The sequence below is a fragment of the Salvia miltiorrhiza genome, chromosome 3, assembly GCF_028751815.1.
Source record: "Salvia miltiorrhiza cultivar Shanhuang (shh) chromosome 3, IMPLAD_Smil_shh, whole genome shotgun sequence".
In the NCBI taxonomy this organism is placed as follows: Eukaryota; Viridiplantae; Streptophyta; class Magnoliopsida; order Lamiales; family Lamiaceae; genus Salvia; species Salvia miltiorrhiza.
In genome coordinates this window covers 1,218,050-1,361,696 of record NC_080389.1, presented here as the reverse complement: position 1 = coordinate 1,361,696, position 143,647 = coordinate 1,218,050, and the positions used below count along the sequence as shown (strand labels likewise).

General features: G+C 38.3%; 13 protein-coding genes and 2 long non-coding RNA genes across 25 annotated transcripts in view; 8 read left to right on the top strand and 7 right to left on the bottom strand.

The window, feature by feature from the left end:
* The window catches only part of LOC131015751 (uncharacterized), a 1,773-nt gene extending 514 nt beyond the window's left edge, over positions 1-1,259 (top strand). Inside the window, exon 1 of the mRNA XM_057944174.1 lies at positions 1-1,259. This exon is cut by the window's left edge and continues 514 nt beyond it. Within this exon, the coding sequence (XP_057800157.1) occupies positions 1-1,259 (1,259 nt within the window).
* Positions 1,260-32,039: 30,780 nt separating this feature from the next.
* LOC131016816 (putative late blight resistance protein homolog R1C-3) lies at positions 32,040-35,086 on the top strand. The gene is made up of 2 exons (XM_057945565.1): positions 32,040-32,551; positions 32,635-35,086. Exons 1-2 carry the CDS (start codon positions 32,270-32,272, stop codon positions 35,023-35,025), a joined length of 2,673 nt encoding a protein of 890 aa, XP_057801548.1. The 5' UTR covers positions 32,040-32,269; the 3' UTR covers positions 35,026-35,086.
* A 1,903-nt stretch (positions 35,087-36,989) lies between these two features.
* On the bottom strand, positions 36,990-38,007 carry LOC131017099 (uncharacterized). The gene is made up of 2 exons (XR_009099417.1): positions 37,933-38,007; positions 36,990-37,223 (listed from the first exon to the last, which is right to left on the bottom strand). It is a non-coding gene; the product is annotated as an uncharacterized LOC131017099 (long non-coding RNA).
* Positions 38,008-39,195: 1,188 nt separating this feature from the next.
* On the top strand, positions 39,196-59,518 carry LOC131016795 (putative late blight resistance protein homolog R1C-3). 3 transcript variants are annotated; one of them, XM_057945531.1, is made up of 3 exons: positions 55,770-56,373; positions 56,425-56,473; positions 56,561-59,516. In XM_057945531.1, exons 1-3 carry the CDS (start codon positions 55,979-55,981, stop codon positions 58,994-58,996), a joined length of 2,880 nt encoding a protein of 959 aa, XP_057801514.1. In that variant the 5' UTR covers positions 55,770-55,978; the 3' UTR covers positions 58,997-59,516. The 3 variants fall into 3 exon arrangements, with proteins under 3 accessions (XP_057801515.1, XP_057801514.1, XP_057801513.1); XM_057945532.1 differs by lacking the exons at positions 55,770-56,373; positions 56,425-56,473 and adding an exon at positions 39,196-39,635 and having other exon boundaries at positions 56,561-59,518; XM_057945530.1 differs by having other exon boundaries at positions 55,776-56,473; positions 56,561-59,499.
* On the bottom strand, positions 48,228-53,051 carry LOC131016793 (putative late blight resistance protein homolog R1A-3). Of its 2 annotated transcripts, none has more exons than XM_057945527.1 (2): positions 48,812-53,051; positions 48,228-48,554 (listed from the first exon to the last, which is right to left on the bottom strand). In XM_057945527.1, the coding sequence occupies exon 1, from the start codon at positions 51,840-51,842 to the stop codon at positions 48,831-48,833; it is 3,012 nt and encodes a 1,003-aa protein (XP_057801510.1). In that variant the 5' UTR covers positions 51,843-53,051; the 3' UTR covers positions 48,228-48,554; positions 48,812-48,830. The 2 variants fall into 2 exon arrangements, with proteins under 2 accessions (XP_057801510.1, XP_057801509.1); XM_057945526.1 differs by having other exon boundaries at positions 48,228-48,664; positions 48,812-53,050.
* Positions 59,519-61,189: 1,671 nt separating the features above from the next.
* Positions 61,190-62,812, bottom strand: LOC131015750 (uncharacterized). The gene is made up of 5 exons (XM_057944173.1): positions 62,786-62,812; positions 61,683-61,778; positions 61,479-61,577; positions 61,351-61,410; positions 61,190-61,255 (listed from the first exon to the last, which is right to left on the bottom strand). Exons 1-5 carry the CDS (start codon positions 62,810-62,812, stop codon positions 61,190-61,192), a joined length of 348 nt encoding a protein of 115 aa, XP_057800156.1.
* A 575-nt stretch (positions 62,813-63,387) lies between these two features.
* LOC131016786 (putative late blight resistance protein homolog R1A-3) lies at positions 63,388-67,397 on the bottom strand. Its single transcript, XM_057945514.1, has 2 exons — positions 63,976-67,397; positions 63,388-63,718 (listed from the first exon to the last, which is right to left on the bottom strand). Exon 1 carries the CDS (start codon positions 67,379-67,381, stop codon positions 63,995-63,997), a length of 3,387 nt encoding a protein of 1,128 aa, XP_057801497.1. The 5' UTR covers positions 67,382-67,397; the 3' UTR covers positions 63,388-63,718; positions 63,976-63,994.
* A 4,592-nt stretch (positions 67,398-71,989) lies between these two features.
* On the top strand, positions 71,990-73,226 carry LOC131017061 (uncharacterized). The gene is made up of 2 exons (XR_009099378.1): positions 71,990-72,777; positions 72,918-73,226. It is a non-coding gene; the product is annotated as an uncharacterized LOC131017061 (long non-coding RNA).
* A 7,450-nt stretch (positions 73,227-80,676) lies between these two features.
* Positions 80,677-81,303, top strand: LOC131015749 (uncharacterized). Its single transcript, XM_057944171.1, has one exon. The coding sequence runs from the start codon at positions 80,677-80,679 to the stop codon at positions 81,301-81,303; it is 627 nt and encodes a 208-aa protein (XP_057800154.1).
* A 1,147-nt stretch (positions 81,304-82,450) lies between these two features.
* On the top strand, positions 82,451-85,291 carry LOC131015748 (late blight resistance protein R1-A-like). Its single transcript, XM_057944170.1, has one exon. The coding sequence runs from the start codon at positions 82,451-82,453 to the stop codon at positions 85,289-85,291; it is 2,841 nt and encodes a 946-aa protein (XP_057800153.1).
* An 11,201-nt stretch (positions 85,292-96,492) lies between these two features.
* On the top strand, positions 96,493-98,493 carry LOC131015747 (putative late blight resistance protein homolog R1B-17). The gene has a single exon (XM_057944169.1). The coding sequence runs from the start codon at positions 96,493-96,495 to the stop codon at positions 98,491-98,493; it is 2,001 nt and encodes a 666-aa protein (XP_057800152.1).
* Positions 98,494-99,912: 1,419 nt separating this feature from the next.
* On the bottom strand, positions 99,913-132,677 carry LOC131016784 (putative late blight resistance protein homolog R1A-3). 2 transcript variants are annotated; one of them, XM_057945509.1, is made up of 3 exons: positions 132,381-132,677; positions 100,468-103,663; positions 99,913-100,320 (listed from the first exon to the last, which is right to left on the bottom strand). In XM_057945509.1, exons 1-2 carry the CDS (start codon positions 132,612-132,614, stop codon positions 100,487-100,489), a joined length of 3,411 nt encoding a protein of 1,136 aa, XP_057801492.1. In that variant the 5' UTR covers positions 132,615-132,677; the 3' UTR covers positions 99,913-100,320; positions 100,468-100,486. The 2 variants fall into 2 exon arrangements, with proteins under 2 accessions (XP_057801492.1, XP_057801493.1); XM_057945510.1 differs by lacking the exon at positions 132,381-132,677 and having other exon boundaries at positions 99,913-100,211; positions 100,468-104,599.
* LOC131016798 (putative late blight resistance protein homolog R1C-3) lies at positions 107,057-120,051 on the top strand. 5 transcript variants are annotated; one of them, XM_057945536.1, is made up of 3 exons: positions 116,820-117,416; positions 117,468-117,516; positions 117,604-120,051. In XM_057945536.1, exons 1-3 carry the CDS (start codon positions 117,022-117,024, stop codon positions 119,998-120,000), a joined length of 2,841 nt encoding a protein of 946 aa, XP_057801519.1. In that variant the 5' UTR covers positions 116,820-117,021; the 3' UTR covers positions 120,001-120,051. The 5 variants fall into 5 exon arrangements, with proteins under 5 accessions (XP_057801520.1, XP_057801521.1, XP_057801519.1 ...); XM_057945539.1 differs by having other exon boundaries at positions 117,290-117,428; positions 117,470-117,516; XM_057945537.1 differs by lacking the exons at positions 116,820-117,416; positions 117,468-117,516 and adding an exon at positions 107,057-107,492.
* LOC131016940 (uncharacterized) lies at positions 112,847-116,345 on the bottom strand. Its single transcript, XM_057945751.1, has 8 exons — positions 115,428-116,345; positions 114,803-114,853; positions 114,624-114,731; positions 114,283-114,378; positions 114,080-114,178; positions 113,952-114,011; positions 113,788-113,856; positions 112,847-113,080 (listed from the first exon to the last, which is right to left on the bottom strand). Exons 1-5 carry the CDS (start codon positions 115,896-115,898, stop codon positions 114,080-114,082), a joined length of 825 nt encoding a protein of 274 aa, XP_057801734.1. The 5' UTR covers positions 115,899-116,345; the 3' UTR covers positions 112,847-113,080; positions 113,788-113,856; positions 113,952-114,011.
* Positions 132,678-135,603: 2,926 nt separating the features above from the next.
* LOC131016908 (uncharacterized) overlaps positions 135,604-143,647 on the bottom strand; it is a 1,184,262-nt gene continuing 1,176,218 nt past the window's right edge. The window contains exons 1-2 of one of the 3 annotated variants that reach the window (XR_009099253.1): positions 136,202-137,414; positions 135,604-135,994 (exon numbers count right to left, since the gene is read on the bottom strand). Coding sequence is in view for 2 of the 3 variants with exons in the window: in XM_057945709.1 (XP_057801692.1) it covers positions 136,252-137,349 (1,098 nt within the window). In the remaining variant the exon portion in view is untranslated. Of the gene's footprint in view, positions 137,415-141,702; positions 141,938-143,647 lie in introns of those variants that run through there. The other 2 variants (XM_057945709.1, XM_057945710.1) reach the window with 2 other exon arrangements.

Genomic DNA, 143,647 nt, shown 5'->3' with positions numbered 1-143,647 from the left:
CAGAGGAGACCACAGAACCCACAGCCCCTTCTCCGGTGCAATCTCTTGATACTCTGCTCAACGAGGCTGAAGCAGAGGTAGCAGCAGAAAATACTTCTGACGACGACACACTCCTCACTGAGGTGTTAACAAAGCTCAAGCGAAAAGCCATTCGTGAGGGAAAAAGGAAGGCTACCACCTCGACTGTGCCCCCAACACCAGAGGCCACAGAGTCGGAAGAAGAAGACATGGATGTCGAAGACGAGGAGCCCGAAGGCTCAGACATGGAGGCCAACAAAGCTTACCAGCCGTTCTTCTACACTGCTGATGCGGCAAAGTCGTGGCAAAATGTCAAGAAGATGGAGTGTTACAGTGAGCGGAACATCGAGCAAGACTCATTTAAAGTGCTCAATCTGGTGGAATTCTTCAAATCTCGCCATCTGTTCAAGTCCGTGACGGAGGTAGAGCCGTTTGTTAAAGCAGTGGTGCAGCTGGTTTATAGCAACTTGACAGCCGATTTCGGAAACCCAAAGTCCAGGAAGTACGGGAAAGCTTTTTACAGGAACACGGTCTTTAATTTGACGCCTTCGGTCATCAATGGAATTCTTGGCACGCCTGATGTGAAGCCCACAGCAGTAAAGAACATGGACAAAGTGGCCTCAGTCATCACTGGTGGGAAAGTGCGGAAATGGTTAAAGCCGATGAAATCATCCACCTTGTCCTATCTGTATTCTGCCTTGTTCAAGATCATGACCATGAACTGGATCGTGTCAACCAACTCCACGGTGGTTACACAACAGCATGGCATACTTCTCTATTGCATTGGAGAAGGATTGCCATTTAATCTAGGTCAGATTATCTTTGATCAGATTGCCGCTTCTTCTCAATTGTCGGGGTTGTCGTTCCCTTCGTTGATTTTTAGGGCACTTCGGAGTCAAGGTGTACAGGTGAAAGCATCTGCCAAGAGGGAGGTCATTCATGAGTATGCTCTTACGAGCATGCTCTTTAGCGAGGGCAAAGTTGCTGATCTGCCTTGGGTGAATCCAGTTGCTGCTCCCTCTGTTGAGGACACTACCATGATCACAATCCCGAAGGCAACATTGCAGGCCCTGTTGCAGCATATCGACGAATTGGAGAACAGCCTTCTGCAAGCCCGAAGAATTCAGGGGGAGTCATCGTCAATCCTGAATCAAGCCAAAGGACAGTTAACTGCCCTCCTTTCTTCCCAAAAAGGGGGAGAAGATGCTGCTGCTGATGCTGCTGAGGGAACAGGAGAGTAAAGTCAGGGGGAGTGGTGTTGCTTGATGAATGTGTTTGAGCAGGCAGAACATTTGATGAACTTTCACTAGAACTTTTACTAGCTTTTTTTGTTTGTTTGTTGGATGCTTAAGTTGTTTCTTTTGTTGTGTTTGATTGTTGGGTCTTTGACTTGCTTGTGCATTCTTGCTAGTTGACGGTTTTACCCTGTTTCTTGAAAGTTTAGTATGTTTGCTGCTGTTCTTGTTGGTGTGTTTTGAACTGTTATCTTTGCAGGGGGAGATCACATCAAGGGGGAGAAGTATGTGTGTTGGTTTTGTGAAGAAAGGCAAAAAGGGGGAGTTTGTTAGTCTTGAATAAGTGTGTTTTGCTCTTTCTTCATTGTGTGTTTTTAGGTGTTTTGACCGAGTCAAGAAATGATGGAAGACGTGTAGGATGAAGGAGGAAAAGAAGGAACAAATTCTGTTGAGAAAAGGAAGGAACAAGTGGAGATAAAGAGAGAGAGAAAGGAGCGTGTGGCAGCTCCTAAAATCAAGGAAGAAGTGGACTAAATCCAACAACTATCAAACGGCCACTTCATCCATGATCCAAGCCACGACTTCAAGCCTTGGGAAGCAAGATTGAGATGCCTATATATACCAAGGAGAAGTCCCAGTTCAGATCACGAACTTTGAGAGAAGATATCTAGCTTTTGAGTGATCTGTTTAGGAGTGCTGTTTCTCGTGTTGGGATAACATTAGTTATAGCATTCTGTGTTTTGTTGGATTTCGGAGTATAGCTCTTGAATCCAGTTTAGTTTGTTTGTGAGAGTGTATGGTGTTCAATACCTAGTCCTTTGTAAAGGTATTGAACGTGAGTGTCATTCTCCGTTTAGTAATTTCGCCATAAGGCATTCTTCAAGTTATTTATAACTTGAAGAAATTTTTCCAAAGTTTGGTGTTCGTCTATTTCCGCTGCATTATTTACTCTGTGCTGTGTGGTGTGTTACTTTAACACAAGGTTTGCAGTTAGTTCGTGTGGAGCAACACTTTCATAGCATATTTTGGGTTGTGTCAAATATTTGGACTAGAATACTATCAGGTGGCAAAGCTAAGACGTGGTGCAATGGGTGTGCATATGTCTTGAAGAGCATTGCATATTGCTGCAGCAATAGAGATAAAAATCTCAGCTTTGGACATTCCGGGAAGTAAACTTGGGGCGATACACTTTGCTTATATTGTATTTATGCAGATGATGAAGTCACCATATTTGACATTTGTACATACAATTGATGATCAATTGTGTATATAATCAATTAATCTGTAAATTAAACGCCCACGTACATATTATAATTTTTCTAAATCACATGGTCTTTTATTCCAAAGAATATTTAATTATTTTTTGTTAATTATCAGAACCGCTCATCAATCAAATTGTGGAGGCCGACACAGAAAAGACAACAAGAAAATATAAGATCCGGATATATTAGTCTATTTGTTTACCACATTTGCATAAGAATTGTGAATTTGTAAAAGAATTAATAAAAAATTCTCTTCATATTGTTATTGAGTTTATCTACATAAGAGTTTTAAGATCAATATAAAGTATTTGTGCTGTGAATTGGTAGGAGTTTGAGTTTGGAATGGTTGTCTATTTTTCATTTGGATAATTGCACTTTCCATATTTGGTTGCCTTTAGTGATTTAATGTGAATCATATTTGTTGTTGTAACTCCCTCCATCCACGAAATGAGTACCCATTTGGGAGTGGCACGAGTTTTAAGAAATTGATTAGGTGTGTGTGGGTGGAATAAGGGGCCCACTTTTATTGTGAGTGAGATGTGTGAGGTACATTTACCAAAAAAGGAAATAGGTACTCATTTGATGGACGGACCAAAAAGGAAATATGGGTACTCATTTCCTGGACGGAGGGAGTACTAATTATGAGCATGGATGTTACATTGCGCAAAACAAGCTCATCTCCAGGTATTTTTTGTAGCATAAGCGCATAAGCTTCTAAGTATTTATATTAAGATTAAAAAAAAACATATATAAATTATCTATGTTATAATCACCACATATCACACAACATGAATACAAATCAAAATATTTTTTTAATTAATATATTTCTATTCATATATTGCAGCTAATGAGGTATATAGACAAATAAGAAATCTACAAAAGCAAAAGAAACATAAACGAAATTAAAGTGATTTGAATTGTAAGTATTATATTCTTTTAAGATAAAAATATGTTTAATACATTATGATAAACGATCAATATTTTTTTTAATTATATTGTTTATCTATTCAGGTTTATTGCTACATGTATGCGTGTGTTTTCTACTTGTATAGATGACTATGGGGTCTTTATTTTTAGTTTTTTGATTTCTCTGGTTACTACCCTCTACTCAAATTCCATGCATGGAGACTTGAAAAGAGTTGGCTATAGAGAAGGTGGCTATAGAAAAGGTGGCTCGTGTATTGAGTTTGAGGTTTTGTTCTAAAAAAGAACTGTTGGAAAATCGCATCACTATAAGTCTATAACTATATAATTAATTCTTTCTAAGATTGAAATATTATCCTAAATAAACCTTTTTTTCCAGTTCATGCACCAATATCCTTTTCAGTTTAGGCGAAAGCAATTTCCTATCTGATTTTGTTTTTCCAGTTCATATTGTAGAAATTCTTGTAAAGATATTGCCTTGCCTTTTCACAATTAAAGTTTTCCTAGATTTTGGGATGCGTGATAGGATAATTCCATACGTAATACTCATGGAATTCCTCTTTCACACTAGCGGTTCCAGCATAGAACTTGGGGCTGCAGCTGCATCCCCCAATTTTTTTTAGTAGTATTAAGATTAATATGTAAATTATTTTAAATTTAGTTTTTGCACCCCTAATTAAAAATATAATCTTGAAGAAAAATATAAACCCAACCTAAAAACAAACCATAAACTTTAAAATTAGATAATATTTGGGTATGTTTATTTTTATCATTAAATATTTTTTATATTTATAATCATGTAATTATTCATCACATCCCCAATTTGAAAATCCTGGATCTGCCATTGCTCTTTAACTAGCTGAAAATGAAGCATATCCTTTTCAGTTTAGACGAAAGCAATTTCCTATCAGACTTCATTTTGCAATGACAATAAACAAAGCTCAAGGACAAACTATACCAAATATTGGTGCATATTTACCATCTCCAGTATTTTTTCCCATGGATAATTATATGTTGCTCTATTATGAGGAACTTCAATGTCTACTACTAAAGTGCTAATTAAGCCGAACACAACAGATACAAGACAAAAAATGTTGTCTACACTCAAGTTTTGATCGCAGGTAACTTTTTATTTGAAAAAATATTTTATATGCTGTTATTTATCATTGATAATAGTATATTTACATGTTTAATAGGACAACAAAATCATGAAGAATCAAAAGATGCAATTGATTCGCATTGTGTTGAAGACACTCGGCATGCAATTGGAATTTCATAATTTTAATTGTCTTTGTTGTTTTTTGAGATAGCAATATGATTTTAAAATTCATTTTTTTATTTTACAAATTCATAGATTTTAAAATTCACTTTTTAATATGATTGTTTTTAAAAATTTGTCTATTTTAATATAAATTTGTTAATATGATTGTTGATTCGTTATTCCATATTTGACAAAAAGTATAAAATATTTCATTTACAAGTTATGTTTATATATCCTAATTAATTCGATCAACATGGAAATCTCAATATTGTAGCAAATGCAATCCAAAAGACACAACCAATGAAAAATTGAAGAAGAGCCAACTCAAGAGGAAGAACAGAAACATTCACCCAAAAAAAATAATAATAATAGCGTCTAGAAAGACAAAAATCTACGATGGAGTTGAAGTTTGATGAAAAAAGAATAGTAGCCAAGAAAAAGTTTGATGAATACATTGAAATTACAAGTGACGGTGATTTGCCACTGAACAACATTCAGAGATCCTTAATCGTCAAAATCAAACAAGAAAAGATTTAAAATTCGTATTGCTCCTTACTTAGATAATTTACGACATTTTTCATAGATCTGTTTGCATTTTTATTTAGATGTATATTATGAATATTACCTTTTTACATTTTGGTGAAGCACCGAATCACCAACACCTAAACTAGAAACTAGAAAGCAATAAATGACACACGGATTTACGTGGTTCGGCCATCAAGACCTACGTCCACGGGAGGTTCTTCGTTGGTTTCACTATACTTTGAGAGAGTTACATATTACAAGTGTTGCTTAGAAAATAAATCCTCCCTCTAATGCTAATGCTAACCTTCTATTTATAGATGTGAGAATGAGCCCTAAAAGGCCTTAGGCCCATGAACTCTAATTGTTGGACTCAGGCCCTTTCAGGCCTTAATACACTTTAGTCTTGATTTGACCCATCTGTGTTGTCCTTCGTTGCCCATGTTGAGTAGCTCCCTTGAGCTGCGCAGGCGAGTCTTTGCTGCCGAGTAACTAGGGTAGTCTGCGCCGTCAAGTCCCGTAGTCTGCGCTGCCGAGTCCCTTTGTCTGCACTGCCGAGTCCCTTTGTCTGCGCCGCCAAGTCCTTCGTTATCTTAGGTCTTCAATTAAACCTGCGCTGGTTGGCTTCGTTCGATAATAATAAAAATAACAATAATAGTAATCAAGTAAGATGTTCATGTATTGCTAAGCACAACGCTGATGAGTATTCTAGTCCTCATCAGCTACTCCCCCTAGTCTGGTTGAACTGTGTCTTTTTCGTGTTCAACCAGTGGTGTGTGATATAGAGTCAGCGTTGTGCTGCTCTCCCGATTCAATTAAGCATATATAATTCCCTGTAACTTATTAGATAAAAATTATCAATCTTTACAAAACAATGGTGACAAAGTATTTCAGCGCTGTAAATGAATTAAGATAAAAAAGATAGTAATTTTTCCTTTTGATTCGTAGACCATCATTAAAGATAATAAGGGCTTATATAACCTGTGCTGAGAAGTCTCGCTGAGAAGACCGTGCTGACTGCGCTGCACTGACTGCGCTGACAACCCCGCGCTGAATGCGCTGCACTGACTGTGCTGACAAGACTTTGCGAAACATTGGTGGTACTCCCCCGCAAAGCGGCCCTTAATGAAACAATGGTGGTACTCCCCCGCAGAGCGGCCCTCAAGATGGTACACCCCCGCAGAGCGGCTCTTAAGATGGAACAAAGATGGTACACCCCCGCAGAGCGGCCCTTAAGATGGAACAAAGATGATACACCCCCGCAGAGCGGCCCTTAAGATGGAACAAAGATGGTACACCCCCGCAGAGCGGCCCTTAAGATGGTACACCCCTGTCTAACTTTCGCGGCTTACGGTATTCCTGCGCGGAGCATAGACATTCTGAACTGACAACGGCTTAGACATTCTGCACTGAAAACTATTGAGATAGCTGAGATAGCTGCACTGAGATAGCTGCGATGAGGTAGCTGAGATAACTGAGATAGCTGCTCTGAAATAGCTGCGGTGAGGTAGCTGAGATAGCTGCTCTAAGATAGCTGCGATGAGGTAGCTGAGATAACTGAGATAGCTGCTCTGAGATAGCTGCGATGAGGTAGCTGAGATAGCTGAGATAGCTGCTCTGAGATAGCTACGATGAGGTAGCTGAGATAACTGAGATCTGCGCTGAGAAGACCCAGATTCCACTTAAGGCTTTCCCCTTCGCAGTGTGGCTGAATTGCCACTAAAGCTCATTTTCTGCCGAAGCAGGTTTTCCAGCGTTGTCAACCATTATTGCTGTGCTGTAAATTTTCAAGAAAAATACAGATGGCAACATATACCCTACTCACTCCCTCTTAGTAACATGTGCATGATTCAACAAAACATGCTATGTGTATGCTTGTGATTGGTGTTCCTACTTGTGATGCTAGTGACAGGGCTAGTATGACTCTATGGTCCCAAAGTATGTTATCTAAATTATGTTAGCTGCAGAAGGTGTGCAGCTTCGTATACTTAGTCAATTCATATTTCAGACTTAGGCACATATGCAGAAGGTGTGCAGCTTCCAAAACATAATATCAAATTCCCAAATCCCTTCAACAGATAATATAAATCATGATTTTTCTCAAGTGGTAAAGTATAACATTTCCCAAATCCTAATCATGCTTTCATGCTTCGATAAAATGATCTAAGATCATGTGGTGAGAAATTATAGTTCTGCGAAGTACCTGGATCACCACTAGTTAGTGGGTTACCTTCGTTACATTACGACTTAGACATTCTGTGTTGGACACGACAGCTATATTCTGCGCTGAGATAATTTAGAGTTTCTGTGTTGAAGACTAGCTTAGATATCCCGCAACGCAGCTTAGTGATTTTGCAACTCAGTTTGGTGATTCTGCAGCACAGCTTAGAAAATTATGCAGCGCAGCTTTAGTGATTCTTCTTGTTTTCATTCCTGCGCAGCTTAATAAATCTTCTTCATCTTGTTATTCCACTAATTCATCCTTTTCCTTTGCTATTTTATCTTTTCAGCGAGCTGATGAACTATCCTTCTCCCTCCCTGCGCTGCATCAGCGCACTGCATCAGTGCGGTCGATGAACTGCCCTTTCATTCCCTGCGCTGCTTTGGGGAGCTGATGAACTATCCTTCTCCCTCCCTGCGCTGATGCAGCGCAGCTAATGAGCTGCCCTTCTCCCTCCCTGCGCTGTATCAACGCAGCTAATGAGCTGCCCTTCTCCCTCCCTGCGCTGTATCAGCGTGCTACCACAGCGCAGTGGCGAAATGAAGTACCCTCTCCCTTGGAAAATTAATTGCTTCAAGGGACAAAGACTACCATCATATTTCTTCGTTTCGTTTAGAATTCCCAAGCAAAGCTGGAACCCGGCGACCTTTTACTGCGCTGAATAATGATGTTGAGTCAGCGTGGAAAACTGACAGCCTCTTCTTGCGCTGAATAACGGTGTTGGGTCAGGGTTGGAAACTAACAGCCTATTCCTGTGCAGCCTATTCATGTGCTTCTTGTAATACTGGAAAACCTCTTCGTATCAAGACTTTAATAAAACCAACAGGCCGGAGTGCCGTAACAGCCGAATTGAAGATTTGTCCAGTATGACACCTGGAAGTTCAACAAGCTCATAGCTCCAACACCAGCTCTGCTCTGAGATTATAGAAAAAACATAAAACAACGTTGCCACATCAATTTCCCATAATTTAGATAACATGAGTGTAAATTTTAGTTCAAAACTTTAAGTTTCACCCTCTAAAAAATATTCTCCCATGGAAAAGTCTCCACTCCTTGAATGAACCATATACGGATGTTAAATAACCATTAAATTTAGCTAAGTATAGAGTGCGAGCAAAGTATAGAACGAGAGCAGATAATGTGTTCCTCAACAAATCGATATCAGTAAGTGAATTAGTGAGGTCAGGGTAGTTCAATTTAATTCCAAGAAAACCACAAAGTACTTCCAAAATAATGCAAGTCACAATAAACAATTCACCATCCATGCAACATTGCTTCATCAGTTTAGAGCAGAATTACCACTGCTATATAAGCGAAATCCCATCTGACACCATGTTATGTCCCTATCCCGTCCAATTAAACCAATATTCAAGTGTTTAAACATGATTCATATTCAATGTATCTCATTGGTTTTAGAACCAAAGGCCATAAGAAATCCCATCATATAGCTTATAAAGCGAGTACATAGCAGTTTAGTAGTATCAACTAGTGTTTAGTATCATCGTTTCATTACACCATATCTATATCTTTAGCGCAAGTAGCAAACCCCATGTCTCATAAACAGTTAAGAGAATCACAACCCCACAAATGTAATCTAGTACGCAATCACCATTATATTTACGCAATAAAGTGAGAAGACGCGAGGACTTAGCTTAAGGCTTTATAAGAGCTAGACCAGCACCAGTGTTTCATAAAATAAAATTATAAGCATCATAATTTCTTTTCATATGCTGCCTTCTCACCGTGACAGTGCAAAATCTTAACAAAATAGCAACAATATCAATCCCAACATTAGTCCCAAAATCATAGCAGAATAGCAGCAAAATCTAGCAATATTGGTCCCAAAAATTCAATGACAATATTCATCGTGAGGATAGATTAATATGTCAAACTTAGACCGACAATCAAACTATCAATCATGCAAATGTTTTAAGAACAACATCTCCAGACGAGTAAGCCCTCTACTATTCGATTCTCCCACGAATATCATATCATACCCATATCTTGGTGAATTAACATTAGAATCGACACTTGAGTGCTTAAATCAACATCAACTACTAAAACTGCAGGAGAAATATGATTGATTCACAAAAATCAACAAAGCCAATTAAGATGAGAAACTTAGCTTAGTAGTGCTCGTCCCTGGCCCGATCTTTGCCAACTACGTTAGTGTGGGAATCCCCTGCTATGATCTCAATTTTCCTAATGCAGATGACCCTCCCATATAAACAATCTCAAATTTCAAACTTAATAATTTTCGATGCAATATATCTTAGAAAACATGACTTGAATTTACATGATCAGGCAATAGGTACTTGAATTCAGGATTAAAAAAGCAGATGGTGATAAGTATAGCATGAATTTGAAATCCTTGACACCAACAAAAACACTCACAACTAAGCGAAGAATCACTCAGCATGCAAAATATCACCAAACAAGCATCTACAAACGCAAACAATTCCATTTGGGGCTTGAGGGTTGAGCTGTTGGGCTTCTATTTGGGCCGTTTCCTTTTATTTTTATTTGATTGGGCTGGCGTACATACAGTATTTGGGCCGGTTTTTATTTTATTTGGCTGGGCCGGATTTTCTTTTCTATTTAATTCATTGGGCTGAGTGTATTGGGCTTGGGCTCCCTTATTTAATTAGTTCGCAGATTTACTTTTAAGAGAAAATGAGCTGTGATTTTAATTAAATTTGCCCTATTTATTCATTCAAGTTTTGGACTACTCATTGTATTAATTGAACTATCATTAGTTTAATTAATTATTCTAAATAATAATTTACATAATAATATTATATTAGTATTATGTGCATATTTTAAGCAATTAATTATTACTCTCTCCGTCCCACGACTCTTGACACGTTTAGTTTTGGCACGGGAATTAAGGAATTATAGATTAGTGTTTTAAGTGTGTAGGTAATAAGGAACTATTAAGGAATTATAGATTAGTATTTTTAAATCCATTTTAATTTGATTTGCCTATTTTGCCCTTAAAATGGATTTAAAAATATGGACAAAATAGGCAAATCAAATTTTGCAAAACATGACATTTTTATACTCCCTCCATCCACAAAGAGTGTGTGATGGAGTGGAGGGCACGAATTTTAATGAAAAAGTTGATAGATGTGATTTTAGTGTTAAAGTATAGTATTGGGCCCACATAATCGTAAAAGTAATGAGAGGGTATTTTGTAAATATTGATTATTGAGTGTGAATGGGGTTTAAAGTATAAAATAAATTTCTAAAAAAATGAAAACACACAATCTTTATGGACGGATGAAAATAGTAATAAACACACAATCTTTGTGGAATGAGGGAATAATAGGTATAGATTAGTGTAGTGGCCCAAACTGTAAATCAATGTTTGTGTAATGTATTTCCTGGTAATTGTGAACAAAAGATAGAACGAGAAGGGAGAAAGAGAGAAAAAGATGAAGAAGGGAGGAATTTGATAATTTTCTGCTTAATTCATTACTTGAGGAATACGAGACTATATATGGGATTGTGTGGTCCCAAGGTTACAACCCATTACTTAAAATAAGAATTGCTGAAACATAAAATAGTTGATAAAGCGTTTTAGAGAGAAACGCTACTCTATTCTTCCAAGCTCAACTTTCAGCCACTAAACCTTTTTGACTCAGTCAAAGTTGTCAAGCTCTTTCCTTCACCATCATCTCGATCGAGCCCCAATTCTCTCTTCAGCCCCTGCTCCACCCCTTCTTCTCCCAGAAACACCTTCGCCCCATACACGACTCCCACATCCGTGACAATACCCCCCGCCGACGAAGATCCTTGTCCGCAAGGATTGAAAGAAGGGAATTTCCGACGAAGGAAGGCGTCATCCTCCCAGGTTGCCAAGAGTGGGTCTTGATTTACCCACTGCACCAAGGTCTGAGGAACCGGCAAAGTATTCCGGATGATGGTGCGAGCACCCAATGATAACAAAGGCTCCACCTTGTAATCATCATCATCATCAAGGATGGGAAGATCTGGAACAGGCACTTGCTCCCGCCCAATACATTTTTTTAATAATGAAACATGGAAGACCGGATGAATCCGGGAAGAATCGGGTAAACCCAGGCGATAGGCCACTGGCCCCACCTTCTCTAATATCTGGTAAGGTCCATAGTAACGAGCGGACAACTTAAGATTCTTGCGGAGGCTCAGGGAGTTCTGTTTGTACGGTTGAAGTTTAAGATAAACCCTATCGCCGACTTGAAAAACCCGATCTTGCCTCTTCTTGTCCGCAAAGAACTTCATACGACCCTGAGCTTGTATTAAATTCTCCTTCAATAGCTGAATAAACTTTCGCCGCTCCTCCATTAACTCCTTAACCTCAACAGAATCAGTAGGTAGATACGGACCCAGTCCTAATTGATTTGGTGGAAACCCATACAAGGCTTGAAACGGGGTGCACTTCAAACTTGTATGAAAATTGGTATTGTACCAATATTCAGCGAGTGAGAGCCATTTAGACCACTGCTTAGGGTGAGAACTGACCATACAACGGAGATAATTCTCAAGACACTGATTGAGACGCTCAGTCTGACCATCTGATTGAGGATGGTAAGCAGTAGACTGGGCTAGTTTAGTACCCATGAGTTTGAAAAGCTCTCTCCAAAATACACTAGTAAAAACTCTGTCTCTATCCGAAATAATGACAGTAGGAGGCCCATGTAATTTATAAATGTGATCCAAGAAATATTTCGCCACAGATTGAGTTGTATAGGGGTGAGAAAGGGCGATAAAATGCCCATATTTAGTGAGTCGGTCGATGACTACCATAATGACATCTTTTCCCCCAGATTTAGGTAGACCCTCAATAAAATCCATAGAAATCTCAGCCCAAGCCTTATCAGGAATTGGCAAGGGTTGAAGAAGACCGCCGAGCAGAGCTGGACCTGGTGGAAGCACAGAGGGAGGAAGCCCGTATCAGAGCGGCCAAGTACAAAGGCATCATCAAAGCGGGATATGACAAACGGGTCAGAGTGAGGAAATTGTCGAAGGGAGATTTGGTTCTCAAGCGAGTTGATGCATTAAAGGCGGTGGGTAAGTTCGAAGCCAATTGGGAAGGGCCATACATCGTCACAGAGGTTTTGGGAGGCGGTGCGTACATATTGTCGGATTCAGACGGCAGAGCTCTACCCAGACCATGGAATATAAACACACTCAAAAAGTTCTATGTATAACTGCTTCTTAGCAGGAGTAATCACTTGTAGACCGGATACTCTTTTTCCCCACAGGGGTTTTAACGAGGTCCGGGGCCATAATATCAATAAAACAGATATGTGGTTCTAGGGAATTCCCTGGTGTTGTGTTTGTTTATTTCAATTCTTGTTTTCTTACACTACATATGCTACTTAACATGTTCGTGCAGAGCACTGCACATGTCACCAGAGGGGGGAGTAGGGTGTATACCCATAATCCTCAATTTTTAAATTCAAAATGCAAACTGCTTCTTAGCAGGACAAGGGAGAAACAAATACAAAAACTGCTTCTTAGCAGGTCAAAGGGAAAACAAGCATCAGGGATGGACGTCTCTTCTTCCATGATCCAACACTCCAAGTTCTTCTTCGTGGCTGGGTCACGCTCACCTCTCAGATCTACTTCAACTCCACTTTGTGTCTGCAGAATACCAAGAAAAACAACAAGTCAAAATGCCAAAAAGAAAGAATACAGAGGAGGAACAAACCAAAGGCCAGATCTGAGGAACCAATGCTCAGATCCGGAAACCCAACGCCCAGATCTGGGAAATCAACGTCTAGATCTGAGGAGCCTGGTTATAAAACACTCAAGCAAGGGAACTCCACTCGTTACAACCACAAAGTTAGAGATCTACACCAGAAGCACAGGGGAAAAGGCGGAGCCCTCACGGATGTGAGTGTTTAGAGGGGAAATTCCCTTACTTGAGTGCCTTACAACCGATCTAGGGAGGCAAAACATCAGTAGATCCAGGGTTTGAAGGATCGGAAGAGGATATATATAGAGGCGATACCGGGCTTAAGAAATGGGCTAAGGGGTAATGGGCCCGCATGAGCTTATGGGCCGGAGAAGGGAGTAAGAAATAATTGGGCCAACATGTTCATAACAGAGTATTGCACATGTCACCAGAGGGGGGAGTAGGGTGTATACCCGTAGGTCCCAATTTTTAAATTCAAAAATTGCTTCTCAGCAAGACTAGGGCAAATCAGAGGAATTACGCTCCACCAGAGCAGAGGGGTCATGCTCAACCAGAACAGAGGTTGCTGACAATCGTAAGCCGCGAAAGTTGGTTGTGCCACCCGGGCCCTCCATGCTCCGCGCAGAGGTTCCTGACAATCGTAAGCCGCGAAAGTTGGTCGTGCCATTCGGGCCTTCCATGCTCCGCGCAGAGATAGCACTTAATCATAAGCCGCGAAAGTTGGTTGCACCCCCCGGGTTTTCCATGCTCCGCGCAGAGGTTGCTTTAACCGTAAGCCACGAAAGTTGGTCACACCCCCCGGGTTTTCCATGCTCCGTGCAGGGTGTTCTTTCAATCGTAAGCCGCGAAAGTTGGTTGCGCCACCCGGGCCCTCCATGCTCCGCGCAGAGATCGCACTTAATCATAAGCCGCGAAAGTTGGTTACACCCCCCGGGTCCTCCATGCTCCGCGCAGAGGTTGCATTTAACCGTAAGCCATGGAAGGTGGTGTGCACCCCCCGGGTCTGCCAAGCTCCGTGCAGGGTGATCGCTTAACCATAAGCCACGGAAGGAGGCATGCACCCCCCGGGTCTGCCAAACTTCGTGCAGGGTGATCCTTTAACCGTAAGCCACGAAAGTTGGTCACACCCCCCGGGTTTTCCATGCTCCGTGCAGGGTGTTCCTTCAATCGTAAGCCGCGAAAGTTGGTTGCGCCACCCGGGCCCTCCATGCTCCGCGCAGAGATTGCACTTAATCATAAGCCGCGAAAGTTGGTTACACCCCCCGGGTCCTCCATGCTCCGCGCAGAGGTTGCATTTAACCGTAAGCCATGGAAGGTGGTGTGCACCCCCCGGGTCTGCCAAGCTCCGTGCAGGGTGATCGCTTAACCATAAGCCACGGAAGGAGGCGTGCACCCCCCGGGTCTGCCAAACTCCGTGCAGGGTGATCCTTTAACCATAAGCCACGAAAGTTGGTCGCACCCCCCGGGTCTTCCATGCTCCGTGCAGGGGGTTACTATTCAATCGTAAGCCGCGAAAGTTGGTTGCGCCATCCGGGCCCTCCATGCTCCGCGCAGAGATTGCACTTAATCATAAGCCGCGAAAGTTGGTTACACCCCCCGGGTTCTCCATGCTCCGCGCAGAGGTTGCATTTAACCATAAGCCATGGAAGGTGGTGTGCACCCCCCGGGTCTGCCAAGCTCCGTGCAGGGTGTCCCTGTCAATCGTAAGCCGCGAAAGTTGGTTGTGCCGCCCGGGCCCTCCATGCTCCGCGCAGAGATAGCATTTAATCGGAAGCCGTGAAAGTTGGTCGTGCCACCCGGGCCTTCCATGCTCCACGCAAAGGGTTACTATTTAATCGTAAGCCGTGAAAGTTGGTCGTGCCACCCGGGCCTTCCATGCTCCACGCAGAGGGTTACTATTTAATCGTAAGCCGTGAAAGTTGGTCGTGCCACCCGGGCCTTCCATGCTCCACGCAGAGGGTTACTATTTAATCGTAAGCCGCGAAAGTTGGCTGCACCCTCCGGGTCTTCCATGCTCCGCGCAAAGTGCTCAAGCCTGAATGGGAAGCAGCTCGGATGGGAAGCACGAAATCGCCAGCAAAGAAATCAACCAAATCCTCGTCAGAGGAGGCGGTGAAATCCTTTCCAGAGGAATCAACCAAATCCTCGTCAGAGGAGGCGGGGAAATCCTTTCCAGAGGAATCAACCAAATCCTCGTCAGAGGAGGCGGTAAAATCCTTTCCAGAGGAATCTATCAAATCCTCGTCAGAGGAAGCGGTGAAATCCTTCCCAGAAGAGTCAACCAAATCCTCGCCAGAGGAGTCATCACCATCCTCAACAGAGGAGTCATCACCATCCTCGACAGAGGAGTCATCACAATCCTCGCCTGAGGAGTCATCACCATCCTCGACAGAGGAGTCATCACTATCCTCGCCAGAGGAGTCATCACAATCCTCACCAGAGGGGTCATCAAAATTCTCGATAGAAGAGTCAATGGAATCCTCATAGCAGAAATTAAAGCAACTCCAAGGGAGGGGATCAGAGAAACATCAACAACAATCATAACAAGTCAATTCAAATCAACAGGGGAAAGACGGAAATATAAGTCCCACCTCAACAGGCAGCGAAAACAACACAAATAACAAAGATAAAAGAAGCGGACATGGGAATGAAATTTCATTAAAAGCATGCCCAGGAAGCAAAGATGTACATCAAAAACCGGCGGTAAGTGTTCAGTTGGTACAAATAAAAGAGTTACAAAATTTTCCTTTTGATAAAGTCAGGAGAAAAAGGGGGAACATCAAGAGGGAGGAACAGAAGCAGCTTGAGCAGCAGCAGAGGAGACAGGAGCAGAGACAGATGAAATTGGGGGAGGAACACCACTGGCAGAAGCATGGCCAGAAACGGCTTTCTCTGTGAACACGGGCAACAGGCCAGTTTCCTTCACTTGAGGAAGACGAACTCCCAAATCCAACAACTTTGCAGCCTCCTGCACATACAGATCCTCATTTTGGTATAGGCCGAACAGCTGTTCCACCGCAGCAGGGGAAGAGGCAGAGTCGGTGAAGACAGAAGCCGCTATGTCAGAGGGCAGGGGAGGCTCCAGGCCGAATTGGGAAAATGTTCGGGAGCTCTCGCCAGAAGGATCCCGCAGCCGGTTCACAAAGCGCGCCAGGGAAGCACAGAACACAGGAGCATACGCGGGAGTAGACGGCAGCGAGTCAGATCCAATCCCAAGAGAAAAATAGGGAATGGCTTTCTCTAGTACTGGGTACCACCACTCTGGCTTCGCTGGAGAATGCGCAGGGATCCCCATCCGTTTATTTATCTCCTCATCCTGGAGGTTATCCATCAGGGCTCTGAAATTCAAAGTGGCAAATTGCTCTGGGGTGGCCCCAGCCATCTCTAATGCTTTGGAAGCTGTTTGCTCTATCACATAAGCAAAGAGGGGTCCAAAATCCTCCAAGTATTCCGGAGTCTTTTTGAAAGCCTCCAGAGTGCCTTCCAGCATCAACCCCAGGAAATGTTGACCCCGCGGAGACAAGAAATACTCCAGGCGTTGATCTCGAGCCCCCAGGACGAACGCACGGTTCTGAGCTTCCACAAGTATCCTTTTCCAGCCCCGCCTGGCTTCCTCGTAGTCTCTTTCATAACCAGCTTTGAACCTGGCCAGGCATTCATGGCCCTCTTTCGTGGCCCTCGACAATTCGGAGGCCAAGGAAGCTCTCTCCACCTCCACCTGAGCTAATTTAGCTTTCAACTCAACAATCTCCGCTTCAGCCTTGCTCAAGCGCTCCACAACTCCAGCAACAGCATCATCGCGCTGGGCGACCTCTGCCTGCTCTTTTTCTCTTTCCTTCTCTGCCATATCATAGTCATGGATGCACTTAACAGCACCCCATAACCGTGATTCCGCCTGCAAGCAAACAGAAGGGGGCCCAACAGAACAATAGAGAGGTTAGTAACTCGAATTTTTTATGGCAAAGATATAATATGCAGGGTACCTGAAGAGCCAGTTGGCATAGCTGAGTAGCCAGAGACGCCCGAGACAAATTCTCCACTTTCTCCCGGTCCTCCGAGTGGACACGAGCTAGCAGCGCATTAATTAATGCCTTACCCGATAAACTCGAAATGGGCCCAGGAACAAGATCCTCTGACTCAGCAGCCGAGGGCACCACAGCTTTGCCCTTACCCTTTCCACCGGCAGAGGGGAGAACCTTGGAACCACCAGCTGACTTCTTCGCTGGCCCTTTGCCCTTGTCCCCAGCAGGAGTGAGAATCTTCACACCACCAGCAGACCTCCTCGCTGGCTCTGAGGACTTGCCAGCCTTTTTTAGGCCCTCCTGTCTCTCCTTCTCACCCACAGAGATCAGGGAACCTCTCTTCCTCTTCTTCGTAAGATCGGCAAGGGTGGCATCGGGAGCCGAATCAGGTGAAGGAACCTCATCGATAATATCCACGACTTGGATATCTTCTTCACGGGTGCCAGTGGCGTCACCAGCACTGGAGCGCCTACTTCTGTGAACAAGAGCCCCCACATCAACTTCCTCCGCATCAAAGGAGTGCGAGGCTTCCACATTCCCCTCTGGGATTTCAACTACAGGGGGAATAGGGATCAGTTCGGAACCAGCAGGCTGCTCCGAGGGACTTGTTCTGGAAGCAGAACCGCTTGGGCCATGTGCTCCGCTGCTAGCAAGAGAAGGGGTGTCAGGCAAATTGTCCCCACATTTCGATCTCCAAGACATATCTGCAAACCAAAAGTTCACATCATTAAAAGCAGGGTAACAAAAGCTAATGTGTTTTCTAATGTATATTTTTTACCTATTGATCTCGCTGGATACAGGGGAAACAGACCATTATATGCCAGAGAGGAATTGTTCTCGGCCAGGTACTTACAGTCTAGAGTCTGGGCCTTATTCATAGCATTAAGGTGAGTTATAATACTCTGGTCACGGGTAGAAGGGACTTCGGGAGAGGCTGGTTTATAAGTAGTGCGACTTGTATGCCATTCCAGCTCCGAAGCACCATAATCGCGCCAGTTGCCGAAAGGGGTGCGCACATAACAATAATATTCCAGGAAGCCCTTATCCAAGGAATTCAGGGAGGAAAGAAAAGTAGTAGGATATTTAGGGTGAGAGGCAAAACTGTACAAGGGATTGCCTTGCATGCGAAGGGTCTGGGTTTGACAAAATAGCTTGGCGGTGTCCCCAACACCGTTAGCCCGGCACAAGACATGGAAGGCATATAATCTTCGGATAGCAGAAGGAGCGACTTGAAAAAAGGGGATGTGAAAGTAATTACAAACGTCAACCAGCAAGGTAGGGGGAGGGAGCCTTAAACCAGCCTCTATCTGGGTTTTCCAAACAACTATTAACTTGTGGTGGTGAAGGCTCTCGGGAGGCGTTGAATCCTTAGAGAAGGCCTCGAACTGCAAACCTGCAGGACGCCTACATTTGCTTTTCAATTTTTCCACCTCCGCGACACTAAGGCGGGATGGAGGAATACGTTTGGGGGGTTGGCGGGGCTTTTTCCCTTTTTTCCTAGGTGGAGAAGGAGGGGGTGCAGTTTGAGATTCGTCAGAAATAGAGGGGGAAGGAAGATTTTCAGGATCTTGCCGTGATGGGGAGGAAGATGAAGGGTCTTGGGCAGAAGGAGAGGGCGAGCGAGAGGGTTGAGGGGCGGAGGTGCAGGCCATGATGGGAGATGCCAACCCTAGGGTTTCTAGCACGCTCAATCAGAGCACCAACAGTTATACCACTACGCTATGAATAAACACAAAATTGCAGGGAAGAGGATGCGCGAGTTACCTAGGCCAGAAAAAGATGGACGGTAAAACCTGGAGCGGGAGGGTCACGTGAGAACGCCGGAGCAGTGAGGAAATCGCCGGAAAATGCAGAAAATTCGCTCGGAAAACTTGGAGAAGAAGAATAGTGAAAAAAGGGGAGTTCGAATCGGCTAAGTAAGATTGTACGCGGGTAACCACCAGCACGCGGGATGAACGGCACGTGGCATACGAAAGAAATCAACGGATGGGAATTTCTACGGAAAGGCGAAAGGACGCAAAGGTTAAAAAGTAACCTCGGGGTACGGGGAAAATACTGTAGACTGGGCAGACATTTAATGCGGATGACGTCATCCACGCGGGCGAGTCCTCTGACTAGTTGCACCTCTCCAGAGTGAACTAGCCAGACCAGGGAGCGGGAGTAACAAAAATGCCAGAGAACAATTTACAGGGCCTCTTTTTACTCTCATAATGTCAAAATGTCAAAATGCTTATGTCTTTATGATTTACAGGGGCCAAGGAAAATAACAAAGCTTTGATGCTGATAACACACCACTGGTTGAACACGAAGAATACCCGGTTCAACCAGACTAGAGGGGGGAGTGGTTGGTGAGGAGCAATATATGCAGAGTAGGGAGAGAGTACAAATTAGAGGAACCACTCTCATCAGAGGAGCCGTATGGGTCAGAAGAACCATTTATACCAGAAGGATTTCATCCATCAGAGGAATGACTCTAGTCAGAGGAGTCATCCGCACCAAAGAAGTCATTCTTGACAGAGGAGCCCTCTTCTCCAGAGGAATCATCCGCGCCGGAAAAGTCATCATCGTCAGGGAAGTCATCGTCATCAGAAAAGTCAATTCCATCAGAGATGTCAAAATCATCAGAGAAGACGCCTTCGCCAGAGAAGACGTGTTTATCAGAGGAGTCCTTCACGCCAGAGATGTCAAAATCATCAGAGAAGACGCCTTCGCCAGAGAAGACGTGTTTATCAGAGGAGTCCTTCACGCCAGAGATGTCAAAATCATCAGAGAAGACGCCCTCGCCAGAGAAGACATTTCCATCAGAGGAGCCAATAAACGCGCGGGAAGGTCTCCCGCGTATTATCGAAATTACCAGCGTACCCTTCCACCACGCAGGACGCATGCACCGGAGATGTTTTTACTATTTTACCCCTCCGCTTGTAAATCTATAAATAGGGCCCGAGCTCGTGTATTATTTTTTACGTTCTCTCATTTTTTCGAATACAATAGCTGTTTTCTCTCTCGTGCAAGGTCTCCGATCAGCTACTTTTACTCTTTCTAGCCTTCTCGACTAGGTAGAATTTTATGTTTCCGTTTATAGATTTAGGTGTTGGTTCCGTAAACACCATATCACAACCTTGAACAAAAGTAGCTACATCAGATTTCATCTTTGGCCAGTAAAAATACCCCTTTAACCTCATATAGGTTGCATGAATTCCAGAGTGACCCCCATAGGGTGTACTGTGCATCTCCCCCACCAAGATAGACCTTAGGTTTGTGCTAGAACCCACCACAACCTTGCCTTTGTACCTAAGTAATTCAGCACTCAATTCAAATTCTGCATATGCATCCTTATTAACTGCCTTAGCAGTAATAACCTGGGATAGAGTTGGGTCATTGGTGGACGTCGTATACCACCAAATAATTCCTGCAGAATTATCAAAATATATTAGTATCGTGATAAGCAGGGTCGATCCCACAGAGAGCAGATAAAATCATTCAATTCCCTAAATCTATTAAATTTTGGTGATGCCACCACACCTTAACTTTGGAGAAAATATTAATTAAACTAAAAACGCAGAATTAAATCAAATAAAACACGCTTGAAGTAAATATATGAAAAGGGTAATTCGGCTCAAATAAATCCACTCTAATTCAACTCTGATCCTCGACGCAATAATTAATCAATCCCTATCAACCAACCAGTTATAGGATACCGTGAAACGCAACGGACGTACCCCAATTCCTACTTACTGTGTCGATAAACAGCTGGAGACGCCAGACCTGCTTATTTCCCTTATTAAAATATAACCTAGCTGGAGACGCCAGACCTAGATTTAATATTCTAATAGCATTAAGATAAAGGAACCCAATTTATATCAATTATCCTAGAGACGCTAGTGATAATTAATATACCAATTAATTCCCCCTACGAACATGGTAGTTGTATCACTAATTAGTCCAATTCCAACAATTACGGATTGGCAGGAACTAATTGACTGTAATCCAATTAAACTTAAGTTGATCAGGCTTAAATAAAATCAGAATTATCTTGGAACCTAGGAATTAATCGGAATCAATAGGAATCAATTTTAAACCAATTAGGTCTCACAGATCATTAAATTAGAGTTTCATTATTCTCGCCGAATTAAAAGAATTAGCTACTCATGCTTAAAATAAAAACAATCAAATAAATAAAAATAAACATAAATAAATAACGAACAATACTAAGAAAATAAATTGCACGAATTGAAATAACCCTTGAATCAAACCCAAAGAATTCGTTGCCTTCTTGATCCAATTCCAGCCGCTATTTGATGAGCCAATAAACAAGAACTAAACTAAATAAAGCTATGAAATCAAGAACTAGTACGTAAGAATCGAAAATTGCATGGAAATTAAAGAGTGCATGGAATAAAGAAAAAATCAACTATTCTATTAGATCAAATATTGCGGCTGAGTGTTTCAAAAGTGAATGTGTTTCAAACTAAAAATCAAAACCTAATGATCAAATCAAATATTGCGGTTGAGTTCTAAATTGTGTAGGAATCATGAAAAAACAAAACCTAAACTATCTATATTAAAACTAGCGGCTAGGTCTAATGTATGTAGCGAGAGAGAATAAAAAACCTAGCTAATAACTATATATATACGGCTCTTAACAAAATTAAGGAAATAAATTCCTTCTAAGACCGCATAAACCGAGACATGGGCTTCGGCCCTTTTTACCTAATTAATACTCAAAATAAAATAAAACTAAGAGTTTTGAGCTTATAAAAATATAACAATTAAATTAAAAGTCCAATCTCTACTTTCTTCCATCTTCACGTCAAATCCCATCGCAAATTCGTCTTTCTCCACTTTCTTCCAATTAGCAGCTCCATCTCTACTTCTTCAAATTCCTGCGCCAAAACATAGCAAAACATGTAATATCACATGAAACAACGGCAAAACGCACACTAAACTAGGTAGCTAAAATACACACATCAGTCATCCTGATAACTTAGAACCACCTGTTGTATCCAGTCTGGAGTGACAACAGTAATAGCTTCCAAATTTCCTATAGTAACCTGTCAAGCCCAAAAATCCTCTCAACTGCTTAACGGTTTTAGGAACTGGCCAATTTATCATGCTGGCCACCTTTTCGGGATCAGTAGACACCCCTTGAGGAGTTATAATATGCCCCAAGTACTCAATCCGCTGTTTACCAAAACTGCACTTACTCTTCTTAGCAAATAAGGTATTAGCCCTGAGGATTAACAACACTTCTTTGAGATGCAGAAGATGTTCATCCCATGTCTTACTGTAGACTAGAATATCATCAAAAAACACCAATACACTCTTTCTTAGGTGCTTTTGGAAAATAATATTCATTAATGACTGAAATGTGGCCGGCGCATTACAAAGCCCAAAAGGCATAACTAAGAACTCATAGTGTCCCTGATGTGTGGAGAAGGCAGTAAGGTACCTGTCCGAGGGATTAACCAAGATTTGAAAGTACCCTGATCTGAGGTCCAATTTAGAGAAATAGTGAGCCCCATATAGTTCATCCAGCAGCTCATCAATAATAGGAATGGGATAGTCATGCTTAACCGTGAGGGAATTTAAATATCTGTAATCAACACACATCCTCCATGTGTTGTCCTTCTTCTTGACTAATATGACTGGTGCAGCAAATGAACTCCGGCTGTGTTCAATAATTCCATCTTTCAACAGCTCCCCCACAATCCTCTCAATTTCATTTTTATGATTATGTGAAGTCCTGTAAGGATGTTGTTGTTTAGGGATGCTATTTGGTTTCAAAACTATCTGATGCTCTACCCCTCTCACAGGTGGCAGACCCTGGGGCTCAGCAAAAACATCCTCAAATTCATCTAATAAAGGCTGTAACTGTAGATTCAACTCAGATCCCACTGCAGGTGATGTAACCAAGTACAACTCCTCTATGTCCTCCAATTCCTGGTGTATCGTGGCATGTAGACTAGGCCCAGAAATAAGCTGACATTCATTAGTCTTAGTGACAGCATGCATCCTCACCTTTTTTCCTCTGTCATGCACAGTGCATGTCATGCCCTTGTAGTATAAGAATATAGGTGTGACATGCTCCAGCCAATCACTTCCCAATATAATATCATAACCTTCATGTTCCAATAATCTGAGGGAATAATTAAACTCATGCCCCTGCACTTTCCAGGAGAACTTTGTTGCCATTTCAGTACTAACCAATTGCTGCCCATTAGCAACCTTGACCAACATTGGAATGTCCTGGTCAATGTGGCAACCCAGTAGATTGGCTGTACTCTTCTTAATAAAGCTAAGAGTGCTTCCAGTGTCAACCAATATCTGCACCCTTTGACCACCAACCTCCCCAATTATCCTCATAGTTTTAGCACCCGTGGAACCAGTAATAGCATTCATTGAAATTTCTGATTCTGGCATTTGTTCACTGTCTGGTGCTAAGAGTTCCACATACTCTTCATCATGTTGCATTTGAGAGAGCTCTTGTTCGTCAGTCATAGCCAAGTAAAAAAACTTAGGCTTACACTTGTGACCAAAAACATAAGTTTCATCACAGTTGTAGCAAAGTCCATTTTCCCTCCTAGCAGCCATCTCTGCACTTGTCAATAGTTTAATAGGAACCTTGCTAACATTTGATGCATTAGGTTTCTGGTTAGTTACCACCTCAGTTTTCTTGTAATTCTGGTATTGACTATTATAAACCTTAGGAACTGGTTTCACCCTCTTGGCTAAGGCATCCAATGTAAGCATTTGTTTCTGCCCAATCTCAATGGCATCCTGCAGAGTTTGTGGTTTAAATAACAATAGAAAACCTTGCATTTCTTCAGCCAACCCACTAATAAAATTAGCCACAAAATACTCTTCAGAATATTTCATATGATTGCTTAACATCAGGCAGGACCTAAGCTCCTCAAATTTTTCCACATATTGAGAATAAGTACCTGTTTGCTTGAGGTTTTTAAACTCCATTAAAACCTTCCCCTCACTAATGTCATCAAACCTAGCAGCCACAACCTCCAAGAACTGTTCCCAGCTAATATCCAAAACACTCTCATACCCAGTGTTCTGAAACCATTGGAGTGCCTTCCCTTCAAAGTTATGAATAGCCATCTGCACCATGTTATCATCACTAATAGCAGGTGTAAGTTTGAAGTAAGTATTACATTTAATGATCCAAGATCTAGGATTAGATCCATCAACTTAGGGAAATCAACCCTATGAAATGAGTTTCCATTACTGCCCTGTGACCCCTCTGATCTGAATTTAGAGGTATAAGCTGACGAAGATCCCGAACCCTTAATAAAATTGAAACCATGAGGAGGCTTACCCAATATAGATCCAGCAGATTTAGGATCATCCTTGCCCAAATTCCTCAACTGTAACTGTATATCAGCCAATAGAGTTGTCAATTTATCACACTTTGCATCAATTCCAGTCATTCTCTCATTCATTTTTTGATCGACGGCATGGATCCTCTCTTGGATCTTCTCTTCTGCGGCTGTCCTCTTCATTGTTTCAGTTTGCAATATTTGATCTAATTTCCTCTGTGCTTCCTGCAGCTCCTTCATCCTGGTGTTATCAGCCATCAGTCGTGCCCAGAATTTTGCTAGAAGATCAGCAAAACCTTGGCTCTAGATACCAATTGTAGTGGCCCAAACTGTAAATCAATGTTTGTGTAATGTATTTCCTGGTAATTGTGAACAAAAGATAGAACGAGAAGGGAGAAAGAGAGAAAAAGATGAAGAAGGGAGGAATTTGATAATTTTCTGCTTAATTCATTACTTGAGGAATACGAGACTATATATGGGATTGTGTGGTCCCAAGGTTACAACCCATTACTTAAAATAAGAATTGCTGAAACATAAAATAGTTGATAAAGCGTTTTAGAGAGAAACGCTACTCTATTCTTCCAAGCTCAACTTTCAGCTAGAGATGGCAATGGATCCGGGACCCGGTCCAGATCCGCGGATCCAGACCCTTTTTTCCAGATTTGGACCTTGCAAAATTTGGACCCGACGGATCTGGACCGGATCTGGAGCACTCTCTAAAAAACCGGATCCGGATCTGGAGTAGAAGATGTAAAACCCAGATCCGGTCCAGATCCGGTCCAGATCCGGATCTGGACCCGGTAGTATTAAAGATATAATATTTTTATTTTTTTTTATTTTATCCAACCCTAGAAAGTAAAACTAGACTTCTAACTTTTACAATTCAATTTCAAAGCTGCGCCGCTCAACCTATCCTCAACCTCACCTGCGCCGCTCGCCTATCCTCCACCCGCGCCGCTCGCCTATCCTCCACCCGCGCCGCTCGCCTATCCTCCGGCCGGCGGCCGTCCTCCTCCGAATCAGCCCCTCCGGCCTTCCCCACCCGAGAGCAGCAGCGTGAGGCGACGCCAATCTATCTACGGCCGCTCCATCTCCGTCCACCTCCGGTCTAAGCCTTTCCCCCACCCGAAATCTGTGGTCTCGGACTCTCGGACTTGAGCGAAGGCTCTGCTGCAGAGCAGGTTCTCGGCGTGAGCAGAGCAGCGCAAGGCAACGCCAATCCATCTCCGGCCGCTGCTCGTCCTCTCCGACCGCTCCTCTCCGGCCGGCTCTCATCCTCTCATCAGTCATCAGGTAAACCTTCGTAATATAAATGTGGTTTATGCATTTTATTAGTTTTCTAGCAAGAATTTGTGATTTGTTAGTTTTCTAGCAAGAATTGGTTTATGCATTTTATTAGTTAAATGTGGCAGCCGCAGTGCAATGTATTAAATGTGTGATTTGTTAGTTAAATGTGATTTGTTAGTTAAATGTGATTTGTTAGTTTTCTAGCAAGAATTAGTTTATGATTTTGGTGTATTTTGTATTCTTGAATGATTGTTGAAACTTTAGACAATTGTTATGATTTTTATTTTAATGTTTAATTAGCTTAGAATTTATTTTTTAGAAAAATGATATGGATCTGGGTCTGGACCCGAGACCCTGTGGATCTTATGGATCTGGGTTTGGATCCCATTTTTTTGGATCCAATGGATCTGGACCGGATCTGGATCTAAGTAAAAAAACATGGATCTGGATCTGGACCAAGCAGGATCCGGTCCAGATCCGGCCCATTGCCATCCCTACTTTCAGCCACTAAACCTTTTTGACTCAGTCAAAGTTGTCAAGCTCTTTCCTTCACCATCATCTCGATCGAGCCCCAATTCTCTCTTCAGCCCCTGCTCCACCCCTTCTTCTCCCAGAAACACCTTCACCCCATACACGACTCCCACATCCGTGACAATTAGCATGTAAATACACAATTTTTTCTCATTTTCTGAAATTTAACATGACATTTTTATGACAGATATTAAACCATATTTTAATATTTCAGTTTGGATCGACTCAATTTCAGTTATTTTTCTGAAATCCTAATTTCACCTATAGTTTGGCCCATCAAATTCTATTTGGTGTGGGCTATCTAATATGACGGCTTATTCTCAAGCAATCTGATCCAACCCACTCCTTTTTCTGTTGGGTGGCTTTAGTCCCATTGGGCCTATTCAATGGGTCTAAGTGCTAACATTTCAAATGTATGTATATTAATATTTCCTCAATTTTCAGAATTTGAGTTTGTGTATTCTGAAATTGCGGAATTGAGAGAAGGAGCCGACCTCGTCGGACCTCAGAACGGCGACAGAAGCGACCCCGCTCGCCGGTTGCCCGGTGACGGCGGCGGAGGCGATTTCTGATTTGGAAATTAGGGCTCACCTCCCTTCTGCCTCGCATCTGTGAAGTGAGAGGAGGGACGCCGGTTTTCAGGAGACGGCAAAGCCGAAGAGTGGCATCGACTCCGCCGGAATTTCTGAAGCGTGATCGAGCCCAGGCAGTGGCGGCGATGTCGCCTGAGCCGAAGGAACCTAGGGCTCGATTGGGTTGCTTCGTCGAGACTGAGGAAGGTGAATCAGATGAGAGGGGCGGCGCCCTCAACCGGACATGATCTCGCCGGGGTCATTCGCGGCGGAGGCCGCAAGAAGATGATGGCTGCGCGGTCCTGTGTTAAGCGTGAGAGAGAGCAGCGTGAGAGTGTTTTGAGAGAAAGATAGGCTGATGTTCAGCCGTGTTGAGGAAAATAGGAATGGGAATTGGGCCATCCTTTTATTTTGGAATGGGCTAAGTGTTATGGGCCGACCTTGGGCTGATTGTTTTATTTAATAGTGGGCTAATTTATTTCCTCAATTGAGCCTAAGGGTATTATTTTGTAGATGGACTGCTATATTTATTTATTTTGGACTTTAGTGTGGGCCCATATTTTCTATTAAATTCTTAATGAGATTGCACTATGTTGGGCTCCTATTAGTAATTGGAGTGTTTTTATTATTTTATTTAGTCCGATTAAGATTATTATGAGATTAGTAAGCGGGTTAGCAAACCCTAAGATGAGTGGATTGATTTAGATTAATAATTTGATCTCATAAGACGAACTTTAATCGTATAGTTGGATTATTATTAACGGAATATGAGTCATGCATAGTTATTTTACGCATTCTCAATAATTGAGGATTTTTACTCGAGCTATATCTTATTTTATGTTCTCGCAATAAAGGTTAAGGCGAGAGTAAGAGTCAATCAAGAAGTCATTGAGGCTATAGCAAAGTTTGGTAATCAGGTGGGTTTACTTTCATATATATCAAATGAGTTTAATGTTGCATTTGAACACTTATTTCGTTACAAATCTTTGAACTGTAAATTATTTCAATTATTGTCTTGCTATAAATGTTTAAATTTTAGTATGATATCTATCTGCTTTGGCTTTGCCAATGATGCAATCGAATTCGGGTCCTGAGCAGTTGATAGCTATCCTGCCAGGACTAGTGTACACCAGTGACCGTGAGTCATCTAGCGGGTTGGCCGGTCAAGTGACCGTGAGAGGTGGCCACCTCTCCGGCACACAATTCCAGATATGATAGATTACAAGAGAACTTAGTCTGCAGATGAACTTTAAGAGTCACAAATGAATTTAGTAAGCTTGGGCCTTTTAGCTAAAACTCCCTTGCTGTTTTGTTAATGATGGCATGACAATTTATAGTTTTATGCAATCATGTGTATATTTAGGCATACGTGCCCACTGAGTACTCCCGTACTCAGCCCTGCATATATTTCTAAATGTGCAGGTTGAGCAGTGACTGATGAAGATGAAGTGAAGAGCGGAGCTTTTGTCATAAGTTAAATGAATGAACTCTTGGATACATGTCTTCATACATGTAATCAGATTATGTTATTCCGTTGCGTACTCTTAGGTATTATGTTCTTTTAGTTAAGTCGGATTCATCCTAACTTACAAGTTTGTTTGAGCCTTTGTGATTAAACATCAGTTATATGATGAATTCTCCCTTCTTTAACAATTATTTTAGTTCGATCCTCTATTATTTGTTCATTTCCTTTCTATCCCCTCTTCTATCCTCCTTCCCTTAGTCACGATTTCCCGGTTTGATTATCCTTAATTAAGTCCGGTCGTGACAAGATCGATGGAACGCTTCATATCATTAAAAATAACGAGAGAATTAGCAAAATTGAAGATTATTCTTCACTACTCGATGACGTTCACCATCAAGTACTCGATCGAGTAGTGAAGAACAATGATGATTTTTTAATCAGTTATTGTGATTTCAACCTACGTTTCTTGTTTGTAACGTCAACGAAAGTATATTTGACTGTTATATAACACGGGGTGTCATAATCATTGTCGAAAATCCATGTTTCAATTGAACATGTGACACATATTCTAAGTTTGAAAATAAAAGTCCACACTATGTCTTATGAAGTAGATATACTATACTTCAATCATTTACTCTAGTGCAATAGCTAAATATACTTACTATGTTTATTCTTCATTGAATTTAGCATAAGCACGTTACTTAAGATCGATGGAACGCTTCATATCATTAAAAATAACGAGAGAATTAGCAAAATTGAAGATTGTTCTTCACTACTCGATGGAGTACTCGATGACGTTCACCATCGAGTACTCGATCGAGTAGTGAAGAACAATGATGATTTTTTAATCAATTATTGTGATTTCAACCCACGTTTCTTGTTTGTAACGTCAACAAAAGTATATTTGACTGTTATATAACACAGGGTGTCATAATCATTGTCGAAAATCCATGTTTCAATTGAACATGTGACACATATTCTAAGTTTGAAAATAAAAATCCACACTATGTTTTATGAAGTAGATATACTATACTTCAATCATTTACTCGAGTGTAATAGCTAAATACACTTAATATATTTATTCTTTATTGAATTTAGCATAAACACGTTATTTAAGACCCGTGAAACGCTTCATATCATTACAAATATCGAGAAAATGAGCAAAATTGAAGATTATGTGATTTAAATCCATGTTTCTTGTTTGTAACATTAACGAGAGTGTATTTGGCTATTATAAAACACGATATATGATAATTATTGTCGGTATTACATGTTTCATTTGAACATTAGATATGTGTAGGTAAATTCGTTGAATATTCTTAAGTAGTTAGTGACATTTATTTATGTGTGGGTAAAAAGATTTAGTCATGTTTATTTTATATTTTTTATTTCTATTTAATATTTAATCTTTAATCTCTGATATGCTTATGTGGTAAACTAATAAAACTTATTTTTTATCAATAATTAATAATATAAAATTATTAGCTACACATAATTATTCATTATTTATATGTGGTTAATATATGAGGAAGCATGCAGCATTGTCGCTGCTGTTATTCTTCACGGCAGTTGCCTCCGCCATGATCGAATCCGTCGCCACCAAACCATGACAGCAACACAACAACAACGTAATAAAAGTATTATTATTTGAGGATCATAAGTATTATATATGGAGCCCTCGTTCATCAGGTTAGAGGCTTTAGATGTTGTTGCTTGATCTTGGCTTTCTAATTATTAATTTAAATAGGGGGCTATAAAGAGTAAAATTGGGACTATGAATAGAATCACCCTTACCCATATCAAAACTAAGGGGGGTGTATTAGTTCAAGACTTATGTAGATTTTAAAAGTTCGTGGATTTTAAAAGTCTATAGAATTCTCACGGATTCTTCATGATTTTGAATGAATTCTTGGTCGGATTTTTAATGAATTAGGAAGAATTTGTCCTGATTTTCTCGGAGTTGAAATCCACAAAGCCAGCGGACGTGGAGATCTCGCGAGCGCTGCAGGCCCCGCGAGCGCTGGGTTCACGCGAGCGTTTGAGACCCAACGCTCGCTGAAGACCAGCGACCGCTGGATACTTGAAGATTGAATCTATATGAGTGATGCATATATCTCTGTCCTATTTTTATTGATTTTGCATGTTCATAATTAGGTGAGATTGATTGAATTGATTTCCTTTTCTGCACTAGTGGTGGAGGGGCCCTCATTAAAAGTCGGCTCAATTCATTGGTGAGAATTTGATGGTTGTATTGAACTAAGAATGACATTGTGAAATTGCATTGGTCGCCCCAGCGAGCGCTGGGTCCAGCGGCCGCTGGATGCCAGCGCCCGCTGACTTCTTGGTCGCGGGCGCTGGCATCCAGCGAGCGCGGAGATTTTGCAAGATTTGTCAATTCTCGCGGTCTGTCTTCGGATTTGTTCATGCCTATTTTTTTAACGAAATCAAGGAAAGTCATTCCAACTTTAAAGTCCATAGATTAACGAATACACCCAGATTTTCATAGACTTTTAAAAGTCTTGAACGAATACACCCAGATTTTTATAGACTTTTAAAAGTCTTGAACGAATACACCCAAATTTTTATAGACTTTTAAAAGTCTTGAACTAATACACTCAGACTTTAAAAGTCTGCAGAAATCTATTAAAGTCTTCAACTAATACACCCCCCTAAGTCCCATTGGAGCAGAATTCCATTATTGTAATGATAGGCCCATTTCCAAAATAGACCCATTAAACTAGCTGGTTAATTATACTAGCAGTTGCACTCGTGAACACATGAAAAAATATTTTTATATTTTATTATATATATAATTGATATTATTATACAAAAAAGTATAAATATAATTCTCTTTCCGTCAACGAAAGAACTTCTTAAGAGGGAGTGGTACAAGTTTTAAGAAAAAGGTTGTTGAATGTATTAAGTGCTCGTTTGGTTCAAGTAGAGGAATGGAATAAAAAAAAGAGTGGAATGATAACAATAATCATTACTTTTATTGAGTGTTAGGATAGATATATATTTTTGTGGAACAGATACAATATTTTAATATTTTAAATACAATATTTACATAATATATATCAAATTAAAGCACTTGTCACGATCTTTAATTTGATATGCGTATCAAATATTTACAAATTATCAAATTTCACAATTTTAGAAAAAAAATAAAACAAAAAAACAAGAAATTAAAGAAAAAGAAAATAAATAAGATATAATTTATAAATAAATCTTCAATTTTATTATAATCACAAGTTTGCTATTCAAGTTTGAATTTGATTTTCAAATTTGATTTATAATATGTTGCATTTTTTGTAGTCATGCTTAAATAACTGCTCTCTTCCTGGTACAACATTGAGGAAAATAAGTTTTTTCGACATTTTTGTTGCTGAATTCCGTGTTTCAATATGTTTACGCGGATCCTGGCATATATTGTAGCAATTTAAAAAATATAAATAAAAATATCAATTAGATTCAAACAAAACAAATGGAACAAGACAACTTTCCCAACTTGCAATTTTTTTTTTTCTACAAAATTCAATATTTTATACAAATCTACCTATTCAGAAATTTCTAAGGTGAATACCAACCAACTTGAAAATCATTAATCATAGTTTATTCTTGGATGCATGAATTAGAACATGGAAATCCACATCGCTCACCTACTCTACTCATATATTCTTATTTAAACACTTGAATCAGCGCATACATAAATGACTTCAAGAAAAGCACATGGTTTCTTCAATTAATTAATTACACAGAATACCCTTTTGGAGAGGATCGATACATCCATTATCATGTGCATAGCCATTTTACATATTGTTTCTGATAATAATTGAGGAGAAGAGATATAACCATTTTACACATTGTTTTTGCTGAATCTAAACTAAAATTCCATCAAATTCTTTCTCAGAAAAATATACACTCTTTTTCCTTGGATCATGGCGGCATATGCAGCCATAGTTTCTGTTATACATATCATCGATACAATCGAGCATCACCATTCCCCTCCAATTTGTATCGACAAACAACAAGTTGAATCTCTCACTCAAATTCTTACCTTTTTGCAGGAATTTCTTGAAGGTTATAAGTCCCCTGTTGCTGACGGAGATGAAGCTGATCCGCTGGAGATGCGTATTGTAGATGCAGCTCATGCTGTTGAAGATGTTATCGAATCATATATTGTGAACGTGATTGAACTGGGTAGATCTAGTCCCAATGAAGTCAGTATCATCAACTTCTATCAAGATCTACAACAAGTGATAGAAGAAATGAATCTCTAACTCAAATTTTTACCTTCTTGCAGATATTTCTCCAAGGCTATGTTGTAGATGCAGCTCATGGGGCTGAAGAAGTGAATTCTAGAGAAGAAGTCAGTTGCATCGACTTCTATGAAGATCTACAGCAAGTGATTGAAGAAATGAATGTGATCAAGAAGGAAGCCATGGAATCTTCAGCTGAAGCTCATCTGCAGAGAAAGGGCTCCTCGACTCGAGCTGGCTCATTGACGTCTTCTTCTACAGTGAAGGAAAGCATGATGGTGGGCTTTGACGACGTGGTACTTCAACTCTTGGATAAGCTCACTGGAGGGAACCGTAACCGCCAAATCATCCCAATCACAGGGATGGGCGGGATTGGTAAGACCACTCTTGCCCGACATATATTTGAGCATGTCCTCATTAAGGAGCATTTTGATATTCGTGCATGGACTACAATTTCTCAAACTTATAATGTTAGAGAAACACTTAGTCAAGTTCTTCACCAAGTAACTGGAAATTTGGGTAGTGATCTGAGTGAGAACGAATTGGGAGAAAAATTGTACAAGTATTTATACGGTAGGAGGTATATTATAATATTGGATGATATGTGGAGTGTAGAGGTGTGGAACAAGATGAGGTTTTTCTTTCCCGATTACAATGATGGGAGTCGAGTAATTGTAACAACTAGGCTCTCAAACTTGGCTACTGAGTTGACAAACTCTAACAGCATTGGTATGAGATTTTTAGATGAAGTTTGTAGCTGGAGTTTGTTCTCCAAAACTGTATTTGGGGATGAGGTTTTTCCTTTTCAACTCGAGGAAATCGGAAAGAAGATCGTGGGGAAGTGTAAGGGACTTCCTTTGTCGATTGCTGTGATTGGGGGTCTTTTGGCAAAGTCTGAACTTACATTGGAGTATTGGGAGCACATAGAGAAAAACTTAAGCTCAATAGTGAATTCGGAAAATGATGAATATTGGTTGAGAGCATTGAAACTGAGCTATGACCATTTGCCTGCCTATCTGAAGCCTTGTTTTTTGTACACGGGAGTGTTTGAGGAAGATGAGGAAATTAGGGTTGCAGAACTCATGAGGCTATGGGTTTCTGAAGGCTTTCTTAAACCAATAATCAATAAGAGCTCGAAAACAATTGCCAATGAGTATCTGAAGGAGCTAGTCGATAGAAACCTCATTCTAGTTCATAAGTTGGGGGCAGTTGGGAATATAAAGTACTGCAAAATGCATGATTTAGTGAGAGATCTATCATTTCAAGAAGCTAAAAAGCAGAGGTTTTATTATGTCTTAAGGCAACATTGTCCTCGAGGGATAAATAGCCAACGCCGCATTGTTATTCCCAGAAGCACTTCAGCTATGACAGTCCGGGATGCCATGGAAACTATGTCGTCACATGCTCGTTCTTTCATATGCAGTGATACGGTTCCAGAATTGCTAGATTTCAGATTTTTGAGGACACTGAGTACATATATGTATTTCGGAGGGTATTTAGATGAAAATGTGTTTCAAATGGCGAACTTGAGGTACTTTTCGGCTAGATTTCGTGTGGGGTTCCAAATCCCTTCTTCAATTAGTCTGCTGTGGAATCTACACACACTAATTGTTTCTTGTTGGAGTAAACCTACTGTACCACTTGAAATTTGGAAAATGCATCAGCTTAAGCATGTCGATGTACGTGGAGGAATGTATCTCTCAGATCCTCGGAGAGGGCATAGTGATGTTATGATGGAGAATCTAGAGACGCTCAAAGGAGTGATTGATTTCAACTTGAATGAAGAAGTGGTTAGGAGAATTCCCAATATCAAGAAATTGGGTATAAGTTACAAGGATAAAGTAATGGAGAGAGTGAAGTGCCTCAGCTATCTTCAATGTCTGAGTAAGCTAGAAAGCTTGACGTGCTCTATTTACAATGGATGTGAAGAGTATCTGCAGAGTATTAGCTTCCCGCACTCACTCAAGAAGCTGTATCTTAATTGCGGAAACTTCCATTTGGAGGAAATTCTGGAAAAGATAGGTTCATTACCACTTCTTGAGAAGCTCGAATTGAGATATGGGCAGTTTGCAACACGCAGATGGGAAATAGTTGAAGGCCAATTCCCCAGCCTCAAATACTTGAGATTGTATGGGTGTGGGGATATGGAATGTTGGACGTTAGAGGGCTACTGCTTACCATGCCTTGAGCAACTTCATCTTAGGGACATGGAGTCGTTGGAGGAGTTCCCTTCAGAAATTGGAGAAATACCAACACTCAAATCAATTAGATTGTGGGATTGCAGTGAATCAATGGCTGTTTCTTTGAAAAAGATAGTAGAGGAACAAGAGGAATTTCAAGGGGACCCACCCTTTCATGTTATAGTTAAATCATACGACGCCAGCCAAGAACTGCAGAGCTTGGCAACTCCCAACTTTCGAGTAGTCAAATTGTAGTTTGATGTGATGAGGAATTCAATTGCACGTGGGAATATACTAATTTGAGTGATTAATTTTCCTTATAACTTTATATTTAGCTTGTTTTTAATTATTTTTAATTTTTAGCAACATAAAACATATGTTTAATTAGTATCTATAATCTATACCTACTATAAAAGTGTCTGGTTTTACCAAATTTAGTTTGCCTATTATGTCCTTATTTTTTAATCTATTTTAAGGCCAATAATGTAATAGTATCATATTATTAATATTATTTTTAATCACAAACATACAATAATCTCATTCCAATCACACTTTTAAATAAGTTTGAACTATTTAAAATTACTCAATGTATAAAAGTTGCACATCCCTCGAATTCAGCAATCACCTCTGTTTAGTGCTCGCTGACTTGCTCTTCATCCATAAGCTTTAGGGATATTTCTAACATTGTCTCATTTTAACACCCATTTTGTGATTTTTATGGACAACTTTTTTCTTGTATGAGTGACCTAGTTGATTGAATGACAACCAAGTATCTTGGGAAAAAGAAACTAACTATGAAATATCAACATTCTTCATAAAACAATAGACATATACACGTGATAAAGCACACAATGTTATCACTCTTCAAAACATATAAATTTTGGGAAATTTGAAAATTTTAAGTTGTTTGAATGAAATTTTAGAGATTGGCAGATTTCTTTTTGTTGGTTTTGAGGATGATGGCAGCCAAAAACTAGCGCCATAATGAAATGAAAATTTTCATTTTATTTTTTTTATTCCTTTAAATTTCAGTCTGTGCGGATTCCTTTAGATTTCATATAATTGCCATGTTGTATTTTCGAAAATACAATAATTAAATAATCTGAAAATATAAATAAGAAGTAAAGTGAAAGGGAAAAAAATTCATTTTCCTTGGTAAAATTAAGAACAATAAAAAATTCCTTAAACACAATACTAAACACGTGTGACACACACATCTTTATCTTAATTTTGTTCTCCTTAATCTCTGTGCCGAAAATGCATAGGCTATAAATAATGTGACGCATGAACTACAATATCTGATTATCATATTGTAACATCCAACTCACCTAAAGGCTAAAAACAAGAGCAAGCAAAGCAAAGCAAAGCAAAGCAGTGCAATCGATTATTTATCTTGTGCAAATGTAGTGTGTGTATAGTATTTTATTTGTTAAAATGGTATCCTTCTTATCAAAACCAATAAACCAGTAGTATTTTCAAGAACACGGCCGAAGAAAGTGAAGTTACCAACAGACAAAAGATTAGTGTGTTCTTTATTTAAATACATAACTAAATAGACAAGATTAATGTGTGGTTTTCATTGTTAATGCTTTTCACTATCTTATTTGTCACTTACAAATGCATTCGACATATGCATTGTCTTTTCACAAATACTTATGTACTACCGGTGGCACCGTGCCACCGGGTCATACCCACGCCAAATCATGATTTATTTAGCAAATTCGGATTTAAACCCAGACCCGTTTACATTATTTAAAAAAAAAAAAGGCTGTAGAAAACCCGGTGGTACACAAGACTGCCTCTTGTCTTTTTTCGCTAGAATCCAAATATGGCATCAAGTTTTTCATTTATCTAAGTTGAAATAATTATGTTGAAATGTTATTTATTTTTATTGACGCCGTTGTTCCTCTCTATAAAAGAGAAATGTCTATATATCATTCATACTCCAGTTTGAGTTATTTTCTGCACGCAATGAGTGGATAAGAAGACTCTAAAAGTTAATAATTTGAAGGAAAAATACATATTTAAAAGAGCTGGTACAAAACTACACCAAGTGAAGCTGTGGAATGGAATCTAAATCTTACAAATTAAGTGCCCATATCAACGTTATTTCCTATCCTCAACAGAATTCATGAGAGACAGAGAAAGAGCATAAGCCTAAAACCATAATCAACTAAAATATGCAACTGCATCAAGAAAAATAATTTTGGTATGAATAGTTCACTATGCAAAACTAAAAGCATTTTATTGATTATGCTCCTCAATTTCAGCAATTTTGATTCCACATTTCAAAAAGAAAAGCAAAGTGGTTCTCCTTTCAGCATCTTTTTGCCACCGGCACTGCGTCGTTTGTTTTCCCTATTATATAACCTCGATTCAGAAAATAACAGCTTGGTCATCCCAAATGCTCAAGAGATTAATCTATCCACAGATAATATTGTTTCTTTGTAAACCTGTGATTGAACAAGAGTAGTACTCATATGAGACAACAAAAATCTGCTAGACCTGTGTTATTCAATTATCTCAAAAAACTAGTCCATGTTATTCAATTCAAGAGGTAAATTTGATGAAAATTGTGCAATTAATTAAAATTTAAGCAACTGCAAAGTCCAATGGGTTAGTTGCGCCTAAATACACAAACTTTCAACCAATTATAGTTTTGCACATAAACTAAAAAATTTGCCTCCTAACACATGAACTTTCAATTGTTCTGATTTTTCACACGATTATCAATTGCACCCAAATTAATGTTGCGGTGGATGCCTTAAATGCCTACATGGTTTAAACAATTGATGTGCTAGACGAGGTACTTGGATTTCTACGCTACTTCATCTTGTCACGATGGTATTAATTTGTCACTTTAACTAGCCACGATAGCCGAAAATTGACAGTCGCTCAAAAAATTAGAACAATTAATTTAAAGGTCGTGTATTTGGAGGTGGATTTTTTAGTTCATGTGGAAAACCATAATTCACTAAATGTTCGTGTATATAGGCGCAATTACCCCAAGTCCAATGAAGTAGGACATGAAAGTTAACTTATCCTTCTTTCTTTGTGAATTCCCTTAGGCATCATATCTTAAATGCATTCAAATATCTTCACCACTCACATACCACCTCCCCACAAAAATAGAGAAACTCAAGGAAAAGATGAAGATCATACCTATGTAACCTATCACGGTAGATATGATTCAACCACAGTTCGGCCAAACTTTTCCTGAACATCTTTGGCAGTTTCAATCTGCGAGCAAAAGAAAGAGGAATAGAAAGAGGAACACTCACAACTACGCCAAGAATCACTCAGCATGCAAATTACCACAAAACAATCATACATCCAATTTCCATTTGGGGCTTGAGCGTTGGGCTTCTATTTGGGCCGTTTCCTTTTAAATTTAGCTTGCCCAATTTCCTTTTATTTTTATTTGATTGGGCTGACGAATATAATAGCATTTGGGCCGGTTTTTATTTTTATTCGGCTGGACCCGATTTTGTTTTCTATTTAATTCATTGGGCTGGGCGTGTTGGGATTGAGCTCCCTTATTTAATTAGTTGGCAGATTTACTTTTAAAAGAAAATGGGCTGCGATTTTAATTGAATTTGGCCCAATTTATTCATTCAAGTTTTGGACTATTGTTACCCCTTGCTAGTCCATATAAAAAATCTAAGCGTTTTTTGTGTAAATGAATTCTGTATGATCCATTTCATCACCTATAATTTTAGATTCCCATTTCTTTGAAAAGGAAACTTAAAAAGCAAAAATAACCTTTATTTCTCTATATATATTCATGGGATGGGCTTGGGCCTAGTCGAGAATAAGAAAACAAGCTGGATTTCATTGAAAAAAAAAGTTGAGAATGAAGCTTTATATCATAATTTTATACTAGTATATATTTCCCAAACTATATGAGATAATCAAATGAGATTGAGTGAGTGTTAGCTTCCTAAGTTTCATGCTATGAGTAAGCAGGACAACAAAAATGGTAATTTAGGTTAAGGTGGTGTAAAATTTCATATTAATAATTTTTATTGAACTTGATTCAGAATGGTTGGAATACTTTTACATCATAGTGTTCTTATTTAAATTTACATGTAATTTAATGTTTCTCAGCTGTATGAGGATTGGACATTGCCCGCCTTTTTTTTCTTTTTCTTTTTTTAAGTAGTGCACTGCGAGAAGACAAATCATATTCCAAAAGGTTTTATTTTGAATCTTATTATTAAGCATAGCATAATGCATGCTACACTAAATGATCACCTACCTAAAAAAAATTCAATTGTAGCTTGCTACTCTTTAGCTCCATTATTTCATAATTAGCATAGTCAATATTTCATAATTAGCATAATTAGCACAATGTGATAGGAGACTAGTAAACTGTAGGGTCAACCGACAAGTCTTCTCTTATCTTAGCTGTTTGGCATTAATGTGATTCTGAAAGGTGGATGAAAGCTGCACACATAATGTTTCTGATAATAATTGAGAAGAGGAGATATACCCATTTTACACATTGTTTTTGCTGAACCTAAACTCAGATTCTATCAAATTCTTTCTCAGAAAAATATACATACACTGTTTTTCCTTGGATCATGGCGGCATATGCAGCCTTGGTTTCTCTTATGCATATCATCGATACGATCGAACATCACCATTCCCCTCCAGTTTCTATCGACAAACAACAAGTTGAATCTCTCACTCAAATTGTTACCTTTTTGCAGGAATTTCTTGAAAGTTATAAGTCCCCTGTTTGCGATGGAGATGAAGCTGATCCGCTGGAGATGCGTATCGCAGATGCAGCTCATGCTGTTGAAGATGTTATCGAATCACATATTGTGAACGTGATTAAACTGGGTAGATCTAGTCCCAATGAAGTCAGTTTCATCAACTTCGAGATCTACGACAAGTGATTGAAGAAATGAATCTCTAACTCAAATTATTAATTACCTTCTTGCAGGAATTTCTCCAAGGCTATGTTGTATAGATGCAGCTCATGCGGCTGAAGAAGTGAATTCTAGAGAGGAAGTCAGTTGCATCGACTTCTATCAAGATCTACAGCAAGTGATAGAAGAAATGAATGTGATCAAGAAGGAAGCCATGGAGACTTCAGCTGAAGCTCAGCTGCAGAGAAAGGTCTCCTCGACTCATGCTGGCTCCTTGACGTCCTCTTCCACTGTGAAGGAAAGCATGATGGTGGGCTTTGATGACGTGTTACTTCAACTCTTGGATAAGCTCACTGGAGGGCACCGCAACCGCTAAATCATCCCTATTGTAGGGATGGGCGGGATTGGTAAGACCACTCTTGCCCGACATATATTTGAGCATGCCCTTGTTAAGGAGCATTTTGATATTCGTGCATGGACTACAATTTCTCAAACTTATAATGTTAGAGAAACACTTAGAGAAGTTCTTCACCAAGTAACTGGAAATTTGGGTAGTGATCTGTCTGAGGAAGATTTAGGAGAAAAATTGTACAAGTATTTATTGTGTAGGAGCAGGTATCTCATAATATTGGATGATATGTGGAGTGTAGAGGTGTGGGAAAAGATGATGGTTTTCTTTCCCGATAAGAATGATGGGAGTCGAATAGTCGTAACAACTAGGCTCTCAAACTTGGCTACTGAGTTGACAAACTCCAACAGCATTGATATGAGATTTTTAGATGATGTTTGTAGCTGGAGTTTGTTCTCCCAAACTGTATTTGGGGATGAGGTTTTTCCTCTTGAACTCGAGGAAATCGGAAAGAAAATCGTGGGGAAGTGTAAGGGACTTCCTTTGTCGATTGCTGTGATTGGGGGTCTTTTGGCAACGTCCGAACTTACACCGGAATATTGGAAGCACATAGAGGAAAACATAAGCTCAATAGTGAATTCTGAGAATGATAAATATTGCTTGAGAGTATTGAAACTGAGCTATGACCATTTGCCTGCGTATCTGAAGCCTTGTTTTTTGTACATGGGGATGTTTGGGGAAGATGAGGAAATTAGGGTCACAGAACTCATGAGGCTATGGGTTTCTGAAGGCTTTCTCAAACCAATAATCAATAAAAGCTCGAAAACAATTGCCAAGAAGTATTTGAAGGAGCTAGTCGATAGAAACCTCATTCTAGTTCATCAGTTGGGGGCAGTTGGGAATATAAAGTACTGCAAAATGCATGATTTAGTGAGAGATGTATCATTTCAAGAAGCTGAAAAGCAGAGGTTTTATTATGTGTTAGGGCAACATTGTCCTCGAGGGATAAATAGCCAACGCCGCATTGTTATTCCCAGAAGCACTTCAGCTATGACAGACTGGGATTCCTTGAAAACTATGTCACGTGCTCGTTCTTACATATGTCATGATTATAAAGTGCCAGAAAAATTGCTACATTTTAGATTTTTGAGTACATATAGGTATTTCGGACGATATTTAGAAGAAAATGTGTTTCAATTGGTGAACTTGAGGTACCTTTCGGGTGATCTTCGTAAGGGGTTCCAAATCCCTAATTCAATTAGTCTGCTCTGGAATCTACACACACTAATTGTTTCTTGTAGGGGTGAACCTACGACTGCACCAGTAGAAATTTGGAAAATGCATCAGCTTAAGCATGTCGAGTTCAAATATCTAATGTATCTCCCAGATCCTCGGAGCGGGCATAGTGATGTTATGATGGAGAATCTAGAGACACTCAAAGGAGTGATTGATTTCAACTTGAATGAAGAAGTGGTTAAGAGAATTCCCAATATCGAGAAACTGTATATAAGATACAATGAGAAATTAATGGACAGAGTGAAGTGCCTCAGCTATCTTCAATGTCTGAGTAAGCTGGAAAGCTTGACGTGCAGTATTGGACATGGATGTGATGAGTATCTGCAGAGTATTAGCTTCCCGCACTCACTCAAGAAGCTGTATCTTCGATGCGGAAAGTTCCATTGGGAGGAAATTCTGGAAAAGATAGCTTCATTACCACTTCTTGAGATGCTCCAACTGTTCTATGGGCGGTTTGGAAGATGCAGTTGGGAAATAGTTGAAGGCCAATTCCCTAGCCTCAAATACTTGGAATTGCAGGGGTGTGAGGATATGGAATGTTGGACGTTAGAGGGCTATTGCTTGCCATGCCTTGAGCAACTTTATCTCTCGTACATGGGGTCGTTGGAGGAGTTCCCTTCAGAAATTGGAGAAATACCAACACTCAAATCAATTAGATTGTTCAGTTGCAGTGAATCAATGGCTATGTCTTTGAAAACGATAGTAGACGAACAAGAGGAATTACAAGGGGACCCACCCTTTCATGTTCTAGTTAAGTCATTCAACGTCAGCCAAGAACTGCAGAGCTTGGCAACTCCCAACTTTCGTGTAGTCAAATTGTGATGAGGAATTCAATTGCACGTGGGAATATACTAATTTGAGTGATTAATTTTCCTTATAACTTTATATTTAGCTTGTTTTTAATTATTTTTAATTTTTAGCAACATAAATCATATATATGTTTAATTAGTATCTATAATCTATACCAACTATAAAAGTGTCTGGTTTTACCAAATTTAGTTTGCCTATTATGTCCTTATTTTTTAATCTATTTTAAGGCCAATAATGTAATAGTATCATATTATTAATATTATTCTAATCACAAACATACAATAATCTCATTCCAATCACACTTTTAAATAAGTTTAAACTATTTAAAATTACTCAATGTATAAAAGTTGCACGTCCCTCAATTTCAGCAATCACCTCTGTTTAGTGGTCGCTGACTTGATCTTCTTCCATAAGCTTTTGGGATATTTCTAACTTTGTCTCATTTTTAACACCCATTTTGTGATTTTTATGGACAACTTTTTTCTTGTATGAGTGACCTAGTTGATTGAATGACAACCAAGTATCTTGGGAAAAAGAAACTAACTATGAAATATCAACATTCTTCATAAAACAATAGACATATACACGTGATAAAGCACACAATGTTATCACTCTTCAAAACATATAAATTGTGGGAAATTTGAACATCCAACTCACCTAAAGGCTAAAAACAAGAGCAAGCAGAGCAAAGTAGTGCAATCGATTATTTATCTTGTGCAAATGTAGTTTGTGTATAGTATTTTATTTGTGAAAATGGTATCCTTCTTATCAAAAGCAATAAAGCAGTAGTATTTTCAAGAACACGACCGAAGAAAGTGAAGTTACCAACCGACAAAATATTAGTGTGTTCTTTATTTAAATACATAACTAAATAGACAAGATTAATGTGTGATTTTCATTGTTAATGCTTTTCACTATCTTATATGTCACTTACAAATGCATTCCACATATGCATTGTCTTTTCACAAATACTTATGTACCACCGGTGGCATGGTGCCACCGGGTCATACCCACGCCAAATCATGATTCATTTAGCAAATTCGGGTTTAAACCCGGACCCATTTACATTTAAAAAAAAAAAGTTGTAGAAAACCCGGTGGCACCGTGCCACCGATGGTACACAAGAGACAAGACTGCCTCTTGTCTTTTTTCGCTAGAATCCAAATATGGCATCAAGTTTTTCATTTATCTAAGTTGAAATAATTCAGTTGAAATGTTATTTATTGTTCCTCTCTATAAAAGAGAAATGTCTATATATCATTCATACTCCACTTTGATTTATTTTCTGCAGCAATGAATGTATAAGAAGACTCTAAAAGTTAATAATTTGAAGGAAAAATACATATTTAAAAGAGCTGGTACAAAACTACACCAAGTGAAGTTGTGGAATGGAATCTAAATCTTACAAATTAAGTGCCCATATCAACGTTATTTCCTATCCTCAACACAATTCATGAGAGACAGAGAAAGAGCATAAGCCTAAAACCATAATCAACTAAAATATGCAACTGCATCAAGAAAAATGATTTTGGTATGAATAGTTCACTATGCAAAACTAAAAGCATTTTATTGATTATGATGCTCAATTTCAGCAATTTTGATTCCACATTTCAAAAAGAAAAGCAAAGTGGTTCTCCTTTCAGCATCTTTTTGCCACCGGCACTGCGTCGTTTGTTTTCCCTATTATATAACCTCGATTCAGAAAATAACAACTTGGCCATCCCAAATGCTCAAGAGATTAATCTATCCACAGATTATATTATTTCTTTGTAAACCTGAGATTGAACAAGAGTAGTACTCATATGAGACAACAAAAATCTGCTAAACCTGTGTTATTCAATTATCTCAAAAAACTCCTCCATGTTATTCAAATCAAGAGGCAAATTTGATGAAAATTGTGCAATTAATTAAAATTTAAGCAACCGCAAAGTCCAATGGGTTAGTTGCGCCTAAATACACAAACTTTCAACCAATTCTAGTTTTGCACATAAACTTAAAAATCTGCCTCCAAACACATGAACTTTCAATTGTTCTGATTTTTCACACGATTATCAATTGCACCCAAATTAATGTTGAGGTGGATGCCTTAAATGCCTACATGGTTTAAACAATTGATGTGCTAGACGAGGTACTTGGATTTCTATACGCTACTTCAGCTTGTCACGATTATATTAATTTGTCACTTTAACTAGCCACGATCGCCGAAAATTGATAGTCGTGTGAAAAATCGGAACAATTAAAAGTTCGCAAAATGTTCATGTATATAGGCGCAATTACCCCAAGTCCAATGAAGTAGGACATGAAAGTTAACTTATCCTCACATCTTAAGTGCATTCAAATATGTTCACCACTCACATACCACCTCCCCACAAAATAGAGAAACTCAAGGAAAAGATCAAGACCATACCTATCACAGTAGATATGATTCAACCACAGTTCGGCCAAACTTTTCTTGAACATCTTTGGGAGTTTCAATCTGTGAGCAAAAGAAAGAGGAATAGAAAAGGATAAACAATGGTGAAATATAATACTCCCTCCGTCCCGGCCAAGACGCTACATTTGCATTTCGGCACGGGATTTAAGGAGTTGTAGATTAATGTTTTAAGTGTGTAATAATAAAGTGATAAAGTAGGAGAGAGAAAGTAATAAAGTGATAAAGTAAGAAAGAGAATGTAATAAAGTGATAAAGTAGGAGAGAGAAGGTAATAAAGAAATACTTAATTAGTGTTAATTAAGTGTTTAAAATTCCTTATTTTTGCCAAATATAGAAACGTAGCATCTTCGTTGGGACGGCCCAAAAAGGAATATGTAGCATCTTGGGCGGGACGGAGGGAGTATCAATGTAGATAATGTATATAATATAATTCCTCCCATTTACCGCATTTAATGCCTTGAAAAGAGCCTTCACAGTGTTGTGGGGATTCCTTGAACCAACAACCTACAAGAGTATTTCCATCAGGACAAAGTTGGAAACGAAAGAACATATTTCTCGAGCCAGTTTCATACCTTTGATTTCACATTCCTGTAACCAGCTAAGTTAAGAATCAACTCCACAGTTTTGCCTGCCTTCATCCCTGATTGTGTAGGAGCTGGCCAAAGATACACCTACAAGCACTTAAAAATTTCAGGCCAAAATCCCTAAAGAAGAAAAACAGATTTCTATCAATTTCAACCATCAACAAAGATATACAACTAGAAATTTGACGATACCTTAGTCTTTTTATACGATGTCTGAATTGCATGTGCAATTGTATGATCCTCATGCCGCTCTACATAGTGCAGATTCTGAAAGCACTTCTCATATGCCTGTGGGAACATGCCATTAACATATTAAATTATAAATAACAGATGCCGCAATGAGTTTCTATAAATATTGAAACGTTTTCTTATTTGAACAGACAATCCAGTGGCATAATACCTTTTAGAGTTGACTGCACATTCTCAGACAATAGTATATAAGCATGTCTAGTTTTCAAGCCAAATTTACACACGTGCAGCATAAAGAAGCATGACAGTATGAATTTGAATGCATGTATAGTTCTGATACCTTTTGAAGAGCAAGCGTAACTGCAGGAGCCTTTGCTTTAGCAAAACCAATAACACCATTGTAGTTCCCACAAGCTAACATTGCAGTGTATTTGATAACTTGTCCACCCTGTCTCGTTTATCAGTCATAATTGTTAAAAAAAATGGCTACTGAATCATAAATGAGGAGGCTATATTACCTTTGTAACTTTACACGTCCTATTCACATCGACCAGCCTAACATCAAAACCCTGCACACAATGGAGACACCCAATTTAACATATTGATCTGATGGTACATAAATGACTACCAGAAACAATAGTTCCCATGATTCATGAATAGAAAAGAAAAATGGTAAATATTAGATCAAATGTGAATAATATCATCATATGATTATGTGCAGGTCGTAAATAGCCAAGGCATTTATTTTCCTGCAGGCCTTTTTTTGTGGTTAAAGTAGAAAATAAATCTATCATGGCAATAAATTAACTACAGTAGCATAGTATAATAGTACTACTTGCTAGCTCAAATGCGAACTTACCATATAAACAATCTCAAATTTCAAACTTAATAATTTTCGATGCAATATATCTTAGAAAACATGACTTGAATTTACATGATCAGGCAATAGGTACTTGAATTCAGGATTAAAAAAGCAGATGGTGATAAGTATAGCATGAATTTGAAATCCTTGACACCAACAAAAACACTCACAACTAAGCGAAGAATCACTCAGCATGCAAAATACCACCAAACAAGCATCTACAAGCGAAGAATTCTATTTGGGCTGTTTCCTTTTATTTTTATTTGATTGGGCTGGCGTACATATAGTATTTGGGCCGGTTTTTATTTTATTTGGCTGGGCCCGATTTTCTTTTCTATTTAATTCATTGGGCTGAGTGTATTGGGCTTGGGCTCCCTTATTTAATTAGTTGGCAGATTTACTTTTAAGAGAAAATGAGCTGTGATTTTAATTGAATTTACCCTATTTATTCTTTCAAGTTTTGGACTACTCATTGTATTAATTGAACTATCATTAGTTTAATTAATTATTCTAAATAATAATTTACATAATAATATTATATTAGTATTATGTGCATATTTTAAGTAATTACTTATTATACTCTCTCCGTCCCACGACTCTTGACACGTTTAGTTTTGGCACGGGAATTAAGGAATTGTAGATTAGTGTTTTAAGTGTGTAGGTAATAAAGTATAAAAGTGATAAATTAGAAGAGAAAATGTGATAAAATAGGAGAGAAAATGTAATAAAGTGATAAAGTATGAGAGAGAATGTGATAAAATAGGAGAGAAAAGATAATAATTGTTACTATATTTAGAAACGTGTCAAGATTCGTGGGACGGCCCCAAAAGGAATACGTGTCAAGATTCGTGGGACGGAGGGAGTATATGCTAAGCATGACATGAAATTGCATGTACATCATGCAACAAAAAGTAATTATGATTTATTTGGTTTTATTTATAAATCCAATTATTAAAGAAAATCGAGTAAGAATATTATTGGTGTCCTTAACTCAAGAATTATAGTTTTGAATTATTCATTCATTAAATTTTAAAAACCTGGCTAAGTGAATCATAGAATGTTAAACACTTCACTATAACCTCATAATAGATTCAGGAAACCTATTATGATAATAGATTTCTTGTAGGCTTTGTGGATTGTGGAGACTTGCACTGTTATTCCGATTTAGAGTTAAGGTTAAACGACTGCCATTGTCTATACAGGTGGGCTTACTTTCCAAATGTATGATTGAGCTAATAAGCTTAAATGTTATATTGTTGCCCTTAAAATGGATTTAAAAATATGGACAAAATAGGCAAATCAAATTTTGTAAAACATGACATTTTTATACTCCCTATCCAACCACTCTTGATTAAATATGGACAAAATAGGCAATATCTATTTCGATAATAAACCAACCACTCTTGATTAAATAACCATCGAAAGAGTTTGTAAGTTTTCCAAAGGAAAAGCTACTCCTTCAGATCAAGATCGTTCCATGTAGCATTTACGTGCTTATGATTTTTCATCTATATAATTTGAAATATAATATCTTAGGTAACTAAGAATATTATGTTGCCCATCAAATAGCAAATACTCTTTATTTGACTGCATCCTAACATTCTTAGTTTTTTTTATTTTGATAAATAAAATATTTGAAGTCATTCAAATATCTAACATATACATTGCACGCAATTAATAACTTTTTTGTCTTCTGAAAAATAACTTGAGTTAATGTTGTTTGAGTATCATGAATTATAATTCTCCATGAGAAATCTAACAAAAAAAATTACATTATCAATTTAATGCTCAACTATATTTATGTTGACACCATCCAAAAATAAAATAAATAAATAAGAGTGCAAAAAATAATGATATTATAATTTATATTACTACAATTTTAGATGCATAAATATATATTTCATATCAAAATTCATGTTGCTAACTTGCTAGTCCAAATCCTCATATTTACACTAGTTATTTTAAATATTTAATTGTTTATATTAAATCAATTTGACGTGACTTTTGGGCTAAATTTTTAGAACATAATTATTTTCTTAGAGCATAGCAAACACGAAAATGGAAGCCTCAAGCAAAATCGAAGAAATATCCATGTCCATGGCCAGGTATCGAGACACCGGCTGCAAGTCCTCTAAGGAGGCACAAGCACCGGCGCGTATGTTGCTTTCGATAGCTTGACCGATCGGTTAAGCAAATCGAAACAACATATGCATAAGTGTTTTCACATGATACACATGATAAAGGACACAATGCTATCACTCTTCAAAACATTATCCACTCACATGCGAAAAAAACTTCTAACAAATCAAAACAAGTTCCAAACTCCATTGCTTAAGAGGACCTCTTCAATATGACAACACATTCCCATCCTCTTTTCTTCTTCAATCTGAATCATGAGAAAGATACATCATCATGTTTTTGTCATCGTCATCATCGACTCAAAACTCTGAAAGCTTGAAACCCGATGATCGGCCAACAAAACACACATAACACCGGCTGTGAAATAACCAAAAATGAATAAAAATCGAATAAGATGCATGTAGCAAAGAATAGTTAGTGTAATTACAAGTTGTATCTTATCATATAAAAGCTAAGTTTGGAAAGTTGTGACCAATAGCAAATTCAAGGGATGAAAGGCAGTACCTTATCCAAATCCACATCTTTAGGACTTAGCACTGCAGACAACTTGAATGTTGTTTCCATATTCTTCTTGCTCCTCTCGTATCAATTCAACCGACTCCATTAGAGACTCTTTCACTTTTCCAGTAACCTCAATGAGTTCAAGAGTTGAAATGTCTCCAATATCATTTGGAATCCCATTGAGATTCCAACAAGAACGAAGCAGTAGCCGTTTGAGTTTTGGGAAATGGCTACTTTCAGTTATCCAATTCTTAAACCCTGAATCTTCAATTAGAAGAACTTCCAACGCTGGGAATGCTTCTTCGATTGTTTCCCATGTGTCACCATCGACCCAACTACAATGCTTTAGTTTAAGAACTTGTAGATTTGGCAATGAACCAACAAGAATCATGTGGCTCCAAGGAAGTCTCAAATCAATCAAACTCAACTTTTTCAGCATGCTAGGATAAGTAATCTTGTAGTGCTTTGGCCGAGATCCAACCCAACGACCAGCATATAGTTTCAAATTCTCGAGCCGGTGCAGATGCACCAAATCATTCAAACAAGCTGCATCCTCAGAACAATAAATCTTCAACTTCTTAAGGTTTGGGATCTTTTTCAAGATCCTTTCTGTGCAACACAAATGTGACATATAGGAAAGTGTTTGTAGGCTTCCTAGAGAGATAGTTGTTTCACTTGGATCCTCAAAATAGATTGTGCCGTGAAAGTGAACATGTCTTAATTGCGGCATGTCCCAACTCAAAACAAGATTACAAACTACCAAAAAACGTAATGTATCTCGTATTCTACCAAGGATTAAGGTTTGCAGATTCTTAAGCATCGATAATCCCTTAGGAATAGATTGCATATAGTTAATAGCAAGGTATCTTAAATGAAATAACTCACATAGTTGATGCACTGATGGTGAGCTCTCCACGTCAGCAGGTACCGTATCCAACACCCTCAGCAACCTCACACCCTTGACAAAGTTCAGTTTCACTAAACGATATTTCGAGCATCTGATGGAATGGATGGTTGAATCATCATCGTCTGAAAGGTATCTTAGATGAGACGAATCAATGCTTACGCAGCGCTGATTCTCTATCCTTTCTGTAAAATGCTCCTTTTCAACATGCTTATCCATCAGATTCAAGAAAAACTGACTTTCATGCGCTTTTCTTATGCACAAGTCCCTCATCAGATCATGGAGGCTGCAGCTTTTGATTCTGCCATTAGATTTCCTCTTTCTGACCAAAACAAGATTTCTCTTGACGAGTTCATCTAAACACTCTTCCGCCACCTCTTCAAAGCTCTTGGAGTTGATTGAAAACTTCACAAAGCCCTCAGCTACCCACAACCTCATGAGTTTCACAACATGGATCTCATCATCTTCCGGGAAGGAACCCATGTACAAGAAACATGGCCTCAAATATTGAGGTAATTCGACGTAGCTCAAAGATAGTATCTCCTCGATTTGGTCATGCTCTGTAGTTTTTGCAGACTTCACCTTTTCTGCAATCTCCTGCCATGAAGATGGATTCTTACTAACTGTGGATAGAAGCCCCGCAATCACCACAATCGCGAGGGGCAATCCTTTGCAGCTTGTCGCAATCTCCTCCCCAATAGTTTCCAAATTGGAAGGACATTCTTCATCTGCAAACACCTTATGCTTCAACAAATTCCAGCTCTGATCTGCATTCAACAGGCTTATCTCATGAAGCCTGTTCGAAGGATCCGGATAAGAAGCCACCTCAAACAACCTCGTGGTTAGCACAACACGGCTTCCGTTGCCATCATCAGGAAATACCCTTCTGACGACATCCCATGCCTCACCACTCCACATATCATCCATCACAACTAAATATCTCCTGCCCATTAAAATTTTGTGCACTTTTTCATCATCACTTTGTCCCAATCCACCTGTGTTGTATTCCTTCAAGGACTCCAGAAGGCTAGAAAGAATTCTCTGTGCACTGTAATCTTGTGATATTGTGACCCAAACACGAATCACAAAATGGCCCACCGTTAATGGATCATCATAAACGTTCCTGGCAAGAGTAGTTTTGCCGATGCCACCCATACCACAGATTGGGATGACTTGGAGTCGGGATGGCTCTCCACAGAGGCGATCCTTCACGTCTAACACATAATCTTCAAAACCAACCATGGAATCTTTGTGGATGGATGGATCAGTTGATGATGAAGTAGGAGCAGCAGAAGTATCAGCACCACCACGTTCAACGTCTTTGCTGCTGGAGCTATCCTTGATTTCCTTCACTTGTGCAGCAATCAAAGCAATCTCCTCCATCACCCTTTCCATCTGGAGTTCGTATTTTGAACTACGATAGCATTCAGTCTCCTCTTCCGCCTCCTTCTCATCATCATCATCATGTAAAACAATCATATCACTAACATTGTCGGCCGGTGCAAGCCCAGATGAGGAGGCGGTGACCGCCTCACTGATATTCTTCACGGGGATCGCCTCCGCCATGATCGAATCAATTTCACTTTCCATCTTTTTCAAGTGGTTTATGAACTGTCGTTTGGACTTGAACATAGCAAACTCCGCTGGTAGAAATCTCCACTTGTCTCTGAAACGAATGTGATTTCTCTCCCACATTAGAAACCTGTCGAATTTTTTCGCTTTATTTGCTACTTCGCTAATTCGGCCGTCTAATAATCTGTTGACGTTAGCTTCATCTTGAAAATCTTGGCCGAATTCCTCGAACATTTTTTGCAGCTTCAAATTAATATCCTTAATCACAGTGCCTCGGTCGAGTTCATCGTGTAATTCAGACTCTTCATCAGAAGACAAGAAAACCTTTTCCAACACAAGATATTCTAAGATATCTTCTGCTTCGTTTGCCGCTTCCCTCATCCGCTCTTCCAAACTCTTGAACTTGTCTGGAAATTTATCGAGGAAGTCTTGGAAGGGGGTAACATACTCAAGGAGAGATCTAATTTGTTCTTCTTCTTCAACAGAGATGGAATATAGATTGCTATTAAGGAATCGGTCTATGGTGTTTGTGAGGGAGACAAGTGCAGCATAGGCCATCTCTCAGGAACAATTTTTGGTTTCTTTTGTTTTAGTTTTTGGGAAAGAAATGAAGGAAGACTAACAACAGCAGGATTGATGATGATCAGTATTCATCGAGTATTTTTTGTGAAAATGACAATACAGATCATTTTGAAAAGTTGTGGCATCCAAAAAAGTGGTTTTGCTTGATTGATTTTTCATTTTTCTAATGTGATCTAGAAGAAAAAAGGAAGAAAGTAGATTAGATTATAAAATTTCCAAGAACACCATCAATTATGAAAGCAGAAGACATACTGTAGTGCCGAATCCTAACAAATCCATTAAAGAAGTGAAATTGCTACCTTTATGTGAAGTAAAGTAAGATTATTGCTGTATAATTTTCCATTGTTATATTGCAAATGTAGTTTGTGTATAGTATTTTATTTGTGAAAATGATATCCTTCTTATCAAAAGCAATAAAGCAGTAATTTGTGTATAGTATTTTCAAGAACACGATCAACCAACAGACAAAAGATTAGTGTGTTCTTTATTTAAATAAATAACTAAATAAACAAGTTTAATGCGTAGTTTTCATTGTAAATACTTTTCATTATCATATTTGTCACTTACAAATGCATTCCAGATATGCATTGTCTTTTTTCGCTAGAATCCAATATGGCATCAACTTTTACATTTATTTTTTTTGAAAAGAACTTTTACATTTATTTAAGTTCAAATAATTCAGTCGAAATGTTACTATTTATTTTTATTGACGTCTCTCTATAATTATTGAAGTGTGATGCATTTATCTAGAATATTCTAAGAGAGAATAAGCTATGTATAATCTAGAGAATTCACCACTAACTAGATTACTCTAGAGTATTCTAAATAATACCTAGGAGAAGTATGAGTATTCTAGAAATTAGCTATTTAAAATAGAGTATCTAGAGAATTCCTTAAGTAGATACTAGTAGAGAATTCTAGATACAAACTAATGTAGTGGGATTTAGAGAGATCTTCCCACACCTATAAATAGAGCTCTTGTGAGCCATTTGTAACCAATCTCAACAATCTCAAAAACATCACTCTATCTAATATTATCTAAGTTCTTTGGAGACAAGAGCTCCATTCTAAAATCATTCTCTCTATCTTCTACACACACTACATTCACAATATTCTCTACACCACTTCACTACAATCACTCACCACACTCAAACCACTATATAATCACCTCCATTTTCTAACAATAATAGAGAAATGTCTATATATCATTCATACTCCACTTTGATTTATTTTATGCACCCAAGGAACATACCTATCACAGTAGATATGATTCAACCAGTTCGGCCAAACTTTTCTTGAACATCTTTGGGAGTTTCAATCTGCGAGCAAAAGAAAAAGGATTAGAAAAGGATAAACAATGGTGAAATATAATATCAATGTAGATAATGTATATAATATAATTCCTACAAGCACTTAAAAATTTCAGGCCAAAATCCCTAAAGAAGAAAAACAGCTTTCTATCAATTTCAACCATCAACAAAGATATACAACTAGAAATTTGACGATACCTTAGTCTTTTTATACGATGTCTGAACTGCTAGCTCAAATGTGAACTTACCATATATAAGTAGAGCATGAATTAGAAATCCTTGACACCAACAAAAACACTCACAACTAAGCGAAGAATCACTCAGCATGCAAAATACCACCATATATACAAGCATCTACAAACGCAAACAATTCCATTTGGGGCCTGAGGGTTGGGCTTCTATTTGGGCTGTTTCCTTTTAAATTTAGCTGGCCCAATTTCCTTTTATTTTTATTTGATTGGGCTGACGTATACAATAGCATTTGGGCCGGTTTTTATTTTTACTCGGCTGGACCCGATTTTGTTTTCTATTTAATTCATTGGGCTGGGTGTGTTGGGATTGATCTCCCTTATTTAATTAGTTGGCAGATTTACTTTTAAAAGAAAATGGGCTGCGATTTTAATTGAATTTGGCCCAATTTATTCATTTAAGTTTTGGACTGCTGTTACCCCTTGCTAGTCCATATAAAAAATCTAAGCGTTTTTTGTGTAAATGAATTCTGTAAGATCCATTTCATCACCTATAATTTTAAATTCCCATTTCTTTGAATAAATCAGAAATTGTGAGGTTGAGGAGATGAGTGTTGGGAGCAGCTTAGGAGGAGGCTTGAAGAAAGTGCTGGCTGAAGTGGCCACCAGAGGAGTCACTGAGGCTAGAGCTAAGAGTTTGAGATTTTTGAGCTCGAGCTCGACTCGATTGCATACTCGGTGAGCTCGAGCTCGACTCGGTTCGGCTTGATTATTGAATCTTAGTCGAGCTCGAGCTCGATTAAGCTCGGTGAGCTTGAGCTCGTTTAAGCTCCTCTCATACATGCTTCAACAAATTGTATATATTATGAGCTATATTAGTAATTATGCTATAGTGTAGGGATAAAATGGTAATTTTTTTGAAAGCTCGATTAGGCTCGCGAGCCTAACGAGTCGAGTATGATGAAACTCGAACTCGGGCTCGATACCTAGTCGAGTAGCTCAAGCTCGAGCTAGACTCGGCTTATACCGAGTTGATTTTGAGTAATTTTGAGTCGATCCCGAGTAGCTCGCTAGCTAGCTCGGCTCACTTACACCCCTAATCTAAGTTCAGTAAATGTACAAAGTGATAGGATTTTCACCATTCACACAGTTGTTAATTGTTTAATAAGTTCTCAACCACATATTCAAACTCTATGGGCCTGCTATCATTTAGCACCAGTGGCATGGCATGATATATGAGAAATACTATATGTTTACTATACCAAACATTAAAAAAGTTGCTATGATAGTGTTCATGTGGATAGATTACTTGGCAAATAGGAATAGTTGTCTTAAAATATGATAAGGAAACTTAAATAGTCCATCTTGTTTTTGTAGAATGCTCAATCAGTTTGTAGACTCCATCTAAAATAGAATAAGATCTTCATTTGTTTGGATCCAAAATACTGCAATTCTAACTTGGTTGATCGTGGCAGGCGACTGAATAGGCTTGAAATGTTGAAGCGTCGCCTAAAGGGGCCACCAAGAAAGGGCAAGAAAAGCGCGCTAAAAAGAGTGGCCGATGAGGATCATCTCCAAAAACCAATTTATATGAAACTAGTTTATACACCGTCGAAATTCGACTGGAAATCACTTTACATCATAATTATTATTTTTACATTATTTATAATCATAGTATATGAAATGTTATTTATATAAATTGTTCTTTAAATAATTTTGTTTGATCAAAATAAATTGGGGATACAGTTCCAACTATAATAATCTCAACAATTTTTGCCAGTTATATGTTAATTTTTTGTTGGGAGTTAAAATAGATTGTCTTTTTGTATAAGTTTTTATTTGATGAAATTTCATGAAAAGTTGATGTGAGGTTGGCGACCTATGCCTTTTTGGAGTGCATCATTTTATACTAGTATATATTTCTCAAATTATATGAGATAATCAAATGAGATTGAGTGAGTGTTAGCTTCCTAAGTTTCATGCTATGAGTAAGCAGGACAACAAAAATGGTAATTTAGGTTAAGGTGGTGTAAAATTTCATATTAATAATTTTTATTGAACTTGATTCAGAATGGTTGGAATACTTTTACACCTTAGTGTTCTTATTTAAATTTACATGTAATTTATTGTTTCTCAGCTGTATGAGGATTGGACATTGCCCGCCTTTTTTTTTTTTTTAAGTAGTGTACTGCGAGAAGACAAATCATATTCCAAAAAGGTTTTATTTTGAATCTTATTATTATGCACATTTAAGCATAGCATAATGCATGCTACACTAAATGATCACCCACCTAAAAAAAAATTCAATTGTAGCTTGCTACTCTTTAGTTCCATTATTTCATAATTAGCATAGTCATTATTTCATAATTAGCATAATTAGCACAATGTGATAGGAGACTAGTAAACTGTAGGGTCAACCGACAAGTCTTCTCTTATCTTAGCTGTTTGGCATTAATGTGATTCTGAAAGGTGGATGAAAAGCTGCACACATAATGTTTCTGATAATAATTGAGAAGAGGAGATATAGCCATTTTACACATTGTTTTTGCTCAACCTAAACTCAGATTCTATCAAATTCTTTCTCAGAAAAATATACACTGTTTTTCCTTGGATCATGGCAGCCTATGCAGCCATAGTTTCTCTTATGAATACCATCAATCAGATCGAGCACCACCCTTCCCCTCCAATTTCTATCCACAAACAACAACTTGAATCTCTCACTCAAATTGTTACCTTTTTGCAGGAATTTCTTGAAAGTTATAAGTCCCCTGTTGCCGATGGAGATGAAGCTGATCCGCTGGAGATGCGTATCGCAGATGCAGCTCATGCTGTTGAAGATGTTATCGAATCACATATTGTGGACAAGCTTCAGCCGAGGAGATCCAAACGTATCGCAGATGCAGCTAATGCGGCTGAAGATGCTATCGAATCTCATATTGTGGACAAGCTTCAGCTGAGAAGATCCAAAAAAGCCAAAATTGATACAGCTGAAGCTGATGAACAAATCAACTTCTATCAAGATCGTCTACAACAAGTGATAGAAGAAATGAATGTGATCAAGAAGGAAGCCATGGAAAATGAACTGGGTAGATCAATGAGTCCCAACGAAGTCAGTTTCATCAACTTCTATCAAGATCTACGACAAGTGATTGAAGAAATGAATCTCTAACTCAAATTATTAATTACCTTCTCGCAGGAATTTCTCCAAGGCTATGTTGTAGATGCAGCTCATGCGGCTGAAGAAGTGAATTCTAGAGAGGAAGTCAGTTGCATCAACTTCTATCAAGATCTACAGCAAGTGATAGAAGAAATGAATGTGATCAACAAGGAAGCCATGGAGACTTCAGCTGAAGCTCAGCTGCAGAGAAAGGTCTCCTCGACTCATGCTGGCTCCTTGACGTCCTCTTCCACTGTGAAGGAAAGCATGATGGTGGGCTTTGATGACGTGCAACTTCAACTCTTGGATTGGCTCACTGGAGGGAACCGTAACCGCCAAATCATCCCAATCACAGGGATGGGCGGGATTGGTAAAACCACTCTTGCCCGACATATATTTGAGCATGCCCTTGTTAAGCAACATTTTGATATTTGTGCGTGGACTACAATTTCTCAAACTTATAATGTTAGAGAAACACTTAGAGAAGTTCTTAAACAAGTGAGCGGAGATTCGAGGGATGACTTGAGTGACGAGAACGAATTGGGAGAAAAATTGCACAAGTATTTATGGGGTAGGAGGTATATTATAATACTGGATGATATGTGGAGTGTAGAGGTGTGGGACAAGATGAGGTTTTTCTTTCCCGATTACAATGATGGGAGTCGAGTAATTGTAACGACTAGGCTCGCAAACTTGGCTGCCAAGTTGACAGACTCTAACAGCATTGGTATGAGATTTTTAGATGATGTTTGTAGCTGGAGTTTGTTCTCCAAAACTGTATTTGGGGATGGGGGTTTTCCTCTTCATCTCGAGGAAATCGGAAAGAAAATTGTGGGGAAGTGTAAGGGACTTCCTTTGTCGATTGCTGTGATTGGCGGTCTTCTGGCAAAGTCCGAACTTACACTTGAATATTGGGAGCACATAGAGGAAAACTTAAGCTCAGTAGTGAATTCGGAAAATGATGAATATTGGTTGAGAGTATTGAAACTGAGCTATGACCATTTGCCTGCGTATCTAAAGCCTTGTTTTTTGTACATGGGGATGTTTGGGGAAGATAAGAGAATTGGAGTCTCAGAACTCATGAGGCTATGGGTTTCTGAAGGCTTTCTTAAACCAAATATCAATAAAAGCTCGAAAACAATTGCCAAAGAGTATCTGAAGGAGCTAGTCGATAGAAACCCCATTCTTGTTCATGAGTTAGGGAAACTTGGGAATATTAGGTGCTGCAAAATGCATGATTTAGTGAGAGATCTATGTTTGAAAGAAGCTGAAAAGCAGAGGTTTTATTATGTGTTAGGGCAAGATTGTCCTCGAGGGATAAATAGCCAACGCCGCATTGTTATTCCCAGAAGCACTTCAGCTATGACAGTCCAGGATGCCATGGAAACTATGTCGTCACGTGCTCGTTCTTTCATATGTCATGCTGATACGGTTCCAGAATTGCTAGATTTCAGATTTTTGAGGACACTGAGTACATATAATGGTTGGTATTCCAAAGGGTATTTAGATGAAAATGTGTTTCAAATGGTGAACTTGAGGTACCTTTCGGCTAGATTTCGTTCAGGGTTCCAAATCCCTTCTTCAATTAGTCTGCTCTGGAATCTACACACACTATTTGTTTCTTGTAAGGGTAAACCTACAACTGCACCAGTAGAAATTTGGAAAATGCATCAGCTTAAGCATGTCGAGTTCGAAGAGAGCATAATGTTCAAATATGCAGGATATGGAATGTATCTCCCAGATCCTCGGAGCGGGCATAGTGATGTTATGATGGAGAATCTAGAGACGCTCAAAGGAGTGCTTGATTTCAACTTGAATGAAGAAGTGGTTAAGAGAATTCCCAATATCAAGAAGTTGCGCATAAAATACACGAATAAAGTAATGGACAGAGTGAAGTGCCTCAGCTATCTTCATTGTCTGAGTAAGCTGGAAAGCTTGACTTGCATTATTGACAATGGATGTGAAGAGTGTCTGCAGAGTATTAGCTTCCCGCACTCACTCAAGAAGCTGCATCTTCAATGCGGAAAATTCGATTTGGAGGAAATTCTGGAAAAGATAGGTTCATTACCACTTCTTGAGAAGCTCTATTTGGAGTATGGGTTTTTTGCAACAGGCAGATGGGAAATAGTTGATGGCCAATTCCCCAGCCTCAAATACTTGAAAATGCATGGCTGTATGAATATGGAATGCTGGACGTTGGAGGGCTCCTGCTTGCCATGCCTTGAGCAACTTGAGCTCAGGTACATGAAGTCGTTGGAGGAGTTTCCTTCTGAAATTGGAGAAATACCAACACTCAAATCAATTGAATTGTGGGATTGCAGTGAATCAATGGTTGTGTCTTTGAAAAAGATAGTAAAGGAACAAGAGGAATTACAAGGGGACCCATCCTTTCATGTTCTAGTTCAGTCATTATTCGTCAGCCAAGAACTGCAGAGCTTGGCAACTCCCAACTTTCGTGTAGCAAGGAAATTTTGATGTGATGAGGAATTGAATTGTGGGAATACTAATTTTGTTCTTAATCTCTGTGCCAAAAATACATAGGCTATAAACAATGTGACGCAGGAACTACAATATCTGATTATCGTATTGTAACATCCAACTCACCTAAAGGCTAAAAACCAGAGCAAGCAAAGCAAAGCAGTGCAATCGATTATTTATCTTGTGCAAATGTAATTTGTGTATAGTATTTTATTTGTGAAAATGGTATCCTTCTTATCAAAGCAATAAAGCAGTAGTATTTTCAAGAACACGACCGAAGAAAGTGAAGTTACCAACAGACAAAAGATTAGTGTGTTCTTTATTTAAATACATAACTAAATAGACAAGATTAATGTGTGGTTTTCATTGTTAATGCTTTTCACTATCATATTTGTCACTTACAAATGCATTCCAAATATGCATTGTCTTTTCACAAATACTTGTGTACCACCGGTGGTACTGTGCCACCGGGTCATACCCACGCCAAACCATGATTCATTTAGCAAATTCGGGTATAAACCCGGACCCGTTTATATTATAAAAAAATAAGGCTATAGAAAACCCGGTGGCACCGTGCCACCGGTGGTACACAAGACTGCCTCTTGTCTTTTTTCGCTAGAATCCAAATATGGCATCAAGTTTTTCATTTATCTAAGTTGAAATAATTCAGTTGAAATGTTATTTATTTTTATTGACGTCGTTGTTCCTCTCTATAAAAGAGAAATGTCTATATATTATTCATACTCCACTTTGATTTATTTTCTGCACCCAATGGATGGCTTCTTTAATAGATAAGAGATCTATCATGCTTATTCGAAAACGTAAGGTTTAAGGATTTATCCTCCTTCTGCTCTTGGCTTCATCCTTTATTGATAAATATCGCTTTCGACTTGGAGCGGCTCACCCCCCTTGTCACTTAAGGGGAAAGCCCAACCTCTTTGTTTGAATCACGATCTATGGCAATTTGACATTGACTGAAACAGAAGTTCAAAGTCAGATAAAAAATCTTCATCCTGCTAATCCGGCCATGGATCAAGACGACTCTAAAAGTTTATAATTTGAAGGAAAAATACATATAAAAGAGCTGGTACAAAACTACACCAAGTAAAGCTGTGGAATGGAATCTAAATCTTACAAATTAAGTGCTCATATCAACGGTATTTCCTATCCTCAACACAATTCATGAGAGAGAGAAAGAGCATAAGCCTAAAACCATAATCAACTAAAATATGCAAGTGCATCAAGAAAAATAATTTTGGTATGAATAGTTCACTATGCAAAACTAAAAGCATTTTATTGATTATGCTCCTCAATTTCAGCAATTTTGATTCCACATTTCAAAAAGAAAAGCAAAGTGGTTCTCCTTTCAGCATCTTTTTGCCACCGGCACTGCGTCATTTGTTTTCCCTATTAAGTAACCTCGATTCAGAAAATATCAGCTTGGCCATCCCAAATGCTCAAGAGATTAATCTATCCACAGATAATATTGTTTCTTTGTAAACCTGAGATTGAACAAGAGTAGTACTCATATGAGACAACAAAAATCTGCTAGACCTGTGTTATTCAATTATCTCAAAAAACTACTCCATGTTATTCAATTCAAGAGGCAAATTTGATGAAAATTGTGCAATCAATTAAAATTTAAGCATATGCAAAGTCCAATGGGTTAGTTGCGCCTAAATACACAAACTTTCAACCAATTCTAGTTTTGCACATAAACTAAAAAATATGCCTCCAAACAGATGAACTTTCAATTGTTCAACTGCACCCAAATTAATGTTGAGGTGGATGCCTTAAATGCCTACATGGTTTAAACAATTGATGTGCTAGACGAGGTACTTGGATTTCTACGCTACTTCAGCTTGTCACGATGATATTAATTTGTCACTTTAACTAGCCACGATCGCCGAAAATTGATAGCCGTGTGAAAAATCGGAACAATTAAAAGTTCGTGTATTTGGAGGCGGAATATTTAGTTCATGTGGAAAACCAGAAATCACTAAAAGTACATGTATATAGGCACAATTACCCCAAGTCCAATAAAGTAGGACATGAAAGTTAACTTATCCTTCTTTCTTTGTGAACTCCATTAGGCATCACATCTTAAGTGCATTCAAATATGTTCACCACTCACATACCACCTCCCTACAAAAATAGAGAAACTCAAGGAAAAGATGAAGATCATACCTATCACAGTAGATATGATTCAACCACAGTTCGGCCAAACTTTTCCTGAACATCTTTGGGAGTTTCAATCTGCGAGCAAAAGAAAGAGGAATAGAAAAGGATAAACAATGGTGAAATATAATATCAATGTAGATAATGTATATAATATAATTATTCCCATTTACCGCATTTAATGCCTTGAAGAGAGCCTTCACAGTGTTGTGGGGATTCCTTGAACCAACAACCTACAAGAGTATTTCCATCAGGACAAAGTTGGAAACGAAAGAACATTTTTCTCGAGCCAGTTTCATACCTTTGATTTCACATTTCTGTAACCAGTTAAGTTAAGAATCAACTCCACAGTTTTGCCTGCCTTCATCCCTGATTGTGTAGGAGCTGGCCAAAGATACACCTACAAGCACTTAAAAATTTCAGGCCAAAATCCCTAAAGCAGAAAAACAGGTTTCTATCAATTTCAACCATCAACAAAGATATACAACTAGAAATTTGACGATACCTTAGTCTTTTTATACGATGTCTGAATTGCATGTGCAATTGTATGATCCTCATGCCGCTCTACATAATGCAGATTCTGAAAGCACTTCTCATATGCCTGTGGCAATAGGCCATTAACATATTAAACTATAAATAACAGATGCCGCGATGAGTTTCTATAAATATTGAAACGTTTTCTTATTTGAACAGACAATCCAGTGGCATAATACCTTTTAGAGTTGACTGCACATTCTCAGACAATAGTATATAAGCATGTCTAGTTTCAAGCCAAATTTACACACGTGCAGCATAAAGAAGCATGACAGTATGAATTTGAATGCATGTATAGTTCTGATACCTTTTGTGGTTAAAGTAGAAAATAAATCTGTCATGACAATAAACTACAATGGCATAGTATAATAGTACTACTTGCTAGCTCAAATGTGAACTTACCATATAAACAATCTCAAATTTCAAACTTAATAATTTTCGATGCAATATATCTTAGAAAACATGACTTATGATGAGAATAGGGACCCCATCTACATGATCACGCAATAGGTACTTGAATTCAGGATTAAAAAAGCAGATGGTGATAAGTATAGCATGAATTTGAAATCCTTGACACCAACAAAAACACTCACAACTGAGCGAAGAATCATTCAGCATGCAAAATACCACCAAACAAGCATCTACAAACACTCACAACTGAGCGAAGAATTATTCATTCATTAAATTTTAAAAACCTGGCTAAGTGAATCATAGAATGTTAAACACTTCACTATAACCTCATAATAGATTCAGGAAACCTATTAAGATAATAGATTTCTTGTAGGCTTTGTGGATTGTGGAGACTTGCACTGTTATTCCGATTTAGAGTTAAGGTTAAATGGCTGCCATTGTCTATACAGGTGGGCTTACTTTCCAAATGTATGATTGAGCTAATAAGCTTAAATGTTATATTGTTGCCCTTAAAATGGATTTAAAAATATGGACAAAATAGGCAAATCAAATTTTGTAAAACATGACATTTTTATACTCCCTATCCAACCACTCTTGATTAAATATGGACAAAATAGGCAATATCTATTTCGATAATAAACCAACCACTCTTGATTAAATAACCATCGAAAGAGTTTGCAATTTTTCCATGTAGCATTTACGTGCTTATGATTTTTCATCTATATAATTTGAAATATAATATCTTAGGTAACTAAGAATATTATGTTGCCCATCAAATAGCAAATACTCTTTATTTGACTGCATCCTAACATTCTTAGTTTTTTTATTTTGATAAATAAAATATTTGAAGTCATTCAAATATCTAACATATACATTGCACGCAATTAATAACTTTTTTGTCTTCTGAAAAATAACTTGAGTTAATGTTGTTTGAGTATCATGAATTATAATTCTCCATAAGAAATCTAACAAAAAAAATTACATTATCAATTTAACGCTCAACTATATTTATGTTGACACCATCCAAAAATAAAATAAATAAATAAGAGTGCAAAAAATAATGATATTATAATTTATATTACTACAATTTTAGATGCATAAATATATATTTCATATCAAAATTCATGTTGCTAACTTGCTAGTCCAAATCCTCATATTTACACTAGTTATTTTAAATATTTAATTGTTTATATTAAATCAATTTGACGTGACTTTTGGGGTAAATTTTTAGAACATAATTATTTTCTTAGAGCATAGCAAACACGAAAATGGAAGCCTCAAGCAAAATCGAAGAAATATCTATGTCCATGGCCAGGTATCGAGACACCGGCTGCAAGTCCTCTAAGGAGGCACAAGCACCGGCGCGTATGTTGCTTTCGATAGCTTGACCGATCGGTTAAGCAAATCGAAACAACATATGCATCAGTGTTTTCACATGATACACATGATAAAGGACACAATGTTATCACTCTTCAAAACATTATCCACTCACATGCGAAAAAAACTTCTAACAAATCAAAACAAGTTCCAAACTTCATTGCTTAAGAGGACCTCTTCAATATGAGAACACATTCCCATCCTCTTTTCCTCTTCAATCTGAATAATGAGAAAGATACATCAACATGTTTTTGTCATCTTCATCATCAACTCAAAACTCTGAAAGCTTGAAACCCGATGATCGGCCAACAAAACACACATAACACCGTCTATGAAATAACCAAAAATGAATAAAAATCGGATAAGATGCATGCAGCAAAGAATAGTTAGTGTAATTACAAGTTGTATCTTATCATATAAAAGCTAAGTTTGGAAAGTTGTGACCAATAACAAATTCAAGGGATGAAAGACAGTACCTTATCCAAATCCACATCTTTAGGACTTAGCACTGCAGACAACTTGAATGTTGTTTCCATATTCTTCTTGCTCCTCTCGTATCAATTCAACCGACTCAATTAGAGACTTTTTCACTCCACCTGTAACCTCAATGAGTTCAAGAGTTGGAATTTCTCCAATATCATTTGGTATCCCATTGAGATCCCAACAAGAATGAAGCAGTAGCCGTGTGAGTTTGGGGAAATGGCTACTTTCAGTTATCCAATTCTCGAACCCTGAACCTTCAATTAGAAGAACTTCCAACGCTGGGAATGCTTCTTCGCTTGTTTCCCATGTATCCCCATCGACCCAAGTACAACTTTTTAGTTTAAGTACTTGTAGATTTGGCAATGAACCAACAACAATCATGTGGCTCCAAGGAAGTCTCAAATCAATCAAACTCAACTTTTTCAGCATGCTAGGATAAGAAATCTTGTAGTGCCTTGGCCGAGATCGAACCCAACGACCAGCATATACTTTCAAATTCTCGAGCCGGTGCAGATGCACCAAATCATTCAAACAAGCTGCATCTTCATGATGGCCACCCCCAGAACAATCAATCTTCAACTTCTTAAGGTTTGGGATCTTTTTCAAGATCCTTTCTGTGCAACTCGAATGTGATATATAGGAAAGTGTTTGTAGGCTTCCTAGAGAGATAGTTGTTTCACTTGGATCCTCAAAATAGATTGTGCCGTGAAAGTGAACATGTCTTAATTGCGGCGTGTCCCAACTCAAAACAAGATAATCAACTACTCCAACACCGAGTATGCGTCGTCTTAAATTTCCGAGGATTAAGGTTTGCAGATTCTTAAGCATCGATAATCCCTTAGGAATAGATTGCATATAGTTAATAGCAAGGTATCTTAAATGAAATAACTCACATAGTTGATGCACTGATGGTGAGCTCTTCACGTCAGCAGGTACCGTATCCAACACCCTCAGCAACCTCACACCCTTGACAAAGTTCAGTTTCACTAAACGATATTTCGAGCATCTGATGGAATGGATGGTTGAATCATCATCGTCTGAAAGGTATCTGAGATGAGAAGAATCAAGGCTTACGCGGCGCTGATTCTTTATCCTTTCTCTAAAAGGCTTCTTTTTAACATGCTTATCCATCAGATTCAAGAAAAACTGACTTTCATGCGCTTTCCTTATGCACAAGTCCCTCATCAGATCATGGAGGCTGCAGCTTTTGATTCTGTTATCAGACTTCCTCTTTTTGACCAAAACAAGATTTCTCTTCATGAGTTCATCTAAACACTCTTCTGCCACCGCTTCACAGCTCTTGGAGTTGATTGAAAATTTCAGAAAGCCCTCAGCTACCCACAACCTCATGAGTTTCACAACCTTGATCTCATCATCTTCCGGAAAGGTAGCCATGTACAAGAAACATGGCCTCAAATATTGAGGTAATTCGACGTAGCTCAAAGATAGTATCTCCTCTATTTGGTCATGCTCTGTAGTTTTTGCAGACTTCACCTTTTCTGCAATCTCCTGCCATGAAGATGGATTCTTACTAACTGTGGATAGAAGCCCCGCAATCACCACAATCGCGAGGGGCAATCCTTTGCAGCTTGTCGCAATCTCCTCCCCAATAGTTTCTAAATTGGAAGGACATTCTTCATCTGCAAACACCTTATGCTTCAACAAATTCCAGCTCTGCTCTGCATTCAACAGGCTTATCTCATGAAGCCTGTTCGAAGGATCCGGATAAGAAGCCACCTCAAACAACCTCGTGGTTAGCACAACACGGCTTCCGTTGCCATCATCAGGAAATACCCTTCTGACGACATCCCATGCCTCACCACTCCACATATCATCCATCACAACTAAATATCTCCTCCCCATTAAAATTTTGTGCACTTTTTCATCATCACTTTTTCCCAATCTACCAGTGTAGTATTCTTTCAAGGACTCCAGAAGGCTAGAAAGAATTCTCTGTGCACTGTAATCTTGTGATATTGTGACCCAAACACGAATCACAAAATGGCCCACCGTTAATGGATCATCATAAACGTTCCTAGCAAGAGTAGTTTTGCCGATGCCACCCATACCACAGATTGGGATGACTTGGAGTCGGGATGGCTCTCCACAGAGGCGATCCTTCACGTCTAACACATAATCTTCAAAACCAACCATGGAATATTTGTGGATGGATGGATCAGTTGATGATGAAGTAGGAGCAGCAGAAGTATCAGCACCACCACGTTCAACGTCTTTGCTGCTGGAGCTATCCTTGATTTCCTTCACTTGTGCAGCAATCAATGCAATCTTCTGCATCACTCTTTGCATCTGCTGTTCTTGTTTTGCACTTCGATAGCATTCAGACTCCTCTTCCTCTTCCTCCTCCTTTTCATCATCGTCATCATCATGTAAACTAATCATATCACTAACCCTGTCGGCTGGTGCAAGTCCAGACGAGGAAGCAGCCATGTCGCTGCTGTTATTCTTCATGTCGATCAAATCAAATTCATTCCCCATCTTTGTCAATTGTTTTATGGACTGGAGTTTGGACTCCTCCTCGTCTTCCCCTTGCTTCTCATCATCATCATGTAAAGCAATCATTCCAGATGATGCAGAAGAATCACCTAGTTGCACTATGTCCTCTTCTATTGTGGAACTTTTATTCTTCTTCGAAAAAAGTTCCTTTCCTATTTTCTTCAAGTGGTGTTTAAACTTGAACTTGGTGAACTTTCCTGGCAAAAATTTCCACTTGTCAAACCTATGGTGTTCTGCACTTTCATCGCTAACCTGGTCGACCGGTGCAAGTTCGGATGAGGAGGCAGCAGCCGCGTCGCTGATATTCTTCATGGCGATCACCTCCGCCATGATCCAATCAATTTCACTTCCCATCTTTTTCAAGTGGTTTATGAAGTCGAGTCTGGACTCGGCTGGTAAAAATCTCCACTTGTCTCTGAAACGAATGTGATCTCTCTTCCACTTTAAGAAGCCTTCTTCGAACTTTTCCACTTCAATTACCACGTCGCGAATTCGGGCTTTCAAATTGTTGTCTTTAGCTTTCTGGCGAGGAATATCTTCGCCACACTCCTTCAACATCTTTTCCAGCTTCAAAATAGTATCCTCGATCATAGAGTCCCGGTCGAGTTGATCATCGTGGAGTTCAGACTCTTCATCTGAAGACAAGAAAAGCTTTTCCAACACAAGATATTCTAAGATATCTTCTGCTTCATTTGCCGCTTCCCTCATCCGCTCTTCCAAACTCTTGAATTTGTCTGGAAATTCATCGAGGAAGTCTTGAAAGGGAGTAACATAATCATGGAGAGATCTAATTTGTTGTTTTTCTTCAACAGAGATGGAATATAGATTGCTGTTAAGGAATCGGTCTATGGTGTTTGTGAGGGAGACAAGAGCAGCATAGGCCATCTCTGATGATGCAGGAAACTACGCCCTCCGTCCCTGAAATGGCTTCCTTTTTGGAGACGACACGGGTTTTAATGAAAAGTTGTAAAGTGTATAAAGTGGAGAAAAAATGATATAATAATTATTGGAAGTTTTGAAAAGTGTTATAATTAGTATTGGGAGTGGTGAAAAGTGAAAAGTAAGAATAAATAAAGTATTATTAGTGGTGGGGTAGGTGTTCAAAAATGGAAAGAAATAAAGAGGAAGTTATTTGGGGGACGTCCCAAAAGGGAAAAAGAGGAAGTTATTTTAGGGACGGAGGGAGTATTTGTTTTCTTTTTCTTTCTTTTCTTAGTAAGCAGATTGAAGGAAGAATAAACAACAGGATTATCTACATAGAGAAGAATAGAATGAAGAAGATAGTCAAAAAAAAAAAAATCAAGCAAAGTAGTGCAATCGATTACTTTTTCGTGAAATTGTTCTACTTTTCCCAAAAGCCAAAAAGTATGTGGAATACAGATCATTTTCGTGGGTCACATCCACATTCTTTTTACTAAAAGAATTTAGTAAAAAAAAAGGAGATAAAAGCATGTGGAATACAGATCATTTTCGTGGGTCACGAGCCACGACTCGAGTTCTTAGTCGTTCCAGATTATCCACTAAAATTAAATATGCATTTGAATCAAGAAAGATGATTATGGATCTCAAGCAACTTTATGGCCTATAACTATGCAAATAAAGACTATCTTGAAACATTTTATTAATCCAAACTCATTAAGATGATGTTCCTGCTTCCCTCAGTTTCAACAATTTAGATTCCAAAAGTAAAAAAGAATGCAAGTGGCTGTTCATGTTGAAACATGGTATCATCATAATGTAGAGAAAAATAAAGAGAAGCCAAAGATTGTTATTGTATTTCTTTGATATTGCTTGATATTTCCGTATTACAATGATACTCAATTTATAGGTTTAAGAATGATCAAAGTCATGCAAATCCCTATAATTAAGGTACTAAAGTCCTACAATATATTTCTTTTGACTTTACTTGTGGTTTTTCTTGACTTTGTTATTGAGTATTTTCAACACTCCCCCTCAAGTTGAGTAACGGGATTCCCGATATTCAACTTGCCAAGAACTTCTGAAAAATTCTTGGAGTTCACAGCTTTGGTTAGGATGTCTGCGAGTTGGTCTTCAGATCTTACGAATGGGAGCGTCACAATACCTCCTTCAATTTTTTCCTTGATAAAGTGCCTATCAACTTCTACATGCTTTGTTCTGTCGTGTTGAACAGGATTTTCTGATATGCTGATGGCTGCTTTATTGTCACAGAACATTTGACACGTCTTTGTCGGTTGAAGACCCAATTCAGTCAACAATCTTCTTAGCCATAGGACTTCGGTTAGTCCACTCTTGATTCCCCTGAACTCGGCTTCTGCACTAGAGAGTGCTACCACTTTCTGTTTCTTACTCCTCCATGAGACAAGGTTGCCTCCAATAAAGGTGAAGTATCCTGCTGTTGACTTTCGGTCGACGGGATTTCCAGCCCAGTCAGCATCAGTGTATGCCTGTATCTCGAGATGTCCAGTCTTCCTGAACAGTACTCCATAATCAAAGGTTCCTTTCAAGTATCTCACAATTCTGAGTGCTGCTTCCATATGGTCAGCTTGTGGTTGGTGCATAAACTGACTCACAACTCCAACAGCATATGCAATATCAGGCCGAGTATGGGAAAGATATATAAGTTTCCCTACCAAACGTTGATATTTTCCTCGATCTGCCAATTCAGCTCCCTTCACAATCTGTAGCCCATGGTTGACAGCCATAGGTGTCTCAGCTGGCTTGCAATTTAACATCCCTGTTTCTGCAAGAAGATCAAGAGTATACTTTTTCTGACTGATAAATATCCCTTTCTTTGATCTGAGTACTTCGATCCCGAGAAAGTACTTCAGTCTCCCAAGGTCCTTCATTTCGAACTCCTTGAAGAGATTTTCTTTCAACTTCTGAATTTCTTCTAAGTCATCTCCTGTTATGATCATGTCATCAACGTAAATGACTAAGCAAGAAATAAGATCACCTCGTTTCTTCAAGAATAAGGTGTGGTCTGAATTGCTTTGCTGGTACCCGAACTTCTTCATAGCTGTGGTGAATCTTCCAAACCAAGCTCTGGGAGATTGTTTGAGCCCATATAAAGTCTTTTTCAATTTGCATACCTTCCCTTCCTTGAACTCATCTGAAAAACCTTGGGGTGCATCCATGTATACCTCCCGTTCTTCTTCAAGCTCACCATGAAGGAAGGCATTTGTAACATCAAACTGATGAAGATCCCAATCCTTGTTTGCAGCAATGGAGAGGAGCACCCTGACAGTGTTCATCTTTGCCACAGGCGAGAAAGTTTCTGCATAGTCGATCCCATATGTTTGTGTGTAGCCTTTTGCAACCAGCCGAGCTTTGTATCGCTCAATAGATCCATCGGGTTTTCGTTTGATTGTGAAAACCCATCTGCATCCCACAGTTTTCTTCCCTTTCGGCAACCGACACTTTTCCCATGTATGATTCCGGTTTAGGGCCCCTATCTCTTTCTTCATAGCATTTCTCCAATGCTCGATCTTCAGTGCTTGCTCCGCTGTTTGTGGAATCTCCTCATCATATAAGGCTGCTTCATAGGCTGTTGCATTTTTGGACAAGTTTCCCTTGGCGATATTCCCAACAGAGTATCGGGAATTCCTCACAACTTTCTCTGGGGTATACCGTTTAGGAGGTACACCTCGATTACTCCTGGGTGGTAGCACATATCTCCCAGTATCTCCATCTACTGTATTATCCTCCTGTTCTTCTTCAATGACTTGAGAAATATTATCAGCAGAATCAGAAGCCACAATAGTAGGTTCAGAAGCTCTTACCTCAGATATCAGTGGCGGAGAAGATATAGGCTCATGCAGCGGACTAGATTGTTCTGGAGTGGATGAAACATGCTCGGTGGCAAGGCTAACTTTTTCTGTTGGGTCTGCTTCCGAGCCTGGCATTGGTAACCAACTTAACAGATCGGTCTCACTCTCTTTTTCACTCTCCCCCTGACTGTTAAGGTGGGTACTGTAAAAATATTCAGTTTCAAGAAAGTCGCAGTTCATGGTGGTTATGATTTGACGGGTTTTAGGATTGTAACATCTATACCCTTTTTGGTTAACACCATACCCGACAAACACACACTTAATGGCACAAGGAGAGAGTTTAGTCCGTTCATTCTTAGGGATATGAACGAAAACAGAACTACCAAAGACCCGGGGTTGAAGAGTGAGAGTGACAGGGACAGAGGCCAAAGTGGATAATTTTTGTAATGGGGTTTGAAGTTTGAGGGTTCTAGTGGGAAGGCGGTTTATAAGGTAAACTGAGGTTGCGACAGCTTCGGGCCAAAAATGGCTGGGTACCTTAGACTCAATCATCATAGCTCGGGTCATTTCAAGCAAGATTCTATTCTTTCGTTCAGCAACACCGTTTTGTTCAGGGGTATGGGAACAAGTGGTTTGATGAATTATCCCTTTTTGTTGACAAAAGTTCTGCATGTTATGATTGACAAATTCACCCCCGTTATCAGTTCTAAGGACTTGGATATTTTTCTGGAATTGATTTTGCACCATGACGAAAAAATGAGTAAATTTATCAAAAACTTGAGATTTATTTTTGAGAAAATATAACCATGTCATTCTAGTGCAATCATCAACAAAAAGCAGAAAATATTTAAACCCTTGACCCCCGGCAATAGGTGATGGACCCCAAACATCAGAGTGAACTAAAGAAAAAATAGAATCGACTTGAGTATCACTGGGTTTAAAAGGTTGTCGATGACTTTTAGCCAAAACACAAGTTTCACAAGATAAAGTATTATTTTGCATAATGTTAGGGAATAAAATCTTAAGGTAACCCGTGGATGGATGCCCTAACCTACGGTGCCAAAGCCAGGCTTCCCGGTCAGCAGTTCCGTGAGCCAGCATCACCTTGCCTTGTTGAGCTATCTCATCCACATAGTACAATCCATCCCGCTCAGTGCCACGCCCAATAATCTCCCCCGTCCTGATATCCTGAAGTAAACAGAAGTGAGGATGCATAAGCATGGTACAATTGAGCTCTTTAGTAACATGGCTAATAGATAAGAGTTTGTGTGAAAGAGACGGGACATAAAGACAATTTGAGAGACGTAAAGTAGGGGAAATTTCTATAGTTCCGGCTCCTTTAACACGAGTCAAATCACCATTTGCAATCTGAACATGCGTACGATGTGATGTTGATGACTTAATAATATCAGTTTTATCAAAAGTCATTGTATCAGTGGCTCCACAATCAAAAATCCACCCTTTATCCCTATCCCTATTATCATAAGAGGTTTGATATGCAGCGGAAGTATTTAGGGAAATTCTACATAATTGAGAGGTGTTTTTAGTTTTATGTAGAGGTTTGGGGTGGTTTTGTAATTTATGCAAATCCAGGGGGGTAGTTTGCATAAAGTGGGGCTCTTGCTGCAATTCAGGATAACCCAGGGGTGGTATTTGTAATACTCCAAAATTCGGGGACTTAGTGGGCAAAATATGGGGTCTTTTATAATAATTTGAAGAAGTTAGAGGGTTTGGTGTGAAAACACCAAACCCTATACCTGCGCCTCCTATACTTGCGCCTCCATCAAATAAATCTGCACCTCCTCCCTTCCTTGGTCCTGCAGCCGCTGCCGGACGATCCACAGCCACCGCCGCCACCGCCGGTCGGTTCATGGCCGGTGCCGCCGACTCCACGGTCAGCGGCGACTGATCTCCAGCCGCCGACATCTCCCTCGCGCCCCACGGTCCAGCCGCTGCCAATCGGTCGACAGCCATGGCCGCCGCTCTTGCGGCCCACGCCGGCCGGTTCTCGGCCACCGCCGATCCGGTCGTTGTTGCTCCGAACATCTCCGAATTTCCTCCACTTCCGTTCTGCCCAACCGGAGATGTCCGATTTGTGGCCGCCTCCGCTGCTCCCGTAGCCACCGCCGCTGCTCCGGTAGGCCTTTGATAGTTAGCCATGCCGTAGTAATGATTCGGCGGCGGCAGCGAAGATTGGGCGGCGGCGACGACCGAGACGTCTGGGTTCTTTCCTCCGTCTTCTTCGCTTTTATCGGCGGTGATTTGCTGCAACCGCGCTTCTGGCCGTGTTGCAGGGCGGAATGTGGTGGTAAGTTCGGTCCCGGTCTCTTCCGATGATGAAATGTTGGTGTCGAAGCGGTTGGTTGCCGACTGCAAGATCTGTAGTCGAGCGGCCTCCCTTCTCATTTTTGAGAACGCCGACTCGACTGAGGGAACGGGAACTTTCTTGAGAATGTCCCGACAAAGTTTATCATATCTGCCATCTAATCCAGGGAGGAACTGAAATAATCGGCAATTTCCGATTAATTTTCGGTGCTTATTAATCCCTTCTTCATTGCAGTTGATTGGATTTGGGTCTCTTCGACCCATTCTGTGGATTCTGTTTGGATTTGGGTTATTTGAATCTGTTTGGTTTATGGTTTCAATCTCTCCTGACATTCTTATTTTTTCAGGAAATGAAGAACAGGGGCTGCCTTGATTTGGTGAATTGGCTAGGAACGGTTTTGGTTTTGGACTATGAACGATGATGATTCGTTTCTGAGTTCCTAGGGTTGAACCTGCTCTGATACCATGTTGAAACATGGTATCATCATAATGTAGAGAAAAATAAAGAGAAGCCAAAGATTGTTATTGTATTTCTTTGATATTGCTTGATATTTCCGTATTACAATGATACTCAATTTATAGGTTTAAGAATGATCAAAGTCATGCAAATCCCTATAATTAAGGTACTAAAGTCCTACAATATATTTCTTTTGACTTTACTTGTGGTTTTTCTTGACTTTGTTATTGAGTATTTTCAACAGTTCACTTTTAGCTCGATCCATAAAAAAAATATCCTCCTTTAAGAGAAAAAAATAAAAAGCAAAAATGAAGAAGATGAGTGTGTGGTTTTTTTTTTTACTTGGATGAGTGTGTGTTTTCATTCTTAACGCTTTTCATTGTTCCAGATATGTATCTCCTTTTTGGCTAGGATCCAACAATCACATGGGTGGGGGGCCATCGGTAAGAATGTGCCAGAACTCCAATAATCAGCATAAGCCATCTCTTTGCAAAAACCAAGATGGAAAAATCTGATGAAGAAAGATTAACACATGTGATAGTGTTAGTGTTCAGCTATCAAGAAGATAAAGAAAAATTAAGAAAGAAAGAAAATCTTTGTGCAAAAATGGTCTAATTTTTATCAATCAAAAGCCCCAAAAAAAACTTGAAAAATGCGTATCATTGTAATTGTGGGTCACCTAGAAAAGAAAATAAAGAGAAAAAAGTTATTATGCCCAAAAAGAAGTTATTTGACTCTTCATTTTTCTAGTAGAATGCAAATTAAACAAAAAAAAAAGGTTGATTAGTCTAAAACATTTCAAAGAACACAATGAACTATGAACCAAACTAAAATAATCCAACATAGTGTGCGTGTGTTAGCCTAGGGGTAGGTGGTTAATGCACAAAGACTGATGTCATGGGTTCGAGTTCACTGTTATGTGTGGTGAGTAATCCACGTATGCATGGGGAGTTAATAGCAAAATATGTGAAGTTCAGGGAGCTGGTTGCAATATGGGAAGTTAGTTATAACTGATTTTCTGTAGCTAGCAAGGAGCTCACGTTTTCTTTGCTGTTTCTCTATATATGCTGTTTTCGATCCATTAGTTAGGATTGATGAGTTTTTCTAGATTGTGATACATTTGTATAGGAAGAGTGTAAACAAGAGTGGTAAGATCTGGAGAGGAAGATACTTTTGGGTTACTCATCTTCATAGTGTAATCGCTGAGAAATACTTGTTTGGATCTATCGAATACAGTGACTTCGCCGTGGATGTAGGCCTTTGATTTGCCGAACCACGTAAATCTGAGTTCATAGATTGTTAGGTTGTTGTTGTGTGTTCATCGCCGAGCTATATTTCGGCATCTGTTCTTAACAGATTGGCGCCGTCCGTCGGAATCGAATCCGCGACACAATGAGTTCTCTGAAGTTCGACGCCGAGAAGTTTAACGGCAAGAACGATTTTGCCCTTTGGAAAATCAAGATGAAGGCAATGCTTGTACAGCAAGGTCTTGTTGGGGCATTGAAGGGAGAGAAAGGATTTCCTGAAGACATCAAGAAGGCTGAAAGAGACGAGAAAATGCAGAAAGCTCACAGCGCCATTATTCTTTGCCTTGCGGATAAAGTTCTTCGAGAAGTAGCCAAAGAAGAAACGGCAGCAGAGGTATGGCAGAAGTTAGAATCCTTGTATATGGTTAAATCTTTAGCGAATCGCCTTTATATGAAACAGAGATTATACTCCTATAAGTTTTCTGAAGAAAAAAGAATGAAGGATCAATTGGATGAGTTTAACAAATCTATAGATGATTTGGAAAACATAGATGTTAAACTTGAAGATGAAGATAAGGCGATTTTACTTCTTAATGCTTTGCCCAAGAGTTTTGAGCATCTTAAAGATGCTATGCTGTTTGGGAGAGAAAATTCCATAACTCTTGAGGAAGTGCAAAATGCACTAAGAGCAAAGGAATTGCAAAAGGCAAATGAAGGGAAACAAGAAACCACGAATGAAGCTTTGAATGTGAAGAAATTCAAGAAAGCAAAAGGCAAGAAACCTGCTCAAGAATGGAAGAAATCTGGGCAAGGAAAAGAAAAGGATTCTGACACTAAAGAGACAAGGAAATGTCACTTTTGCAAGAAGCCTGGGCACCTGAAAAAGGACTGTTATTCTTGGAAAAAGAAACAACAGAATGAGAAGACTCCAGTCACAAATGCCACAAATGCAGCTGAAGAGTTTGATTCTGCAGAAGCTCTGAATATTGTTGATAAAATGGCTGATCAACATTGGATTTTGGATTCGGGCTGTAGTTTTCACATGTGTCCCAACAAAGAATGGTTCTCTGATTTGAAGATGCAACCTGCAGGATCAGTCATGTTAGGGAATAATGAAGTTTGCTCAGTACAAGGAATTGGTAATATCAAACTTAGATTGCATGATGGTAATGTCAAATGGCTATCTAATGTTAGATATATTCCAAAGTTAAAGAGGAACCTAATATCTCTGGGTACTCTGGAATCAAAAGGCTACAGCTGGAGATCAGATAATGGACTGTTGTTCATTCTGAAAGGTGATAAAGTCATCCTGAAAGGCATAAGGAAGTCAAGCCTTTATTATCTGGTAGCTGAGACTTTGGTTGGTGAATGTGAAGCAAATATAAAAGAAGATTGCATGATTTGGCACAGAAGGTTGGGGCATGCTGGTGAAAGGGCTCCGAATGAATTGGTGAAGCAGAATAAGATTGAATATTCTGGCAGGCTCAAGAAGAATGGATGTGAGCAGTGTATACTGGGCAAAAGTAAGAAGCAGCCTTTTGGTGTGGGCCAACATTTATCTCAAGCTCCACTTGACTATGCATATGCTGATCTTTGGGGTCCTGCTAGGACTGAAAGTCTAGGTGGAGGCAGATATTTTCTATCCATTATGGATGATTATTCTAGAAGGGTGTGGGTATACATACTCAATAATAAGAGTGATGCACTAGCTAAGTTCAAAGATTGGTGCAAAGCTGTTGAGGTGGAGAAAGGTACAACCCTAAAGTGTCTAAGAACTGACAATGGGCTTGAATTCCTCTCAAAGGAATTCAATGATTTCTGCAAAGAGAAGGGAATGCAGAGGCACAAAACTGTACCAGGAACACCTCAACAAAATGGTGTTATTGAACGCATGAATAGAACACTCTTGGAGAGAGTGAGATGCATGCTACTAAGCTCTGGTCTGTCCAAGAAATTTTGGGGTGAGGCTGTAACAACAGCTGCTAAACTGATAAATAAGTGCCCAAGCTCAGCAACTGGTTTTGGAATTCCTGAGCAAATGTGGAGCAATAGGATTCCAAATTATTCAAAGTTGAAGGTCTTTGGATGTCTGGCATATATGCATTTGAAACAAGATAAGCTTGAAGCTAGAGCATTGAAATGCATTATGCTAGGCTATGAGGAAGGCACCAAGGGTTATAGGTTGTGGTGTAATGAAGCTGGCATAAACAAGATTCTTGTCAGCAGGGATGTAATCTTCAAGGAAGAAATAATGCCACTTATTGCTAACAACGAAGTTGATCCAGCAGCCACAGTTGATGGGAGACAAGGCATTACACATGTTGAGGTGGAGCACATGAGGAAAGATCAGTCATCAAAAGAAAATGAAGATCAAGCTGTGGAGGTGGAGTCATCTGATGAAGAAGATCAAGAATCAGATGATACTCTGAGAAATTACTTGTTAGCAAGGGATAGAACAAGAAGAGAAATACACCCCCCCAGCTAGATATAGCCAAGCTGACCTCATTGCTTATGCTCTATCTGTTGCTGAGGACACTGAGTACCAAGATCCCATAAATTACACTGAAGCTATGAATAGTCCAGACAGAGAGCATTGGATGCTAGCTATGCAAGAAGAGCTAGAATCACTTGAGAGAAACAAGACATGGGTGCTTGTTGATAAGCCTAAGAAACAAAAGCTTATTAGTTGCAAATGGATTTTCAAGAGAAAAGTTGAAATGGATGGTGAGCAAGAAAAGATCAGATTCAAGGCTAGGTTGGTTGCTAGAGGTTTCACTCAAAAGGAGGGAGTGGATTTCAATGAGATATTCTCACCTGTGGTGAAGCACTGCTCTATCAGACTTTTGCTGTCATTGGTGGTGCAGAAAGACATGATATTGGAACAGCTCGATGTAAAAACTGCATTTTTACATGGGAATCTAGAGGAAACAATCTACATGAACCAGCCGGAAGGATTTACAAATCCAGAAAATCCAGAAAAAGTATGCCTACTGAAAAAGTCTTTATATGGTCTGAGACAGAGTTCAAGACAATGGTATAAAAGGTTTGATGAAGAGATATCTAAGATAGGTTACAGCAGATCTCTTCATGATAGTTGTGTCTATGTTAAGAGACACAAGAATAAAGCAATCTCATATCTTCTTTTATATGTGGATGACATGTTGATTGCTAGCAATTCTCAAAGAGAAATTGATTTGCTGAAGAAGGAGTTACAGTCTAGATTTGACATGAAAATGTTAGGAAATGCCAGAAGGATACTAGGCATGGATATAGTCAGAAACAAGGAAACAGGAGAATTATGGTTGATGCAGAGAGATTATATATCAAAGATCTTAAAGAGATTCAGAATGCATGAATCAAAGATTGTCTCTACTCATTTGGGTCAGCATATTAAGCTCAGTAAGAAGCAGGAACCACATGGTGAAAGAGAGATCAGAGAGATGTGTAAAATACCATATGCTAATGCAGTTGGTAGCATGATGTATACTATGGTATGTACAAGGCCGGACCTCTCTCATGGAATGAGTGTGATAAGTAGGTACATGGCCAAACCAGGGAAACATCATTGGGATGCTGTTAAATGGATGTTTAGATATTTAAAAGGAGCAGCTGATTATGGTATAGTGTTCAGAAAAGTAGAACAATTTGATGGAAAACCATTGAAGGGATATGTAGATTCTGATTATGCAGCAAATGAAGACACAAGAAAGTCTCAAACTGGCTACATTTTTACTCTATTTGGATCTGCTGTCAGCTGGAGATCTATGCTACAACCTGTGGTGGCTCTTTCTACAACAGAGGCAGAGTTCATGGCTCTCACAGAGGCAGTGAAAGAGGCTCTTTGGTTGAGAGGAATGTTGTCAGAATTGGGGATTGAACAAGAATTTGTGGAAGTGAACTATGATAATCAGAGTGCAATTCATCTTGTAAAGCATCATACCTTCCACGAAAGATCAAAACACATAGATGTAAAGTATCATTTCGCGAGAGACATTGTGAGTAAAGGGGAAGTTAAAGTGGTGAAAGTCTCTACAGATGAAAATGCAGCGGATATGTTAACTAAAGCATTGCCAAGCTCTAAATTCAACTATTGTTTAGAGTTGGTTAATGTGTTATCTTTTTCTTAAGTGCAAAGAGTTGGAAGCCCTGTGATGGGGCATTCTTGCGGAGGAACTGATATTTGTTAGATTCATGGAGTGGAGTTAGCTCACCAAGGTGGAGATTGTTATGTGTGGTGAGTAATCCACGTATGCATGGGGAGTTAATAGCAAAATATGTGAAGTTCAGGGAGCTGGTTGCAATATGGGAAGTTAGTTATAACTGATTTTCTGTAGCTAGCAAGGAGCTCATGTTTTCTTTGCTGTTTCTCTATATATGTTGTTTTCGATCCATTAGTTAGGATTGATGAGTTTTTCTAGATTGTGATACATTTGTATAGGAAGAGTGTAAACAAGAGTGGTAAGATCCGGAGAGGAAGATACTTTTGGGTTACTCATCTTCATAGTGTAATCGCTGAGAAATACTTGTTTGGATCTATCGAATACAATGACTTCGCCGTGGATGTAGGCCTTTGATTTGCCGAACCACGTAAATCTGAGTTCATAGATTGTTAGGTTGTTGTTGTGTGTTCATCGCCGAGCTATATTTCGGCATCTGTTCTTAACATTCACTGTGATGCAATCATTAAATTTCTTTATTTACTTGTGTAATTTATCAAAAATAAAAAAAAATCTAGCATAGTCACTGACCATTAAAGCAAGTGAACATTTGACGTGTGAGGCACAACATAAATAAGATGAAGAGCGTAATAGAACTTTCCAACAGAATATGATATCGTACCAACAAAATATGATATCGTGAAGAGCGTAATTGAACTTACGTACCAACAAAATATGATATCATGAAAAGCGTAATAGAACTTACCAATAGAATATGATATCATGAGACTTAGCTTATGGTAAAGTTGAGACACCAAAGTCTCTTCTTAGAAAAAGGTCTTTGGTTTATCATCATTAGGATATATATATCCAGTAACATTAGTCACGATGAATTTATAGATACATGCATCTATAGATACAAGAGTTCAAAAACTTTCATTCATTCACTCATTTCAACTCTTTACTTCAGTTTTACTTTCCATGACAACAATAATTACTTTTAATTATTTGTATTTTTCAACCGGCCTTAGACCCGCGACCCGCGCCCAACCCGTGCCCAGCTCACCCAAGTTTTTGCCTTTATATATTTTTCCAATAAAAAATTTTATGTAATTTAATTTTACTAATTTTATTTCCCTAGGAGGACAACAATACACTATTATTTGATATTACTTATCTTACTAACATATATTTCCTATGTATTTTTCGAATCTTTTTGTATACACAGATTTAGGTTTTAGTGGACTTAACAGCATACATATTTTGTTGAGTTTTTCTTTATATATATATTGAATTCATATAATAAATTTGTATTCAAAAGATTAATTAATGTCTTAGATTTAAATAATAGATTTACATGTTATAAATAGATAAATCGAACTTCTTTAGAATTGTGATTGGAGTTGAATTCTTTTATGTTCATGATTATGATACTAAATAAAATAGATTAGAATAATGATAATATGATATTACATTATTATCTTTAAAATATATTTAAAAATAGGGACATATTATGCAAATCAAATTAATTTGGATAAGGTAACGTCTAATAAATTATTATATTCTTCTAGATATATAATATCTAATTTATAGAATTATATTTAAAGTTAAATATATAATTTTTTTTTGCTGAAGATAAGTGTTGTTTGCATATCAAAGGAAGCGAATAAAGTGGTAAATATGTCCATAGAATCATTGTCTTGTGAAGATTCTTGACTTCAATTATTTGATCTAGTGGCCGACAAAACTAAAGCAAGGGCGATACTTTTGGAGCCATGCCTCGTTTTTTCTTCTGATTAAGCAAGGACCAAACTCGAGTCGTTTTTAGGACAGTAACTTAGATTGATTTGAAAATTAGGAAAATAACTTTCGAACTTGTAAAAATAGGACACTAATTTTTTTTAAAGTAAAATAGGACACTAATTAATAAGTATTGCATCCGCAGGACATTTTTTTAGCCAATTATTGGCTGAGAAATGTCCTATTTTTACGACGCTTATTAATTAGTGTCCTATTTTACTCTAAAAAAATAATTAGTGTCATATTTTTACAAATCCGAAAGTTATTGTCCTAATTTCCAAATCAATTTAAGTTACTGTCCTAAAAAATCCCCTAACTCCAGTTTGAACCAATCAGGTTGAATTTTTCTCATAGCTAGTAAATACTTCCGTGAAATTTCCATTATCATATTGCAACATATCCAACTCACCTAAAGGCTAAAAACATCAGACCGGAGGCAGGCAAAATGGATGGGTGGAGATGGAAATCCACCCCTTACGGATGTTTCACAGTAAATTCAGCCTATAAAGAACTGAGCTCACAGTCTGGCCCTCCGGCGGACCTCGACGACAAACTGATCTGGCAAATGATCTGGAAAGCTCCAACTCCTCCCAAAGTCATAACCACAGTTTGGAAAGCACTTCGAGGAAGATTGGCGACCTGCGAAAATCTGATGAAAAGACGTGTGATCGCGCAAAATTCTGAGGCTAAGTGTGCTTTCTGCAAGACGGAGATCGAAACTTCAGAGCACATCTTTTTCTCCTGCTCAAAAACCGAAGAAATCTGGAAGTTCTTACTGCTTTGGATTGGTAAACAGACAGCACTCAGTATCAAGATGAAAGACCATTTTCTTGCCTTCATCAACCTTGGAAGCAAAGAAGATTTGCGTTTTCTTCTTGGAAGCTGGATGTGCACGATCTGGTGCATTTGGAAAGGGCGGAATGAATGCAAATTCAACAACGGCATTTGGAATAAAGATAAAATGACGGGTGAGATCAAGACGAGAGTTTGGGGTTGGTTGCAGGTATTTGGCACGCCGACTGTCCTGCCTGATTTTAGAAGATGGCTCCATTCAGCCTTGCTTCACGGCTGATGGACGACCATGGTGTCTCCTTCTCCTCTTTCTTGTATCGGTTTGTACTTTTGTTTCATCTCGTTTTTGGGTACCTCTGGTACCTTGAGTAATAAAATTTCGCCTTTTTCCCGATCAAAAAAAAAACCTAAAGGCTAAAAACAAGAGCAAGCAAAGTGAAGCAGTGCAACCAATTATTTTTCTTGCAAATGTATAGTACTTTATTTGTGAAAATGATATCATTCTTATCAAAAGCAAAAAAGCAGTCATTTGTGTATAGTATTTTCAAGAACAAGATCAATTATGGGACCGAAAAAGGTAAAGTTACCAACAGACAAAAAATTAGTGTGTTCTATTAAATAAATAAATAAATGGTTTTTCTCATAGCTAGTAAATATTTACGTGAAATTTCCATTATCATATTGCAACATATCCAACTCACCTAAAGGCTAAAAAACAAGCAAAGTGAAGTAGTGCAACCAATTATTTTTCTTGCAAATGTACTTTGTGTATAGTATTTTATTTGTGAAAATGATATCATTCTTATCAAAAGCAAAAAAGCAGTCATTTGTATAGTATTTTCAAGAACAAGATCAATTATGGGACCGAAAAAGGTGAAGTTACCAACAGACAAAAGATTAGTGTGTTCTATTTAAATAAATAAATAAATAGTTTTCATTGTTAATTACTAATACTTTTCATTATCATATTAGTCACGCGCAAATGCATTATCTTTTTCGATTTTATAAATATGTTGATTTTATTTCATATTTATATTTATTTATTTAAATATATCTTTTAATTTTGATTTTTGTTGTGCATCTACTACTTAAGACTAGATGAATCCTTCTGTTTTTAAGGGAATAAGCCAATAAGGTGAAGGATATAATTCCAATCAAATAAAAATACTACGAAACAATTACCTAATAAACCAAGCAAAATAAAAATAAAATAAATAAAATATTAAAAAGAATAACTAGGCGACATCAACGACTAGTAAACTGTAGGCTCAACCCACATATTTTATCTTATCTTAGCTGTTTGGCAATAATGTGACTGATATAGCCATTTTACACATTGTTTTTGCTCAAGCTAAACTAAGATTCCATCAAATTATTGTCCGAAATTCTCTGAAAAATATACATACACTGTTTTTTTTCCTTGGATCATGGCAGCATATGCAGCCTTGGTTTCTGTTATGCATATCATCGATACAATCGAGCATCACCATTCCCCTCCAATTTCTATCCACAAACAACAAGTTGAATCTCTCACACAAATTCTTACCTTTTTGCAGGAATTTCTTGAAGGTTATAAGTCCCCTGTTGCTGACGGAGATGAATCTGATCCGCTGGAGATGCGTATCGCAGATTTAGCTTATGCGGCTGAAGATGTTATCGAATCACATATTGTGAACAAGCTTCAGCTGAGCAGATCCAAAGAAGCCAAAATTGATACAGCTTATATAGCTGAAGATGCTGTCGAATCTCATATTGTGGACAAGGTTCAGCTGAGAAGATCCAAAGAAGCCAAAATCAGCTGTTTTTTCAACTGTTTTGGAGGTTCGAAAAATGACTCATCAAACCACGATGATGAACACATCAACTTGTATCAAGATCATGGAAAGAAAGAAGCCATGGAGACTGCAGCTGCAGCGGATGAAGGAGATGCCGTTGGAGAGGATGTCAGTTGCATCGACTTCTATGAAGATCTACAACAAGTGATAGAAGAAATGAATGTGATTAAGAAGAAAGCCATGGAGACTGCAGCCGAAGCTCAGCTGCAGAGAAAGGTCTCCTCGACTCATGCTGGCTCCTTGACATCCTCTTCCAATGTGAAGGAAAGCATGATGGTGGGCTTTGATGACGTGCAACTTCAACTCTTGGATTGGCTCACTGGAGGCAACCGTAACCGCCAAATCATCCCAATCACAGGGATGAGCGGGATCGGTAAGACCACTCTTGCCCGACATATATTTGAGCATGCCCTTGTTAAGGAGCATTTTGATATTCGTGCATGGACTACAATTTCTCAAACTTATAATGTTAGAGAAACACTTAGACAAGTTCTTCACCAAGTGAGTGGAGATTTGAGGAGTGATCTGAGTGAGGAAGATTTAGGAGTGAAATTACGCAAGTATTTACTGTCTAGGAGCAAGTATCTCATAATATTGGATGATATGTGGAGTGTAGAGGTGTGGAAAAAGATGATGGTTTTCTTTCCTGATAAGAATGATGGGAGTCGAATAGTCGTAACAACTAGGCTCTCAAACTTGGCTACTGAGTTGACAAACTCCAACAGCATTGGTATGAGATTTTTAGATGATGTTTGTAGCTGGAGTTTGTTCTCCAAAACTGTATTTGGGGATGAGGGTTTTCCTCTTCAACTCGAGAAAATCGGAAAGAAAATCGTGGGGAAGTGTAAGGGACTTCCTTTGTCGATTGCTGTGATTGGGGGTCTTTTGGCAAAGTCTGAACTTACACCGGAATATTGGGAGCACATAGTGGAAAACATAAGCTCAATAGTAAATTCTGAGAATGATGAATATTGCTTGAGAGTATTGAAACTGAGCTATGACCATTTGCCTGCCTATCTGAAGCCTTGTTTTTTGTACATGGGGATGTTTGGGGAAGATGAGGAAATTAGGGTTGCAGAACTCATGAGGTTATGGGTTTCTGAAGGCTTTCTCAAACCAATAATCAATAAAAGCTCGAAAACAATTGCCAAGGAGTATTTGAAGGAGCTAGTCGATAGAAACCTCATTCTAGTTCATGAGTTGGGGGCAGTTGGGAATATAAAGTACTGCAAAATGCATGATTTAGTGAGAGATCTATCATTTCAAGAAGGTGAAAAGCAGAGGTTTTATTATGTGTTAGGGCAACATTGTCCTCGAGGGATAAATAGCCAACGCCGAATTGTTATTCCCAAAAGCACTTCAGATAAGACAGTCAGGGATGCCTTGGAAACTATGTCGTCACGTGCTCGTTCTTTCATATCTGGTGATACGGTTCCAGAATTGCTAGATTTTGGATTTTTGAGGACATATAAGCATTCCAGAGGGTATTCAAAAGAAAATGTGTTTCAATTGGTGAACTTGAGGTACATTACGGTTAAACTTGATGAGGGGTTCCAAATCCCTTCTTCAATTAGTCTGCTCTGGAATCTACACACACTAATTGTTTCTTCTTTGGGTAGAGTTAAGACTGCAGCAGTAGAAATTTGGAAAATGCATCAGCTTAAGCATGTCGAGTTCGGATATCGAGGAATGTATCTCCCAGATCCTGGGAGCGGGCATAGTGATGTTATGATGGAGAATCTAGAGACGCTCAAAGGAGTGCTTGATTTCAACTTGAATGAAGAAGTGGTTAAGAGAATTCTCAATATCAAGAAACTGTATATAAGATACCAGGATGAAATAATGGACAGAGTGAAGTGCCTCAGCTATCTTCAATGTCTGAGTAAGCTGGAAAGCTTGAGGTGCGATATTGGATATAGATGTGATGAGTATCTGCAGAGTATTAGCTTCCCGCGCTCACTCAAGAAGCTGTGTCTTCGATGCGGAAAGTTGTTCCATTTGGAGGAAATTCTGGAAAAGATAGGTTCATTACCACTTCTTGAGAAGCTCCGACTGTTCGGTGGGCAGTTTGCTACAGGCAGATGGGAAATAGTTGAAGGCCAATTCCCCAGCCTCAAATACTTGAGTTTGTTGGGGTGTGAGGATATGGAATGTTGGACGTTAGAGGGCTCCTGCTTGCCACGCCTTCAGCAACTTCATCTCGGGTACATGGAGTCGATGGAGGAGTTCCCTTCAGAAATTGGAGAAATACCAACACTCAAATCAATTCATTTGGAGTATTGCAGTGAATCAATGGTTGTGTCTTTGAAAAAGATTGTAGAGGAACAAGAGGAATTACAAGGGGACCCACCCTTTCATGTAGTCAATCAACGTCAGCCAAGAACTGCAGAGTTTGGCAACTCCCAACTTTCGTGTTGTCAAAGGGTAGTTTGATGTGATGAGGAATTCAATTGTGGGAATACTAATTTGAGTGATTAATTTTCAAGGGGACCCATCCTTTCATGTTATAGTTAATTGATCCCAACTTTCGTGTAGTTTGATGTGATGAGGAATTCAATTGCATGTGGGAATATACTAATTTGAGTGATTAATTTTCCTTATAACTTTATATTTAGCTTGTTTTTAATTATTTTTAATTTTTAGCAACATAAATCATACTCCCTCCGTCCACGAAATGAGTACCCATTTGTGGACGGCACGGGTTTTAAGAAATGTATGGAGTGTAGTGTGAATAGTTTATGGGTCCCACTTTTTGAGTGTATTAATTAAAGAGATGTGTGGGGTACACTTGCCAAAAAGGGAAATGAGTACTCATTTCGTGGACGGACGAAAAAGAAAATATGGGTACTCATTTCGTGGACGGAGGGAGTATTTTTTTTATTTTATTAATTCCATTAAATTTCAGTGTGTGCGGATTCCTTTAAATTTCATATAATTGCCATGTTGTATTTTCGAAAATAAAATAATCAAATAATCTGAAAATATAAATAAAAAGTAAAGTGAAAGGGAAAAAAATTCATTTTCCTTGGTAAAATTAAGAACAATAAAAAATTCCTTAAACACAATACTAAACACGTGTGACACACACATCTTTATCTTAATTTTGTTCTCCTTAATCTCTGTGCCGAAAATGCATAGGCTATAAATAATGTGACGCAGGAACTACAATATCTGATTATCATATTGTAACATCCAACTCACCTAAAGGCTAAAAACAAGAGCAAGCAAAGCAGTGCAATCGATTATTTATCTTGTGCAAATGTACTTTGTGTATAGTGTTTCATTTGTGAAAATGTTATCCTTCTTATCAAAAGCAATAAAGCAGCAGTATTTTCAAGAACACGACTGAAGAAAGTGAAGTTATCAACAGACAAAATATTAGTGTGTTCTTTATTTAAATACTGAAAGTGTTGCTCCACACGAAATCAATCGGAAACCTAGTGTTAAGGTAACACACCAAGCAGCACAGAGTAAAACTTGCAGCGGAAATAAATCAACATAGATTTTTGAAAAAATTTCTTCAAGTTATAAAATAACTTGAAGAATGCCTTATGGCGAAATGACTAAAGGGAGAATGACACTCACGTTCAATACCTTTACAACGGACTAGGTATTGAACTCTAGACACTCTCACTAACAAACACAAACAGGATTCAAGAGCTATACTCCGAAATCCAACAAAACAAAGAATGCTATAGCTAATGTTAAACTAACACGAGTAACAACACTCCTACACAGATCACTCAAAAAGCTTGATATCTTCTCTCAAAGTTCGTGATCTGAAGTGAACTCCTCCTTGGTATTTATAGATCTTCAAGACTTGATCTCCAAGTATGGAATTCGTGGGTTGGGAGGTGGATGAGTGGTCGTTGGGTTAGTTGGAAGAATCAGTCACCTCAAGCTACTCATCCCTTTGATTTAGGAGCTCCCAACAACTCCTCCACTCTCTCTCCTTATCTTCTCTTGCTCATTCCTTCTCTCAACAGAATCCGTTCCTTCTTTTCCTCCTTCACGCTTCAAGACTTCCAGCTCTTGACTTAGTCAAAACACCTACAAACACAATGTGAAGAAAGAGCAAAACACACAAGTAATCGATACTAACAAATACATAACTAAATAGACAAGATTAATGTGTGGTTTTAATTGTTAATGCTTTTCACTATCATATTTGTCACTTACAAATGCATTCCACATATGCATTGTCTTTTCACAAATACTTGTGTACCACCGGTGGCACGGTGGCACCAGTGGTGCCACCGGGTCATACCCACGCCAAATCATGATTCATATAGTAAATTCGGGTTTAAACCCGGACCCGTTTACAATAAATTCAAAAGAAAAAAATAAAAATAAATAAAGCTGTAGAAATCCCGGTGGCATCGGTGGCGTGCCACCGGTGATACACAAGACTGCCTCTTGTCTTTTTTAGCTAGAATCCAAATATGGCATCAAGTTTTTCTTTATCTAAGTTGAAATAATTCAGTTGAAATGTTATTTATTTTTATTGACGTCGTTGTTCCTCTCTGTAAAAGAGAAATGTCTATATATCATTCATACTCCACTTTGATTTATTTTCTGCACGCAATGAATGGATCAAGAAGACTCTAAAAGTTCATAATTTGAAGGAAAAATACATATTTAAAAGAGCTGGTACAAAACTACATGAAGTGAAGCTGTGGAATGGAATCTAAATCTTACAAATTAAGTGCTCATATCAGCGTTATTTCCTATCCTCAACACAATTCATGAGAGACAGAGAAAGAGCATAAGCCTAAAACCATAATCAACTAAACTATGCAACTGCATCAAGAAAAATGATTTTGGTATGAATAGTTCACTATGCAAAACTAAAAGCATTTTATTGATTATGCTCCTCAATTTCTGCAATTTTGATTCCACATTTCAAAATGAAAAGCAAAGTGGTTCTCCTTTCAGCATCTGTTTGCCACCGGCACTACGTCGTTTGTTTTCCCTATTATATAACCTCGATTCAGAAAATAACAGCTTGGTCATCCCAAATGCTCAAGAGATTAATCTATCCACAGATAATATTGTTTCTTTGTAAACCTTAGATTGAACAAGAGTAGTAGTCATATGGACAACAAAAATCTGCTAGACCTGTGTTATTCAATTATCTCAAAAAACTACTTCATGTTATTCAAATCAAGAGGCAAATTTGATGAAAATTGTGCAATTAATTAAAATTTAAGCAATGCAAAGTTCAATGGGTTAGTTGCGCCAAAATACACAAACTTTCAACCAATTCTAGTTTTGCACATAAACTAAAAAATCTGCCTCCAAACACATGAACTTTCAATTGTTCTGATTTTTCACACGATTATCAATTGCACCCAAATTAATGTTGAGGTGGATGCCTTAAATGCCTACATGGTTTAAACAATTGATGTGCTAGACGAGGTACTTGGATTTCTATACGCTACTTCAGCTTGTCACGATGATATTAATATGTCACTTTAACTAGCCACGATCGCCGAAAATTGATAGCCGTGTGAAAAATCGGAACAATTAAAAGTTCGTGTAATTGGAGGCGGAATATTTAGTTCATGTGGAAAACCATAATTCACTAAAAGTTCATGTATATAGGCACAATTACCCCAAGTCCAATGAAGTAGGACATGAAAGTTAACTTATCCTTCTTTCTTTGGGAATTCCCTTAGGCATCATATCTTAAGTGCTTTCAAATATCTTCACCACTCACATACCACCTCCCCACAAAAATAGAGAAACTCAAGGAAAAGATGAAAGAGCAATGGAAAAGGATTAAACAATGGTGAAATACAATATCAATGTATATAATATAATTCCTCCCATTTCTGCCTGCCTTCATCCCTGATTGTGTAGGAGCTGCCCAAAGATATATCTACGAGTACTTTAAAATTTCAGGCCAAATCCCCAAAGAAGAAAAACAGCTTTCTATCAATTTCAACCATCAACAAAGACATACAACAAAGACATACAACTAGAAGCTCAAATGTGAACTTACCATATATAAGTAGAGCATGAATTTGAAATCCTTGACACCAACAAAAACACCCACAATTAAGCGAAGAATCACTCAGCATGCAAAATACCACAAAACAATCATACATCCAATTTCCATTTGGGGCTTGAGCGTTGGGCTTCTATTTGGGCCGTTTCCTTTTAAATTTAGCTGGCCCAATTTCCTTTTGTTTTTATTTGATTGGGCTGACGTATACAATAGCATTTGGGCCGGTTTTTATTTTTATTCGGCTGCACCCGATTTTGTTTTCTATTTAATTCATTGGGCTGGGTGTGTTGGGATTGAGCTCCCTTATTTAATTAGTTGGCAGATTTACTTTTAAAAGAAAATGGGCTGCGATTTTAATTGAATTTGGCCCAATTTATTCATTCAAGTTTTGGTTATATTGTTATCCCTTGCTAGTCCATATAAAAAATCTAAGCGTTTTTTGTGTAAATGATCCATTTCATCACCCATAATTTTAGATTCCCATTTCTTTGAATAAATCAGAAATTGTGAGGTTGAGGAGATGAGTGTTGGGAGCAGCTTAGGAGGAGGCTTGAAGAAAGTGCTGGCTGAAGTGGCCACCAGAGGAGTCACTGAGGCTAGAGTTACGACTTTCGCTCATATTCTTAACCCAAAGTTGCCGCTCATATTTCAGGAACAAGCGTAAGAATATTCCACCCGTTTTCTTAATTTTGATTGCATTGATGATAGAGGAGGTGAGGGTTGAAAATCATAATATATGTTTTTGACTGGCATTTGGATTAAGCCTCTTTATTGGACTGATATATAAGGAGACTAAACCATATATTTTTTCCGAGGTAATTTAGAAGTAGAGAGGTGTCCAATGGGAAAAATAATTATACTATCAGTTGTGAAATCGAAGTCAGGGGTGTAAATTAGCTGAGTCGAGTCGAGTATTGACAAGCTCAATCTCGAACTCGGTCTATATGTGTCGAGCTCGAGCTCGACTCATTCGAGTTTGAGATTTTTGAGCTCGAGCTCGACTCGATTGCATACTCGGTGAGCTCGAGCTCGACTCGGTTCGGTTCGTCTCGATTATTGAATCTTAGTCGAGCTCGAGCTCGAGCTCGAGCTCGTTTAAGCTCGTCTCATACATGCTTCAACAAACTGTATATATTATGAGCTATATTAGTAATTATGCTATAGTGTAGGGATAAAATGGTAATTTTCTTGAAAGCTCGATTAGGCTCGCGAGCCTAACGAGTCGAGTATTATGAAACTCGAACTCGGGCACGATACCTAGTCGAGTAGCTCGAGCTCGACTCGGCTTATACCGAGTCAATTTTGAGTAATTTTCGAGTTGATCCCGAGTAGCTCGCGAGCTAGGTCAACTCACTTACACCCCTAATCTAAGTTCAGTAAATGTACAAAGTGATAGGATTTTCACCATTCACACAGTTGTTAATTGTTTAATAAGTTCTCAACCACATATTCAAACTCTATGGGCCTGCTATCATTTAGCACCAGTGGCATGCATGATATATGAGAAAAATATGTTTACTATACCAAACATTAAAAAAGTTGCTATGATAGTGTTCTTGTGGATAGATTACTTGGCAAATAGGATTATAAAATAGTTGTCTAAAATGTGATGAGGAAACTTAAATAGTCCATCTTGTTTTTGTAGAATGCTCAATCAGTTTGTAGACTCCATCTAAAATAGAATAAGATCTTCATTTGTTTGGATCCAAAATACTGCAATTCTAACTTGGTTGATCGTGGCAGGCAACTGAATAGGCTTGAAATGTTGAAGCGCCGCCTAAAGGGGCCACCTGGAAAGGCCAAGGAAAGCGCGCTAAAAAGAGTGGCCGATGAGGATCATCTCCAAAAACCAATTTATATGAAACTACTTTATAATCCGTCGAAATTCGACGGAAAATCACTTTACATCATAATTATTATTTTACATTATTTATAATTGTCCAATGTTCTTACATTCTATCTGTTCGTTCACGCAATACTGGTTAACGTGGAAACTGGGAACACTAAGTTCTTTGAAATTATCTCTTACGGAATGAGGGAAAACTAAGTTCTTCGAATATGTTTCGCAATAAATTATCTCTAACGAATAATCAGCAACGCAAGAAAACACGCAACAAAATTACATGATCGACGTAGCGAAACAATAAAACTCCAATAGTATTAAATCGGTGAAAATCTGATTCTCACAAAATATTATGTTCAGTGTATGAAGATAGGCAAACAGTCTCATAGAACTTACCTTGAGATTCCATGGCATAAATTTGAAACAGAGGTTTCTTTCTGGAGTGTTGAGCAGTAATTCACGGTGATGAAGGATATCCACGGCACGTTGGGAAATAAGCGATATTTTGGTAACTACCATATCCCACGTAATACTCTACCGTAAATAGACTAATTGATTGTATCTAATTTATGAAATAAACGTATATCATAGATTGTTGATCAGCAAAAATCCCAGCCGTTAGATTGCCCAAAATCGACGTATCAGATTTGATCTTCGTTCTTTGAAAATTTGGTGGTCTCTATAGAACCTCCCCCTATATATATATATATATATATCTATATATAGGGATGGTATCAAGTGAGAATTTAGAATTCTGTGACACCTAAGAACAATCATAGACCATTGATTATAGTTAATCCAATGGTTGTCATTAATAGATTTTTATTAAAAATTATATTACCCTCTAATATCTAAACAACCGATAAGTGTGAATAAGGTCATACAAGTAATTACAATTGTGAATACAAAAAGAATCAAATTCAAAATTAAATGCATCCCTTAATTACCGCATTGACTAAAATGAGGAAATAATTGCTTGGGTTAATTTCTTGTATTTTCACTTCATATTTACTCCTTTCATCTTCGGCCGCTATTAATGAGGAAGAAAAAAAAATTCCGGCGAACAAGAAATTCCGTCACTTACAGAGGCCGATATTCATCTATATCGGTCGAAAGTTCCGTCAATCGAACAAGGTTTGAGTGTCTACCTTTGTTTTTGTTTTTTTTTTCATACTCCATATTTCGATGAACAAATGCTTTGAACAAATTTTGCATATCCGGTGTTGTGGAGGGAGATCTGATAATCTACGACCTTCTTTTGCAATTTTCGATTTATTGTAGGGCTATTTGTTTATATGAACATTGATCCTTTTTTTGTGGAATTTTCGGTGAGTATGCTTTCAAATATATATTAATTGAACATTCTTGAACATTGTTTACTTTTGGCGAATTGTGATTTTTTTTTCGAAGGGTTTTTTAATTTTCGGTGGGTATTTTCCGGCCAACATATCACTATGTGGTTGAAGCATTTTTTCTTGAGGCCTGCAACTAAGATTCTGCCATTTTTGTTTACTATGTGGTTGAAGCATTTTTGTTTATATTGCCTACTGCCTTCGTAGCACAAATTCAACTTGTGAAAATTGTGTCTTCACATTTGTGAAAAACAATTGTGTTATTCCTATAAGTAGTTTAAATAGATATGTTGTTGTTCATGCAACTTGTTCGTGTGAATATTGTAGTGTTAATAATCACAGCATGGTTCATGATTGTTGTTCATGTTTGGAATTTTGTTCATGACACTTGTTCATGTGAATATTGTAGTATTAATAATCATAACTTGGTTCGTGATTGTTGTTCATATGAAGATTGTTGTTCGTGTGAATAACATGGTTTCTTGTTCATGTTACAACAGGGCCACAAAATTCAGAAGTCATCTTACAAAAAAACAGGTCAAAGGTATACATTGGGTAATGAATTATTTTCAAAATAGATGGAAGCAATTGCCGGGAAGGACATCACTACAGAATCAACCAAAGAGGCATTCAATGAGTTAATGAACGCAGAGATTGCTGACTACCACAACAGTCCAGTAAACTACATGGATTTGGTCAATTCTAATATTACAAATATACTGCTACAAAAATACATTGGCTAACTATGTCTTGCTTGGATGAGACAATTAAGTAATATGAACAAGTTATAGACTTCCATAAAATACTATGTTTTGCCATATTTCAATAAAGCACAAACTCATGATTGCATTTGGTAGTTGAAATCATAATTTATTCATTTTTCATTGTTCTACTTTGCTCACATATGCTTATGAAAAAATATGTGCAAAAGTTTGGTTATGCACTGTTGTTCAACAATATCAATTACTTGACAAGTAAATTATTTTTTTAAGGTTTTATAAATGATGTGCCATGTTCGAAATTCGTAATAACACAATGAGTGAATGAAATTCGAAACATGACATAATGTATTGTTGAATATATGAAAAACATATATACATGAACAAAAAACAGGTTCTTGACTGAAAAATGTCTGTTCATAATTTAATACAGTCATGAATAAAAGTTAATGTCAAAACTGTTCAAACCACAAACTAAGGTAATGAATAAATGTTCATTCGTTTTATTCATGTGAAAACATACATGAACAATGTGGTCATTAATGAACAACACACATGAATATGACATTATGTTCGCACGAACAACATACATTGAACAGGACAATATTCATGTGAACAAGACAATATTCAGAAAGCAATGAACAATTGGTGAAGAAAGAAGTCTAATAACAATAAAAGAAAAAATCTACATAATCGTGTGTTAGTGGGTAATTAAAGATATAATTGGTTAGACCAAATCAAAAATACCATAAATAAGAGATATTACATTGCATGAAATAAGGATGTAACGGATCCTAATAATTAATGAAATACTAATATACCCCTTCAAACCATATATACATGCTGAAATTGAAATCATATCATATCCGTCAAATTGCCAAAATCAAAGGCTAGGATCCATTCTTAGGTGTCACAAAATATTAGAGTTCTCACAAGATCCTCTACCTCTATATATATATATATATATATATATATATATATATATATAGGGGCACGCTTCAGTGAGACCCCCTATTTTTCGTGTAACATGAGTACAATGAATAAGACATATAATACTAATGAACAAAACGCATATCTAATGAACAAGATGTATATACTAATGAAAAATAAAATTTCAAAAATTTGTAATGAATAAGACATATATACTGATGAACATGGCCGTATACACTGATGAACAATGCAGTATATACTGATGAATAACAAAATTTAAAATATTCTGCTCCCTCCAGGATTCGAACCCTGCGAAAAAAAAATCACCCTCCAAATACAATATCAGCCATAGGATTGATAAAATAAACACACCAGATCGTGCCCTAAATCTCACTAAAATTAGGGGGTCTCATTGGAGCGGCCCCCTATATATATATATATATATATATATATATATATATATATATATATATATATAGGGTGTGGTTATAATGAGAACCACACTTATCGTGAGAACATAAGAACCATTAAAATCAATGCATCTGCTATATAAATTAATGCATTCGCTATTAAATTTAATGCATCCGAAAATAATAAAAATTTTGCTCCCTTCAGGATTCGAACCCAGGATCTGCATTCATCCACCAAGATGATGCATCCACCGTAGATCTTGATGATCGAATGGCTTAAAATGGTTCTCCGTTCTAATTTTATTTAGTGGTTCTTATTTGAACCTCTCCCTATATATATATATATATATATATATATATATATATATATATATATATATAGGGTACCGCTATATAGAAAACTGCTATTAGTCTATAAATTAAGAATAGATCATGTCCATAGATTTTATGATCTTTAACGGATGTGATTAATACGTTCATAGGTTTATAAAATTTTGGCCGTCCGATTATAAAAATTCAAGGGTCTATCTTGGTTCTTATTTTATAGGATAAGAATGGTTTTTATTTTAGCGCAGCTCTATATATATATTATAAATATAACTCGATTTTCGATTTTGTTCGGTTTTTACATAACCAAACCAAACTGAACCCAAAAACCAAATTCTTTTAAAAAATAAAACTGAAAAAATCGAACTATATTTTAATATTTCGGTTTGGATCGACTCGATTTCGGTTATTTTGCTCAATCTTAATTTCATTTATAGTTTAGCCCATCAAACTCTATTTGGGGTGGGCTTTCAATTGACAGGCTGGCCTGATTCTATTTATAACCCCCATTTTAGTTCTTGTAGCCTATTTTTAATAAAATATTTAAAATATTTATATAGAGACTATTTTACCCCTTAGCCTCAATTCTTTTTCGTTTTCGACCTGACCCTAACCCCCATCTTCAAACAGATTCCTTTCTATCAGATCAAAAACCTCTAAATCTCCAATTCAATTCATGGATGAGAGGCTTTATTATATTCGTGTGAGAGGGAAACATATACAACACCACATTCACCTTAAGTAAATAAATAGAAAAAAAAAAAACAATAATTCATTTTCTTCACAGCTATTGTTAATGGCGGCGGCTACTGCTGCGTATTGCGTTCTGTAAATGCCCCAGGCACTCGTCCAAGCGGCGGCGTCACGACGTCTGCCCCACCTGCCTCCGCGATCGCCTCATCAGCCTCTGCCCTGCAACGCCTCCGCCGTGCTCTCCTTCGCCTCCTCCTCTCACACAGCCGCTGAGCGCTCCTTCTCCCGCTCCCTCGCCTCTTCTTCCTCCGCTCCAATCCCAGCTACGTCTACACGGCGTCGTTTCTTTCTGTTTTTAGGCAAGCCAAGAGCAAGAAGGGCGGCGATTCTATGAACGGATACACCGTCGTTTTCCTATCTGTAGTGCAACGATATTTTTAGGATTACCACCTCCTGCAAAAACGACGAGCACGAATTAATGGGACTGAGCTTGTTCTTCTTTCTTTTATTTTTTTTCGGAGGTTATGTATAACAGTATAAATCAGTTTATTTTAATTTGGAACAATAGGGTAAAATGGTATATTTATAAATATTTTTATTTGTTTATTAAATAGGAGGCTATGAGGAGTAAAAAGGGGGTTATGAATAGAATCACCCCTGGCCTATTCTCCAGCAATCTTATCCAACCCACTCCTTTTTCTGTTGGGTGGCTTTGGGCCATTGGGCCTATTCAATGGGTCTAGGGTCTAACATTTCAAATGTATATATATTTCCTCAATTTTCAGAATTTGATAAAATAAAATAATCTATACAAACCCTTCAAATCTTCATTCCGAGACGTAAGTGTGAATATAATAGAGAAGGCTAAATCATCAAATAATTTAATGATGCAGTGAAGTCACATTCCAAATGGAAAAAAAAGCAAAAACTGAGAACAAGAAATTAAAGGAATGGGACCCGCGGATAAGAGAGAAATGGGTGCTTGGTGTCGGTAAAAACTGGCTTCCACTTCCAAGTCAGTTTTTCAAGAGAGAGAGTGGAAACCAATTTTTCATTGCTGCAATGGTAGTTTCAAAATTGAAAAACTGAAAATTTCTTCAGTTGAAGGCACCCTAATAGACCAATCAAAATATTAGTAATAAAATAAATAAAATATTAAATGGAATAACTAGGCGACATCAACGACTATAGTAAAATCTGACTCTGAAAGGTAGAAGAAAAACTGGACACATAATGTTTCTGAAAATAATTGAGGAGATATGGCCATTTCACACATTGTTTTTGCTGAACCTAAACTCAGATTCTATCAAATTCTTTCTCAGAAAAATATACACTGTTTTTCCTTGGATCATGGCGGCATATGCGGCCTTGGTTTCTCTTATGCATATCATCGATACAATCGAGCATCACCATTCCCCTCCAATTTCTATCCACAAACAACAACTTGAATCTCTCACTCAAATTATTACCTTTTTGCAGGAATTTCTTGATGGTTATAAGTCCCCTGTTGCTGACGGAGATGAAGCTGATCCGCTGGAGATGCGTATCGCAGATGCCGCTTATGCGGCTGAAGATGCTATCGAATCTCATATTGTGGACGTGATTAAACTGGGTAGATCTACTTCCAACGAAGTCAGTTTCTTCTACGAAGATCTACAACAAGTGATAGAAGAAATGAATGTGATTAAGAAGGAAGCCATGGAGATTGCAGCCGAAGCTCAGCAGCAGAGAAAGGTCTCCTTGACTCATGCTGGCTCCTTGACATCCTCTTCCAATGTGAAGGAAAGCATGATGGTGGGCTTTGATGACGTGCAACTTCAACTCTTGGATTGGCTCACTGGAGGGAACTGTAAACGCCAATTCATCCCTATTGTAGGGATGGGCGGGATTGGTAAGACCACTCTTGCCAGACATATATTTGAGCATGCCCTCGTTAAGGAGAATTTTGATATTCGTGCGTGGACTACAATTTCTCAAACTTATAATGTTAGAGAAACACTTAGTCAAGTTCTTCACCAAGTAACCGGAAATTTGGGTAGTGATCTATCTGAGGAAGACTTAGGAGAAAAATTGTACAAGTATTTATTGTGTAGGAGCAGGTATCTCATAATATTGGATGATATGTGGAGTGTAGAGGTGTGGGAAAAGATGATGGTTTTCTTTCCTGATAAGAATGATGGGAGTCGAATAGTCGTAACAACTAGGCTCTCAAACTTGGCTACTGAGTTGACAAACTCCAACAGCATTGATATGAGATTTTTAGATGATGTTAGTAGCTGGAGTTTGTTCTCCGAAACTGTATTTGGGGGTGAGGGTTTTCCTCTTCAACTCGAGGAAATCGGAAAGAAAATCATGGGGAAGTGTAAGGGACTTCCTTTGTCGATTGTTGTGATTGGGGGTTTTTTGGCGAAGTCCGAACTTACACTGGAATACTGGGAGCACATAGAGGAAAACTTAAGCACAATAGTGAATTTTGAGAATGATGAATATTGCTTGAGAGTATTGAAACTGAGTTATGACCATTTGCCTGCCTATCTGAAGCCTTGTTTTTTGTACATGGGGATGTTTGGGGAAGATGAGAAAATTAGGGTCGCAGAACTCATGAGGCTATGGGTTTCTGAAGGCTTTCTTAAACCAATAATCAATAAAAGCTTGGAAACAATTGCGAATGAGTATCTGAAGGAGCTAGTCGATAGAAACCTCATTCTAGTTCATGAGTTGGGTAAACTTGGGAATATTAAGTTCTGCAGAATGCATGATTTACTGAGGGATCTATCATTTCAAGAAGCTGAAAAACAGAGGTTTTATTATGTGTTAGGGCAAGATTGTCCTCGAGGGATAAATAGCCAACGCCGCATTGTTATTCCCAGAAGCACTTCAGATAAGACAGTCAGGGATGCCTTGCAATTGTTATTCACTCGTTCTTTCATATGTCATTACGTTACAGTTCCTCAATTGCTAGATTTTAGATTTTTGAGGACATTGACTACATATAAGTGTATTGGTGAGTATTCAGAAGAAAATGTGTTTCAATCGGTGAACTTGAGGTACCTTTCGGTTGCAGTACTTCGTGAGGGGTTCCAAATCCCTTCTTCAATTAGTCTGCTCTGGAATCTACACACACTTATTGTTCTTTCTTTGCGTGAACTTACTGCACCAGTTGAAATTTGGAACATGCATCAGCTTAAGCATATCGAGTTCGCAGGTGGAGGAATGTATCTCCCAGATCCTCCGAGCGGTCATAGCGATGATATTGTTATCATGGAGAATCTGGAGACGCTCAAAGAAGTGGTTGATTTCAACTTGAATGAAGGAGTAGTCAAGAGAATTCCCAATATCAAGAAACTGTAGATAAGATACAAGGATAAAGTAATGGACAGAGTGAAGTGCCTCAGCTATCTTCAATGTCCGAGTAAGCTGGAAAGCTTGAGGTGCGATATTGAAGATGGAAGTGATGAGTATCTGCAGAGTATTAGCTTCCCGCACTCACTCAAGAAGCTGTATATTCGATGCGAAAACTTCCATTTGGAGGAAATTCTGGAAAAGATAGATTCATTACCACTTCTAGAGAAGCTCACACTGAGTTATGGGCAGTTTGCAACTCGCAGTTAGGAAATAGTTGAAGGCCAATTCCCGAGCCTCAAATACTTGAGTTTGTGGGAGTGTGGGGACATGGAATGTTGGACGTTAGAGGGCTACTGCTTGCCATGCCTTGAGCAACTTCATCTCTCGTACATGGGGTCGTTGGAGGAGTTCCCTTCAGAAATTGGAGAAATACCAACACTCAAATCAATTAGATTGTTCAATTGCAGTGAATCAATGGCTATGTCTTTGAAGAAGATAGTAGAGGAACAGGAGGAATTACAAGGGGACCCATCCATTCATGTTCTAGTTAGGTCATCCAACGTCAGCCAAGAACTGCAGAGCTTGGCAACTCCCAACTTTCTTGTAGTCGAATGGTAGTTTGTTGTGATGAGGAATTCAATTGTGGGAATACTAACTTGAGTGAGTAATTTTCAATATCTCTCTCTTCCTTCTTCTAAGGATCATGCTTTTCTTTTTTATTTTACTAATAAATTAATTTATCACAAATCTCACCTCACCACTCCACATATCATCCATCACAACTTAATATCTTGTCATCACTAACCCTGTCGGGCGGTGCAAGTCCAGATGAGGAAGCAGCCTTGTCGCTCTTGTTATTCTTCACGGCAGTTGCCTCCGCCATGATCGAATCAATTTCATTTCCCATCTTTTTCAAGTGGTTTATGAGCTGGAGTCTGGACTTGAACACAGCATACACAGCAGGATTGATGATGATCAGTATTCATCGAGTATTTTTTGTGAAAATGACAATACAGATCATTTTTAATAGTTGTGTTATCCAAAAAAGTGGCTTTTGCTTGATTGATTTTTCATTTTTCTAATGAGATCTATCTAGAAGAAAAAAGGAAAAAAGTAGATTATATTATAATATTTCCAAGAACACCATCAATTATGAAAGCAGAAGACATACTGTAGTTGCCGAATCCTAACAAATCCATTAAAGAAGTGAAATTGCTACCTTTATGTGAAGTAAAGTAAGATTATTGTAACATCCAACTCACCTAAAGGCTAAGAAAAAGAAAGAGCAAGCAAAGTTGTGCAATCAATTATTTTTCTTGTGCAAATGTTCTACTTTGTGTATGGTATTGTTGTGTGAAAATGGTATCCTTCTTATGAAAAGCAAAAAAGCAATAATTTGTGTATAGTATCTTCAAGAACACGATCAATAAAAGATTAGTGTGTTTATTTAAATAAATAGCTAAATAAACAAGATTAATGTGCGGTTTACATTGTATGAGTGACCTAGTTGATTGAATGGGCAACCAAGTATCTTGGAACAAAGAAACTAACTGTGAAAGATCAACATTCTTCATAAAAACATAGACATTGTTATCACTCTTCAAAACATCATCCACTCACATGCGAAACAAACTTCTAACAAATCAAAACAAGTTTCAAACTCCATTGCTTAAGAGGACCTCTTCAATATGAGAACACATTCTCATCCTCTTTTCTTCTTCAATCTGAATCATGAGAAAGATGCATCATCATGTTTCTGTCATCATCATCATCAACTCAAAACTTGAAAGCTTGAAACCCGATGATCGGCCAACAAAACACACATAACACCGGCTGTGAAATAACCAAAAATGAATAAAAACAGGATAAGATGCATGTAGCAAACAATAGTTAATTTAATTACTAGATGTATCTTATCATATAAAAACTAAATTTGGAAAGTTGTGACCAATAGCAAATTCAAGGGATGAAAGGCAGTACCTTATCCAAATCCACATCTTTAGGACTTAGCAATGCAGACAACTTGAAGGATGTTGTTTCCATATTCTTCTTGCTCCTCTCGTATCAATTCAACCGACTCCATTAGAGACTCTTTCACTTTTCCAGTAACCTCAATGAGTTCAAGAGTTGAAATGTCTCCAATATCATTTGGAATCCCATTGAGATCCCAACAAGAACGAAGCAGTAGCCGTTTGAGTTTGGGGAAATGACTACTTTCAGTTATCCAATTCTCAAACCCTGAACCTTCAATTAGAAGAACTTCCAACGCTGGGAATGCTTCTTGGCTTGTTTCCCATGTATCACCATCGATCCAAGTACAACTTTTTAGTTTAAGTACTTGTAGATTTGGCAATGTACCAACAACAATCATGTGGCTCCAAGGAAGTCTCAAATCAATCAAACTCAACTTTTTCAGCATGCTAGGATAAGAAATCTTGTAGTGCTTTGGCCGAGATCCAACCCAACGACCAGCATATACTTTCAAACTCTCGAGCCGGTGCAGATGCACCAAATCATTCAAACAAGCTGCATCTTCATGATGACGACCCCCAGAACAATCAATCTTCAACTTTTTAAGGTTTGGGATCTTTTTCAAGATCCTTTCTGTGCAACTCGAATGTGATATATAGGAAAGTGTTTGTAGGCTTCCTAGAGAGATAGTTGTTTCACTTGGATCCTCAAAATAGATTGTGCCGTGAAAGTGAACATGTCTTAATTGCGGCGTGTCCCAACTCAAAACAAGATAATCAACTACTCCAACACCGAGTATGCGTCGTCTTAAATTTCCGAGGATTAAGGTTTGCAGATTCTTAAGCATCGATAATCCCTTAGGAATAGATTGCATATAGTTAATAGCAAGGTATCTTAAATGAAATAACTCACATAGTTGATGCACTGATGGTGAGCTCTTCACGTCAGCAGGTACCGTATCCAACACCCTCAGCAACCTCACACCCTTGACAAAGTTCAGTTTCACTAAACGATATTTCGAGCATCTGATGGAATGGATGGTTGAATCATCATCGTCTGAAAGGTATCTGAGATGAGAAGAATCAAGGCTTACGCGGCGCTGATTCTTTATCCTTTCTCTAAAAGGCTTCTTTTTAACATGCTTATCCATCAGATTCAAGAAAAACTGACTTTCATGCGCTTTCCTTATGCACAAGTCCCTCATCAGATCATGGAGGCTGCAGCTTTTGATTCTGTTATCAGACTTCCTCTTTTTGACCAAAACAAGATTTCTCTTCATGAGTTCATCTAAACACTCTTCTGCCACCGCTTCACAGCTCTTGGAGTTGATTGAAAATTTCAGAAAGCCCTCAGCTACCCACAACCTCATGAGTTTCACAACCTTGATCTCATCATCTTCCGGAAAGGTAGCCATGTACAAGAAACATGGCCTCAAATATTGAGGTAATTCGACGTAGCTCAAAGATAGTATCTCCTCTATTTGGTCATGCTCTGTAGTTTTTGCAGACTTCACCTTTTCTGCAATCTCCTGCCATGAAGATGGATTCTTACTAACTGTGGATAGAAGCCCCGCAATCACCACAATCGCGAGGGGCAATCCTTTGCAGCTTGTCGCAATCTCCTCCCCAATAGTTTCTAAATTGGAAGGACATTCTTCATCTGCAAACACCTTATGCTTCAACAAATTCCAGCTCTGCTCTGCATTCAACAGGCTTATCTCATGAAGCCTGTTCGAAGGATCCGGATAAGAAGCCACCTCAAACAACCTCGTGGTTAGCACAACACGGCTTCCGTTGCCATCATCAGGAAATACCCTTCTGACGACATCCCATGCCTCACCACTCCACATATCATCCATCACAACTAAATATCTCCTCCCCATTAAAATTTTGTGCACTTTTTCATCATCACTTTTTCCCAATCTACCAGTGTCGTATTCTTTCAAGGACTCCAGAAGGCTAGAAAGAATTCTCTGTGCACTGTAATCTTGTGATATTGTGACCCAAACACGAATCACAAAATGGCCCACCGTTAATGGATCATCATAAACGTTCCTGGCAAGAGTAGTTTTGCCGATGCCACCCATCCCACAGATTGGGATGACTTGGAGTCGGGATGGCTCTCCACAGAGGCGATCCTTCACGTCTAACACATAATCTTCAAAACCAACCATGGAATATTTGTGGATGGATGGATCAGTTGATGATGAAGTAGGAGCAGCAGAAGTATCAGCACCACCACGTACAACGTCTTTGCTGCTGGAGCTATCCTTGATTTCCTTCACTTGTGCAGCAATCAATGCAATCTTCTGCATCACTCTTTGCATCTGCTGTTCTTGTTTTGCACTTCGATAGCATTCAGACTCCTCTTCCTCTTCCTCTTCCTCCTCCTTTTCATCATCGTCATCATCATGTAAACTAATCATATCACTAACCCTGTCGGCTGGTGCAAGTCCAGACGAGGAAGCAGCCGTGTCGCTGCTGTTATTCTTCATGTCGATCAAATCAAATTCATTCCCCATCTTTGTCAATTGTTTTATGGACTGGAGTTTGGACTCCTCGTCGTCTTCCTCTTGCTTCTCATCTTCATCATCATGTAAAGCAATCATTCCAGATGATGCAGAAGAATCACCTAGTTGCACTATGTCCTCTTCTATTGTGGAACTTTTATTCTTCTTCGAAAAAAGTTCCTTTCCTATTTTCTTCAAGTGGTGTTTAAACTTGAACTTGGTGAACTTTCCTGGCAAAAATTTCCACTTGTCAAACCTATGGTGTTCTGCACTTTCATCGCTAACCTGGTCGACCGGTGCAAGTTCGGATGAGGAGGCAGCAGCCGCGTCGCTGATATTCCTCATGGCGATCACCTCCGCCATGATCGAATCAATTTCATTTCTCTTCTTTTTCAAGTGGTTTATGAACTGGCGTTTGGACTTGAACATAGCATACTTGGCTGGTAAAAATCTCCACTTGTCTCTGAAACGAATGTGATCTCTATACCACTTTAAGAAGCCCATTAATTTTCCCACTTCAAGTCCTACGTCGCGAATTCGGGCTCTCAAAATGTTGTCTTCAGCTTTCTGGCGAAGAATATCTTCGCCACACTCCTTCAACATCTTTTCCAGCTTCAAAATAGTATCCTCGATCATAGAGTCCCGGTCGAGTTGATCATCGTGGAGTTCAGACTCTTGATCTGAAGACAAGAAAACCTTTTCCAAAACAAGATATTCTAAGATATCTTCTGCTTCATTTGCCGCTTCCCTCATCCGCTCTTCCAAACTCTTGAACTTGTCTGGAAATTTATCGAGGAAGTCTTGGAAGGGAGTAACATACTCAAGGAGAGATGTAATTTGTTGTTCTTCTTCAACAGAGATGGAATATAGATTGCTATTAAGGAATCGATCTATGGTGTTTGTGAGGGAGACAAGAGCAGCATAGGCCATCTCTGATGATGCAGGAAACTATTTGTTTTCTTATTCTTTCTTTTTTTAGTAAGAATAAACAACAGGATTATCTACATAGAGAAGAATAGAATGAAGAAGATAGTCAAAACAATCAAGCAAAGTAGTGCAATCGATTACTTTTTCGTGAAATTGTTCTACTTTTCCCAAAAGCCAAAAAGCATGTGGAATACAGATAATTTTCGTGGGTCACACCCACATTCTTTTTAACTAAAGAAAAAAAAGGAGATAAAAGAATTTAGTGAAATGTTTCCCTAGGCTAAGCCTCCAGACATAGACATAAATGTGTTATCACCGAACTGAGTAACCATATCATGTTTGTTTTGTGCTTTATGCTTGTTTATTATGAGTTATTATTATACGAGTACGAAGTCACGACTCGAGTTCTTAGTCGTTGGAGAACTCTCACTCGGTTCCAGTTCGAGTTTTCATATTGCTTATCCACTAAAATTAAATATGCATTTGAATCAAGAAAGATGATTATGGATCTCAAGCAACTTTTTGGCCTATAAATATGCAAATAAAGACTATCTTGAAACATTTTATTAATCCAAACTCATTAAGATGATGTTCCTGCTTCCCTCAGTTTCAACAATTTAGATTCCAACTGTAAAAAAGAATGCAAGTGGCTGGTCACTTTTATCTCATCCAGAAAAAAATATATCCTCCTTTAAGAGAAAAAAACAAAAGTAAAAATGAAGAAGATGAGTGTGTACGTGGTTTTCATTCTTAACACTTTTCTTTATTCCAGATATGTATTATCTCTTTTTTGCTAGGATCCAACAATTACATAGATAGCCTATTAGTCATTCAGAAATTTATTCCAAATATGCATTATCTTCTTTCGCTAGGATCCAATAATCACATGGGTGAGGGGCCATCTGTAAGAATGTGCCAGAAATTCATTTATTAAGTTTAAATAATTCAGTCTGAATGCGTATTTACTTTTCTTGACGTTGCTTCTCTCTCTAAAATAGTACTATCAATATCTACGGATCTTTTGAGACAAGAGCAGCATAAGCCATCTCACTGCCAAAAAAAAAGGGGGGGGGGGGGGGGGGGGGGAAATTTTATGAAGATTAACACAAGTGATGGTGTTGGTGTTCAGCTATCAAGAAGATAAAGAAAAATTAAGAGAGAAAGAAAATATTTTGCATGCAAAAATGGTCTATTTTTTATTTAAAAAAAAAAAACAAAAACAAAAAGCAAACTTGAAGAACTCGTATCATTATAATCGTGGGTCACGTTACTTATGTAATAGTACAAGTTCTCATGAATAAAAGTAACACTTACCGTGAATAAATATAATACTTTATAAGTATTACTATTTAATTGTAACAATAATTATTTTTTGTTACGACAATGATTACTTGACTAAATAGTTAAGAATATAAGTATTAATGAGTGAAAAATAACTAAAAGTAAAAGTTCTTATGAATAAAAGTAAACATTATTGTGAAGAAATGTAAATTTTCAAACCGATCGCATACTATGCGATCGGGTGTACCCAATAATTTGCGGAAAAGAAAATAAGAGAAAAAGTTATGGCGTTGACTCTTCATTTTTCTAGTATAATGCAAATTAAAAAAAGAAAAAAGAAAAAAAAAAGGTTGATTCGTCTAATACATTTCGAAGAACACAATCAACTATGAACCAAACTAAAAAAATCTAGCATAGTGTGCGCATATTGTCTTACTGATAAGTGGTTAATGCACAAGGCCTGATGTCCTGGGTTCGAATCCACCAATGCAGTTTTTAAATTTCTTTATTCACTTGTGTAAATTAAAAAATATATATCTAGCTAGCATAGTGACCATTAAAGCAAGTGAACATATAAAGTGCGAGGCACAACATAAATAAGGTGAAGAGCTAGAAAAACAGCTTTCTATCAATTTCAACCATCATCAAAGATATACAGCTAGAAATTTGACGATACCTTAGTCTTTTTATACGATATCTGAACTGCTAGCTCAAATGTGAACTTACCATATATAAGTGGAGCATGAATTTGAAATCCTTGACACCAACAAAAACACTCACAACTAAGCCAAGAATCACTCAGCATGCAAAATATCACAAAACAATCATACATCCACATTCCACACAAGCATCTACAAACGCAAACAATTCCAGTTGGGGCTTGAAGGTTGGGCTTCTATTTGGGCCGTTTCCTTTTAAATTTAGCTGGCCCAATTTCCTTTTATTTTTTTTTTGATTGGGCTGACGTATACAATAGCATTTGGGCCAGTTTTTATTTTTATTCGGCTGGACCCGATTTTGTTTTCTATTTAATTCATTGGGCTGGGCGTGTTGGGATTGAGCTCCCTTATTTAAAATTTAAAAATTTTAAAGATGTAAAATATTTTTCTTGCATCGCACGAATGGAAAATCTAGTTTGAATTAATTGGTAGTGGAAATTGATGCTTAAAATTTTACAACTAATTTATACTCCCTTCGTCCTTTAAATATTTTAAAAAGAATAAAAAAACAAAAAAAATACAAGAAGTTAAAGAAAAAGAAAATAAAGAAGATATAATTTATAAATAAACTTTTAATTTTATTACAATCACAAGTTTGCTATTCAATTTTGAATTTGATTTCCAATTGAAAGTTGAATCTTTAAGATAGATTTTTTAGAAATATGTTGCATTTTTTGTCATGCTTAAATAACTGCTCTCTTCCTTCTTCTTCTTCTTCTTCTTCTTCTTTTTTTTTAGGGAAATAACTGCTCTCTTCCTGGTACAACATTGAGCTTGTTTTTTCGACCATTTTTGTTGCTGAATTCCCTTGTGTTTCAATATGTTTAGGCGGATCCTGACATGTACTTCAGGATTTAAAAAAAGAAAAAAAGTCAATTAGATTCAAACAAAACAAAATATGACAACTTTCCCAACTTGCAATTTTTGTTTTTTTTTTTTTTCAAAATTCCATATTTTATATACCAACTTGTCGACTTGCATGTTGTTTTCTAAATTAATCTTGTACAAATCTACCCACTGTCTTCAACCTATTCGGAAATTTCAAAGGTGAATATCAACCAAGTTGAGCATCATTAATCATAGTTTATTCTTGGATGCATGAATTAGAACATGGAAATCAACATCACTCACCTACTCTACTTATATTCTTATTTTTAAAGACTTGAATCAGCGCATAGTTAAATGACGCCAAGGACACATTGTTTGTGATAATAATTGAGGAGATATAGCCATTTTACACATTGTTTTTGCTGAAGCTAAACTCAGATTCCATCAAATTCTTTCTCAGAAAAATATACAGTGTTTTTCCTTGGATCATGGCGGCATATGCAGCCTTGGTTTCTCTTATGCATATCATTGATACAATCGAGCATCACCATTCCCCTCCAGTTTCTATCGACAAACAACAAGTTGAATCTCTCACTCAAATTCTTACCTTTTTGCAGGAATTTCTTGAAAGTTATAAGTCCCCTGTTGCCGACGGAGATGAAGCTGATCCGCTGGAGATGCGTATCGCAGATGCAGCTCATGCTGTTGAAGATGTTATCGAATCACATATTGTGAACGTGATTAAACTGGGTAGATCTAGTCCCAATGAAGTCAGTTTCATCAACTTCTATCAAGATCTACGACAAGTGATTGAAGAAATGAATCTCTAACTCAAATTATTAATTACCTTCTTGCAGGAATTTCTCCAAGGCTATGTTGTAGATGCAGCTCATGCGGCTGAAGAAGTGAATTCTGGAGAGGAAGTCAGCTGCATCGACTTCTATCAAGATCTACAGCAAGTGATAGAAGAAATGAATGTGATCAAGAAGGAAGCCATGGAAACTTCAGCTGAAGCTCAGCTGCAGAGAAAGGTCTCCTCGACTCGAGCTGGCTCATTGACGTCTTCTTCTACAGTGAAGGAAAGCATGATGGTGGGCTTTGACGACGTGGTACTTCAACTCTTGGATAAGCTCACTGGAGGGAACCGTAACCGCCAAATCATCCCAATCACAGGGATGGGCGGGATTGGTAAGACCACTCTTGCCCGACATATATTTGAGCATGCCCTCGTTAAGGAGCATTTTGATATTCGTGCGTGGACTACAATTTCTCAAACTTATAATGTTAGAGAAACACTTAGTCAAGTTCTTCACCAAGTAACTGGAAATTTGAGTAGTGATCTAAGTGACGAGAACGAATTGGGAGAAAAATTGCACAAGTATTTATGCGGTAGGAGGTATATTATAATACTGGATGATATGTGGAGTGTAGAGGTGTGGGACAAGATCAGGTTTTTCTTTCCCGATTACAATGATGGGAGTCGAGTAATCGTAACGACTAGGCTCTCAAACTTGGCTGCCAAGTTGACAAACTTTAACAGCATTGGTATGAGATTTTTAGATGATGTTAGTAGCTGGAATTTGTTCTCCAAAACTGTATTTGGGGATGAGGGCTTTCCTCTTCATCTCGAGGAAATCGGAAAGAAAATTGTTGGGAAGTGTAAGGGACTTCCTTTGTCGATTGTTGTGATTGGGGGTCTTTTGGCAAAGTCCGAACTTACACTGGAATATTGGGAGGGCATAGAGAAAAACTTAAGCTCAATAGTGAATTCGGAAAATGATGAATATTGGTTGAGAGTATTGAAACTGAGCTATGACCATTTGCCTGCCTATCTGAAGCCTTGTTTTTTGTACATGGGTATGTTTGGGGAAGATGAGGAAATTAGGGTCTCAAAACTCATGAGGCTATGGGTTTCTGAAGGCTTTCTTAAACCAATAATCGATAAAAGCTTTGAAACAGTTGCCGAAGAGTATCTGAAGGAGCTAGTCGATAGAAACCTCATTCTAGTTCATAAGTTGGGGGCAGTTGGGAATATAAAGTACTGCAAAATGCATGATTTAGTGAGAGATCTATCATTTCAAGAAGCTGAAAAGCAGAGGTTTTATTATGTGTTAGGGCAACATTGTCCTCCAGGGATAAATAGCCAATGCCGCATTGTTATTCCCAGAAGCACTTCAGCTATGACAGTTCGGGATGCCATGGAAACTATGTCGTCACGTGCTCATTCTTTCATATGTGATGGTTATTTAGATACGGTTCCAGAATTGCTAGATTTCAGATTTTTGAGGACACTGAGTACATATAAGTATTCCGAAGGGTATTTAGAAGAAAATGTGTTTCAGTTGGTGAACTTGAGGTACCTTTCGGGCGAATTTCGTTCGGGGTTCCAAATCCCTTCTTCAATTAGTCTGCTCTGGAATCTACACACACTAATTGTTTATTGTTGGGGTGAACATACGACCGCACCAGTAGAAATTTGGAAAATGCATCAGCTTAAGCATGTCGAGCTCGTATATATAGGATATGGAATGTATCTCCCAGATCCTCCGAGTGGGCATAGTGATGTTATGATGGAGAATCTAGAGACGCTCAAAGGAGTGATTGATTTCAACTTGAATGAAGAAGTGGTTAAGAGAATTCCCAATATCAAGAGATTATTTATAAGATACGAGGATAAAGTAATGGAGAGAGTGAAGTGCCTCAGCTATCTTCAATGTCTGGGTAAGCTGGAAAGCTTGAGGTGCATTATTGGACATGGATATGAAGAGTATCTGCAGAGTATTAGCTTCCCGCACTCACTCAAGAAGCTATATCTTCATTGCGGAAAGTTCCATTTGGAGGAAATTCTGGAAAAGATAGCTTCATTACCACTTCTTGAGAAGCTCACAGTGATTGATGGGCAGTTTGCAAGACGCAGTTGGGAAATAGTTGAAGGCCAATTCCCCAGCCTCAAATACTTGAAATTGTGGGAGTGTATGAATATGGAAAGTTGGATGTTAGAGGGCTCCTGCTTGCCACGCCTTGAGAAACTTCATCTCTGGAACATGACGGCATTGGAGGAGTTCCCTTCAGAAATTGGAGACATAGCAACACTCAAATCAATTCAATTGTTGTATTGCAGTGAATCAGCGGTTGTGTCTTTGAAAAAGATAGTAGAGGAACAAGAGGAATTACAAGGGGACCCACCCTTTCATGTTATAGTTAATTGATCCCAACTTTCGTGTAGTTTGATGTGATGAGGAATTCAATTGCATGTGGGAATATACTAATTTCAGTGATTAATTTTCCTTATAACTTTATATTTAGCTTGTTTTTAATTATTTTTAATTTTTAGCAACATAAATAATATGTTTAATTAGTATCTATAATCTATACCTACTATAAAAGTGTCTGGTTTTACCAAATTTAGTTTGCCTATTATGTCCTTATTTTTTAATCTATTTTAAGGCCAATAATGTAATAGTATCATATTATTAATTAATATTATTCTAATCACACATATACAATAATCTCATTCCAGTCACACTTTTAAATAAGTTTAAACTATTTAAAATTACTCAATGTATAAAAGTTGCACATCCCCCGAATTCAGCAATCACCTCTGTTTAGTGCTCGCTGACTCTTCATCCATAAGCTTTAGGGATATTTCTAACATTGTCTCATTTTAACACCCATTTTGTGATTTTTATGGACAACTTTTTTCTTGTATGAGTGACCTAGTTGATTGAATGACAACCAAGTATCTTGGGAAAAAGAAACTAACTATGAAATATCAACATTCTTCATAAAACAATAGACATATACACGTGATAAAGCACACAATGTTATCACTCTTCAAAACATATAACTTGTGGGAAATTTGAAAATTTTAAGTTGTTTGAATGAAATTTTAGAGATTGGCAGATTTCTTTTTGTTGGTTTTGAGGACAATGGCAGCCAAAAACTAACGCCATAATGAAATGAAAATTTTCAGTTCATTTTTTTTATTTTTTTAATTCCTTTAAATTTCAGTCTGTGCGGATTCCTTTAAATTTCATATAATTGTCATGTTGTATTTTCGAAAATACAATAATTAAATAATCTGAAAATATAAATAAAAAGTAAAGTGAAAGGGAAAAAAATTCATTTTCCTTGGTAAAATTAAGAACAATAAAAAATTCCTTAAACACAATACTAAACACGTGTGACACACACATCTTTATCTTAATTTTGTTCTCCTTAATCTCTGTGCCGAAAATGCATAGGCTATAAATAATGTGAAGCAGGAACTACAATATCTGATTATCATATTGTAACATCCTACTCACATAAAGGCTAAAAACAAGAGCAAGCAAAGCAAAGCAGTGCAATCGATTATTTATCTTGTGCAAATGTACTTTGTGTATAGTATTTTATTTGTGAAAATGGGACCTAATGGTAAAAATAGGACCGTAACTTTCAGGATTTTTAGAAAAAGGACTATAAGTTACGGATTTTGAAAATAAGGACTATAATTTTTTTTTAAACATTTACACTCCTGTTTCGGGCCCAAAATTAATTGTTCGGGCTTTTGATGCCACGTAGAGCCCATTGCTGACGTGGACTGCCATGTCAACTTTTTTGCAAAAAAAAATTTGTTTCTTTTTTGTATTCTCGTTTTAACAATTAACAGTTATATTTTTTTTAGGAAAATTAACAATTATATTTGTTTTATCTTAATTAATTTAATATCCTAAAAGGGAGCTACATATATACGTTCATTATAATGTTAAAAGACATGTATTATTTCTTTTTTACATTTAATTAGAAGAATAAATTATAAAAAAATATGCCATCAATTTTGAATAGAGAGAAGAGATTTTACAGTATGGCAGATTTGCAAGCAAGGAAGAATTGAGTAAGCAGGAATATCTAAAGATATTTAAAGACATTTTTTTTGTGAAGAAAACCTGATGGCGTATTTTTTTATAATTTATTCTTCTAATTAAATGTAAAAAAGAAATAATACATGTCTTTTAGCATTATAATGAACGTATATATGTAGCTTTCTTTTAGGATATTAAATTAATTAAGATAAAACAAATATAATTGTTAATTTTCCTAAAAAAAATATAACTGTTAATTGTTAAAACGAGAATATAAAAAAGAAACAAAAAATTTTTGCAAAAAAGTTGACAATATGACAGTCCACGTCAGCAACGGGCTCTACGTGGCATCAAAAGCCCGAACAATTAATTTTGGGCCTGAAACAAGAGTGTAAATGTTAAAAAAAAATTATAGTCCTTATTTTCAAAATTCGTAACTTATAGTCCTTTTTCTAAAAATCCTGAAAGTTACGGTCCTATTTTTACCATTAGGTCTGAAAATGGTATCCTTCTTATCAAAAGCAATAAAGCAGTAGTACTTTCAAGAACATGACTGAAGAAAGTGAAGTTACCAACAAACAAAAGATTAGTGTGTTCTTTATTTAAATACATAACTAAATAGACAAGATTAATGTGTTGTTTTCACTATCTTATTTGTCACTTACAAATGCATTCCACATATGCATTGTCTTTTCACAAATACTTGTGTACCACCGGTGGCACCGGGTCATACCCACGCTAAATCATGATTCATTTAGCAAATTCGGGTTTAAACCCGGACCCGTTTACATTAAAAAAAAAAAATGTTGTAGAAAACCCGGTAGCACCGTGCCACCGATGGTACACAAGAGAAGACTGCCTCTTGTCTTTTTTCGCTAGAATCCAAATATGGCATCAAGTTTTTTTCATTTATCTAAGTTGACATAATTCGTTGAAATGTTATTTATTTTTATGGACGCCGTTGTTACTCTCTATAAAAGAGAAATGTCTATATATCATTCATACTCCACTTTGATTTATTTTCTGCATGCAATGAATGGATAAGAAGACTCTAAAAGTGTATAATTTGAAGGAAAAATACATATTTAAAAGAGCTGGTACAAAACTACACCAAGTGAAACTGTGGAATGGAATCTAAATCTTACAAATTAAGTGCCCATATCAATGTTATTTCCTATCCTCAACACAATTCATGAGAGACAGAGAAAGAGCATAAGCCTAAAACCATAATCAACTAAAATATGCAACTGCATCGAGAAAAATGATTTTGGTATGAATACTTCACTATGCAAAACTAAAAGCATTTTATTGATTATGCTCCTCAATTTCAGCAATTTTGATTCCACATTTCAAAAAGAAAAGCAAAGTGGTTCTCCTTTCAGCATCTTTTTGCCACCGGCACTGCGTCGTTTGTTTTCCCTATTATATAACCTCGATTCAGAAAATAACAGCTTGGTCATCCCAAATGCTCAAGAGATTAATCTATCCACAGATAATATTGTTTCTTTGTAAACCTGAGATTGAACAAGAGTAGTACTCATATGAGACAACAAAAATCTGCTAGACCTGTGTTATTCAATTATCTCAAAAAACTTCTCCATGTTATTCAATTCAAGAGGCAAATTTGATGAAAATTGTGCAATTAATTAAAATTTAAGCAACTGCAAAGTCCAATGGGTTAGTTGCGCCTAAATACACAAACTTTCAACCAATTCTAGTTTTGCACATAAACTAAAAAATTTGCCTCCAAACACATGAACTTTCAATTGTTCTGATTTTTCACACGATTAACAATTGCACCCAAATTAATGTTGAGGTGGATTCCTTACATGCCTACATGGTTTAAACAATTGATGTGCTAGACGAGGTACTTGGATTTCTATACGCTACTTCAGCTTGTCACGATGATATTAATTTGTCACTTTAACTAGCCACGATCGCCGAAAATTGATAGACGTGTGAAAAATCGGAACAATTAAAAGTTCGTGTATTTGGAGGCGGAATATTTAGTTCATGTGGAAAACCAGAATTCACTAAAAGTTCATGTATATAGGCACAATTACCCCAAGTCCAATAAAGTAGGACATGAAAGTTAACTTATCCTCCTTTCTTTGTGAACTCCATTAGGCATCACATTTTAAGTGCATTCAAATATGTTCACCACTCACATACCACCCCCCTACAAAAATAGAGAAACTCAAGGAAAAGATGAAGATCATACCTATCACAGTAGATATGATTCAACCACAGTTCGGCCAAACTTTTCCTGAACATCTTTGGGAGTTTCAATCTGCGAGCAAAAGAAAGAGGAATAGAAAAGGATAAACAATGGTGAAATATAATATCAATGTAGATAATGTATATAATATAATTCCTCCCATTTACCGCATTTAAAGCCTTGAAGAGAGCCTTCACAGTGTTGTGGGGATTCCTTGAACCAACAACCTACAAGAGTATTTCCATCAGGACAAAGTTGGAAATGAAAGAACATATTTCTCGAGCCAGTTTCATACCTATGATTTCACATTCATGTAACCAGCTAAGTTAAGAATCAACTCCACAGTTCTGCCTGCCTTCATCCCTGATTGTGTAGGAGTTGGCCAAAGATATATCTACAAGTACTTAAAAATTTCAGGCCAAATCCCCAAAGAAGAAAAACAACTTTCTATCAATTTCAACCATCAACAAAGATATACAACTAGAACTTTGACGATACCTTAGTCTTTTTATACGATGTCTGAATTGCATGTGCAATTGTATGATCCTCATGCCGCTCTACATAGTGCAGATTCTGAAAGCACTTCTCATATGCCTGTGGCAATAGGTCATTAAACATATTAAATTATAAATAACAGATGCCACAATGAGTTTCTATAAATGAAACGTTTTCTTATTTGAACAGAATCCAGTGACATAATACCTTTTAGAGTTGACTATGGACATTCTCAGACAATAGTATAGATGCATGTCTAGTTTTCAAGCCAAATTTACACACATGTGCAGCACAAAGAAGCATGACGTACGGTATGAATTTGAATGCATGTCTAGTTCTGATACCTTTTGAAGTGCAAGCGGAACTGCAGGAGCCTTTGCTTTAGCAAAACCAATAACTCCATTGTAGTTCCCACAAGCTAACATTGCAGTGTATTTGATAACTTGTCCACCCTGTCTCGTTTATCAGTCATAATTGTGAAAAAAAATTGGCTACTGAATCGTAAATGAGTAGGCTATATTACCTTTGTAACTTTACACGTCCTATTCACATCAACCAGCCTAACATCAAATCCCTGCACACAATGGAGACACCCAATTTAACATATTGATCTGATGGTAGAAACAATAGTTCCCATGATTCATGAATAGAAAAGAAAAAAAATGGTAAATATTAGATTAAATGTGAACAATGTCATCATATGATTATGTGCAGGTCGTAAATAGCCAAGGGATTTATTATCCTGCAGGCATTTTTTGTGGTTAAAGTAGAAAATAAATTTATCATGACAAATTGACAATAAAATAATCTATCATGACAATAAACTGCAGTGGCATAGTATAATAGTACTACTTGCTAGCTCAAATGTGAACTTACCATATAAACAATCTCAAATTTCAAACAACATATCTTAGAATTAGAAAACATGACTTGAAACAAATGGTAAACGATAAGAATAGGGACCCCATTTACATGATCAGGCAATAGGTACTTGAATTCAGGATTAAAAAAGCAGCTGGTGATAAGTAGATCATAAAATCCAACAGGCAACAGCTTTGGAAGGGTGTGACCTTTGACAACTGGAATCAATACATAGGGAATCACAGAGGAAAGCTGAGAAAGAAAGATTGATAGATGTATGTATTTACCTTCCTATAAAGAGGCTGTCTCTTCTGTTCGATCAATGCGTTCCTCTCTTCTGCAAGATCTCTAATTTCCTCCTCCAATAGTTTCCCCTTCCTTCCAAAAGTATAATCCAACACTGCCAGTTTCTCCTCAAGTTTTTTATCTATTTCATTCATCCTTTCCATATATTTATTACCCTTCTGTTTCAGATTATCAAACTCGAATAAACCAATTTTCTCTTCACTTTCTTTACTTTCTTTATCCTCCTCCTTCTCATGATCCTCCTCACGATCAACAGATCCACCATCATCCTCACGCTCGATGATCCCATAATTGGCTGGATCATTTGCCATTCTCAGTGCCCTATTCAACTTCACCTGAAGAAGAAATTTCTCCTTTCCTTCAGCTACTTTCAACTTATTCATCAACTCCCCTATCACCCGATACTCCGCCAACGCGAAATGTTTCTCCTCAAATTCATCAATTATTTTCATCCATTTGAATGCATCATCAAAGGTCTCTGTTCAACTCTATAAAGTCAGACAAATGTCTAAGCACAAAAAAGCAAGTACTAAAAAAAAAACACAATGGAAATACAAAACACGCATTCACATTATGTGAGCTGCTCGAACTATAAATCAAAATATGTAAGTACAGCATGAATTTGATTTCCTTGACACCAACAAACACACTCACAACTAAGCGAAGAATCACTCAGCATGCAAAATACCACAAAACAATCATACATCCAATTTCCAGTTGGGGCTTGAGGGTTGGGCTTCTATTTGGGCCGTTTCCTTTTAAATTTAGCTGGCCCAATTTCCTTTTATTTTTATTTGATTGGGCTGACGTATACAATAGCATTTAGGCCGGTTTTTATTTTTATTCGGCTGGACCCGATTTTGTTTTCTATTTAATTCATTGGGCTGGGCGTGTTGGGATTGAGCTCCCTTATTTAAAATTAAAAAATTTTAAAGATGTCAAATATTTTTCGTGCATGGCACGAATGGAAAATCTAGTTTGAATTAATTGGTAGTGGAAATTGATGCTTAAAATTTTACAACTAATTTATACTCCCTTTGTCCTTTAAATATTTTAAAAAGAATAAAAAAACAAAAAAAAAATACAAGAAGTTAAAGAAAAAGAAAATAAAGAAGATATAATTTATAAATAAACTTTTAATTTTATTACAATCACAAGTTTGCTATTCAATTTTGAATTTGATTTCCATTTGAATGCATCATCAAAGGTCTCTGTTCAACTCTATAAAGTCAGACAAATGTCTAAGCACAAAAAAGCAAAAAAAGCAAGTACTAATAAAAAGAACACAATGGAAATACAAAACATGCATTCACATTCTAGTTGAGCATCATTAATCATAGTTTATTCTTGGATGCATGAATTAGAACATGGAAATCAACATCACTCACCTACTCTACTCTTATATTCTTATTTTTAAAGACTTGAATCAGCGCATAGTTAAATGACGCCAAGGACACATTGTTTGTGATAATAATTGAGGAGATATAGCCATTTTACACATTGTTTTTGCTGAACCAAAACTCAGATTCCATCAAATTCTTTCTCAGAAAAATATACAGTGTTTTTCCTTGGATCATGGCGGCATATGCAGCCTTGGTTTCTCTTATGCATATCATTGATACAATCGAGCATCACCATTCGCCTCCAGTTTCTATCGACAAACAACAAGTTGAATCTCTCACTCAAATTGTTACCTTTTTGCAGGAATTTCTTGAAAGTTATAAGTCCCCTGTTGCCGATGGAGATGAAGCTGATCCGCTGGAGATGCGTATCGCAGATGCAGCTCATGCTGTTGAAGATGTTGTCGAATCACATATTGTGGACAAGCTTCAGCCGAGGAGATCCAAACGTATCGCAGATGCAGCTTATGCGGCTGAAGATGCTATCGAATCTCATATTGTGGACAAGCTTCAGCTGAGAAGATCCAAAAAAGCCAAAATTGATACAGCTGAAGCTGATGAACAAATCAACTTCTATCAAGATCGTCTACAACAAGTGATAGAAGAAATGAATGTGATCAAGAAGGAAGCCATGGAAAATGAACTGGGTAGATCAATGAGTCCCAACGAAGTCAGTTTCATCAACTTCTATCAAGATCTACGACAAGTGATTGAAGAAATGAATCTCTAACTCAAATTATTAATTACCGTCTTGCAGGAATTTCTCCAAGGCTATGTTGTAGATGCAGCTCATGCGGCTGAAGAAGTGAATTCTAGAGAGGAAGTCAGTTGCATCGATTTCTATCAAGATCTACAGCAAGTGATAGAAGAAATGAATGTGATCAAGAAGGAAGCCATGGAGACTTCAGCTGAAGTTCAGCTGCAGAGAAAGGTCTCCTCGACTCATGCTGGCTCCTTGACGTCCTCTTCCACTGTGAAGGAAAGCATGATGGTGGGCTTTGATGACGTGCTACTTCAACTCTTGGATCGGCTCACTGGAGGGAACCGTAACCGCCAAATCATCCCTATTGTAGGGATGGGCGGGATTGGTAAGACCACTCTTGCCCGACATATATTTGAGCATGCCCTCGTTAAGGAGCATTTTGATATTCGTGCATGGACTACAATTTCTCAAACTTATAATGTTAGAGAAGCACTTAGAGAAGTTCTTCACCAAGTGAGTGGAGATTTGGGTAGTGATCTGAGTGAGAACGAATTGGGAGAAAAATTGTACAAGTATTTATACGGTAGGAGGTATATTATAATATTGGATGATATGTGGAGTGTAGAGGTGTGGGACAAGATGAGGTTTTTCTTTCCCGATTACAATGATGGGAGTCGAGTAATTGTAACGACTAGGCTCTCAAACTTGGCTGCCGAGTTGACAAACTCTAACAGCATTGGTATGAGATTTTTAGATGATGTTTGTAGCTGGAGTTTGTTCTCCAAAACTGTATTTGGGGATGAGGTTTTTCCTCTTCAACTCAAGAAAATCGGAAAGAAGATCGTGGGGAAGTGTAAGGGACTTCCTTTGTCGATTGCTGTGATTGGGGGTCTTTTGGCAAAATCCGAACTTACACTTGAATATTGGGAGCACATAGAGAAAAACTTAAGCTCAATAGTTAATTCGGAAAATGATGAATATTGTTTGAGAGTTTTGAAACTGAGCTATGACCATTTGCCTGCCTATCTGAAGTCTTGTTTTTTGTACATGGGGATGTTTGGGGAAGATGAGGTAATTAGCGTTTCAGAACTCATGAGGTTATGGGTTTCTGAAGGCTTTCTCAAACCAATAATCAATAAAAGCTCGAAAACAATTGCCAAGGAGTATTTGAAGGAGCTAGTCGATAGAAACCTCATTCTAGTTCATGAGTTGGGGGCAGTTGGGAATATAAAGTACTGCAAAATGCATGATTTAGTGAGAGATCTATCATTTCAAGAAGCTGAAAAGCAGAGGTTTTATTATGTGTTAGGGAAACATTGTTCTCGAGGGATAAATAGCCAACGCCGCATTGTTATTCCCAGAAGCACTTCAGCTATGACAGTCCGGGATGCCATGGAAACTATGTCGTCACGTGCTCGTTCTTTCATATGTCATGCTGATACGGTTCCAGAATTGCTAGATTTCAGATTTTTGAGGACACTGACTACATATAAGTATTCCAGAGGGTATTTAGATGAAAATGTGTTTCAAATGGTGAACTTGAGGTACCTTTCGGCTAGATTTCGTGAGGGGTTCCAAATCCCTTCTTCAATTAGTCTGCTCTGGAATCTACACACACTAATTGTTTCTTGTAGGGGTAAACCTACGACTGCACCAGTAGAAATTTCGAAAATGCATCAGCTTAAGCATGTCGAGTTCATAGATGAAGGAATATTGTATCCAGGAATGTATCTCCCAGATCCTCGGAGCGGGCATAGTGATGTTATGATGGAGAATCTAGAGACGCTCAGAGGAGTGAATGATTTCAACTTGAATGTAGAAATGGTTAAGAGAATTCCCAATATCAAGAAGCTGTATATAGTGGAGAGAGTGAAGTGCCTCAGCTATCTTCAATGTCTGAGTAAGCTGGAAAGCTTGATGTGCTATATTACTGATGGAAGTGATGAGTGTCTGCAGAGTATTAGCTTCCCGCACTCACTCAAGAAGTTGTATCTTCAATGCGGAAACTTCCATTGGGAGGAAATTCTGGAAAAGATAGGTTCATTACCACTTCTTGAGAAGCTCCAACTGTTTGGTGGGCAGTTTGCAAGACGCAGTTGGGAAATAGTTGAAGGCCAATTCCCCAGCCTCAGATACTTGGAATTGTATGAGTGTGGGGATATGGAATGTTGGACGTTAGAGGGCTCCTGCTTGCCACGCCTTGAGCAACTTCGTCTCTCTCACATGAAATCGTTGGAGGAGTTCCCTTCAGAAATTGGAGAAATAACAACACTCAAATCAATTCAATTGTGGAATTGCAGTGAATCAGCGGTTGTGTCTTTGAAAAAGATAGTAGAGGAACAAGAGGAATTACAAGGGGACCCATCCATTCATGTTCTAGTTAGGGCACTCAACGTCAGCCAAGAACTGCAGAGCTTGGCAACTCCCAACTTTCGTGTAGTCAAATTGTGATGAGGAATTCAATTGCATGTGGGAATATACTAATTTCAGTGATTAACTTTCCTTATAACTTTATATTTAGCTTGTTTTTAATTATTTTTAATTTTTAGCAACATAAATCATATGTTTAATTAGTAACTATAATTTTTTTAATTTTTTTAATATTTTTAAAATAAAAAAATATTTTTTTTTAAAGACCGAATTTTTCGGTCGTTAAAATTATTTTTATTTATTTATTATTTATTTATTTATTTTTTATTTATTTTAATTTATTTATTTATTTATTTATTTTATTAACGACCGAATAATCGGTCGTTAATATTATTTTTTAAATTTTAAAAAATTTTAAATTTCATTTTTATTTTTATTATTTTTATTTTTTTATTATATATAAATATATATATAAATATTTAATTATTTTTTATTAATTTTCTATTTAATTATTATTTTCAAATTATAGAGAATATTTTAAAAATGATTGTTATTTTCATAATATTATTCTAAAAAAATAGATAATATTGATTATTAATAAAAATGTGATATTATTTGCAAATAATAATAAATTATTAGATTTATTATAATAAATTATTAGACTTATTAGATTTTCTAAATTATTAGATTCATTATTTTCAAAATATGAATAATTTTATTATTTTAAAATAATAAAATTATTTTTCAAATATTAATTTTATTAATATTGATTTTGTTGTATATTTGATTATTATTTTTCATACTCATATTTTCTTTTCTTTTTTTAATTACGATAATATTAATTTTTTATTATTTTAAATTCGATTGTATATTTATCGTCAATGTTTCGCCGACACCACAAATCTTAGTTATTATCTCGACATATTATAAGGTTATGAATGATTAATGATATTTTATATTGAATTAGAGTTTAAATGAATTAATAGGTACTATATATATCAATAATACGAGTGTTCTGTACCGGTGACTACTCGAAAGAAACTTCAAGGTTAAGCGTGCTTGACTTAGAACACAAGTAAGATGGGTGACTTACTGGGAAGTTCGTCAAATGGTATGCAATTAAGGTCAAAATACATTAGAAATACACTAAAAATACTTGTGGCATACAAAGATAAAAAAAAATCGATTTTTTTTTTATTAATTTTTAACAACCGAATTTTCAGTCGTTAAAAATAAAATTTCGGTCGTTATTTAAAAAAAATAAAAAAATAATTTTTTTATTTATATTTTTTATTTTTTTTCTCTTTTTAACGACCGAAATTTCGGTCATTAAAAATAAAAAATCGGTCGTTAAATTTAACGACCGAAAAAACGGTCATTAAAACTACAAACAACGACAAAAAAAACGGTCGTTAAATCGATCGTTAAAAATATTAACGACCGATTTTTGGGTTTTAACGACCGAAATTTCGGTCGTTAGAGCCGCATTTTCTTGTCCTTATTTTTGGGTTTTAACAACAAAAAAAAACGGTCGTTAAATCGGTCTGGTTTTACCAAATTTAGTTTGCCTATTATGTCCTTATTTTTTAATCTATTTTAAGGCCAATAATGTAATAGTATCATATTATTAATATTATTCTAATCACAAACATATAATAATCTCATTCCAATCACACTTTTAAATAAGTTTAAACTATTTAAAATTACTCAATGTATAAAAGTTGCACGTCCCTCGACTTCAGCAATCACCTCTGTTTAGTGCTCGCTGACTTAATCTTCATCCATAAGCTTTACGGATATTTCTAACTTTGTCTCATTTTAACACCCATTTTGTGATTTTTATGGACAAGTTTTTTCTTGTATGAGTGACCTAGTTGATTGAATGACAACCAAGTATCTTGGGAAAAAGAAACTAAATATCAACATTCTTCATAAAACAATAGACATATACACGTGATAAAGCACACAATGTTATCACTCCTCAAAACATATAAATTGTGGGAAATTTGAAAATTTTAAGTTGTTTGAATGAAATATTAGAGATTGACAGATTTCTTTTTGTTGGTTTTGAGGATAATGGCAGCCAAAAACTAGCGCCATAATGAAATGAAAATTTTCAGTTTATTTTTTTTAATTCCTTTAAATTTCAGTGTGTGCGGATTCCTTTAAATTTCATATAATTGCCATGTTGTATTTCCGAAAATACAATAATTAAATAATCTGAAAATATAAATAAAAAGTAAAGTGAAAGGGAAAATGGTATCCTTCTTATCAAAAGCAATAAAGCAGTAGTATTTTCAAGAACACGACCAAAGAAAGTGAAGTTACCAACAGACAAAAGATTAGTGTGTTCTTAATTTAAATACATAACTAAATAGACAAGATTAATGTGTGGTTTTCATTGTTACTGCTTTTCACTATCATATTTGTCTTTTCACAAATACTTGCATACCACCGGTGGCACAGTGCCACCGGATCATACCCACGCCAAATCATGATTCATTTAGCAAATTTGGGTTTAAACCCGGACCTGCTTACATTTAAAAAAAAATGGTTGTAGAAAATCCGGTGGCACGGCCACCGGTGGTACACAAAGAGACAAGACTGCCTCTTGTCTTTTTTCGCTAGAATCCAAATATGGCATCAAGTTTTTCATTTATCTAAGTTGAAAGTTGAAATAATTCAGTTGAAATGTTATTTATTTTTATTGACGTCGTTGTTCCTCTCTATAAAAGAGAAATGTCTATATATCATTCATGCTCCACTTTGATTTATTTTTTGCACGCAATGAATGGATCAAGAAGACTCTAAAAGTTCATAATTTGAAGGAAAAATACATATTTAAAAGAGTTGGTACAATACTACACCAAGTGAAGCTGTGGAATGGAATCTAAATCTTTCAAATTAAGTGCTCATATCAACGTTATTTCCTATCCTCAACACAATTCATGAGAGACAGAGAAAGAGCATAAGCCTAAAACCATAATCAACTAAAATATGCAACTGCATCAAGAAAAATAATTTTGGTATAAATAGTTCACTATGCAAAACTAAAAGCATTTTATTGATTATGCTCCTCAATTTCAGCAATTTTGATTCCACATTTCAAAAAGGAAAGTAAAGTGGTTCTCCTTTCAGCATCTTTTTGCCACTAGCACTGCGTCGTTTGTCTTCCCTATTATATAACCTCGATTCAGAAAATAACATCTTGGTCATCCCAAATGCTCAAGAGATTAATCTATCCACAGATAATATTGTTTCATTGTAAACCTGAGATTGAACAAGAGTAGTACTCATATGAGACAACAAAAATCCGCTAGACCTGTGTTATTCAATTATCTCAAAAAACTACTCCATGTTATTCAATTCAAGAGGCAAATTTGATGAAAATTGTGCAATTAATTAAAATTTAAGCAACTGCAAAGTCCAATGGGTTAGTTGAGCTTTTGCACATAAACTAAAAAATCTACCTCCAAACACATGAACTTTCAATTGTTCTGATTTTTCACACGATTATCAATTGCACCCAAATTAATGTTGAGGTGGATGCCTTAAAATACCTACATGGTTTAAACAATTGATGTGCTAGACGAGGTACTTGGATTTCTATACGCTACTTCAGCTTGTCACGATGATATTAATTTGTCACTTTAACTAGCCACGATCGCCGAAAATTGATAGCCGTGTGAAAAATTGGAACAATTAAAAGTTCGTGTATTTGGAGGCGGAATATTTAGTTCATGTGGAAAGCCAGAATTCACTAAAAGTTCATGTATATAGGCACAATTACCCCAAGTCCAATAAAGTAGGACATGAAAGTTAACTTATCCTTCTTTCTTTGTGAATTCCATTAGGCATCACATCTTAAGTGCATTCAAATATGTTCACCACTCACATACCACCTCCCTACAAAAATAGAGAAACTCAAGGAAAAGATCAAGATCATACCCTATCACAGTAGATATGATTCAACCACAGTTCGGCCAAACTTTTCCTGCACATCTTTGGGAGTTTCAATCTTCGAGCAAAAGAAAGAGGAATAGAAAAGGATAAACAATGGTGAAATATAATATCAATGTAGATAATGTATATAATATAATTCCTCCCATTTACCGCATTTAAAGCCTTGAAGAGAGCCTTCACAGTGTTGTGGGGATTCCTTGAACCAACAACCTACAAGAGTATTTCCATCAGGACAAAGTTGGAAACGAAAGAACATATTTCTGGAGCCAGTTTCATACCTTTGATTTCACAGTTTTGCCTGCCTTCATCCCTTATTGTGTGGGAGCTGGCCAAAGATACACCTACAAGCACTTAAAATTTTCAAGCCAAAATCCCTAAAGAAGAAAAACAGCTTTCTATCAATTTCAACCATCAACAAAGATATACAACTAGAAATTTGACGATACCTTAGTCTTTTTATACGATGTCTGAATTGCATGTGCAATTGTATGATCCTCATGCCGCTCAACATAGTGCAGATTCTGAAAGCACTTCTCATATGTCTGTGGCAATAGGCCATTAACATATTAAACTATAAATAACTGATGTTGCGATGAGTTTCTATAAATATTGAAACGTTTTCTTATTTGAACAGACAATCCAGTCGCATAATACCTTTTAGAGTTGACTGCACATTCTCAGACAATAGTATATAAGCATGTCTAGTTTTCAAGCCAAATTTACACACGTGCAGCATAAAGAAGCATGACAGTATGAATTTGAATGCATGTATAGTTCTGATACCTTTTGTGGTTAAAGTAGAAAATAAATCTGTCATGACAATAAACTACAGTGGCATAGTATAATAGTACTACTTGCTAGCTCAAATGTGAACTTACCATATAAACAATCTCAAATTTCAAACTTAATAATTTTCCATGCAACATATCTTAGAAAACATGACTTGAAACAAATGGTAAACGATAAGAATAGGGACCCCATCTACATGATCACGCAATAGGTACTTGAATTCAGGATTAAAAAAGCAGATGGTGATAAGTATAGCATGAATTTGAAATCCTTGACACCAACAAAAACACTCACAACAGAGCGAAGAATCACTCAGCATGCAAAATACCACCAAACAAGCATCTACAAACGCAAACATATGAATAGGGACCCATTTGGGGCTTGAGGGTTGGGCTGTTGGGCTTCTATTTGGGCTGTTTCCTTTTATTTTTATTTGATTGGGCTGGCGTATATATAGTATTTGGGCCGGTTTTTATTTTATTTGGCTGGGCCGGATTTTCTTTTCTATTTAATTCATTGGGCTGAGTGTATTGGGCTTGGGCTCCCTTATTTAATTAGTTGGCAGATTTACTTTTAAGAGAAAATGAGCTGTGATTTTAATTGAATTTGGCCCTATTTATTCATTCAAGTTTTGCACTACTCATTTTATTAATTGACTAAACGAGTTATTTTAAGAACTTTTTTTCTTTCTTTTTTTTTTTGAATTGGAGTTATTTTAAGATTGAGATAAATACTCCTACATATACTTTTACCATCTCAAGTCTCAACTACCATATTATTTTAAGATTGAGATAGCACGCGCTTATAACTCTGAGCCGAAAAATTGAGCTAAGTCTGAGATTTCGGCATGGAATTTTGGAGTTTTTTACGGATTATGATCATGAAGAGCCTTCTAATTCCGATGAATGAGGATCGGAGTTGGAATCTGATTGAGGGCCAGATGTTCGAGAAAAGTGCACTGCAAGTGTTCGAGGAATTGCTTCAATGAATTAATCGACTTCCTATCCAGGTTAGAGCTTCTTGATATCCAATGAACTGCTTCATATTTAGTGATTTAATTACTTAGAAAGTTCTCACATCCTATTGCTAACTTAATATCCTATGAACAAGAATGAGTAATGAGATTTATCATATGAATTATTTTTAGAAAGGATGGTACAAAACTACACAAAGTGAAAGTATGGAATCTTACAAATTAAGTGCCCATATCAGTATCATTTCATATTCTCAACATGCTTAGATAGAGAAGATTAATCCTATAACATCAAGTAGATGATTTAATTAAGCTGCAACATGTATTATAATCAACTGAAATATGCAAAGTCATTAGATGACCTTCACTCTCTTCCCTCAATTTCAGCAATCACCTCTGTTTTGAGATATTTCTAACTTTGTCAACATTCTTCATAAAGGACCCTAGTTGATTGAATGGCAACAAAGTATCTTGGAAAAAAGAAACTAAATATGAAATATCAACATTCTTTATAAAAACATAGATATATACACATGATAAAGGACACAATGTTATCACTCTTCAAAACATTATCCACTCACATGCGAAAAAAACTTCTAACAAATCAAAACAAGTTCCAAACTTCATTGCTTAAGAGGACCTCTTCAATATGAGAACACATTCCCATCCTCTTTTCTTCTTCAATCTGAATAATGAGAAAGATACATAACACCGGCTGTGAAATAACCAAAAATGAATAAAAATCGGATAAGATGCATGTAGCAAAGAATAGTTAGTGTAATTACAAGTTGTATCTTATCATATAAAAGCTAAGTTTGGAAAGTTGTGACCAATAGCAAATTCAAGGGATGAAAGGCAGTACCTTATCCAAATCCACATCTTTAGGACTTAGCACTGCAGACAACTTGAATGTTGTTTCCATATTCTTCTTGCTCCTCTCGTATCAATTCAACTGACTCAATTAGAGACTTTTTCACTTCACCTGTAACCTCAATGAGTTCGAGAGTTGGAATTTCTCCAATATCATTTGGAATCCCATTGAGATCCCAACAAAAACGAAGCAGTAGCCTTTTGAGTTTGGGGAAATGGCTACTTTCAGTTATCCAATTCACCAACCCTGAACCTTCAATTAGAAGAACTTCCAATGCTGGGAATGCTTCTTCGCTTGTTTCCCATGTGTCACCATCGACCCAACTACAACTTTTTAGTTTAAGTACTTGTAGATTTGGCAATGAACCAACAACAATCATGTGGCTCCAAGGAAGTCTCAAATCAATCAAACTCAACTTTTTCAGGGTGCTAGGATAAGTAATCTTATAGTGCTTTGGCCGAGACTGAACCCATCTACCAGCATATACTTTCAAATTCTCGAGCTGGTGTAGATGTACCAGATCATTCAAACAAGCTGCATCTTCATGATGACGACCCCCAGAACAATCAATCTTCAACTTTTTAAGGTTTGGGATCTTTTTCAAGATCCTTTCAGTGCAACTTGAATGTGACACATCGGAAAGTGTTTGAAGCCTCTCTAGAGAGAGAGTTGTTTCACTTGGATCCTCAAAATAGATTGTGCCGTGAAAGTGAACATGTCTTAATTGTGGCGTGTCCCAACGCAAAACAAGATTACAAACTACTCCAACACCGAATTTGTGTCGTCCTTCTCTACCGAGGATTAAGGTTTGCAGATTCTTAAGCATTGATAATCCCTTAGGAATAGATTCCATATAGTTAATAGCAAGGTATCTTAAATGAAATAACTCACATAGTTGATGCAGCGATGGTGATCTCTCCACGTCAGCGGGTACCGTATCCAACACCCTCAGCAACCTCACACCCTTGACAAAGTCCAGTTTCACTAAATGGTATTTCGAGCATCTGATGGAATGGATGGTTGAATCATCCTCGCTTGAAAGATATCCGAGATGAGACGAATCAATGCTTACACGGCGCTGATTCTTTATCCTTTCTGTAAAATCCTCCTTTTCAACATGCTTATCCATCAGATTCAAGAAAAACTGACTTTCATGCGCTTTTCTTATGCACAAGTCCCTCATCAGATCATGGAGGCTGCAGCTTTTGATTCTGCCATTAGATTTCCTCTTTCTGACCAAAACAAGATTTCTCTTCACGAGTTCATCTAAACACTCTTCCGCCACCTCTTCAAAGCTCTTGGAGTTGATTGAAAACTTCACAAAGCCCTCAGCTACCCACAACCTCATGAGTTTCACAACATGGATCTCATCATCTTCCGGGAAGGAACCCATGTACAAGAAACATGGCCTCAAATATTGAGGTAATTCGACGTAGCTCAAAGATAGTATCTCCTCGATTTGGTCATGCTCTGTAGTTTTTGCAGACTTCACCTTTTCTGCAATCTCCTGCCATGAAGATGGATTCTTACTAACTGTGGATAGAAGCCCCGCAATCACCACAATCGCGAGGGGCAATCCTTTGCAGCTTGTCGCAATCTCCTCCCCAATAGTTTCTAAATTCGAAGGACATTCTTCATCTGCGAACACCTTATGCTTCAACAAATTCCAGCTGTGCTCTGTGTTGGGTATCTTCGCCTTGCCGGAGGTTCACCGCTTGGTTCCCCACCGTCCTGCCGCCTTCACACGGCACTCTAGTGCCAAGGTCCACAGACTGATTCTTCCTCTTCGTCTTCTTCTTCTGCTCTTTTTCTTCTTCACCTTCTACTTCCTCTTCCTCCTGCGTGAACCTGCAAATCACCAGAAAAGTAGCAAGTCAACAGTTCAAAGAAAGAGATAAAAGAAAAACAGAAAAGTAAGAGAGTCCAGAGGAGATTCAAGGTGGGAAAAGTGTGCCCTTTCAGACACAGAGGCTCAGATTTTCCCACTGAGACAACACACTCCGGCAGCTCAAGGACCAAGGCTCAAAGGTGGAAGCGGAACACAAATCGGAGCCCAACTCAGTTAATCTCAGCCGCCCAAACTCAGGAATCCGATGGACAGGACTCCGGCGACTCAAAGAACACAGCTCCGTCACCAAACAGGAAACCTTCTCAGGAATCCGGCGACACAGGGAACTCAGCAATATCACCAAGCAGGAGACCTTCACAGGAATCCGGTGATAATGCTCTCAACTGCAGGAAGCCCGCTCCTCACAGCCACAACACCGGCGATCAGACCGGAAACACAGAAGGAATAGCAGAGCCTTCAACGTTGTGTACCTCTTGAACGGAACTTCCCACAATCGAGTGCCTTATAACCAAGCTGGGGACAGATCAGGAAGGTAAAGGGAGACATCGGGAAGGAGGGGGAGAATTGAAGGCGGAAGGAGAACCGAGGAGTCGGGCGGTGGAGGGGAAATGGAAAGGCGCAGGTGAGAGAGAGAGAGATAACAGAGCGGCGCAAGGGAAGTGAGGGATTAAGGGTTTGGCTGAAAAGGGGTTGGGATTATTTAGGGAGATGGGCTTGGTTTGGGCTTGAGCTGAAAATAAAGAGTATTGGGCCAACAATCCACATATCCACCTTTGGCACAATAGTCTTTATGTCACCAGGGAGTGTGTGCCTTTAACTGAATTTATCATCACAGCCATTTTTACTATCATCCTATCACAAAGACAAGACAATAGAGGGTGAGAAGAATATTATGCATATTAATCTCAATCTCAACACCAGAGACCAACCCAAGGGAAATCACCATTTCTCAAACCAAAAGAGGTTATCATTGAAGACACAACAGACACACACACATGCACTCAAGCAACATAACACAAGACACACACAGAAGAGACAAACAGACCAGAGCAGAGCTCACAACAGATCAGACACTCAGAGCAAAAGAAAACACATGCAGAACACACAAACACAGGACAGAGCAACAGACTCAACAAACACAAACACACAGAACAAAGAAAATATGCAAGAAAAAGAGAAAAAACATGAAAGAGACAAGCAGCCACAGAGGCTAAACTTGCCACACACACAAGTACAGAAACTGAACTTTAACCATGATCAGAAAATACAACAGGAGCAGAGACCACATTGCAATCAAGGCCTTCTTTCTTAGTAGATCCCTTAACAACAAGCCTAGCTTTATATCTGACATTTTTAGTATCATGCTTGACCTTAAACCATAATTTGGACTTAACAACAGAACATTCAGTGGGCTTTATCACTAGTGCCCAAGTTTCATTAGGTTCATTCATAGCAGGCTCAAGCAAGTTTTCTGGTTCAGCATGCATGTTGGGTCGGGGATCCACCTCAAAAGCAAAAGTGGGGGGAGGAAACATAAACTCATACATGCTTTGATTAACAACATTCACATTCTCCACCTCACTTGGAGCAGCATAAAGTGAGGATTCAATCAAACATGGAAAGAAAAGTTCATTAAACACCACATCCCTGCTGATGCTAGTTTTAAACCCAGGGATAGACCTATCCCACAACCTATAGCAGTTGTTCATGATGACAAAAAGCTCAAACAGCTGCAAGCAGTAAAACTCAAGACAGCAGTCTCACAGACACCAACAAATAACAGTCAACAAGCAACAACAAGAGCAGAACTCAACTAGGTACACAAGATGCCAGAGAGAAACTTTCCAGAGCAGAAAAGCAAACAACAGCTCAGGGCTGCCGGTGAACCCTTGACTACTCTTGCTATCCAGGCTACTCGCACGAGGAGACCCACAGGGAAATCCAGACGAACTGGACCGTAAGCAAGAAAGTCCGAGCACAAAAGGCTCCCAAGCTTGGAATGCTAGGGTTCACAAGAACATGAGCAGAGAACACTCAGGAAAACACCAGAGCAAGAAAACCTCAGAGAAGAACAATAAGCGGAAGCACAAGGGGAGGATCGCAAGATACCAGACAAAAACAGGTAAAAGAACAAAAAACAGCAGCCAACACCAATACTAGAATCTAGGAGTCTTAGTGATTAAGCCAATTTACCAGAGCTGGATTCCCAGGTAGGGGAAAGTCCAGACTTACCTCAATCCTTGCTCGTCGGGAGCGAATCGGCGCAGCCAAAGGGCGGCGGGGTGAGAGGGATGTGTTCGGGGGGAGCCCCGGCAAGGTCCCCGTGGCTCTGATACCACTGTTGGGTATCTTCGCCTTGCCGGAGGTTCACCGCTTGGTTCCCGACCGTCCTGCCGCCTTCACACGGCACTCTAGTGCCAAGGTCCACAGACTGATTCTTCCTCTTCGTCTTCTTCTTCTGCTCTTTTTCTTCTTCACCTTCTACTTCCTCTTCCTCCTGCGTGAACCTGCAAATCACCAGAAAAGTAGCAAGTCAACAGTTCAAAGAAAGAGATAAAAGAAAAACAGAAAAGTAAGAGAGTCCAGAGGAGATTCAAGGTGGGAAAAGTGTGCCCTTTCGGACACAGAGGCTCAGATTTTCCCACTGAGACAACACACTCCGGCAGCTCAAGGACCAAGGCTCAAAGGTGGAAGCGGAACACAAATCGGAGCCCAACTCAGTTAATCTCAGCCGCCCAAACTCAGGAATCCGATGGACAGGACTCCGGCGACTCAAAGAACACAGCTCCGTCACCAAACAGGAAACCTTCTCAGGAATCCGGCGACACAGGGAACTCAGCAATATCACCAAGCAGGAGACCTTCACAGGAATCCGGTGATAATGCTCTCAACTGCAGGAAGCCCGCTCCTCACAGCCACAACACCGGCGATCAGACCGGAAACACAGAAGGAATAGCAGAGCCTTCAACGTTGTGTACCTCTTGAACGGAACTTCCCACAATCGAGTGCCTTATAACCAAGCTGGGGACAGATCAGGAAGGTAAAGGGAGACATCGGGAAGGAGGGGGAGAATTGAAGGCGGAAGGAGAACCGAGGAGTCGGGCGGTGGAGGGGAAATGGAAAGGCGCAGGTGAGAGAGAGAGAGATAACAGAGCGGCGCAAGGGAAGTGAGGGATTAAGGGTTTGGCTGAAAAGGGGTTGGGATTATTTAGGGAGATGGGCTTGGTTTGGGCTTGAGCTGAAAATAAAGAGTATTGGGCCAACAATCCACACTCTGCATTCAACAGGCTTATCTCATGAAGCCTGTTCGATGGATCCGGATAAGAAGCCACCTCAAACAACCTCGTGGTTAGCACAACACGGCTTCCGTTGCCATCATCAGGAAATACCCTTCTGACGACATCCCATGCCTCACCACTCCACATATCATCCATCACAACTAAATATCTCCTGCCCATTAAAATTTTGTGCACTTTTTCATCATCACTTTTTCCCAATCCACCTGTGTTGTATTCCTTCAAGGACTCCAAAAGGCTAGAAAGAATTCTCTGTGCACTGTAATCTTGTGATATTGTGACCCAAACACGAATCACAAAATGGCCCACCGTTAATGGATCATCATAAACGTTCCTGGCAAGAGTAGTTTTGCCGATGCCACCCATCCCACAGATCGGGATGACTTGGAGTTGGGATGGCTCTCCACAGAGGCGATCCTTCACGTCTAACACATAATCTTCAAAACCAACCATGGAATCTTTGTGGATGGATGGATCAGTTGATGATGAAGTAGGAGCAGCAGAAGTATCAGCACCACCACGTTCAACGTCTTTGCTGCTGGAGCTATCCTTGATTTCCTTCACTTGTGCAGCAATCAAAGCAATTTCCTCCATCACCCTTTCCATCTGGAGTTCGTGTTTTGAACTTCGATAGCATTCAGTCTCCTCTTCCTCTTCCTCCTGCTTCTCATCATCACTAACCCTGTCGGGCGGTGCAAGTCCAGATGAGGACAAGAAAACCTTTTCCAACACAAGATATTCTAAGATATCTTCTGCTTCATTTGCCACTTCCCTCATTCGCCCTTCCAAACTCTTGAATTTGTCTGGAAATTTATCGAGGAAGTCTTGAAAGGGAGTAACATAATCAAGGAGAGATGTAATTTGTTGTTTTTCTTCAACAGAAATGGAATATAGATTGCTGTTAAGGAATCGATCTATGGTGTTTGTGAGGGAGACAAGAGCAGCATAGGCCATCTCTGATGATGCAGGAAACTATTTGTTTTCTTTTTCTTTTAATTCTTTTTTTAGTAAGCAGATTGAAGGAAGAATAAACAACAGGATTATCTACATAGAGAATAATAGAATGAAGAAGATAGTCAAAAAAAAAAAAAATCACTTTTTCGTGAAATTGTTCTACTTTTCCCAAAAGCCAAAAAGCATGTGGAATACAGATCATTTTCGTGGGTCACACCCACATTCTTTTTAACTAAAGATAAAAAAAGGAGATAAAAGAATTTAGTGAAATGCTTCCCCTGATATAGGTGTGTTATCACCCAACTGAGTAACCATATCGTGTTTGTTTTGTGCTTTATGCTTGTTTATTATGAGTTATTATTATACGAGTACGAAGTCACGACTCGAGTTCTTAGTCGTTGGAGAACTCTTACTCGGTTCCAGTTCGAGTTTTCATATTGCTTATATCCACTAAAATTAAATATGCATTTGAATCAAGAAAGATGATTATGGATCTCAAGCAACTTTATGGCCTATAAATATGCAAATAAAGACTATCTTGAAACATTTTATTAATCCAAACTCATTAAGATGATGTTCGTGCTTCCCTCAGTTTCAACAATTTAGATTCCAAAAGTAAAAAAGAATGCAAGTGGCTGTTCACTTTAGTTCGATCCATAAAAAAAATATCCTCCTTTAAGAGAAAAAAAAAAAGCAAAAATGAAGAAGATGAGTGTTTTTTTTTTTTTTTTTACTTGAATGAGTGTGTGTTTTCATTCTTAACGCTTTTCATTGTTCCAGATATGTATCTCCTTTTTGGCTAGGATCCAAATATGCATTATCTTCTTTCGCTATGATCCAATAATCACATGGGTGGGGGGCCATCGGTAAGAACGTGCCAGAACTCCAATAATCAGCATAAGCCATCTCTTTGCAAAAACCAAGATGGAAAAATCTGATGAAGAAAGATTAACACATGTGATAGTGTTGGTGTTCAGCTATCAAGAAGATAAAGAAAAATTAAGAAAGAAAGAAAATCTTTGTGCAAAAATGGTCCAATTTGTATCAATCAAAAGCCCCAAAAAAAACTTGAAAAATGCGTATCATTGTAATTGTGGGTCACCTAGAAAAGAAAATAAGAGAAAAAGTTATGATGCCCAAAAAGAAGTTATTTGACTCTTCATTTTTCTAGTAGAATGCAAATTAAACAAAAAAAAAAGGTTGATTAGTCTAAAACATTTCAAAGAACACAATGAACTATGAACCAAACTAAAAAAATCCAACATAGTGTGCGTAATACGCTTTGTATTAATTATCACGTTTAAGAGAACGTGAGACTCCTTCAAATTCTTACGATCATGCAAGAACAAGCCAAAAGAAGATTACAATTTTTCTGATACCTACCAAATACAATCCTCATCCTTATATATGAGGGAGCAGGAAGCTTATCTTGGAAGATAAAGGAGATTAAACCTAATCTTATGGGCTTAGGCATGGCCCAACAAAATAGCTAAGCAAAGAAATAGCAGCCCATTTAAGTAATATATCGTACGGGCCTTCGGATTTCTCTACGGGGTCGACTTTGGGCTAGGCTGGGCTCTTCCTCCACATCCACAGTAATGGGTTCGGTTTTTTCGGGCTGAGTTTTAGTAGATGGGCTCGTATCAACTCCTCTCCCCTGCGGATCCACCTTGTCCTCAAGGTGAAAGTTCGGGAAAGACTCTTGAAATGACGCAAGAGATTCCCACGTCGCTGCATCAGGTGGCAGACCCTCCCACTGAACTAAAATCTGAGTATCAGGTTTGCCATCTCGGAGAATAGTGCGAGAAGAAATGACAACAACCGGAAGTAAAGTCGGCAAACCCATTGAATCAACTGGTAGTGGGTTAAGTGGAGCGGTAGCAGTGCCAACAAAAGGCTTCAGTAAGGAGACATGAAAAACTGGGTGGATGCGACTATTCGAAGGCAAATCGAGGCGGTATGCAACAACTCCAATTTTCTCAAGAATAGGATATGGTCCGAAGTAGCGCTTGGCCAGTTTTGGAGCATGACGGCGAACAACAGAAACTTGACGATAGGGCTGTAATTTGACCCATACGAGGTCACCAACACTAAATTCAACATCACGGCGTCGCTGGTTCGCTTGTTGTTGCATACGGTGCTGTGCAGAAGACAAATAAGACTTCAAATCTGTCAACAAACGGTCACGATCAAGGAGTAACGCATCCAGCGCATCAACGGTGGTGGAGCCAAGTGTGTAGCGTGGAATAAGAGGAGGAAGGCGACCATAGACAGCTTGAAACGGGCTCATGTTAATGCTTGAGTGGTAGCTCGTGTTATAGTGAAACTCGGCCCAGCCTAAGTAATCTGACCAATGCGCCGGACGTTCAGATGTCATGGCGCGTAGATATTGTTCCAAACACCGGTTCACAACCTCGGTTTGGCCATCCGTTTGGGGGTGATAAGCAGAACTATGCTTCAGGGAAGTGCCACTAAGCTTGAAGAGCTCAGCCCAAAATTTGCTTAAAAATATAGGAATCCATGGAGCTTAATAACCATATCAGTGAACAAGCGAGCCACCTTGCTAGCTGTAAACCCCGCGGTCAGAGGCCCAAAGTGAGCGGCCTTAGTTAGACGGTCGACGACGACAAGAACAACCGAATAACCATGAGAGGCAGGTAGATGAGTAATGAAATCCATTGTAAGCTCGTTCCAAACCATGGCTGGAATAGGTAACGGCTGCAAAAGTCCCGCTGGGGCAGTTGTTAGGTTCTTCACCTGTTGACAAATCTCACAAGCACGGACAAAATTCTCAACGTCACGACGCATGTGCGGCCAATAAAATAGGGAGGAAATGCCTACTAACGTCTTTTTAACACCTCCATGACCATGAATGGGAGAACAATGGAATTTCTTTAATAGATGTTGCTTCTGTTAAAACATGGTATTATCATAATGCATAGAGAAAGAGAAGCTAAAGATTGTAATTGTATTTCTTGATATTGCTTGATGTTCTTTGTATTACAATGATACCTATTTATAGAGTAAAACATGTAGCAAAGTCATGCATAATCTCACTAAAGTCATACAAAATATTTCTTTTGACTTTGCTAAATATTTCTACTTCTAGATGTTGTTTTTCTTGACTTTGATTATTTAGTATTTTCAACACTCCCCCTCAAGTTGAGTGACGGGATTTCCGATACTCAACTTGGAAAGAACATCTGAAAAACTTTTGGAGTTTACAGCCTAGTCAGCATCAGTGTAGGCTTGTATCTCGAGATGTCCAATTTTCCTGAACAGTACTCCATAGTCAAAGGTTCCTTTCAAGAATCTCACAATTCTGAGCGCAGCTTCCATGTGGTCGGCTTGTGGTTGGTGCAAGAATTGACTTCTGTAGTGTTATTTTCAACACTCCTCCTCAAGTTTAGTAACGGGATTCCCGATACTCAACTTGTGAAATTTTAAATAGTTTATACTCGTATTTAGGAGTTCTTCATTTGATTTTGAAATTTTAAATAGTTTATACTCGTATTTAGGAGTTATTCATTTTGATTTTGAAATTTTAAATAGTTTATACTCGTATTTAGGAGTGTTTTGTTTTGAATTTGATTTTTTTTTTTTTTTTTTAATAAAACCTCGGGGTAGTTTTCGTATTTTATTGGAACTTAGGGGGGCAGATTTTAAAGGGTGGGGTATCTTTTGCAAATAAAGAGAAGAATGAGGGTTTAGTGTCAAAAACACCAAACCCTATACCTAATTCCCTTCTCCATCCGCCTCCCGTCCCTTCTCCATCCGCCTCCCTCTCATTCATCATCATCACATTGGATTCTTCACAGCCCTTCGATTTCGCCGGCTCCGCCGCAGAGTTCCGGCTCCGGCGGCGGCATTGATCGACGACGTCCTCCACCTCGTAAATGACGTCACTTGCCTGGCGGACGAGCTCCTCAAAGACGGCGTCGTCGTCGTCCTTCACCGACTGCGCGGAATCTGCAAGGAATGCTCTAAAGACCCGGAGATTCATCTCCAGCTTCTCCAGTTGGGTCTTCACGTTCTTCACCAACTGGGCTTCGTACAGCAGTAGCTGCTGGAGCTTCTCCAGCAGCCGTTCCAGTGCTGCATCCGCCATTAATTGCGTCTCTACCCTCTTCTGCCCAACCGGAGATGTCCGATTTGTGGCCGCCTCCGCTGCTCCCGCAGCCACCGCCGCTGCTCCGGTAGGCTTTTGACAGTTAGCCACGCCGTAGTAATGATTCGGCGGCGGCAGCGAAGATTGGGCGGCGGCGACGACCGAGACGCCTGGGTTCTTTCCTCCGCCTTCTTTGCTTCTATCGGCGGTGATTTGTTGCAACCGCACTTCCGGCCGTGTTGCAGGGCGGAATGTGGTGGTAAGTTCGGTCCCGTTCTCTTCCGATGATGAAATGTTGGTTTTGAAGCGGTTGGTTGCCGACTGCAAAATTTGTAGTCGGGCGGCCTCTCTTCTCACTTTCGAGAACGCCGACTCCGCTGAGGGAGCCGGGATTTCTTTGGTTCTGTGGCTCCTTGGTTGTTGTGGTAGTGGTGGTTGGAGGGGTAAATATTGGCTGCCTGTATTTGACAGAGGTTGTTGTGATTGCGTGAGCAATGAAGGCATAGGTTGGTTAAGCTGCTGTTTTCTTATTTGATTCTGAGCACTTGAACCAGAAACTGGTGCTGCCGCCTGAATGGTGGGCTGCTGATTTGAGATAGCTGATGGCTGTGGATTCTTGTGAGGCATTTTTTTTCTGAGTTCCAAGGATTAAACCTGCTTTGATACCATGTTAGAACATGGTATTATCATAAGCAATATCAAAGAAATACAATTCTTGCACCAAACCTTGAGACGATCCAAAATATCAAGCAATAAGCAATACAATAAAAATCATCTTGCTTCTCTCTTTATCTTTCTCTATGCATTATGATAATACCATGAACGATGATGATTCGTTTCAGAGTGGATTAGACTTTTCTGGAAAATCTTCCATAGCTCATCCGAAGACATCTCTCTTTTTTCTGATTGGCCCATTATTCCTGCTTTTCTTGGCCGCCCAATCTTGTGTCGCGTGAGAGAATGTCATCTTGTATTTGTTCCTCCCCGAAGTAGGGATTTGGCGATTTCTAATACTACTCCTGAAGTAGATCAACCTGAAGCTGGTCAATCTGAATATTCTTCTGATTCTCATGAAATACAAGAATATTTATTGTCATATAAAATTATAGACGAGAAGTACCCTTGGTTGTTTTCGCTGCTTAATCAATACAATATTCCCATTTTTGATGTTAATTACCTGGATTGTGCTACCTCATCAAAATGTTTGCCATTAGAAGGGCAGTCATTAGGGCGAACTATAGCATCCAAACTTGTAGCAGCTAAACGAGCTGGATATTTTCCTCGACTTACATCTTTTTCAGCATCTGAACGAGATCAGCTCTTCAGTTTAATTTCTACTGATTTCTCCTCTGGTAGTTCTAATTATGGAAGGGAAGAACTCGAAGTGCTACGTAATCTTCCCATCTATAGAACAGTTCGTGGGACATATACCCAATTGGAAAATGAGGATCTTTGCATGATCTCTTCAAAAACATTTCTCAAACCATCTGAAGATAGGTGTCTCTCTAAGTATGCCGATTCTACTGAAAGTTCTTTACTTCAAGCACTTGGAATCCCCGAATTTGATGATAAGCAGATTCTTGTGAAATTTGGATTACCTGGATTTGAACATAAACCTCGGCTTGAGCAGGAGGATATAATGATATATTTGTACACAAACTGGAAAGATCTTCAATTGGATTCATCTGTAATTGAGGTTCTTAAAGACTCTAAATTTGTCAAAACAGCTGATGAACAGTCTGAAAATCTCTGTAAACCCCCAGATCTATTTGACCCTGGCGATGCTTTATTGACATCTGTATTTTCTGGGGTGAGGAAAAAATTCCCAGGAGAGCGGTTCATTTCTGATGGATGGCTTCAGATTTTGCGGAAAGTGGGTCTCCGAACTTCTATTGAGGCAGATGTTATTCTTGAGTGTGCAAAGAGAGTGGAGTATCTTGGAGTTGAATGTATGAAAGATATAAAGGTTCCCGATGAACTAAGTGTTTGGAATCCCAAGAATGAAGTATCTTTTGAGATTTGGGTGTTGGCTGAAACTTTGGTCAAAACAATTTTCTCTAATTTTGCTGTTCTTTATGGAAATAACTTCTGCAATCTCCTTGGAAAAATTGCTTGTATTCCAGCTGAAAAAGGATTCCCCAACATAGGTGGCAAAAGAAGTGGGAATAGAGTGCTTTCATCCTACTCTGAAGCCATACTGATGAAGGATTGGCCTCTTGCTTGGAGTTGTGCTCCAATTCTTTCAATACAGAGTGTTGTACCACCTGAGTATGCTTGGGGACCACTACAACTGTCGAGTCCTCCAGCCTTTTCATGTGTACTTAGGCACCTTCAGATTATCGGAAGAAACGGTGGTGAGGACACCCTTGCTCATTGGCCTGCTATATCAGGTATAAAGACAGTTGATGAAGCTGCACTTGAGGTGTTGAGGTATCTGGACAAGTTTTGGAGCTCCCTTTCTTCTTCAGATATTGCAAAGCTGCAGCAAGTAGCTTTCTTGCCAGCTGCAAATGGTACCCGCCTGGTGAAAGCAAGCTCTCTTTTTGCCCGTTTGACTATAAATCTTTCCCCATTTGCATTTGAGCTCCCTTCAGCATATCTCCCTTATGTGAAGATTCTCCGGGATTTGGGCCTGCAAGACTCACTGTCTGTTGCTTCTGCAAGGAATCTTCTGTCAGATCTTCAAACAGTTTGTGGTTATCAGCGTCTGAATCCAAATGAATTACGTGCTGCACTTGAAATTTTACATTTCATTTGCGATGAGAAGAACAGCCTAGGCATCTCCAACTGGGATTCTGAAGCAATTGTTCCTGATGACGGATGCAGGCTTGTCCATGCAAAATCTTGTGTTTATATTGATTCTCGTGGTTCCCATTATGTTAAACATATTGACACTTCCAGAATCAGATTTGTTCACCAAGATCTTCCAGAGAGGGTGTCTAAGGCCCTAGGTATCAAAAGGCTGTCAGATGTTGTGAAAGAGGAACTGGACAATGGTGAAGATTTATGCGATTTGGAGTGTATCGGCTCTGTTTCACTTGCTTCCATCAGAAATAAATTACTGAGTGAATCATTCCAGGTGGCAGTGTGGAGAGTACTAACTACCTTAGTTAGTACCAATCCCGGATACAGTAGACCAAACCTTGAGACGATCCAAAAAGCATTAGACACCATGTTAGAACATTGTATTGCTTATTGCTTGAGACCAAACCTGGCTTTGATACCATGTTAGAACATGGTATTATCATAATGCATAGAGAAAGATAAAGAGAGAAGCAAGATGATTTTTATTGTATTGCTTATTGCTTGATATTTTCTGAAGAATACAATCATCCTTTATAATGTATTACATGATATTAAAGTCATACCAGGATCCCTTTGATTAAGGGATCCGTGGTAAATCTTTGACAGATAAATAAAGGCACGCTTCTCCTCTTTCTGACTTTTGCTGCTTGCTAATCTTGACTTCTGTAGAATGCAAATCTTGACTTCTGTAGTGTTACTTTCAACACTCCCCCTCAAGTTGAGTAACGGGATTCCCGATATTCAACTTGCCAAGAACTTCTGAAAAAACTCTTGGAGTTCATAATTCTGAGCGCAGCTTCCATGTGGTCGGCTTGTGGTTGGTGCAAGAATTGACTCACAACCCCAACAGCATATGCAATATCCGGTCGATAAATGCATGAAAATCAAATGATTCATTTGATTTTGAAATTTTAAATAGTTTAAACTCGTATTTAGGAGTTCTTCATTTTGATTTTGAAATTTTAAATAGTTTATACTCGTATTTAGGAGTTCTTCATTTTGATTTTGAAATTTTAAATAGTTTATACTCGTATTTAGGAGTTATTCATTTTGATTTTGAAATTTTGTTCAATCAAAAATCCATCTTTTATCTCTATCTTGTTTATCACTAGAGATTTGATATGCAGCGGAAGTAATTTTAGTATTATGTAGAAGATTGGGGTGTTTCTGTAATTTTTGAAAACTTAGGGGGGCAGATTTTAAAGGGTGGGGTATCTTTTGCAAATAAAGAGAAGAATGAGGGTTTAGTGTCAAAACACCAAACCCTATACCTAATTCCCTTCTCCATCCGCCTCCCCTTCCTTCTCCATCCGCCTCTCTCTCATTCATCATCATCACATTGGATTCTTCACAGCCCTTCGATTTCGCCGGCTCCGCCGCAGAGTTCTGGCTCCGGCGGCGGCATTGATCAACGACGTCCTCCACCTCGTAAATGACGTCACTTGCCTGGCGGACGAGCTCCTCAAAGACGGCGTCGTCGTCGTCCTTCACCGACTGCGCGGAATCTGCAAGGAATGCTCTAAAGACCCGGAGATTCATCTCCAGCTTCTCCAGTTGGGTCTTCACGTTCTTCACCAACTGGGCTTCGTACAGCAGTAGCTGCTGGAGCTTCTCCAGCAGCCGTTCCAGTGCTGCATCCGCCATTAATTGCGTCTCTACCCTCTTCTGCCCAACCGGAGATGTCCGATTTGTGGCCGCCTCCGCTGCTCCCGCAGCCACCGCCGCTGCTCCGGTAGGCTTTTGACAGTTAGCCACGCCGTAGTAATGATTCGGCGGCGGCAGCGAAGATTGGGCGGCAGCGACGACCGAGACGCCTGGGTTCTTTCCTCCGCCTTCTTTGCTTCTATCGGCGGTGATTTGTTGCAACCGCACTTCCGGCCGTGTTGCAGGGCGGAATGTGGTGGTAAGTTCGGTCCCGGTCTCTTCCGATGATGAAATGTTGGTTTTGAAGCGGTTGGTTGCCGACTGCAAAATCTGTAGTCGGGCAGCCTCCCTTCTCATTTTTGAGAAGGCCGATTTTATTTGAGGTATTTGGAACCGTGATGAATGATTTCTGAGTTCCCAGAATCATGCCTGCTCTGATACCATGTTAGATGGGTTTGTGGCTTGAATCTTTCCTGACATTTGAGGTATTTGGAACCGTGATGAATGATTTCTGAGTTCCCAGAATTAAACCAGCTTTGATACCATGTTAAAACATGGTATTATCATAATGCATAGAGAAAGAGAAGCTAAAGATTGTAATTGTATTTCTTGATATTGCTTGATGTTCTTTGTATTACAATGATACCTATTTATAGAGTAAAACATGTAGCAAAGTCATGCATAATCTCACTAAAGTCATACAAAATATTTCTTTTGACTTTGCTAAATATTTCTACTTCTAGATGTTGTTTTTCTTGACTTTGATTATTTAGTATTTTCAACAGCTTCAATGGGGAAGACGGAGTAAGGAAATACCTATGCTTGTATGTGAGTAAGTCATCAACCACAACGTAGTCAGGGGGTAACGCTCCATTTTTTAGCTGTTGATGATAAGAGAGGAATTCAGCATCCTCCCGGTTAGCGCGGCGCAAGTCCTCAAGAAAGGTTGAGACGGGAATACTTTGGATTGTGAGACAGAGCGGTGTGAAGGCGTCAGGTGCGTCGTGTAAGGATAGAGTTGGCGAAGCAGATGCTGGGTTAGTCGCGCTGTTGCTGTTCGAGGTACCTTCGGGGGCGCGAGATAATGCATCAGCCACAATATTATGTTTTCCTGGCTTATGTTCAATAACAAAATCATATCCCAATAGTTTGCGAATATAACGATGTTGATCCGGGGTGTGAAGCTGCTATTTCAAAAGCTCCTTCAAACTATGATGGTCAGTGCATATAGTAAATCGACGTCCCAAAAGATATTGACGCCATTTACCAATTGCCTCACTAATGGCATGTAACTCTTTGATATATGTGGAGGCGTGTTGGAGACGAATTCCTAATTTTCGACTATGATAAGCGATGGGAAGATTATCTTGCAATAAGGCTGCCCCAATACCCACGTCAGAAGCATCCGTGTCGATGATGAAAGGTTTGGAAAAATCTGGTAAACGCAAGATGGGTGTTGAAGCCATCGCTTGTTTGAGGGTAGAAAAGGCCGAAGAAGCTGCGACAGACCACACAAAACCATCCTTGCGGAGTAGATCAGTGAGGGGAGAAGCAATAGAGGCATAATTTGGGACAAATTTTCGATAATATCCAGTTAGACCCAGGAAACCGCGAAGTTGTTTAGCAGAGGTGGGTTCGGGCCAAGCTAACATAACATCGATTTTAGATGGATCAGCACGCACCTCACCGGCACTGACAATATGCCCTAAGTATTCAACTGACGGAGTGCCAAACGTGCATTTCGAAAATTTCACGAAAAGATGATTAGACTTTAAGCAATGCAGCACCGCCCGTAAATGCTCAATATGTTCTGCCTCAGATCGACTATAAATAAGAATGTCGTCAAAGAAAACGACGACAAAGCGACGCAAAAAATCCTTGAGAATATAATTCATGGTGGCTTGGAACGTGGATGGAGCATTCGTCAAACCAAACGGCATGACAAGGAATTCAAAATGGCCCTCGTGAGTACGGAAAGCCGTCTTGAAAATATCCTTGTCGTGAACTCGAATTTGGTGAAAACCTGCGCGCAAGTCCAGCTTAGAAAAAACCACCGAACTACCTAATTCATCAATTAGTTCGTCCACTGTAGGAATAGGAAATTTATCCTTGATTGTAACAGCATTGAGGGCGCGGTAGTCAACACAAAAACGGTAGGAGCCATCCTTCTTCTTGACCAAGAGTACCGGGGATGAGAATGGGCTATGGCTTGGGCGAATTACTCCCTGATCGAGCATGTCACGCACCAACCGTTCCATTGCATTCTTTTGAAAATATGGGTACCGATATGGACGGACATTTACAGGTTTAATACCGGGTTCAAGATGAATACGGTGATCGAAGAGGCGATGAGGTGGGAGGTTACGCGGTTCATCGAATACATCACAAAATTCATGGAGAATATTGTGGAAAGCCAGAGGGATATGCTGGAAGTCAATGGCTGTGGTGGAGGAAACATCCTTAGTTGCAGAATGGA

Bases quoted from the DNA above. Each gene is read 5' to 3' on its own strand.
- LOC131016816 (XM_057945565.1), top strand. From the start codon at position 32,270: ATGGCGGCATATGCAGCCATAGTTTCTGTTATACATATCATCGATACA. The intron at 32,552-32,634 runs GTCAGTATCATC...ACCTTCTTGCAG, and splicing joins GTAGATCTAGTCCCAATGAA to ATATTTCTCCAAGGCTATGT.
- LOC131016784 (XM_057945509.1), bottom strand. From the start codon at position 132,614: ATGGCCTATGCTGCTCTTGTCTCCCTCACAAACACCATAGATCGATTC. The intron at 103,664-132,380 runs GTTTTCTTGTCC...GTTTTGGAAAAG, and splicing joins AATATCTTGTGTTGGAAAAG to GTTTTCTTGTCTTCAGATCA.
- LOC131015747 (XM_057944169.1), top strand. From the start codon at position 96,493: ATGGCGGCATATGCGGCCTTGGTTTCTCTTATGCATATCATCGATACA.
- LOC131016795 (XM_057945530.1), top strand. From the start codon at position 55,979: ATGGCAGCCTATGCAGCCATAGTTTCTCTTATGAATACCATCAATCAG. The intron at 56,474-56,560 runs GTCAGTTTCATC...ACCTTCTCGCAG, and splicing joins GATCAATGAGTCCCAACGAA to GAATTTCTCCAAGGCTATGT.
- LOC131015748 (XM_057944170.1), top strand. From the start codon at position 82,451: ATGGCAGCATATGCAGCCTTGGTTTCTGTTATGCATATCATCGATACA.
- LOC131016786 (XM_057945514.1), bottom strand. From the start codon at position 67,381: ATGGCCTATGCTGCTCTTGTCTCCCTCACAAACACCATAGACCGATTC.
- LOC131016798 (XM_057945535.1), top strand. From the start codon at position 117,022: ATGGCGGCATATGCAGCCTTGGTTTCTCTTATGCATATCATTGATACA. The intron at 117,517-117,603 runs GTCAGTTTCATC...ACCGTCTTGCAG, and splicing joins GATCAATGAGTCCCAACGAA to GAATTTCTCCAAGGCTATGT.
- LOC131015750 (XM_057944173.1), bottom strand. From the start codon at position 62,812: ATGGAAAAATTGCAAACTCTTTCGATG. The intron at 61,578-61,682 runs GTATCGTCAAAT...AAGTGCTTGTAG, and splicing joins CATCGTATAAAAAGACTAAG to GTGTATCTTTGGCCAGCTCC. The intron at 61,411-61,478 runs GTATGAAACTGG...ATACTCTTGTAG, and splicing joins ACAGAAATGTGAAATCAAAG to GTTGTTGGTTCAAGGAATCC.
- LOC131015749 (XM_057944171.1), top strand. From the start codon at position 80,677: ATGGATGGGTGGAGATGGAAATCCACCCCTTACGGATGTTTCACAGTA.
- LOC131016940 (XM_057945751.1), bottom strand. From the start codon at position 115,898: ATGAAAATAATTGATGAATTTGAGGAGAAACATTTCGCGTTGGCGGAG. The intron at 114,854-115,427 runs GTAAATACATAC...CATTGTGTGCAG, and splicing joins GACAGCCTCTTTATAGGAAG to GGATTTGATGTTAGGCTGGT. The intron at 114,179-114,282 runs GTATCGTCAAAG...AAGTACTTGTAG, and splicing joins CATCGTATAAAAAGACTAAG to ATATATCTTTGGCCAACTCC.
- LOC131016793 (XM_057945527.1), bottom strand. From the start codon at position 51,842: ATGGCCTATGCTGCACTTGTCTCCCTCACAAACACCATAGACCGATTC.